This window comes from Hyperolius riggenbachi, chromosome 2 (assembly GCF_040937935.1).
Source record: "Hyperolius riggenbachi isolate aHypRig1 chromosome 2, aHypRig1.pri, whole genome shotgun sequence".
NCBI lineage: Eukaryota > Metazoa > Chordata > Amphibia > Anura > Hyperoliidae > Hyperolius > Hyperolius riggenbachi.
In genome coordinates this window covers 144011006-144155184 of record NC_090647.1, presented here as the reverse complement: position 1 = coordinate 144155184, position 144179 = coordinate 144011006, and the positions used below count along the sequence as shown (strand labels likewise).

Sequence of the window (144179 nt, the reverse complement as noted above, 5' to 3'; positions counted from 1 at the left end):
ACTGGATATAGATACCAGCGTGTATGATGGTATCTGCTGAGTAAGATACCGTGGGCAGTCCAAGTACACAGTAACAAATGTGCACACCACAAGTTAAATCACATGAGTCTTTCTTGCAAACAGTTCTGTGTATAATCCAAGCATGGAGTGAGTCCCACTCGCAGACTCATAAATGTAGCAAGCATGTAAAGTTAAAGCAAGAAAGAAGACCAGCAGTTTGTGGAGCAAAGGGCAAGCAAAAGCTGAAGCTGCATGTATTCCGTGATATGGCATAAGCAGTCCGCATGGACAGAAAATACCTGCCTCGTCAGTTCCGCAGCTCAGTCAAGTGTTGCTTTGGCATCCTCATTGTCTCCGGGTTTGCTGTGCTCTCGTGGTGTGCCCAATGTCTGTGGCAGTGGTAACAGATGGATCGCAGTCACGATGAATGGATGAAGGATGAGCAAAGCCTCAGCGCTGGATCAAAAGATCTGGAAACAGAGATCCTTCCGCGCGGACACTTCCGCGCCGGCTTGTAGGCAGGTTAACACGCTGGTGTAGGGTCCTCTAGCTCCTCCCACCGACCGGTTTCGCGCATGTGCGCTTCCTCAGGGTGTGGCTAAGTCATGACGGAATGTCGTACTTATATTCACATCACTCCTGTCCTGCCCATTGAATGGGTTGGGCCTGGCAGGAGTCTCACAGGACACAGATTGAGGTACCAATCAAAATTGAATTTACGCAGGAGAGTAACTGAAATTAAGGTTACAATATGAGCACGCAGTAGTGCGTTTGCACAACATAAATGCACATCCCCTTGGAGTCCCACCACAGAGCGGCAACACAGAGCATGCCCAACCCAAGTAAAGTGGAGTCAGCAAGGCAGGGGAAAAATACCGTTTACTTCACATGTAGGGAGGGAAGGGAAGGGGGGGAAGGGAGAAAGAAGGAGGGGAAAGGGGGGGGGGGAGGAAAGGAAGGAGGGGGGGCAAAAGGGGAAGGGCGGGACCGGGGAGGGGATTACGAACCAGGGGTAGGGAGGAGCACGGGGGGCGGGGAACAAAGTCCCCATGCACTATAACCCCGTCTAGTCACCTCTTATGGAACTCATAGTCTAGGACAGGTCCAGAGCAAGAAGGAGTGTGGCCGGTAATGCAGTACAGAATGGATTTTATAAAAAACACACTGCAATCCAAAGTCCGCATTGTGCCCAAAGGGGATCAAGGTGCGGAGTCTGAAAATCCAACCACACTCCTTCTGTTTCAGGACCCTATCAAAATCTCCCCTGCGAGAGGAGATATTGAGCTTATAAATTCCCTTCACCCTTGAACCCACCAGGTCACCCCCATGAAAATCCTTGAAATGTTGCGCCAAGGGGGTAGTATAGTCCTCATCTTTAGCATTTCGCATATGCTCACCAATTCTCGCCCGCAGGGGACGTGTTGTCTTCTCTATATAGTGGAGGCCACAAGGACAGGTGAGCATATATACGACTCCTTCAGTGGCACAATTAATAAAGGATTCTATCCTATAAGTTCTCTGATTTTGGGAGTCAGTAAAAGATGCAAGGAACCCCTGCAGAGTACTCAAGGAACCCTGGTGTTCCAGGGAACCCTGGTTGAGAAAGCCTGCCTTAAACAAACAAAAAACACTGAGAGACAGGTTGAAATAAGTGCTTCAGAAAACAGGACTGTAGCCGGCCAAGCTTGGTTGGAGAGCTCGGAGAAGCTCTTTTGCATAGATAACAACTGAAGTTTCTTAACCCTTCCGGTACTGGAAACAATATGAGACTGTGCTATTAATGTTTTATTTCTTATCTGTACTACGCATACAAATCATTATCTTATAAGTTTATTTTCACTTCAGATTCCCTTTAAGATGACAAAAAAATGTGTCTGTCAAGTTCAACCTTGTGAGACTCAATACACCCCAATCCAGAGGAAAGAAGCTACAAGGGCAGACATTCTCTTTGAATGGATGAAGGTGTCACCTTGCCATACCTGGCAAACATAGCTATAGATGTCCTCAAGGTTAGGAAAGCATCCAAGCCCCTTTATATGCAAGTATAGAATTTGCCATAACTACTTCATGTGGTAAGAAATTGCACATTTAACCACCCTTATTTTAAAGGACCCCTTTCTAAATAGGTGGTAAAATTTCCTTTCCTCCAGGTGCAGTTCAAGTCTTCTTGTCCTTTGTACAGACCTAGGGTTTGTTGGCCAAGATTTTATATTGCAATTTAGGTGTATTTATCCATTTTAATCAGGTCATCTAAGTCATCTCGTTTCCAAACTAAATGAGTCCAGTTTGCCTAAGCTTTCTTTATGAGACCTTCCATCATGAGACCTTCCATCCCCTTGATAGTTTACTGGTATTGCCTTTGATGTAGGATTTGAGCCTTTGACTAGTGTTCGAATCCAAGCTTAAAGAGACACTGAAGCGAAAAACAAAAATGATATAATGAATTGGTTGTGTACTATGAATAATTACTAGAAGATTAGCAGCAAAGAAAATATTCTCATATTTTTATTTTCAGGTATATAGTGGTTTTTTCTAACATTGCATCATTCTATAATATGTGCAGATTACACAACACTCAGCATTCAAAATGATTCTTTCAGAGCAGTCTATGAACTAATGACCTCTCCTCTGGAAGAGAAAAAGAAAATTGTTCACTAACAGTTGAGATAATAAAAGTCAGAAGACAGCCCTCTCCACGACTTTGAAAGTCGTAGAGCTTAATGGCTTATTTGCATAGAGATAACAACTGGAGTTTCTTAACTCTTCCTGTACTGGAAACAATTAGACTGATGTATCTGAACTTAATGTTTTATTTCTTAGCTGTACTACACATACAAATCATAATATCATAATTTTTTTTCCCGCTTCAGTGTCTCTTTAAGCTAATCTATAAAAATAGTAAGAAGTCTTTGGGCAAGGCCCGTAATGATCCTGGTTCCGCGTAGAGCGTGCTCTAAGTGGCTGCAGCCCTGAAGCTTTGAGTCCACCAGGAGAAAAGCACAATATAAATGTTCTGTGTCTTGTCAATAGCAACTGTTGCCCCTGCTCCTAATCTTAAACCACCAATCCAGACTTCTTTTCTTGTAACACCGTTCTTCCTTTCCTAAGCACAATGCTCTAATAGTCCCAATCTTGTGCATAGCTGTCACACATTCCTTGCCATATGCCTAACACCAATCCATACCTTTCACCTACTCATAACCTCCCCCCTTTAAAGTGCAATCCTCCTAATAATTGTAACATTTGTATAGCACTTTTCTCCGGTTGGACTCAAAGCACTAAAGAGCTGCAGCCACTGGGACACGCTCAAGAGGCCACCCTGCAGTGCTAGGAAATCTTGCCCAAGACCTTCTTACTGAATGGCCTAGCCAGGATTCAAAACCCTGGTCTCCTATGCCAAAGACAGAGCCCTTAACCAGTACACTATCCAGCCACAAGAGTATCTGAAGTGAGATGTAGCATAATGAAATAAACATGTACATAAAGTACCAATCCTACAAATAACTTTGCCTGTATTCCCTTCTTTAGACAAAGTTATGGTTGCAGGGAGGTTGAGAAAGCAAGGAGTCTGGGATGGGAAAAGGTCTGTGCGAGACTGATAAGGTTGAGCTGAAAGAGCGAAACTCAGGAGGCTGAGGTTAGAGAGTAGGAGAGTACCCAGCAAGCTCATGGTGAACCAGAACTCCTAGAAGTGTGTCCTGTTTTAGGCTTGATTCACACTGTGCGCCTTGCATGCGTTATAACAAGTGTGCATTGCAATGGAGACTGTACATAGACATTAATACAAAGCGTGCAGGCAGCATTTTAGACTAATGCGATCTGTTACAGCACCAAAGTCTGAGCAGCCCCATAGAACTGTATTGGCAGTGAGTTGCCATAATTATTCTGCAACACAATAGATGTAATGTGAAAGGGCTCCCTAGGAGGGCAGATTTATGTTGGAGAGTAGAAAAAAAGGAGTTTGTAAAACCTGATGAACCTGATAAGGAACAGAAGAGAGTGAAGACCAAGTCAAGTGTGTGGCCTTCAGTGTGAGTTGCAGCAGAGGGAAACTATATGAGGTAAAAAGAGGTTAATGAGAGAAATTTAGAAGCAGGAGAGTTGTTAGTGTTGGATGTTGTATTCACAAATAATAACTGCAGGGAAAATAGTGGCTGCTACAGGAAAAAGAGGCAACCAGGCAGTTAAGTGCTCTAGAAAAAGAGAAGCTGAACCAGCGGTTTGGGAGATCACAGCATGTTTGAAAATGAAAGAGGGAATAGAAGCAGGCTGAGTGAACTGCAAAAGTTGAGGCAGGTGCAAGAGAGAGTGGGGTGAAAGAACATAATACGAGTGCCACCACCTTGTTTATTCCCACACATGCGTGCTTGGCTGAATTGTAAGGCCCGGTATGAAAGAGCAGAGGGTGACACTGTGTAACCAGGAGGTAGCCACATTTCTGTTGGGTCTAGAAAAGTAGGCTAAAATTGTACACTGGGACCTATTCGCGGGCCAACCTCAATGTCTACTGGCCACCTTCCTCCCTTTTGAAGCTCCCAGGTGTCTAATGGCCCCCCTCCAGCCCCTACATAGTTCCCTGCTGTCTAGTCGTCCTCCCTCCCATATACAGTTCCCTAGTGTTAAGTGCCCTACCTCCCCCCATATGGCTTTCCTGGTGTTCTAGGGCTTCATCTCCAATATAGCTTCCCTGGTGGTCCAAACATAATGCAAAGTGGGGAAACCACTTAAGGGCCAAATTTAATGGTTCTGAGGGCCAGATTTGGCCCGCAGGCCAGAGTTTGACATGTATGGTCTAGAAAGATCATGAATATTTACAAGTTTGTTGCAAAAACAGAGGGAATTCTATAAGGCTGCAGTTATGTTGCAAGAAGGGCATTCTATAGGGCTGCAGTTATAGAGGCAGGGTGAATGGGTACATGGGTATGTTACAGTGTACCCGAGCCAAAGCTCGGGTACAAAATCACATACTTACCTAAGGATAGGGAAGCTTTGGCATCCTAATAAGGCTTCCCTCGGAGTCCTCTAGTACCCCATTGCCGCTTGCGGACCCTCCAAAGATTACCAACAAGGGCTTTTATCATTCTCACCGTGTCACTACCCAGCACACATCTGTCACTAACAGCCCTCTTTACCCCTCTCATGGCTGTAAGATTCCCCATCTTTAAGTATCCCCTAAGTATCTCTGCCTCCATTTGTCAATTACCCACCCCCATGTGGCTGTCTCTCCCTCCTGGAGTCACTCCCCTCCATCTAGCTGTAGTGTGCTACACTAATACAGTGGCGTACCTAGGGCATTTAACACCCGGTGCTGGGTATCAAAGGATACCCCCCTGCCAAAAAAAAAAAAAGGAAAGGAGCGAGTGTGGCAAGCTAACCATGCCACGGCAGGTAATGCCAGATATAGGTGCCCCCAGTATATGTAATAAAGTTGCCCCCAGTATAGGTAGCTAGTATAATTGCCCCAGTATAGATAGCATAGTTGCCCCAGTATAGCTAATATTGTTGCCCCCAGTATAGGTAGTATAATTGCCCCCAGGTTAAGTAGTAAAGTTGCCCCAGTGTAGATAGTATAGTTGCCCCCAGTATAGCAAGCATAGTTGGCCCCAGTATGGGAAGCTTGGAAGGAGCGGCAGCAGGGATGGCAGCGGTGAAGGGGGGGTTGTCTCACCTGGGTCCCTTCCTTCCACGCTCTCCACCCTCCAGATATTAAATCAGTGGCAGACAGGTGCAGAGGGTGGGCGAGGAATGACTCACCTCACTCCTGCGTTCCAGGCGCTGGATCGCTGTGTCACCGTCACGTGCCACAGGTCTCCACCTTCAATTCGGCTCACTGTGTTTCCTGATCAGCGGAAGCACAGTGAGCAGCAGTGAAGGCAGAGACCTGTGGCACGTGACGGTGACACAGTGCTCGCAGGAGTCAGGTGAGTCATTCCCCGCACGCCGCACCTGCCTGTCTGCCACTGATTTAATATCTAGAGGAGGAAAGCGTGGAAGGAAGGGACCCAGGTGAGGGGGGGGGGGGGGGGGGGGTTAGGCCCTCCTCCCCACTGCCTGTCCCCGCTGCCCCTCCTTCTTGCGCTACTTCCCCTCCTGCTCATGGCCTCTGTGGGAGGCCTTTTGACCTGGAGCGTTACACCCCCTGGTGCCCAATGGACGGAACACCTCTGCATTAATACAGTGCCTATAGAATGTAACCTAGGTTCACATAATTTTATGTTATCGACATTATTTGGATCCACTCATGATCTGTTATGACCATGGATCCTCACCTGCACAGAGGCCCACTGATCACACCATATGATAAACCAGCAATAAAGACGGATCAGGATTTAGCAGGATGGAGTTAGAGTCAGTGGAACTGTACTTGTAAGGGAACATGAGCCACGGTCACAGCAGGTGAAAATCATGATGGAAATGTTCATTTTGGTAAATATATCTCCAGTACAATTTGAAGCTACACTTTGATGGCACCCTGATGAAGCTGAATGCAAAATGGACTCCAGTACATGACCCTTATAGGAGTGCTATAAACCATGATTCTGAATGTATATTTGGACTACATTTTCTTGGCTCTGCTTTATGATATTGCATTTCGGACGTGTTCAAAGTGATCTGCAATCACGTTCTGTTTTATAACAATAATATTAACCACTTGCCGACCGCACACTCCTACCATGCGTCGGCAAAGTGGTAGCTGGAGGACCAGCGACGCACATCTGCGTCGCCAGGTGCCTCCCTAATTAATCAGGAAAGGCCGCTCGCGCGAGCGGCCGTTTCCTGTTAGATCACGGAGCGGGTCTTCGTGAATAGCCTGCGAGCCGCTGATCGCGGCTCGCAGACTAAATGTAAACGCAGGAGACGTTTGTCTCCTTTGTTTACATTGAACGGCGCTGCTGCGCAGCAGCGCCGTAAGGCAGATCGTCGATCCCCGGCCAATCAGCGGCCGGGGATCGCCGCCATGTGACAGAGGACATCCTGTCACAGGCTGCACAGGACGGATAGCGTCCTGTGCAGCCCCGATCACCGGGGGGAGAGGTAGGAGAGGGAGGGGGGAGAATTTTGCCGCGGAGGGGGGCTTTGAGGTGCCTCCCCCCCCCCGCAACATGCCAGCCGGCAGGAGCGATCAGATCCCCCCCTGCACATCATCCCAATAGGGGGGAAAAAAGGGGGGCGATCTGATCGCTCTGCATGCAATCTGATCTGTGCTGGGGGCTGCAGAGCCCACCCAGCACAGATCATAAAAAACAGCGCTGGTCCTTAAAGGGAACCAGAGAGGAACGTGATAAAAAAAATAAGAAGCTTTTATACATACCTGGGGCTTCTTCCAGACCCATGAGCCTGGATCGCTCCCACGCCGCCATCCTCCGATTCCTGGATCGGTGGTACCGGGTCCCGTCACTTCCGGCGGACGCGGCCAATTGTCCGCATCACAGCGGCTCCCTCCTTACCCGTACGCATGAGGCTGCGCAGTAGGCAGCCTCACGCGTACATACATGGAGGGAGCTCGGTGTAATGCGGACTATTGGCCGCGTCAGCCGGCCGACTGGCGGCCATGACGGGACCCGGTACTGGCGGATCCAGGCAGCAGAGGACGGCGGCGTGGGAGCGATCCGTGCATATGGGGCTGGAGGAAGCCCCAGGTATGTATAAAATCTTTTTTCTGGGGCCTCTGGTACCCTTTAAGGGAGGGTAAAGGCTGGGTCCTCAAGTGGTTAATAAATGAAGAAAAGCAAGAAACGACCCACTTCTAAGAACTGCAACTGCAAGGATATACAACACTAGTATGTGTATGGCTTTTCACATAGAAATCCTGAAGCTTTAGTGCCATCTAGTGCAAGACATGAGTAATAACTCTTAAAGCAAACTTGAACTGAAAATAGACTTAAAAAACTCAGTGGGAAGCGGCGCTAGTGGGCTTTCTCAGCTGCACTATTCCAAAAGGGGATTCCACAAACCTTTCAATTGAATAAATGTAAAAAAAGGAACATGCGCTTCTAAAATATCAACTACTTTTTAATCAGATAATTGTATGAGTTAACAAATCAATATAATTTAAAAAGGATCCTATACTTATAAAAGCAATCCACAATCACCCCACCATCACATTCACACAATCATACACTATGCGTGACCTGCCGCATATAGCCTTCCAGCACCAAGAAAAATTTGTTTAGTTTCCAGGATGCAGTTCACTTTTGCAAAAAAAGGAAGCTCAGGTTGCAGCGTTACAACGAATAAAACTTGCGAGTCCTTCAAAAAAAGACCCAGTGTGTCCACAATGGCAGGTAGAAAAATTTCATATACTCTCCACCGTTATAGAAAAACTCCAGGATTAATCCTCCCAAGGTTGTGATGTGGTCTATAATGCGCTTCTTAGTTATATATAAAATTGCTCATATCATTGATCCACTCAAGGTACCTTAAGTTAGATGATCAGGTCCTGCGTAGCTAAGAACTCCACAACTCTCCGTCTAGATTGCGGGGATACCCGGCGGCCTACGTCACTTCCTTCTGGCAATCCCAGTGGTGACGCTCGCTCTTCCGGGATCTTCGCTTGTCCCAAATGGCAACTGTTCCTCCTGAAGAAGGCTAACGTTATTTAGCTGAAACGCGTAGAGGTGAAGATATTGACTCTGTCTTCTATGTGTCAAGATATCTAAGAGCTGTGAGCCGTAGAAGCGCTTAGCGGCTGCACTTCGAAAAAGAGCTCCTATATCTTTAAGGTGACGTCACCGACTACAAAGACACTACAAGCGAAGATCCCGGAAGAGCGAGCGTCACCACTGGGATTGCCAGAAGGAAGTGACGTAGGCCGCCGGGTATCCCCGCAATCTAGACGGAGAGTTGTGGAGTTCTTAGCTACGCAGGACCTGATCATCTAACTTAAGGTACCTTGAGTGGATCAATGATATGAGCAATTTTATATATAACTAAGAAGCGCATTATAGACCACATCACAACCTTGGGAGGATTAATCCTGGAGTTTTTCTATAACGGTGGAGAGTATATGAAATTTTTCTACCTGCCATTGTGGACACACTGGGTCTTTTTTTGAAGGACTCGCAAGTTTTATTCGTTGTAACGCTGCAACCTGAGCTTCCTTTTTTTGCAAAAGTGAACTGCATCCTGGAAACTAAACAAATTTTTCTTGGTGCTGGAAGGCTATATGCGGCAGGTCACGCATAGTGTATGATTGTGTGAATGTGATGGTGGGGTGATTGTGGATTGAAAATAGACTTAACTGAGAGGGATATGGATGTTTCCTTTTAAACAATACCAGTTGCTTGTCAGGCCTGCTGATCTCATTGACTGCAGTAGTGTCTGAATCACACACCTGAAACAAGCATGCAGCTAATCCAGTCTGACTTCAGTCAGGGCACCTGATCTGCATGCTTGTTGTGGGGCTGTGGCTAAACCGCTCTGCAGCAGGCTGGGGCCGCGGTAATTTTTTTTTTTTTTTAACAAAAGCAAAACTAACAGAAAACTTGATATAGGAGCGGTGGTATGGGGCTCTACCTGATGCGGCCAGCCACCAGATCAGGCAGTAAGCTTTTATTTAAAGTTGTATTTAAGGTGGCATCTGCTTTAGGGAACAAAACAAAGCTCCTGGCCAGAAAGCTGACACTCTACCCTATTGGCCATCCAGGGCCTGTCATTGCCAACATGAATGCAACGGCACGTCATCAGTATAATACAGTGCATCCAGAAAGTATTCACAGAACATCACTTTTTCCACATTTTGTTATGTTACAGCCTTATTTCAAATTGGATTAAATTCATTTTTCCTCAGAATTCTACACATAACACCCCCTAATGACAACATGAAAAAAAAACTTGAGGTTTTGGCAAATTAAAAATAAAAAAAAACTGAAAAATCACAGCGTAGATAAGTATTCACAGCCTTTGCTCAATACTTTGTCGATGCGCCTTTGGCAGCAATTACAACCTCGTCTTTTTGAATATGATGCCCCAAGCTTGTCACACCTATCCTTGGCCAGTTTCACTCATTCTTCTTTGCAGCACCACTCAAGCTCCATCAGGTTGGATGGGAAGTGCCGGTGCCCAGTCATTTCAAGATCTCTTAAAGAGAACCTGAATTGAAAATTTAGGGCTCATTTCCACTGCGTTTTTCGCATGCAAATTCGCATAGCAATACAAGTGAATGGGACTGTTTCCACTTGTCAGGATTCCTTTGCGTTTTTCTGTGCAGAAAAAATTCGCATGGCAGAGCCATCAGAATTCGCATGCCGCATACCGCTATGCGAATCGCATACAATGTATTTAATAGGAAATTCGCCTGAGGTTTGGGTATGCGAATTTTCATGCGAATTCGTATAGAAACAATGGAAAAGCACTGCAGCACTGCCATGGTTAAATTCGCATACATCGTCATCCATGCGAATTCGCGTGCGAATATGCATGAAAATTCGCATGCATGCGAGTTTTTACCGCGGCGATTCGCACCGCACAAGTGGAAATGCAGCCTAAAAGTCAAAATAAACATAAACACATCATACTTACCTCCTGTGTAGTCTACTCATCAATCTCTTTCTACTCTTCTGCGTCCTGTTTGTCCACTGTGATCAAAGTAATTCTCTGTCCTCCATTTTGAAAATGGCCATTACCCCATAACAGCTTCCTGGTCAGCACACTGTTATACTGTAATATCACACACTTGGGCCATAGGGAAACATGGACATTCCCTTGCACATTCAGTTGTAACTGACAGCAGCTGGTATATTTCAGTTCTGACAAAATATTGTCAGAAGTGGTAGGGATCACTGTAAGAAGAAAAGAAGGTGAGCATCTGAGAGGAACTGGCAGTGAGGTTAGTATGTAAAATTCACAAAAGCACATTGCCAGCAGGTGGACCTCAGTCCTCCCTGTGTACCATCACCTGATCAAGCCAGCCAGAGGACCATGTGGCTGGCGGCCATTTTCCTGAACTGAAACAAAGGACATTTTCCACGTGCTCAGATTTTCCCAGAAAGGACATATTTCCACAAACTTAAGTATTTTATTCCATTTTTTAATTTCATACTGTGCCATTATTTGTCTCTATAATTGTTGATTTTCTGTATATATTATTTATGTTGCATTTTTTAATAAACAACGCTAACGTCATTTATTTATTCAGCTACCCTGCTATTCAGCCGCACAAACTGAACCCTGGTCTCTGAAGAGTCACTACTATTGTTGATAGCTAGATAAAATAGAGTGTGTCTAACCGTTTTTCTATTTGCAGGTCTAGAGTCAGTCAGTCAGTGGGTTCCTCTGTCCCATGGTAACAGAGGTGGTGGCAGTTATACCATAGTCCCCAACAGTCCCGATTTGATCGGGACTGTACCGATTTGGGGGGCCCCTCCCGCCATCCCGCGCTGCCCCCCTTCTGTCCCGGCCGCTGGGCAGAGAGAAGGAAAAAAATTGATCGAGGCACCAGCCCCGGGGATCTGCATGCGGGATGGATTGCCGCCGCTATTTATTTCTCCCTCCCTCCCTCCTAATGTGTCCCCCAGTGTCCCCTTCCCCCCCGCACAGTAATATGGGCAGCGGAGCGGGCAGTGAGTCTTACCACTGCCTCTCCGCTGCGTACCGGGATCTCCTCTGATCTTCTCGCTTCCTGTGACGTCACAGGAAGCGAGAAGATCAGAGGAGATCCCGGTACGCAGCGAAGAGGCAGTGGTAAGACTCACTGCCCGCTCCGCTGCCCATATTACTGTGCGGGGGGGAAGGGGACACTGGGAGACACATTAGGAGGGAGGGAGAAGGATAATGATGGCGGCGGCGGCTATACATGCCGCATACCGGGCGGGCTGGTGCCTCGATCGGCTTTTTTTCCCCCCTCTCTCTGCCTGGCCACCCCCCTCCTCCTCCTCACCACCACCACCCCGGCACCCTCCCATTTGGGAGTAATTTAATAACAAAATTATTTTAAAAAAACAACAACTTTTTTTCCCCTGGGGTGGGCGTGACTAGGGGGTTGGGGGCGTGGCCAGGGGTGTGGCCTAATTGTCCCGTTTTGGGACATTGAAATGTTGGGAGGTATGGTTATACCCTGAAATAGTGTGTAATTTGTAATCACCGTAACTCACAGGTTCCCTTCTAGTCAGTCTGCTGTCAAATTCCCAGTGGTTTCTGTGCACCGATTGCGACCACAGATTGCATGGTCTGTGTGCAGAAACAGATTAGAAGGCATTGTGCGGTCTGGCCACTAGGGGCACTGTGACAGCTACATTGTGTTTATTTAAATAAAAAAATTTTAAACGAATAAGTTTTATTGATTTTTTTCCTTATCGTAATAACAACAACATATAGCATATACTTACAATAACATTAAGACATAGATACATCCTCTGAAGATCCCTCGACATTATTTAAATAATTTTACTCACTTCAGGTTCCCTTTAAGAAGAGATGTTCAATCGGATTCAAGTCTGGGCTGTGGCTGGGCGACTCAAGGACATTCACAGAGTTGTTCTGAAGCCACTCCTTTGATACATTGGCTGTGTGCTTAGGGTTGTTGTCCTGCTGAAAGATGAACTGTTGCCCTAGTCCGAGTTAACCAGTTCGGCCTATCTGGACGAGCTTTCTTGTCCAGATAGGCACTGCATCTTCCCCTGCGTGGTGCGCGAGATCGGGCGCGCCCCGCGCGCGTACCCGCCGCCCCCCGCTAGCCCTCCGATCAGTGAATGGGAATATAATTCCCATTCACCGATCTAACCTCCCCGCAGAAATACCGACACTTTCTCTCCAGAGAGCGCGGTATTTCTGCCCCCGGGAAACAACTCCTATGATCTTTAGTTCCTCTATGCGAAATCGTTCGCATCTAGGAATTTTTTCACTGTGGCCATCTTGTGGCCAAATAGTAAACTGCACCCACATACATTTTTAATTAAAGAAAACTATTATTTTACATGTAAAACAAACAGTTTCCCTCCCACACCAAAAATTACCCACATACATTTTTTATTAAAAAAATTTTTTAAAAAAATACAATAAAAAAAAAAACAACATAAATAGTTACCCAAGGGTCTGAACTTTTAAAATATGCACGTCAAGAGAGTATGTTATTATATTATTTAAAATTATAAGCTTATAAATAGTGATGGACGCAAATTGAAAAAATGCACCTTTATTTCTAAATGAAATATCGGCACCATAAATTGTGATAGGGACATCGTTTAAACGGTGTAATAACCGGGACAGATGGGCATATAAAATACATGAGTTTTAATTACGGTAGCGTATATTAATTTCAAACTATAATGGCCTAAAACTGAGAAATAATGAATTTTTTTCATTTCTTTCTTAATCTTCCTGTTAAAATGGATTTAGAAAAAAATAATTCTTAGCAAAATGTAGCACCCAAAGAAAGCCTAATTAGTGGCGGAAAAAACAAGATCTAGATCAATTCATTGTGATAAGTAGCAATAAAGTTATAGGCGAATGAATGGGAGGTGAACGTTGCTCGGATGCATGAGATTTTCGGACTGCGGCGCTGAACCGGTTAAAGAGGGTTCTGGAGCAGGTTTTCATCCAGGATGTCTCTTTCCCTTTATCCTGACTTAGTCTTCCAGTTCCTGCTGCTAAAAAACATCCCAACAGCATGATGCTGCCACCATCATGCTTCACTGTAGGGATGGTATTTGCCTGGTGATGAGCAGTGCCTGGTTTCCTCTATGCGACACCTGGCATTCACACCAAAGAGTTCAATCTTCGTCTCATCAGACCGGAGAATTTGTTTCTCATGGTCTAAGAGTCCTTCAGGTGCCTTTTGACAAACTCCAGGCAAGCTGCCATGTCCTTTTACTAAGGACTGACTTTTGTCTGGCCACTCTACCATACAGGCCTGATTGGTGGATTGCTACAGAGATAGTTGTTCTTCTAGAAGTTTCTCCTCTCTCTCCACAGAGGACATCTGACAGTGTGACCATTGGATTCTTGGTTACCTCCCTAAAGCCCTTCTCCCCGATTGCTCAGATTAGATGGCCAGCTGGCTCTAGGAAGAGTCCTGGTGGTTTGAAACTTCTTCCACTCACGGATGATGGAGGCCAATGTGCTAATTGGGACTTTTAAAGCAGCAGAAATTTTTCTGTAACCTTCGCTAGATTTGTGGCTCAAGACAATCATGTCTTGGAGTTCTAAAGACAATTCCCTTGACTTAATTCTTGGTCTGTATTCTGACATGAAATGCCAACTGTGGGGTCTTATATAGACAGGTAATGTGCCTTTCCAAATCATGTCCAATCAACTGAATTTACCACAGGTGGACTCCAATTAAGGTAAACTCAAGATTGATCAGGGGTAACAGGATATGCCTGAGCTCAATTTTGAGATCCATGGCAAATGATGTGAAGTGTGAATACTTATGTACATGTGCTTTGTCATTTTTTTTATATTTAATAAATTTGCCAAAACCTCAAGTAAACAATTTTCACATTGTCATTATGGGGTGTTGTGTGTAGAATTCTGAGGAAAAAAATGAATTTAATCCATTTTGGAATAAGGCTGTAATATAACAAAATGTGGTAAAGTGATGCACTGTGCTTTCTGGAAGCACTGTCTATGGCTCAGTGCACACCAAAAACCTCTAGCAGATCTGCTAAAGCTTGAGGTTTTTGAAGCAGATTTTCAGAGCGATTCCTAGGCATGTTTAGAGATGTTTTCTAAACATGCCTAGCGTTTTTTTGGGCGTGTTGTGTAGCAGATTTCATATATTGTTACAGTAAAGCTGTTACTGAACAGCTTCTGTGACAAAAACGCCTGGAAAACCACTCTGAGCTAGCGTTTTTCAGAGCGGTTTTCAACTTTCCTATACTTTAACATTGAGGCAGAAATGCCTCAGAAATCTAAAAAAATGCTGCAGCCCCTGAGTTTGCGTTTGTGGAAAAAACGAACCTCTCTGGTGTGCACCATCCCATTCACTTTCATTAGCCAAGCGGTTTTCCCCCTGCAAGCGTTTTAAAATACGCTTCAGAACCGCTCTGGTGTGCACCAGCCCTATGTGTATATATAACTAGTAGGGACGACAATGGATAATTTGCATATATTCAGCAGTGATGCACAGGGAGACATCTCGGAGCTCATTCCAACATGAATTATCACAAATACTTTCTGTTTTAAGAAAGCAATCTTTTGTTTTCCATAGCATTTTAGTAAGAGGGCTTTTAGGTCTATTGTAGCTCTTTACACACTCCTAGGAGTTCTGGTTCACCATGAGCTTGCTAGGTACTCTATACCCCTTCATTAAACCCTTTACCAAATACAATGGGGGGGGGGGGGGTTCTAGTTTTCTAGTTCGAGTCATTTTTGTGGATATTCAGGGGTCTTGGTCCTTCTGCTCCACTATAAGCGGAATGTTTTAAATAAATGCATTATGATGTTGTATGTGCTGATAGTTCTGTTAGTTATATGTGATGATTGTAACGATCGGTGTCAGCACACAGAGAGAATCTGATTATTGGTGATCTGCAGTATCACCAAGAATACAGATATATACCCGACTATTGATGATCTGCAGAATCACCAATAATACAAGTATAACTAACCTCTGGACACCTGATAAAGTGTAAGTGTTTGGTGCAAGGAGCAGGTGACCCTAGACCGTATAACGAGTATCTCCTAGTCAGGGTTGGAGACAACCAGCGAGCCAGTGATCGCCTTAACTGCTGGGAATCAGACTCTACTGCAGTCAAAGGACTCCTATGAGATAGGGTCCCTGACTGGATTGCAGAGAGGTCCCTCTGAGGGACAGGAAGTCCCTGCAGCTACTGGACACCCCACCGGGGGGGGGGGGGGGGGGGTGTCACAGGTAGTACAGATGGATTGAACACCCAAGGAGTGAGTGACAGCTAGAAGGGTCGGCCAGGCCGGGTCGGCAACACACGAGCAGATAAGGTACAGAGACAGAAGGCTGATTTGGTAACCAGGGACAGGCAGGGTTGGCAACAGGTAATCAGCTATGCGTAGGTACCGAATCAGAGAGCAGGAGAAGGGTCAAGAGAGCAATAGGTCATAACAGATATCAAGCAGAAGCCTAGTCTAGAGTGTGAGGTCCGTGGTCTCACCACCCAGGAACTGGTCTAAAGAATAACACAGCAATGACACAGTATCCCTAATCTTGGGTGTGAGGTCCGTGGTCTCAACACCCTGGAACTGGTCTAAAGTATAACACAGTAATGACACAGTATCCCTAATCTCGGGTGTGAGGTCCGTGGTCTCAACACCCTGGAACTGGTCTAAAGTATAACACAGTAATCTGGCTAAGTGTGAATTCCCAGGTCCACCTGGTTCAAACACACTGAGGGATCTGACTATGGTCTGAGTGCTAGTGCATAAGCTTTCGCAACGGCAGACAACCAGCAACTGACAGGCAAGATGTATATATAGCAGAGCGCTCCTCAGCGCCGCCCAGTCCCATTCAGCCAATCACCTACTGCGCTGGGATCAGCTGATCGTCCTGATCAGCTGATCCCTCTCCTATTGGCATAAAGGGCCTGCCTGTTAGCGCGCCCCATCTGTGTGCACTACTAGGCTCAGACAAACCAGACGCATGCTGCTGCGGAGAAACTGCCGGTCTGAACACGGAACCAGCTGCCTCGCTGTCAGACCGCTCGGCGGTGTCTCCGCAATCCATTACAGTACCCCCCCCGAGGAGTGGACTCCGGACACTTCCCACCAGGCTTCCCAGAATGTAAGTCATGAAACTCCTTTTTTAATTCCTCCGCATGCATGCGACAATCTGGCACCCAAGATCTTTCCTCTATGCCATATCCTTTCCAGTGGACCAGATACTGCACGGAATTCTGCACTAAGCGAGAGTCCAGGATCTTTTCAATTTCATACTCTGGTTGGTCATCCACCAACACAGGGGGGGGGGGGGGGGAGAGGAATCCTTGTGTACTGCTGGCTTCAAAAGAGACACATGGAATGATCTCTCACCTCTCATACTGGCTGGGAGATCAATCGCGTAAGTGACATTATTGATTTTCTTGGACACTGGAAATGGTCCTATAAATCTAGGGCCCAGTTTGGGTGACAGTTGCTTTAAGGCCAAATGTCGAGTGGATACCCACACCAAATCTCCTGGAGAGAACTTACACTCTACAGACCGTCTTTTATCTGCCTGTTTTTTCTGGGTTTGGAAAGCTTTCCCCAGATTCCTCTTAACCATTCCCCAAATCTCCTTTAGAGCCCTCTGCCAATCTTCCAGAGCTGGGAACGGTGTAGATGCGACCGGCAAAGGAGCAAACTTAGGTGATCTTCCTGACACTACCTGGAATGGGGAAAACCTAGACGAGGAGCTTTTCAGGTTGTTGTGCGCAAATTCCGCAAACGGCAAGAATTTTACCCAATCGGATTGCGCATCAGCAACATAGCACCTGAGGAACTGTTCCAGGGATTGGTTAACTCTCTTGGTCTGGCCGTTGGTCTGTGGGTGGTAGCCTGATGAAAATGCAAGATCCATGTCTAACTGATGGCAGAAGGCCCTCCAAAACTTTGAAACAAATTGGACTCCCCGATCTGACACTACATTCTTCAGAATGCCATGCAGCCGGAAAATGTGCTGGATGAAGAGATCAGCCAATTCCTGGGCCGGGGGGAGTCCTTTCAAAGGGACAAAATGAGCCATCTTACTGAATCTGTCAACTACCACCCAAATGACCGTCTTGCCCTCAGACCGAGGGAGCTCACCCACAAAATCCATGGAGACATGGGTCCATGGTTCACTTGGAACTGGCAAGGGCTGTAAGGTGCCAACAGGGGCCTGACGAGAGGGTTTACTCCTTGCACACACTGCACACTCTCTTACAAACACTTTACAATCTGTTGCCAATGTAGGCCACCACGCACATCTGGCCAGAAAATCCTGAGTTCTGGTGGCCCCGGGATGACCAGCATTCTTGTGGGAATGAAACAGTTGCAAGAGTTGTAAACGGAAAGGCAGTGGTACATACATGATCCCATCAGGCTTCCCCTCTGGAACATCCTGTTGGTAAGGACTCAGAGTGACTGTCCAATCCCTCCAGGTCTCAGTGGCTGCCAGAACTACCTTCTGAGGTAGAATGGTCTCAGGGGCTGAGGGCTGTACTGTCTCAGGTTCAAAACACCTGGATAAGGCATCGGCTTTGATGTTTTTACTACCAGGGGTATACTTAATTACAAATCTGAATCTTGCAAAGAACAGGGACCACCGGGCCTGGTGGGGGCTAAGTCTCTTAGCACCCTCTATGTACTCCAGATTCTTACGATCTGTATAAACTGTGATAGTGTGTTCTGCACCTTCTAGCCAGTGTCGCCATTCCTCAAAAGCTAACTTGATGGCCAACAGCTCCCGGTTGCCTATGTCGTAGTTTTTCTCTGCGGGTGAAAATCTACGAGAAAAGTAGGCACATGGGTGGAGTTTGCCCTGCAAGCCTGACCTTTGGGACAATACAGCTCCCATCCCCACCTCTGAAGCATCAACCTCCACAATAAAGGGAAAGGTGACATCAACATGTCTCAATATAGGTGCGGAACAGAACAGTTTCTTTAGTGTGGAAAAAGCCGCATGAGCCTCTGTGGACCAGTGATGAGTATCAGCTCCATTTTTGGTGAGACTGGTGAGGGGCGAGATGATGGTAGAGTACCCCTTTATGAACCTTCTGTAGTAGTTGGCAAAGCCCAGAAATCTCTGGAGCGCCTTCAGTTCAACAGGCTGAGGCCACTCCAGGACAGCGAAAACCTTCCCTGGATCCATTGACAGGCCAGAGGTGGAGATAATGTACCCCAAGAAGGCAACCGAGGTTACTTCGAAGAGGCATTTCTCCGGTTTGCCATAAAGCAGATTCTGTCTTAACTTTTCTAGCACAAACTTAACATGCCTGCGGTGTTCAGAAAGATTGGACGAAAAGATCAGTATATCATCCAGATAGACTAGGACGAACTTCCCCAACACCTCCCTAAATACCTCGTTAATTAACTCCTGGAAGACAGCCGGAGCATTACACAACCCGAAGGGCATCACTAGGTACTCGTAATGCCCGTCGGGCGTGTTAAAGGCTGTCTTCCATTCGTCACCCTCTCTAATACGCACCAGATTGTATGCACCTCTCAGATCTAGCTTTGAGAAAATCTTGGCGTTGGTTACCTGAGTAAACAAATCGTCAATTAAAGGTGAAGGGTAGCGATTTTTCACCGTGATCTAATTTAGGCCTCTACAATCAATGCAAGGACGAAGGCCTCCATCTTTTTTCTTTACAAAAAATAATCCTGCCCCTGCTGGTGAACGGGAGGGACGGAGGAACCCTTTAGCCAAGTTTTCTCTGATGTATTCCTGCATAGCTAGTTTCTCAGGCCCAGACAGATTATAGAGGTGACCCCTGGGAGGCATAAAACCAGATCTCAAATCAATGGGACAATCAAAGGTACGGTGGGGGGGAAGTTTATCTGCCGACTTGGGACAGAAGACGTCAGCAAATTCTGCGTATTATTTTGGCACACCTTCAACCTGAATGCTGGTGTTACCCACGGTTACTTTCGCTAAACAATGATGATAACAATGGGTCGACCAGCTCGTTAGCTGACCTGACACCCAGTCTATCTGAGGGGAGTGAAGTTGTAACCAGGGCATGCCAAGAATGACGGTGGAGGTTGCCATATGCAAGACCAGAAATTGCAGATTCTCCTCATGCAGTACCCCAACACTGAACCTTAAATTCGGAGTACGGGACAGAGGATGTCTACTTTGCAGAGGAGAGTCATCTACAGCAGTGACCAAAATCGGTTGGTCCAATGGGAGTATAGGAATTCCCAATTTTTTTGCAAAGTCGTAATCTATAAAGTTAGCCGCCGGAACAGAGTCAACGAAAGCTTCAGTGGTAACAGTCTGACCTTTCCATGTGACAGAACAGGGAAGGAGCAAACGATTCAGAGAGCAGGAGAAGGGTCAAGAGAGCAATAGGTCATAACAGATATCAAGCAGAAGCCTAGTCTAGAGTGTGAGGTCCGTGGTCTCAACACCCAGGAACTGGTCTAAAGTATAACACAGTAATGACACATTATCCCTAATCTTGGGTGTGAGGCCCATGGTCTCAACACCCTGGAACTGGTCTAAAGTATAACACAGTAATAACACAGTAATCTGGCTAAGTGTGAATTCCCAGGTCCACCTGGTTCAAACACACTGAGGGATCTGACTATGGTCTGAGTGCTAACACATAAGCTTTCGCAACGGCAGACAACCAGCAACTGACAGGCAAGATGTATATATAGCAGAGCGCTCCTCAGCGCCGCCCAGTCCCATTCAGCCAATCACCTACTGCGCTGGGATCAGCTGATCGTCCTGATCAGCTGATCCCTCTCCTATTGGCATAAAGGGCCTGCCTGTTAGCGTGCGCACAAGCGTAGCTCTCCATCTGTGTGCACTACTAGGCTCAGACAAACCAGACACATGCTGCTGCGGAGAAACCGCCGGTCTGAACGCGGAACCAGCCGCCTCGCTGTCAGACCGTGCGGCGGTGTCTCTGCAATCCATTACAATGATGTAACCAGGAGGAACACCACTGTATTATTACCAATGTGTTTAATTTGCAGATTGTTTTTAACTTTTTAAAATTGCTTCTGTAATACCAGACACTGCCACTTTAACATAGGGAGGCGGACCTGTATTAGGAGGGGTGGGAGTACTGGGTATTTGAAGAGAAGTGTGCAACCAAATTGTATTCCCCTGATGAAGGCGCAGGAGCCGAAACCCATGGGTTGGAATACTGTTATGTGCAATAAAGCAAGCTTTTTAAATAAGTACCCCGGTTTTGTGCATGCTTCCAACAGGCGCAGTCTGCACCATAGTTCTCTCCCCTTACATTCCAGATCACGCTTTCCGCCTGAGTGGTAGAGGGGAGTTACGTAGGCAGATGTTGCAGGAGCCAGACTAAGTGGTGTGCACACTGGGAAATGGACGCTATGGCGGCCGGAGCTGATGGAGAGCGACAGATTTGATTTAAAAAAACCTTGTGGAGCAGTATGAGAGCAAGGGAGCCAGTGCCTATAACAAAACGGAGGACTTCCATCATCCGGTCTGCCATCGGGAGGTGGTAAGACTGTATGCTTTGTTAGCGCTGGGATCACTTGCACTTTTTTTAGTTAAATAAGGTGCAAAAATTCTGCTTCGGATTTTCAGTCCATAAAAGTGCACAGTCGATTCTGCCCCCCCCCCCCCCCCCCCTCCCCAGTTCAACAATGCAATCAGGGCATTTTTTGGTATCCCCATGCATGGGAGTTGATGAATATATTTTAAGATGTATTTTGTGGCCAGCAATTGTGTGGATTATGTGCTTTCAAAGTAGCATATTTGCATAAAAAATACTTTAATTTTACCTCATTCTTCCAATCCAAATCAAACCAGACCACCAGAAGTTTAAATCCCTAATTATACTCCTTGCCAAATAGCTTGGGGTCTTGTTTTCTAGATGGGGTTGTTTTTTGGGGATATTCAGGGGGTCTTGGTCTTTCTGCAAAGCTATAAATGAAGTATGGTACAAGCAATTCTGCTTTGGATTTTCAATCCATAAACACACACAGTTGATTCTAGGCCCCCAGTTCTCTAACAGGACCGAGGCATTAGTATTTAGTATCTCCATGCACAGCAGAAGTAGACAAATGTTTTGTGGCCCGCAAACAGCATGTGTGCATTATGTGCTTTCAAAGTACCGGTAGTATGGTTGCAGATTTTTTTTTTTTTTTTTTAATCTTACTGCATTCTTCTAATCAAAATTGAGAAAAGACCAGAGAGCCAAATCCCTAATTATACCCCTTGTTAAATACGTTGGGCGGTCTAGTTTTCTAGATGGCTGGATGGTTTAATGGTTAAGTGCTCTGCCTCTGACACAGGAGACCTGGGTTTGAATCTTGGCTCTGCCTGTTCAGTAAGCCAGCACCTATTCAGTAGGAGATCTTGGGCAAGTCTCCCTAACACTGCTACTGCCTATAGAGCGTGCCCTAGGCTGCTGCTCTGGTGCTTTGAGTCCGCCAGGAGAAAAGCGCAATATAAATGTTATTTGTCTTGTCTTGATGGGGTCATTTGTGGGAATAGTCAATGGTCTTGTATCTTTTGCCCTGCTATAAAATTAAATATAGCAATTTCCTACTTTTATCTGGTCAGCAGGTGCCTGTCAGCCAATCAGGTGCAGTTATACAACCTTTGCCTGCCGTACCAAATCTAGCAGGAATTGCATAAATTAGGCAGCATTCAGCATCCCTGGTGGTGCGAGCCCACCCGCACTTCCCTCTAGGTATCGCATGGTGGTTTGGGAGCCCGGGTCAGTGAGAATGTCTGGGGCCCCGGCTGTCGTGCAAACCAGTGTTTGTAGTTTTAAATTCTTTTTTTTTTTTGCAGCTTCCAGGATACGGGTGACAGGTAAGGGAGGGACCCCTGTGGGAGACGTGCCTGCACAGGCCAGCCCTGCTAATGATGTAATCTAGGATTACATCCAACCCAAGCCTCCCACCTGAATGCTGCCTACCTAATTTATGCAATTTCTGCTAGATTTGGTATGGCAAACAAAGGGTGTATAACTGTGCACCTGATTGGCTGACAGGCACCTGCTGACCAGACAAAGGTAGGAAATTGCTAGAGCTGGGAGTGAGCAATTGGGTGTGTTGCATCAGCATTCAATATAGAGGCAGTGGGGTGAATTCCCTGGTAGTGAGAGGTCCAGGGCCAACCTGCACTTCCCTCTAGGTATCGCATGGTGGTTTGGGGGCCCCGGTCAGTGAGAGATTCCAGGCCCCCGGCTGTCGTGTGGACTAGTGTTTTTGGTTATAAATTAAGTATAGCAAAGCAATTGGCATCACTTCTATTCAGTCTGCAACTGTAATGATTACCAACAGAGGTGTGCAACATGCCCCTACCACCCCCCCCCCCCCCCCCCCCTCCGCACACAACAGCAGATCTTGCCTCCTGGCGTTTAGGTGCAGTGTCTGGTACAGCTGTGAGTTTCAGCAGCACCCCAACAGGAGGGCTATGGGAAAATTGCATCCTAAGCCCAGCACTGGAGTTTATGCATCAAGTGTTTGGCTCTGGTCGTCATTATTTTCTGTAGCCCTGTTTTGCCTGTCAGGATAGCATGGGAGATTTGCAACTGAGCTCAGGGAGCAGCATTGAAGAACAGGAGAGGAGGCACCTGCCAGGCAAGTACTTTATTTTCAGGTGCCACCACTGATGCCAGGGATACACTAACCGGGAGGAAAGTTTAAAGGGGAACTCTACCTGAAAAGATAGAGAGCCGCTGCCCTAACATAAAGGTGTTTGCCTGTCTTAGTCTGACACCTGAACTGAAAAGAATATGGAGGTTTTCATTTCCTTTTAAACAATGCACATTGCCTGGCTGTCCTCTGCCTCTAATACATTTAGCTATTGACCCTGAACAAGCATGCAGATTAGATGTTTCTGACTGGATAAGCCATATGCTCATTTCAGGTGGGTGCTCCAGACACTACTGCAGCCAAAAAGATCAGCAAATGCAAGTGGCATTCGTAGAAAGGAAATATAGCAGCTTCCATATCCTCAGCTGGGCCTAGCCAATGTATCTCTAGCTCCATCCGTGTTGGATTCAATATTTTTACAAATCTTTATTCCATTCTACTGACATTAGTGCAAAGCGGGAGGTTTGTTGAGCTACAGCGTAAATGGCAACTTCATTATTCATCTCGTACGGATTCTTATTCGTTAGAGTTTGAGGACATAAGTAAAGCCAATTATTTGCTGTAGAGATAAGCGATAATGTGTTTTCTGGTATAAGAACCTATAAAATTGCCATGCGCTGCAATCTTATTGGGTAATTCTTAATTACGCTCACTGCACGATGACCCATGATCTCTTAAAAACCACCCTGGCGTTCTGATTAAATCGCCAGGGTGGCTGCGGGAGGGTTTTTTTTTTAAAAAAAAAAACTATTTCATGCAGCCAACTGAAAGTTGGCTGCATGAAAGCCCACTAGAGGGCGCTCCGGAGGCGATCTTCCGATCGCCTCCGGCGCCCAGAATAAACAAGGAAGGCCGCAATGAGCGGCCTTCCTTGTTTTGCTTATATCGTCGCCATAGCGACGAGCGGAGTGACGTCATCGACGTCAGCCGACGTCCTGACGTCAGCCGCCTCCGATCCAGCCCTTAGCGCTGGCCGGAACTTTTTGTTCCGGCTACGCTGGGCTCAGGCGGCTGGGGGGACCCTCTTTCGCCGCTGCTCGCGGCGGATCGCCGCAGAGCGGCGGCGATCAGGCAGCACACGCGGCTGGCAAAGTGCCGGCTGCGTGTGCTGCTTTTTATTTGACTAAAATCGGCCCAGCAGGGCCTGAGCGGCAGCCTCTGGCGGTGTTGGACGAGCTGAGCTCGTCCAGACCGCTCAGCAGGTTAAAGAGACTCCGTAACAAAAATTGCATCCTGTTTTTTATCATCCTACAAGTTCCAAAAGCTATTCTAATGTGTTCTGGCTTACTGCAGCACTTTGTATTATCACAGTCTCTGTAATAAATCAACTTATCTCTCTCTTGTCAGACTTGTCAGCCTGTGTCTGGAAGGCTGCCAAGTTCTTCAGTGTTGTGGTTCTGTGATGCATCTCCCCCCTCTAGACCCCTCTCTGCACACTGCCTGTGTATTATTTAGATTAGGGCAGCTTCACTCTTCTCTCTTATCTTTTACAAGCGCTGGATAAATCCTCCTCTGAGCTGGCTGGGCTTTCACATACTGAGGAATTACATACAGGCAGAGCTGTCTGCACTCTGCAGGAAGAAACAGCCTGACACTTCAGTGGAAGATAGCTGCAGGGGGAAATAAACACACAAATGATCTCTTGAAATTCAAAAGGAAGGGTGTATACAGCCTGCTTGTGTATGAATGTATTTTCTATGTGTGGACATACTGTACATCAACCTACTTCCTGTTTTGGTGGCCATTTTGTTTGTTTATAAACAAACTTTTTAAAACTGTTTTTAACCACTTTTAATGCGGCGAGGAGCGGCGAAATTGTGACAGAGGGTAATAGGAGATGTCCCCTAACGCACTGGTATGTTTACTTTTGTGCGATTTTAAAAACAATACAGATTCTCTTTAACCTCCTTGGCGGTTAATTTTTTTTTTTCATAATTTAAAAAAATCCTTTTTTTAAAAAAAAAATTTTTTTGTTTCATGTAAAGCTACCAGAGTGGTAGCTACATGAAACACCACTAGAGGGCGCATGTGGCCCTCTAGTCTGATCGTCGCCGGCATCTATAGCAAACAGGGGAACGCGTATATAACGCGTTCCCCTGTTTGGCTTCTCCTGTCGCCATGGCGACGATCGGGATGACGTCATGGACGTCAGCCGACGTCCTGACGTCAGGCACACCCGATCCAGCCCATAGCGCTGCCCGGAACTCATTGATCCGGGCAGCGCAGGGCTCTGGCGGGGGGGGGGGCCCTCTTCAGCCGCTGCGTGCGGCCGATCGCCGCAGAGCGGCGGCGATCAAGCTGTGTGCGCGGCTAGCAAAGTGCTGGCTGCGCGCACAGCAATTTACAGCGCACAAATCGCCCCACCAGGGGCTGAGATCTCCCCCTGTGCGGCATAGCCCGAGCTCAGCTCGGGCTTACCGCCAGGGAGGTTAAGTTATTTCTACACTTAACCCTCCTGGCGGTCTATTAAAAACTGCCAGGGGGCAGCACAGCAGGTTTTTTTTAATTGTTTTTTTTTTAAATCATGTAGCAAGCCCAGGGCTTGCTACATGATAGCCGCTGTGCAGTGGCATCCCCCACCCGCTTCAATCGTCTCTGGCGATCTGCAATCAGGAAATCCCGTTCAAACAACAGGATTTCCTGGAGGGCTTCCCCCATCGCCATGGCAACGGGCGGGATACATCATTGGGAGTCCCGATCCACCCCTCAGCGCTGCCTGGCACTGATTGACCAGGCAGAGCATGGGGTCTGGAGGGGGGCGTCTAATCGGCGCAGAGCAGCGGCAATAGGAGTGCACACGCAGCTTACCGCCAGGGAGGTTAAAGCAGAACTAAACAAACAGTTTTACTTACCTGGGGCTTCTGCCAGCCCCTTGCAGCCATCCTGTCCTGCGCCAGTCCTCCACAATCCTCCCACCACCAGCTAGTTTTGCTTAGGTCAACTTAGTCAGTCAATGGGGCACTGTGCCTGCGTAGCCCCTACCACGTGTTGCCTTGTTTGCGTTCCCCTCCACAATAGCATCCTGTGCAGGTCACTATTGAAGACAGGAAACTAAGTGTGGCTAGAGCTGCGCAGACACGGAGGACCGTCTGAGAAAACAAACTAGCTGGTGGCGCAAGAACAGAGGATCAGCACAGGACAGGATGGCTTCAAGGTGCTGGCAAAGGCCCCAGGTAAGTGAAGCTTTTTAGTTTCCGTTCCGCTTTAACCCTTTCCATTGACATACGGAAAAGCCCGATGCGCTCGTATGTCCCGCTATGCAGGACATCCCTGCAGCAGGGGTTTACAGCGCATCGGGACCGCCGATAACCATGCAACTGTTTGTGGGCATGTATTACTACATGCCCATACTGTCAGTGCCCCCCAGCTCCATAGCTAGTGGCCAGCATCATCGCTAGTAGAAAGTGACATTTAGATTTAAATGTCACTTCCATTTTTCCCTTTTTTTTTTTTTAAATAAAAAATAGCTGCTCATTAATTTTTGCAGATTCCATTCTGCAAAAAAAAAAATCATTGCCAATTAAATTTTATTTTTCTTGCAGATTGCCTGCAAAGTAGTATATAGAATGAATGGCATCCTATGGGATGGACTGGGGAAGGTGTAAATAGTAGCCAGTATTTTATTGCTAATATGCCCAATCGAAATACCAAAGATTACATTGTGTGTAGGGACAGTAAGACCCCAGGTGGCGGGCATAAAACCACCTATTGCGAAACTTGCTCACGCAGGCCCGGATTACACCCAGGAAACGGTTTTTCAATTTACAATACCTTGGCTTTCTCCTCTGCTACCAGCCAATAGAAGATGCCAAACTGTCCAAATACGGTTTCAAATTAAACGTTATAATGTGTTCTTTAAAATAAGATTTACCATGTTACGTGTTATGTTCCATGCTAAAATGAGAGAGAAAGAGGGAGAGCACATTTCTTTAAAAAAAAAAAACTCCGAGCAGAAACTACTTCCTGTAGGAAAGAACTCCGAGTGGAAAGGGTTAAATGGGAACTTCAGCCTAAACAAACACTGTCATTAAAGGAATACTGTGGGTGGGGGGGGGATGAGTTGAAGTTACCCAGGGCTTCTAATGGTTCCCCGCAGGCATCCTATGCCCACGCAGCCACTCACTGATGCTCCAGCCCCGCCTCTGGTTCACCGTAGGAATTTCAGACTTTAACCAGCTGGGCGGTATGGACGAGCTCAGCTCGTCCAGTACCGCCGGAGCCTGCCGCTCAGGCCCTGCTGGGCCGATTTGCCCCAAATAAAGTGCAGCACACGCAGCCGGCACTTTGCCAGCCGCGTGTGCTGCCCGATCGCCGCCGCTCTGGGGCGATTCGCCGCGAGCAGCGGCGAAAGAGGGTCCCCCCAGCCGCCTGAGCCCTGCGCAGCCGGAACAAAAAGTTCCGGCCAGCGCTAAGGGCTGGATCGGATGCGTCTGACGTCAGGACGTCGGCTGACGTCCATGACGTCACTCCGCTCGTCGCTATGGCGACGGTGTAAGCAAAACAAGGAAGGCCGCTCATTGCGGCCTTCCTTGTTTATTCTGGCCGCCGGAGGCGATCGGAAGAACGCCTCCGGAGCGCCATCTAGTGGGCTTTCATGCAGCCAACTTTCAGTTGGCTGCATGAAATAGTTTTTTTTTAATTTAAAAAAAACCCCTCCCGCAGCCTCCCTGGCGATCTTATCAGAACGCCAGGGTGGTTAAAGTCTGAGATCCACTGCGCCTGCATTGCCATGTCCTCAATCCCGCTGATGTCACCAGGAGCGTACTGCGCAGGCACAGACGACGTCAGTGGAAGCGAGGACACGGTAACGCAGGCACAGTGGATTTCAGACTTTAAAGTCTGAAATTCCAGAAGTGAACCAGAGGCCGGAGTATCGGTGAGTGGCTGCGCGGGCACAGGATGCCTGCGGGGAACCATTAGAAACCCCAGGTAACTTCAACTCATTTTCCCCTGACCCCCCCTACAATTTCCCTTTAAGTTACGTTAATAAAAATAGGTAATATAATCTCTTCTGTCACCCTGTTTAACCCTTTCTGGACCAGCACCCTCTGCCCCCTTAAGGACCAGAGGGTGCTGGTCCAGCAAACCCGCCGCTTCCCGACGAATCGCCGCAAGTTACCGTCGCTCCCGCCAGACACGCCGTTCTGTCCCCACCGCAGGCTGCTCTCTCTGCCGTCGCTATGACGGCAGAGCGCTGTGCGCCGGTCAGGAGCCGCTTTCATTGGCTCCTGACCCCGTCACTCCATGTAAGCCAATGGGAACGGCTTACAGGAATGACAGGGCCAGGAGCCAATGAAAACGGCTCCTGCCCGGCTCACAGTGCTCTGCCGTCAGAGGCGGCAGGGCAGCTGATTGCGGCAGAGCGGACCGAGCGACGGGGACGGGCGGTCAATGGGACGTAGAGCTTACGTCCGGTCAGGACCGCAGTGCCCTCTGCCCGCCGTAGATTTATACTCGCCCGGTCCGCAGGTAGTTAAACAAAACCGACAAATGTTTGTGATTTCATGGGGCAGCCATCTTTTTGGTTGAAAAGGAGGCAACAAGGAGCACGAGACAGTTCCAACTGTCCTGTGTCCTGATCACTGCCTCGGCTGCACACTCTTGGCTTCAAATCTCAAATTTTAAAAAACAAGTGTTCTCCAAAACAGAACGAGAACATTAGAAATCCCATCATGCTTTGCACAGCATCAGGGGAACAATAGGCAGTTTTCTTCTGTGCAGCTAAAAATGATGCTTTGGTAAGAAAAACAAAGTTCTGATGCTGGAACTGTTAAACTCCAAACCTTTTCAGTGCTGCCGAGTAGATTTTTAGTCTGGAGGTTCACTTTAAGGACAACTGTAACAAGGGGGATATGGAGGCTGCAGTATTTTTTTTTTTTAAACAATACCAGTTGCCTGGCTATCCTGCTGATCATCTGCCTCATACTTTTAGCCATAGACCCTGAACAAGCATGCAGCAGATCAGGCGTTTGACATTGTCTGATCTGACAAGATTAACTGCATGCTTGTTTCTGATGCAATTCAGACACTACTGCAGCCAAATATACCAGCAGGGCTGCCAATTTGCATTATTTAAATTAAAATATGGCAGCCTCTATTCTTCTTACTACACTTTAAATATAAAAGTTTAGGTTTAAACGTAACTGGTTCCAGACCGCGCTAATAGAAATCTACACTCTGGGACCCATTGTCCCTGCCAGGCCATAGATTTATATAAATGCACTGTGTGCTCCCGCCAAATCGTGCCGTGCTCCCTCCTACTCGTCCTACTGTTGGAGTGACAGCAGAGCTCCATGAGCCAAACTGACCCCATGATCACTGCAAGCCAATCTCATTGATCATAGGGTCAGAAGGCAATGAAATCGGCTCTTGATTGGCTCACAGAGCTCTGCTGTCAGCGCTGTGAGAGGTGCAAGTGGCAGGCCAAGCCTCTGCAGAATCACGACAGCGCGAAACAGCTGTAAGACTATTCAGTGCCCTGCATCCACCACATCTCTGTTCACCGCAGCTTGGTATGTGCACTTTATTTTCATGCAACACCCATGACTGACTTAAGCACTTTATGCCACAAGGATTTTATTAAATATTTATATAGCAGCAGTGCCGACATCCATTCCCGTCCTTCACCATACGAAATAGTACATTAGAAGCAAAGGTATGAGTCTCATTGTTTCCAGTACAGGAAGAGTTAAACTTCACTTGTTATCTATGTAAAAAGCTTCTCTGAGCTCTAGTCAGAGAGAAGTGCTATTTTCTGAAGCACTTCAACAAAGAAACAGTGAAAGCCAACTTCAAATAAAATTTACTGAAGAGAAGTTCAAAGGGTCATCATCTCTGCTGTTTAATAGTTTAAAATGCAGAGTAGTGTGTAAACTGCAAATATCAGAGAATGATGCAAGGTTTAAAAAAAAAAAAAAAGGTATAGAACTGAAAATAAAAATGACTCTTTTCGACTAATGTTCCATTATCCGTACTATGCATACAAGTCATAAGGTTTTTCTCGCTTCAGTGTCATTAACTGGCAAGATGCAATTTTGCCCATCCAAGACAAGTTAAAGGGGCACTAGTGAAAAACTGTAAAATTTAATATATGTGCAAACATATACAAATAATTATGTTTTTTCCGGAGTAAAAATGAGCCATAAATAACTTTTCTCCTATGTTGCTGTCACTTACAGTAGGTAGTAGAAATCTGACAGAAGTGACAGGTTTTGGACTAGTCCATCTTTTTATAGGGGATTCTCAGGGATATATTTATTTTCAAAAGCACTTAGTAATTGGCAGTTGCTCTGTCCAACTGCCAAAAAAACTGTAGCGAGCAGGGAAGCTGGCCAGCATCATTGTTGAAATCCTTTTTAGGGAATCGCTTTATACAGAATAAAAGCCTTGCTGAGAATCCCCCTATGAAGAGATGGACTAGCACAAAACCTGTCGCTTCTGTCAAATTTCTACTACCTACTGTCAGTGACAGCAACATAGGAGAAAAAGTAATTTATGGCTCATTTTACTCTGGAAAAACGTACTTGTCTGTTTGCACACATTTTAAATTTTTCGCCATAGTGCCCCTTTAAAAGGTGACCGGGGCAGCAGGCTCACTTATGCAGGCAATCTCAGGAAACCTTAAAGGAAATGTCCAAGAATAATAAAAAAAAATGAGTTTCACTTACCTGGGGCTTCTACCAGCCCCGTGCAACCATCCTGTGCCCTCGCAGTCACTCACTGCTGCTCCAGTTCCCCGCTGGCAGCTTGCCAACCTCAGAGGTCGGCGGGACGCATTACGTACATTTTTACGCATTCCCGCTAGTGCCGGAACATTAACACATACATTTACGCATTACTGGTTCAATGCGTAAAAATGTACGCATTGAACCTGTAACACGTAAAAATGTATGTTAATGTTCCTGCACTAGCGGGAATGCGTAAAAATGTACGCAATGCGAAGCTGCCAGCGGGGGACTGGAGCAGCAGTGAGTGACTACGAGGGCACAGGATGGCTGCCTGGGGCTGGTAGAAGCCCCACTCATTTTTTTATTTTGCTTGAACCTTCCCTTTAAAGGAATTGTGCGGTAAATAAAACATGGACTTACCTGGGGCTTCCTCCAGCCCCCTGTAGCCTCGAGGTCACCCAGCATCCTCTTCTTTCCTCTCCTGGTCCCACTGGCAGCTCCGGTAATCAGCAAATCAGTCTAGAGAACCACACATGCGTAGGAGGCTTACGGCAACCGGCATGACGAGAAGGGCGACTTCACCCTAAGTAGTCGATTACCGGAGCCACCAGCAGGATTGAGGGAAGAAGAATGCCAGAGGACCTCGCGGGCTACAGGGAGCTGGAGGATGCCCCAATAAGTCCAAATTTTATTTTTATTTACTGATCAGGGTCCATTTAAGAAACAGGATAAGAAAATCAAAATCTGCATGGATAAATAGTGAAACATCTGCATCATAAGTGAGACATCTGGAGAAAAGCAATAGTTCAATTAACCATTTCCACACAAACCTGAATTCACAAAAAGACTGAGATCTAATGAAATTTAAAAAAAACACACAAAGTAGATTTTTTTTTAAACTGTTTATTGGACAAGCTACATCTCTGGAGGTCTCCTTACATTGGTTTGGGAGGAACTCTTGGAGGTGCACCCTAAAAAAACAAAATGTAATTACCACCAGTTAGCAAATGAGCAGCTTCATCATATGAAGATTTAAAACAGACAGTTGTTACATCAGTAGCAAGTTAACACATATAAAGGTGATTAAATCAGCAATCTAATCATTTTATAATCCAAGACTTAAACATGATCCTATATTGCTGTGAAATATCTTGAAATTTGCCTAAGGCTCCTTTTACACTGCACCCTGTTGCTGTTAATCATTAACTGAAAGGAAGACTTGCAAGTTGATGTCTGTTTCCCTATGGCCCCTTTCACACTGTATACTGGAAAACAACCTTTTCACAATGCCCTATGTAACAACTGATAAGTTAAAACTAAAACGCCTCTCCTGACCAAGTGGTAACTATTAGAATCACGCCACATGAAGCATTGGCTCGCCCGTCCCCATCACCGACTGCTGCATCCAACCCCAGGCTTCTGGTTTGGTAACTACTAGTAGTTTTATTTCCTCCATTGTACCACAGTGCACGTGGTTATTTTGCCACTCACTTGTTTAGATGTCTACTCCTGTTCAGCAGCCTCCTCATTTTTTATTCACAGAGCTTCAGGGTGGTTAATCTCAGTCACTTTATTATGGTTCATATTGTACTGTCACTTATCTTTTGCACACCCGGGTGGAATAACGTATTCAGCATAAGGCCAAGACCCGGATCCATGGCAGAAAAACTGAAGTCTCTTGTACGAGCGCTTCGTTTTTTTATGCGAGGACACAGATCGGTGATCGGGAACCATGTTCCCGTTCACCGATCCCAGGGCTACTGGGGGACACCACGGGGGCTCACCCGCGATCACGCCGAAGCGCGGCACCACAGCAGAGCAGCCACCCGGACGTGAGCTTCACGTCCGGGCGGCTGAAATGGTTAATCTAGTTTTTAAAATTTTTACTCGTTGCCTCTACTCAATGACACCTTCATTGAAGTATGCCAGAGCTCAAATGATGAATTATTGACCCTTTTTATTCCTTTCCTTCTCTCAGAATCCATTTTTTTGACAGGAAAGTATTTTATAGCTGTAATTACTCATCAGTGAGGGTTATGCTACAGTCCGACCCGGACAAACTGTCACTTGCATACCTGATATTTAACTTTCAGGCAGAGAAAGTAAAAAAGGAACAGCCTAGTTATTTGAGAGTTTGGCACTGTACATGCACGTCTATCTCATATGTCACCTCGGTTGTCCTTTAAATACATACTGATAACTTACTTTATTCCCTTGGTTATTAGTAGATAAAACAGAATGATAAGGATTAGATTGTGAGATACTGATGGAGAGTTGATGACATGACTATAGATTCTATACAGCCCTACAGGAGATGCTGGGGCTACAAAAATACATGGGTGTGTGCCATAAATTAGATAAGCTAGTTAAGCAATAAGAAATTTAACGGCTAAATATCTGCTGTGGGATTGTAGAGAACTCCTTATAAAGAATTATCCAATTCACAGATTTCCCTTTACATCGAGTGTACAGTTTTTACATACCGTAGGCCGGAACCTTGGAGGTGGTGTGCGATCCTTACGGGCCTCACGAGAGCGATTTCTCACCACCTTACTGTGGATGGCACAGCTGACACAATAGTGCAGTTTCACATACAGCTTGGGCAGAGCATAGGCTTTCAAGAGGAATACAAAAAAATAATGATTTAAGATCTACCACAAAAGAGGCAACCAAGACAACAGATGCACAAATAACTGGAAAGCAAACAAATAAACACACTTACAATCAAAGACACTAGCTTCAGAGATATCTCTGACAGCTGCAGCCTCAACAATGTTCCTGATCACAAACTTCTTGATAGCCTTGTCTTTTGGGACACAGCGGGCACAGTTTGTGCAGCGGATTGGCTGGACATGTCCACGGCCCTTCTTAGCACGACCGTTATTCCTTCTCTTCTTTGTCTACAAAGAAAACAAAAAAGTGTATGGTAAAGTCCTTGAAATTAAAATTTGTAAAAGCAAGCTTTACATTAAAGGACAACTGTAGCAAGAGGTATGTGGAAGCTTTTGTCCTTTAAAAAGTACTTCCCGTAAAAATAATAAAAAGAAAGCCAGATCTGACATACTTGGGACACAGGTGAAGCTTCACTCTCCTCTGTCACGGCAATGTTCCCTAGGTCTGCCAAATCTCCACCTGCATTGCCACTGCCCGCCAGCAATGCAGATGGGGTTGGCCAGAGCCTCACCAGATTTTGGAAAAATGCCATGGGCGCAATGCCCGAGGGGGCAGAGCGCTCAACTGCCTGGAGGACTACACTAACATTCCCTCTTATTTATGCAGGAGCTAGTGAGGTTGAGGTGAGCCACAGGGAATTCTCATAGGGAATGGTTCTCCAATCACGGTACCCTCTGCAACTTTAAGCAATAAGCCCCATCTACACCATACAATTTTTTGTAAGATTCGATTCAATCCGACATGTCCGATCAGGAATCGATTTGCCATTGTGCTGCAATGGCAAATTGAATCGAATCCCAATCTGACATGTCGAATTGAATCAAATAAGACAAAACTGTATGGTGTAGATGGGGCTTTATACTGGCCGAATAGTGTGGGCATAATTACTACAATCTATCTGAAACCTAAAATTTCTAGAGGGTGCTGTCATTGGAGAACTGTTGAAACTGCAACCAATCACGTTACTGGAATTGTGCTATGAGGTTTCCCGGTGGTCACCTCAACCATACTAGTGCCCAAACAAATTCAGCAGCAGTTAGTTGTCAAGCTATACTGCTACATCCATTACCTAATGCAGGGCTGTTCTATTCAATGTCCGCAACAAAGGTGATCTGTGTTATGGCCCATACTCACGGGCTACAATTGTCGCCGCAACACGCGGCGCGCGTGTTGCAGCAACAGGTCGCCCGCGAGTATAAGGCATTGCACAGGCGCGCACCCCGAATCGTCGCTGATGTCAGGCGACTGGCGCGGTCAATCACCTGGCGACAGTTGCCGCCGAAACTCCCGCTAGTCCGCGTGAGTATGCGGACTAGCGACAGCAACAAGCAGGGAATACCTTGCACCTCCGGCGTGTGTATGCGGAGGGACCTGGCGACGAGCTGTCGCCGGCCTGTCGTGCACACGCTCCCGTGTGCTAGCGACAGGCCAGAAATGTTGCCCGTGAGTATGGGGCATTACTGTATCATTTCACAGCCACATGCATTGTATACTGGGGACCAGGCCTATTTATCCACTTAACGATCGCCTAACGCCAATAGGCATCGGCAGGTCGAAGTGGTGTTACATGTCAGTTCAGGGAGGGTGTCTTTGTGAACAGCCTGCGAGCCTCCGATCGCGGCTCACGGGCTAATTGTAAACACATGGAGAAGAAATCCCCGCTGTTTACATCATACGGCGCTGCTGCGCAGCAGCGCCGTAAATGAGATCAGCGATCCCCGGCCTCTGATTGGCCAGGGATCGTCGGCATCTGATAGACTGAAGCCTATCAGAGGTGCGCAGGACGCATCGCCGTCCTGTGCCGCCGAGGGGAAGGAGGGAGGCCCGATATCGTTGCGGAGGGGGGCTTTGATGATTCCCCCCCCCCCTGCTAACCACAAGTAGCCGGCGGCGATCACACCCCACGCAGGACATCCCCCTAGTGGGGAAAAAAAGGGGGGGGGGGGTCTGGTCACCCTGGCTGCAACAGGCAGTAGCAGTGTTAGGGAGACTTGCCCAAGGTCTGCTACTGAATAGGTGCTGGCTTACTGAACAGGTAGAGCCGACATTCAAACCCTGGTCTCCTGTGTCAGAGGCAAAGCCCTTAACCATTACACTATTCGACCACTATACCAATCACTCTAAAGTCCACCTCACTTTCTGCACCAGCAGTACCAATTAGTACATTAAAGTAAATGGGACTGGTTTTCAAAAAGAGGAAACCAGATACTTACCTAAGGTGAGGGAAGGCTCTGGGTCCTAATGAGCCTTCCCTCTCCCAGTGCTATGCCGGCTCCCCGTTTAAATCCTCCACTGCAGGAGAATTCAGAAATCTTCAGGAGCAGAGTTCTCCCGAAGACAGGTGGCTCCAGTGCACAAGAGAGGGAGCTCATGTATGCACAATATGGAGTGGTCGGAGTGCTCCCGAAGACCTTTCGAAGTCACTTTCGCCAGTCAGAGCGATCAGTATTCAACCAAATTAGTCAAATACTGACCCCGGGGACAGTGCTGCACCGAGGACAACGGGAGAGGAGTGGGGAGGTTCATAAGGACCCAGAGCCTTCCCTCTCCTTAGTAGTATCTGTCTTTTTTCAGCAAGCGATTCCCGTTTACTTTAAAGCGGAACTGTAGATAGAAAACAAACACTATGGGCTCTATTCTCAAAGACTTCCCACATGCGGTAAAGTACATGCGGGAAGTTTGCAACCAAAATACCGTCAAGTTGACACTCAAAATGTTCCGCATGTTTTTTCCGCATGCGGAAAAAGTGCGGGATTCATGCGGAAAAATTTCCGCAAAAGTCGGTATTTTCCGCAATAAAAAATCAATTCTCAAAAATTTTCAGGCGCATCATTTCGTCGCTAATTACCGATTTTTTTATCACCTACAAGTAGTAGGCGATATATTCCGCATCCCATTGACTTTAATGAAGTCTGGAGGCTTAAGGGCTGTGCTTGCTGGAATTTAAAAAAAAAATTTAAACACTTTTTCATGCGACCCTTTTACCGCATGATTAATAGCTGTTTCCACATCTTTTTTCCCGCATGCGTAAAATATTAGTAAATGTGGAAAAAATGTGGGGTTTACCACTGGCGGAAATATAGCGGTAAAATTTTGCGGAACTTTTGGCTCTTTGAGAATAGAGCCCATTGTTTCACTTACCTGGGGCTTCCCAAAGCCGCTGTCCTGTCCCACGCGGAGTCTCGACGAATCTCCGTTCCCCCGCCGCCACTCTGTTCCGTACCTCGACTTGTAAGTTGAGGCCTGCGCAGCCCTGCCAAGCGTATCCTTTCTTCGCGACACCCTCTGCAATAGCAGGGAACGCGAAGAAAGGATACGCGTGGCCAGAGCCACGCAGGCGCAGTGGTGAAACCAAAAGTAGCTGGCCGCGGGAGAACGAAGGCTCGTTGAGGAGCGGCGCGGGACAGAGTGGCTGCTGGGGGAAGCCCCAAGTGAAACATGTTTATTTTCTATCTACAGTTCCGCTTTAAGCACTAGGAGTACAGGGACAAAAATTTCACTACACAAGTCATAGTTTGGCTTGCAAATACTGAAATAAGACATTAATCTGTGACCTGTCAGTACATGGAAATGGCTAGCGAATCAGCGGCACCGCAAAGCCTCCCCAAGCAGCTTCAAACTCAATCTGCTCTCGCAGAAGCAGCACTGAGGATGATCCCTAATGAAAGACAGTGCTCAGCCGCTTTACTGACTCCAGATGAAAGATGCGCTTCCGCCCCAGCAAGTCCTCGGGAATATAGTGCTACACGCATCACATCCCCTGCCACTCGCACAGCTGTCATACAGGCGCGACAAGCAGCATAGGGGTGATGAGCCAGGGCAGATAGACGCCGCCCGCCTCAGCAGTCACACACGAGGTCTCAGTACGCACTACAGCCGCCTCCCACCTACGGACAGCAGCGACAAGCGATACCTAAAGTCTAACTAGACAATCATGCGGCCAGCGCCGCCCACATTCATTCAGCACGGACACACGAGGCACCGGCTCCGCCATTGCCCCGCCGCGTTCTCTCACCATCTTGGATTCGAAGGCTGAAAAAGGGACCGGAAACCGCAGCGCTCTCCTTATAAAGCCGATCCCTCCGCGGCGGACATGATGTAATGAGTGTCATGCTCAGAACCTCTCGCTGATTTGTTCGGACTCATTTTGTCCCGCCTGCAGTAAAAATCCTGGAGTGGAACTATTTGCAGCGCAACTGCGGAAGAATCAAATGTGAACGATTTGTAACAGAACTCAGTGCCCATGCGCAGATGCGCAAATGGAAACTGAAGCAAATGAATTGTGTGTAACAGTTCAGTTCCCATGCGCACAGGTCTTGTAACATGTTCGCTGGAGCAGTGTTTGTAGTATGTGTGATATTCATCATCTCATACAACTTCTCGCAATCTGGATGTTCTTCATAGCTGGATGCTGTCTGGGCAAGGAGAGTGTTTTCGTGCGCATTTTGTGCACAGAAAACAAGCTGACCTGAACTCAGAACTTCATCTTTGCTCTAAAAGATATGCAACACCATAATAAACTTAAATTTTGCTACAGCTAATACAAATACTACAATAAACCTGCAGTGTTTCTACTTCCTGCTTTCATGGAAGAAGACTTTTTACGTGTTGCGTAAAAAATGTGGAAACATCCTGTGCTTTTAAACAAGCTTATCTGCAGTGGCAGTCAGCTGACACAGGGAAGTGATCAAATTACAATTTGTGATTAGACACAGATGAGGGGGAATTAGGCTATAAACCACTGGTGCCCATTAGATAGATCCCGAAACCACTACATCTTCCATTATGTTTATACAAGTATGCTCCTAAAATTGTACATAGGTAGATCATTTTGACTTGCTATTTTTTTAAAGTAGCTCACTAGCCAAAAAAGTGTGGGCACCTCTGCTATAAACTCTCTAAATGCACGCAGGGTGCATTTCTCTATGTTTTCCTTCTGTCCTGTGCCAGAGCTCAGGTCCACTAGGCTTGTTAACATTTAATGCATTTCCCACGCACAGAAAAAAACCCAGACTTCCTGCAAGATAATTTTGCACAATTTGTCAGTTTTCTCAATTACATTAGCTGCTTTGAAAAAAAACATGTCTGCATTCAAACACACGCGGTATGCAGAAAAACGCATGCAGAAAACTGAAAGACAAGTGTGTCCACAAGCATTTGGTTGATTGGGAATAAGTATGCGTGAACGATGGGCCTGCGCATACATCACAACTGCTGCCTATTGTGCTTGCACGGGGATGCGGTGGGTGTTTTAAAAAATTGAGGGCATTTATATACTAAGGGCTCATTCACACTAGTCAGTGAGTTGAAATGCATGATTAAAAAAACGTATGAATGGGTTTGTGAGTTTCTGTGTATTTCGACAAGTTTTAACTCCCGTTGAGTTGAAATGCACTGCACAGCAACTCACTGTTGTAGGGTGAATGATAAAATGAAAGTCAATGGACTTTCATGTTCCTATGTAAAATGCAAACTATGGGCTCTATTCTCAATACACATGCGGTAATGGAGTTTTTTTTTTACCGCTAAATTACCAGCAGAGGTAATTTCCGCATTTTCTCCACATTCACTTAAATTTGCTGCATGTTTTCCACGTGATGCGTAAAAAGATGTGGACACATGCAGAAAAAATGTTGCAATAAAAAAAAGTAAAAAAAAAAAAAAAGTCCAGCAAATACAGCGCTCAAGGCTCCATTTAAGTCAATGGGAATCCAGCCTTTGACCTAAAGTGACCAGAGCTCAGGGCACCGGCTTCCAAGGGGGGCATGTGCACAGCTGTCTCCACTTGCTGCAATGCTCTCCTGCATACACAGACCTGTCGGCTGAATTAAAACAAGTTCCTCTCACTCGCGGCTCCCTCCGATCCCCAGCACTCAGAGTGTTAGCCCTGTAGTTCAACAGTGGGAGAGGTGTCATGCCGATTTATGCTTCCTATCGAGACATGCTGAAATCCGATCTGGGCATGTGCACCAGCACTTGAGCTCAGTTTGCCTGATAACCTTCCGCCGGCTTGTCGATACTCATGACGTCACACACATGCGCAGAGAGTGCCCGGCAACGGGAGCGCGATCTAGGACGCGCTCCGCCGGGCCAGCGCAGACGTACTACTCCGGGTCATTGCGACCCGGAAGTAGTAAGAGCCACAGCCACATGACAGGTTGGGCAGCCGAACAGTTCGGCTGCAGTTGCGCTAACAGTTCGCCGAACTCTACTACTAAGCATCCCATAGGAGCAGGTTAGGAGAGGTTGTAGGTAGAGTTGGGCGAACAGTTCGGCTGTGTTAGCCGAACTGCAGCCGAACTGTTCGGCTGCCCAACCTGTCATTTCGCTGTGGCTCTTACTACTTCCGGAGTAGTACGTCTGCGCTGGCCCGGCGGAGCGCGTCCTAGATCGCGCTCCCGTGGCCGGGCACTCTCTGCGCATGTGTGTGATGTCATGAGTGACGTCACACACATGCGCAGAGAGTGCCCGGCAACGGGAGCGCGATCTAGGACGCGCTCCGCCGGGCCAGCGCAGACGTACTACTCCGGGTCATTGCGACCCGGAAGTAGTAAGAGCCACAGCGAAATGACAGGTTGGGCAGTTCGGCTAACACAGCCGAACTGTTCGCCCAACTCTAGTTGTAGGTTAGTGTTAGGAGTAGAAAAGGGAGGTTAGCGTTAGGAGAACAGATGGGAGGGTTAGTGTTAGGATAGGAGAGGGGGTAGAGTTAGGGTTACGAGTGGAGAAGGGTGAGTAAGTTAGGAAGACCAGTAGCATATCCCGATAAAATTGCATATTTAGACACCTTGACGCTACCAGATTAGACCAGGTAGTACATTTCGACAAAGTAGGACAACTCGGCACTACACCGGCAGCAGTGATGACAGAGAGAGCCTAGTGGTGGAGCTGTGTACCTCAAATACAGTAAGTGCTAATTTCCTGAATGAGCATTTCCTGTACTTGAAGTATACAGCGTGGCTTCACTCGCTCTGTCATCAATGCTGCCGGGCCGCCCACCCGAGTGCCGAGGATCAGAGGGAGCCAGCCCGCAAGTGAGGGGAACTTATTTTAATGCAGCCGACAGGTCTGTGTAAGCAGGAGCGCATTGCCCCAGCTCCCCCAGAGTGCCGGGGAGCACAGCAAACCACGAGCAAGGGGGACTTTAGTACACAAGCTGGTGAGTCATTTACTGCTCAATTCTTAGGTGGCGGTGGTGACAGGGGGCTTCACATAGAGTAAAATGCAGCCCTAATGGACTGGACTTTGTGCAGAAGTCAACTAGTCTTTTTCCAATGGCAGGAACACTGGGCAACCCAGTTGCTCTTGCTGGAATTATAAGGTGTGTGCTCATCCATGTGTGTGTCTTGGTTGGGATACTTTTTTTTTTTCAGGGGACGGCTGGTGATAGTGGGCCTTGAGCGGCAAAAATTACAAATCTGGCCCTGTGAGATCTGAGCATTTGGCGTGATGATGTGTCACAATTTCCAAAAGCCTGCGAACCACTATCCTAGGAGAAAAGGGGGTGTGGGTGTGTGTGTTTTTTTAAAGCAGAAAAAACGTGCCCCTTTATCTTTGAGAATTTTGCGGAAATTATTGACTTTTGCGGACATTTTTGCACATTATTTGCAAACTTTTTCCGCATGCGGAAAACCTTGTGAATGTCAAGATGGTCTTATTTCATGCGGGCATTTACCGCAATTGTATTTCCACATGCGAAAAATGATTGTGAAGAGCCCTATGTGTTGGAGCATTCTAACTTTTAAAGAGAGCCTGAGGTGGGCACATAAAAAAACAAAACTATGCTATCTGATCCGGGGGGCTGAGCGGATCAGGTAGCCGCCATCTCCGCCCCTCCTGTGGCTCGCTGGGGTTACGATGCTGGAAGGAGAGAGAAATTCCCTCTCAGCGTGCAGGGAGGCGGGGGAGCGGTGGGGGGTACGGCCAAGAAGAGACAGCTGCCCAATGGTAGCTGTAGAAAGCTTGCAAGAACGCCCCCAGTGTGAATCCCTCTTCTGCTTTACCCTCGAGATTAGTGATAATTATTGTCGCCAATTTCGGGGGTCTATAGCATGGTGGTGGGGGGCAGAGAGTGGCGTGGGGGGACACAGAGGCACGGAACATGCCTGTGTCCCATCTGCACCCTTGCCAGTTGCCACACCGCATTGGGTTCTCTTTAATCATTAGCGTACCTCTGTGGTTTTTATTTGCACCAGAGATGCAATACTCTGCAGGTATGTTAGAGGATTCTTCCTCTATTACACGTTCTTCATGCACAATCTAAACTAGGTTTATGGGCGATAGACAACACTTCTGCATTCAATGTGCATATGTGTGCAGTGTACTGTATAACTTAAATTTGTAGTCACCACCATCAAATTTAAATAACTGTAAAACAACTATTACGAATGGAGTAGGCAGTAGGGTAATGCTGCAGCACAAGGTGCGTTGCCATGACAACCCTCTCGCCAGGGCCGGGCCGAGGCAGAGGCTGGAGAGGCTCCAGCCTCAGGGCGCAGTGTAGGAGGGGGCGCACAATTCATTCAGCTGTCATTCCCAATTGTGTTTGAAGCACAAAGAAATAAGAAAAGGGGATACATGACAGTGACTGCAAGCCAGATAACTAGAGATTAAGGTGTTGGGGAGGTTGGGGGCCCTGGGGCACCTATTAGTCTAATAGCAATCAGTGTGTGAAGGCTGGGGTGGGAGGGATGGAGGGGCGCACTTTGCTGTCTCAGCCTTGGGTGCTGAAGGACCTTATGTGGGTCTCCTGCGCCTGGCTGGCATCTACTTTAGGAAAATTTCTTTGGGGTCCTCTCTGTAAAGATTCCTCCGGAGATCAGCGTGAAAGCATGAGGAACACAAATAGCAGAAACGCTAGCTTTTCAGAAAATGAAGCGTTTTTTGCCGCTAATGCAAGTCAATAGGCCGCATAAAAAAATGCATATAAAAATGCATATGCATTTTGTATGCGTTTTTAAAATTGCTGGTTTTGTTGCATAATTTTCCAAAACGCATCAAAAACAAACATAATTAAAGTCAATGGTAAAGCAATCGTATGCGTTTTTTTTTTATATGTGTTTATTTTTATTTTTTATTGATTTGTGATGTATTTCCACTTCCTGTTGTCTTCCTAGTGATTTGCAAAAAAAACGCAATATAAAATGTAATGGAAAACGCATTTGTATATGCAAACTGCAAATGCACAAAAATGTCTAAGGGCAAACTGTAGGCCCGATACGTGTCAGTTGGTCCTGTGGTTTTATTGCACTGTATTGTGGAATCTTTTCAATAAATTTATCAGCCTTTTTCATCGACTTGGTCTGGATTGTAGATCCTTCCTTGTTCGTGTATCGAGATTGGCCTGGCTTACCAGATCCTGCACCGACTGGTGTGATTGGTGGGGGGTTGTGCATACATGAACTTTTTTCTTTGCAAATTCATAAAAATGCACGCAAAACGCTTGAAAACGCATATGCGGAAAAAAACGCCAATGCAAACGAAGAAAAACTGCGCACACAAAAAAAATCCGCACATGACAGAAAACTCACCCTTTTATGCACAGCCATGGGGAGAAAACTTTTATGCATGTGATGGGGAGAAGACTTGCAGAAGTTCCCGGCAGTGCTGACAGGTGAGTTGTTGGGGGAGGGTGTCAGGTGGGCCCCATTGGAGCTAGAATCGGCCCTGCTGAAGACAAGCAGACTAAGAACATGGATTACTGAAACTATTTGAAATGCCAGGTGCTGAAGGTTCATTTTGTAGGCAAGATGGAAAATCATCTCCTGGCACAAAAATAAAGAGAATCTGAAGTGAAAATAAACTTATGATATAATGATTTGTATGTGTAGTACAGCTAAGAAATAGAACATTATTAGCACAGATAGGAGTCCCATATTGTTTCCAGTACAGGAAGAGTTAAACTTCAGTTATCTAGGCAAAAGAGCTTCTTTGAGCTCTGTGACTTTGAAAAGTCTTGGACAGCACTGTTTTTGAAGCACTTATCTCAGCTGTCTCTCATTGTTTCTTATTTATTTATTGCATTTATAAAGCGCCAACATATTACGCTTTGTTCTTTGCTACTAATGTTCTAATAATTATTTGTATTACACAACCAATTCATTATATCATGAGGTTTTTTTCGTTTCAGTGTCACTTTAAGAAGAAAAGTTGATTGAATAGGGGCCAACAAGTGCATTCGCAATGGGGCACAAATATGAACTTACCTCAAGCCTTCAACTGAGCCCCAGAGTCTACCTACACCTTAAGAAAAAAAAGGTGGCAGCTTTACAGGATTTTTCACACTGGAGATAAGTGGTTATGAGTAGAGAGATAGTCAATGTGATGCAAATAATCCCAGGATGATGCAGAAATATGCATATTTTAGTGCAAATTTTGCAGTTTGAAAATAAACAAATCAGATGAAGCCAAGGTGGGATTTGACTGGACTATTTTCAAGATCTATAAATTTACTTAAAAAAAAAAAAAAAAAGGCATAATTCTACACAGCCGCAGTATCATTTGCATCTCATTAACCGTCCCTGGTTACAAGGCTATTAAACCAAGTGTCCAGAAGTCCTCATAACAGCACTTCACAGTGAGGTCCTTAGTTCCCCATGGAAAATCGCAGCAGCCCAGAACAAGGAGAGGAAGGGACAACATACAAGACCAAGCAAGAACATACCACTGTACTTACCTTAGGTAGCTTTCCCTTGAGGTGAGGTATCCTTTAAGGCTGCTTACACACTAAGACGTTACAGGCGCACGTTAGTGCAGCCTGTAACGCTCCCCCAACGCACAGCAATGTAACACAAGTGGGCTGTTCACACTGCCCACGTTGCGTTACATGTAACGCTGCACGTTCTTCCGAAAGTGCAGCATACTATAGCGTTACAGCGGCGTAAGCCGTGTTAGACTGTTTGCACATGCTCAGTCATGTTGAGGAGGAGCGGAGAGCGGGCAGGCACATGGCTAATTAATATTCACTGCACGTTGTGACGTGCAGTGTTTACTTCCTGGTGCGGCCGCTCTGTGCGGCGATTGGCCGGCGGGACCACGTGATGCCGCATGCGTCCAAGAGTACGCATCACGGACGCCAGAGTGAGCTGCACAACCCGGCTTACTCTGACGTCCACATCGAAGAGCACCAGGCCTTGCGTTAGGGGCACTTTATGCAACCTTAACGTAGCACCTAACGCAACGTCTTGGTGTGCAAGTAGCCTAAAGGGAACCTGAAGCGAGTAAAATTATTTAAAATAAACACATGATGTAGCTGCAAATGAATATTACATACTAACCTCACCGTCAGTTCCTCTCAGAAGCTCACCATTTTCTTCTTACAGTGATCCCCAATATTTTGTCAGAACTGAAATATACCAGTTATGTCAGTTATATATCAGCAGCTGTCAGTTACAACTAAATGTGCAAGGTAATGTCCTTGTTTCCCTATGGCTCAAGCAGGTGATATTACAGTTTAACAGTGTGCTGACCAAGAAGCTGCTATTGGGTAATGACCATTTTTAAAATGGAGGACTGAGAATTCCATTGATCACAGTGGACAAATGGGACACAGGATTGGAGAAAGAGTTTGAGTAGACGACTGCACAGGAGGTAAGTATGACCTGTGTATGGTTATTTTGACTTTTTATTTTCAGTTCAGATTCTCTTTAACTGCATATGTCTGAATGACCTCAAAGGACACCTGAAATGAGAGGGATATGGAGTCCATATTTATTTCCTTTTAAACAATGCCAATTGCCTGGCTGTCCTGCTAATCCTCTGCCTCTTGTACTGTTAGCCATATACCCTGAACAAGCATGCGTATTGGATGTTTGATTGGATTTGCCCCATGCTGGTTTCTGGTGGGTGATCAAGACACTATTGATGCATAGAGATAGCGCGAATGGTTCCCGGCGAACTTCCGTGGTTCTAGATCGCGGAGAACCTCAAACTGTTCCGGAAGTTCGATTCGCCCGAATAGTGCATCATTAGGGTCAACTTTGACCCTCTACATCACAATCAGCAGGCACTTTGGGCTCTATTCACAATCACACATGCGGTAAGAGATTTACCGCTATATTACCGCCAGTGATAATTTTCGCATTTTTTCCACATTCACAAAAATGTTTCGCATGTTTTCCGCATGCGGGAACAATGCGTAAAAAAATTTGAGAAACATGCATAATTACATTGTAAACATGCGGAAACCATGCGGGGAAAAAAAGTGGCATAAAAAAATTGTCCCAACAAAAAAAATGAAAGTCCAGCAAACACAGCACTTAAGACTCCGTTTAAGTCAATGGGAAGCAAAATATATCATAAAATATATAAGTACTAGTAGGTGATAAAAAAAATAAATAAATCGGTAGTTAAGTCAGAAATAAGGCGCCGCTTTTTTTGTGAATCTTGATTTTTTTTGCAGAACCTACCGACTTTTGCCACATTTTTTTATGCATGCGGATAATTAATGAGTACAATTTTACGCATGCGGTAAAAGTTCATGCGTGCAATTTTGTGAATGTCAAAATGGTCTCATGTGCAGCGGCATCCCCCCACCCACTTCGATCGTCTCTGACGATCTTTGATCAGGAAATCCCGTTCAAAGAACGGGATTTCCTGGAGGGCTTCCCCCGTCGCCATGGCGACGGGCAGGATGACGTCACCGATGTCATGACATCAAAGGAAGTCCCGATCCACCCCTCAGCGCTGCCTGGCACTGATTGGCCAGGCAGCGCACGGGGTCTGGGGGGAGGCGGCGCGGCGAGCTGCGTGTTGCAAAAAAAAAAAAAAAATTATGCAAATCGGTCCAGCAGGGCCTGAGAAATCCTCCTGCGCGGTATAGCCCAAGCTCAGGTCGGACTTACCACCAGGAAGGTTAAAGGATTTCAAGTTAATCCATCTCATATACAGCAGGGCCTCGAAAGTCCTCCTGTATTGTTATTTTTGGTCACTACCTCGGGACGTGCATGCCATGCCTGCTGCCTTTCTTGGATGTGTGGTAGCCGTTCCTTCTCCTTTGCCCACAGCGTGCCTGCTGTCTTCCTTGGATGTGTGGTGGTAGCCATTCCTGCTCCTTTGCCCACAGCGTGCCTGCTGCCTCTCTTGGATGTGTGGTGGTGGTAGCAGTTTCTTAGGCTCCCACTCCGGACCGGAATTGAACCAGGATTCCCCAGCCATTACCAGTGGTCACCATGGTACTGAGAAAGTACCATCGAAAGTTTCACACAGTTGAATGAATAGCAGACTTTCCCTCCATAACACATTCTTGGCAAATGCTTTCGATTTGGTTTGTCTTGCGCTGGGTCAAGGGTCCATCTGACCACAGATGCCTGGTCTGCAAAGCACGGTCAGGGCAGGTACATTACTTATACAGCAAATGGGTCCTTACTTGGATGTGTGGTGGTAGCTGGTTCTCAGGCTCCCACTCCGGACCGGAATCGAACCCTGATTCCCCGGCCATTATCCGTGGTCACAATGGCAGACTTGCCCTCCATAATAGATTCTCGTTGAAGGTACTGAACAGCAAGCAGAAAATGTAATTTAAAAAAAATAGATGTAAGCTTTAACAATGGTAGAGAAAGAACCATCGAAAGCTGATAAGGCAGTCAGACATTACCTGATATCACTGAGGAAGAGCAATCTCGCCATGGTGTGCACCAGTCCAGCACGGCCGTCACAACACAAACAGCTGTTTGCGGTGCGTTACACAGCGAGTTTGGTGCGTCAGTGTGAAGCAGTACTCTAATTACAGTCCCTAATTGATGTATACACATGCAAGATGTTTTAAAGCACTTTAGGCCTGCAATTTAGCAGTCAATGTGATTTCTGCCCTTAAAACGCTGCTTTGCGTCAAATCCATATTTTTCCCCGGGACTTTTGGCATCTATCCCACTCATCCATGCAAAAACTCAGATGTTAGACCCCTTGAAACATCTTTTCCATCACTTTTCTGGCCAGCATAAGTGTTCATCTAGTTTTCAAAGTTCGCCTCCCCATTGAATTCTATTGCGGTTCGCGAACCTAAAATCAGAGGTTCGGGCCATCTCTACTGATGCGTGAAAGATCAGCAGGACAGCCAAGCAACTGTAATGGTTTAATAGGAAATAAATATGGCAGCCTCTATATCCATCTCACTTCAGGTTTCCTTTAAAGAGACTCTAACAAAAAAAAAAAAAGTCCCCTGGGGGTACTCACCTTGGTAGGGGGAAGCCTCAGGGTCCCAATGAGGCTTCCCCCTCCACTGTAGCTGCAGGCAGTCCAGCGCTGGCTCCCCTGAAGTGTCCCGGAATCCTCCCTCGAAAAAGCTGACAAGCGCTGATTTATTTACCTTTCCTGGCTCCAGCGGGGGCGCTGTTGCAGCAAACCGTACAGAAATAGGTGGAAATACCCGATCTCTGTCGGGTCCGCTCTACTATGCAGGCGCAGGAGACTTGCGGCTGCGCAGTAGAGCGGGCTGACAGCGATCGGGTATTTCCGCCCATCACCGAGCGGAGACTGCGCCTGCACTGGAGCCGGGGAGGTAAATATTTACATGCCTGCTGTTCGAAGGGGCATAGCGAGACCGCCGTGGGACACAGGAGGACGGGGGAAGCCTCAATCGACACAGGCATAGCCTTCATCTTCTTCCGACTTCCTCCCCCGACGTCCGTCGCATTGGTAACAGCGCCCCCTGTGATGACAACTTTTTGTAGTTACAGAGTTTCTTTAACTGCTTTAAGTTCCAGGACGTAGATTCTACGTCCTAATTAGTTCCCCTGTATGTTCTAGGACGTAGAATCTATGTCCTGCATTAAATCACGCTGTTTGCCACCATGCACAGTCACGTGAATGATCCTGTGAATAATTGTTGCTTTTAGCCAGCAACAATCATTCAATAAAGTTAGGGGGGAAAAAAAGTTGTAACAGTTAAAAAAAAAAAAAAATTAAAGTGACATGGGTCCAATAAAATAAATTTTTTTTTTTAAATTCCCCATTAATTCTTACCCCAAACTTAGCCTATTAACCCATTATCAACCCCTGCAATACCTATGCCTTTTTATAAACGTGTACATTTGTTTGTAAATGTTTTATAACTATGGGACGTGAGATGTGAAAATTAGGGAGGGGGGAAAATGAAAAATGTTTGTTTTCTGCATTTATGCCTAATTTCCACCCATAAATGGACTATAAAACAAAATAGTTTGGGGAGAAAAATGTTACACAAAGAAAGCCTGGATTGTACTGAAAAAAACAAGATATGTATCACTAAGATGGCATAGATAATTAAAAAGTTACTGCTGTATCAAAACCACACCACTAAAGTGTCAAAGATGCCAGGAACTTTAAGTTGTAAAAACTGTGGCATGGGAAAGGGTTAAAGATTAAAACACTGTCAGTTTTCCCATTTCAAAAGCATCCATGTAAATAAAGCCTTAAAATAGACAGCTCATAAAACAGTCAAATAAAATACCTTATGTGTGAGTTATCTACATATAAATGAGTCAGAAGTGAGGCAATAAAACAGAGCCACTGTGGGGGCCACTTAGCTTTGCATAGTTTGCTTTCATAGGCCACACATTTACAGATTTGATTCTGTAGCTTGATCAACTATCAGATTCAATAATTCACAGAAACAGATGAGAATCAGTGCCGCAACAAGCATGCCGGATTGTTGATTTGACCATTTTAAGGCCAGAAATCGGTCAAATGTATCGGTTGAGCATGCTGGAAAATCTCAACCCAACGTTCTCGACCGGGTGCGAGGCTATATCGGGACAGCCGACGAACACTATGGAACCCCTGGCCGCTGTCCCCCTGTTAATGTGCCTCCCCCTGATGCCCACACATTGAAATCTCACCTGCACCAGCTGTCTCAACTGTCCAGCTGCTGCTCCCGGTCTCGTTTGTCACTTCTTCACGCCACGTGCTATAAGCGGCAACAAGTGGTGGTGATGGCGGCACTCATGTGGAAGCAGCGGATGAAACCGGAACAGCTGGACAGTCACAGCACTTAACTAGCTTTAAAGAGAATCTGTACTCTAATATTCTTACACTAAAAAGCATACCATTCTATTCCTTATGTTCCCCTGGGCCCCTCTGTGCTGTTTCTGCCACTCTCTGCTGCAATCCTGGCTTGTAATTAACAGTTTTAGGCAGTGTTTACAAACAAACAAACTAACTAGCTTGTGATAGGCTCACATAAACAGAGTGTGTGAGTCATACAGAGTGTGCAGGGGGCCTACAGAGGGTGTGTATCGCTTCTATCCAATCACAAGCAGCCCTGCACATTCCACACATTCAAGCCTTAGCCCGACAGACACGACAGAGGAAAGGAGATAAGATTTATTACAGAGACAGTGCAATTAGGAAAGGCTGCAGTAAGCACATTAGAACAGGCATAGGAACTTATAGGATTGAAGAACTAAGGCTGAAAAATTTGTTAGAGTCTCTTTAAGTATTTCTTTGCCAATACTGTACATGCTTAATGTATCTGACATGGTTGAATTCTATATCATTGTCATCTTCCGGGTTATCCCATTATTATGGATGGTCACTGAGATGCAAATACAGGGAGTGCAGAATTATTAGGCAAGTTGTATTTTTGAGGAATAATTTTAATATTGAACAACCACCATGTTCTCAATGAACCCAAAAAACGAATTAATATCAAAGCTGAATATTTTTGAAAGTAGTTTTTAGTTTTTTAGTTTTAGCTATTTTAGGGGGATATCTGTGTGTGCAGGTGACTATTACTGTGCATAATTATTAGGCAACTTAACAAAAAACAAATATATACCCATTTCAATTATTTATTTTTACCAGTGAAACCAATATAACATCTCAACATTCACAAATATATATTTCTGACATTGAAAAACAAAACAAAAACAAATCAGTGACCAATATAGCCACCTTTCTGCCATTGTTTTGATCTGTTCACCATCAACATTGTGTGCAGCAGAAACCACAGCCTCCCAGACACTGTTCACAGAGGTGTACCGTTTTCCCTCCTTGTAAATCTCACATATTATGATGGACCACAGGTTCTCAATGGGGTTCAGATCAGGTGAACAAGGAGGCCATGTCATTAGTTTTTCTTCGTTTATACCCTTTCTTGCCAGCCACGCTGTGGAGTACTTGGACGCGTGTGATGGAGCATTGTCCTGCATGAAAATCATGTTTTTCTTGAAGGATGCAGACTTCTTCCAGTACCACTGCTTGAAGAAGGTGTCTTCCAGAAACTGGCAGTAGGACTGGGAGTTGAGCTTGACTCCATCCTCAACCCGAAAAGGCCCCACAAGCTCATCTTTAATGATACCAGCCCAAACCAGTACTCCACCTCCACCTTGCTGGCGTCTGAGTCAGACTGGAGCTCTCTGCCCTTTACCAATCCAGCCACGGGCCCATCCATTTGGCCCATCAACACTCACTCTCATTTCATCAGTCCATAAAACCTTAGAAAAATCAGTCTTGAGATATTTCTTGGCCCAGTCTTGACGTTTCAGCTTGTGTGTTTTGTTCAGTGGTGGTCGTCTTTCAGCCTTTCTCACCTTGGCCAGGTCTCTGAGTATTGCACACCTTGTGCTTTTGGGCACTCCAGTGATGTTGCAGCTCTGAAATATGGCCAAACTGGTGGCAAGTGGCATCTTGGCAGCTGCACGCTTGACTTTTCTCAGTTCATGGGCAATTATTTTGCGCCTTGGTTTTTCCACATGCTTCTTGCGACCCTGTTGACTATTTTGAATGAAACGCTTGATTGTTCGATGATCACGCTTCAGAAGCTTTGCAATGTTAAGAGTGCTGCATCCCTTTGTAAGATATCTCACTATTTTTGACTTTTCTGAGCCTGCAAAGTCCTTCTTTTGACCCATTTTGCCAAAGGAAAGGAAGTTGCCTAATAATTATGCACACCTGATATAGGGTGTTGTCATTAGATCACACCCCTTCTCATTACAGAGATGCACATCACCTAATATGCTTAATTGGTAGTAGGCTTTCGAGCCTATACAGCTTGGAGTAAGACAACATGCATAAAGAGGATGATGTGGTTAAAATACTCATTTGCCTAATAATTCTGCACTCCCTGTAATTCTGAGTTTATTGGTCTATTTTCAAGATGCATATATTTGCAGAATCCTGCATTACCTCAAAATGTATTTGCATCTCACTGACCATCCCTATCCATTGATAAAGGAAAATTGAAAAAAGTACTCAGATGTAGAGATGATTTGCGTATTCAAGAGTGATGCATCATGGGAAACCACAGTGGTTCACTTAAAGTGTATCTGAGCCAAAGCAAAATCACTTACTTACCTAAGAGGGAAGCCTCTGGACCCTAATGAGGCTTCCTACAGCATCCTGCAGTCCCCCTGTAGCTGCTTGGCAAGAACAAGGGCTTGTTGGTAATCAGTTTGGGGCCGCGTTCCTCTGCAAGCACAAGCACAGCCGTACCTACGCGGTAAGCTGCATACGTGACAGAAGAGGATTGCAGCCCCGTGCAGCTGGAGGGTCCTAGGCATCAGCGGAGAACAGTGTGGTAGAACTCTATAAAGATCTAGAGGTTTTCACAGTCCCTAGGTAAGTATGTGTTTCTAAAACAGAGCTTTGGCTCGGGTTCACTTAAAAGCTGAATTATTGCAAATACTTTGGTTTAAGAAGGCAAAATTATATTCAAAAAGTACTCAGTGACCTATATTAGAGTGGGAATGTTTGACAGTGATACGTTGCAGCCTTTATTCTCATGGATTCCGCGCAAGGAAGGTCATATGAACATGGAAAGACATGGGACCTAATAAATTATTAATGTTTTATTTAGAACAGATCTTCAGCCAGAACAATACAAAACATACAGTATTTCCATTACACAAATTTTTACTTACACTATGTTACAGATACAAAAAAGGCTTTGCAGCAACTTGTTTATTTAAGGTAAACCTCACAAAACAAAAACAAAAAGGGGCAACTCAAATCTGAAATTAGTGGTTGGATAAAACTTAGTACATTGCAAATATTGCACATGTGCTAAAATGATAGCAACTTAACTTTTAAAAGGTTTTATTTGATTTATCTAAGAAGGAAAATGATGGAACGCTGAATAATCAGATATGAAAACTTTCAGTTGTTGATGTTACAGCCCTTATACAACAACCACATATCAGGCGCCTCAGAAAAAAGTCATCGCTATAACAAAATGTCAGTGATGGGCACCAGGCCCAGTGTGCTAAGATAATCAATACAAAAATGTGTGTTGAGAATGCTTGTGTGCCCAGTCCTACTGTGTCCAAAATGATGTAATGCGCCAAGTCTAATAAGGAAACATGACCACTTGTACAGCTTCTAGTTTCATGAAGCTTGGAAGCCTCCCTTGGATATTCTCCCAAAAACCTGCCACACAGAACCATGCACTGTCTCCCACAGAGTACTAGAAGAATCATCCTTCTGCATTCATTGCAATGAGGGGTAAAGGTGTGGGACGACAGCCTGTCCAGGTGTGTGGATAGGAAGGATAGTGATTCTTAGCTAGACCATGCCTTCTCTCCCAGAAGGCAGCACAGCCAAGACAGAATTTTTTTAGAATCTAAACTTTCTTAGAACCTTTAACAAGCTTGACTTTTGGGCTTTTTTTGTGATCAGTATAGTCATCTAAACAGGGGAGAGATTTCTGAAGTCATCTAGATGGGAGAGAATGGTGAAAACATCTAAGCAGGGGAGAGGCTTGCAAAGTCATCTAAGCAGGGGAGAGACTTGCAAAGTCATCTAAGCAGGGGAGAGACTTGCAAAGTCATCTAAGCAGGGGAGAGACTTGCAAAGTCATCTAAGCAGGGGAGAGACTTGCAAAGTCATCTAAGCAGGGGAGAGACTTGCAAAGTCATCTAAGCAGGGGAGAGACTTGCAAAGTCATCTAAGCAGGGGAGAGACTTGCAAAGTCATCTAAGCAGGAGAGAGACTTGCAAAGTCATCTAAGCAGGAGAGAGGCTTGCAAAGTCATCTAAGCAGGGGAGAGACTTGCAAAGTCATCTAAGCAGGAGAGAGACTTGCAAAGTCATCTAAGCAGGAGAGAGACTTGCAAAGTCATCTAAGCAGGAGAGAGACTTGCAAAGTCATCTAAGCAGGAGAGAGACTTGCAAAGTCATCTAAACACGGGAAGACTTGAGAAGTCATCTTAACAGTGGAGAGACTTGTGAAGTCGACAAAAAAAAAAAAGGGGTACGGGTGAGGGGGATACACTTGAATGGTAAAAGGAAAGGGACTTCCAACTGACATTTATCAAAAAACAATCAGTTTCTGAATCTGATTTGCTTTATGCAAACTCCAGTTTAACGAGTTGTTGCACATTTATTAGATTTTCTTTGTTGTTGTCTTAACAGATTCTGTGTAGATCTCTAGAAAATAATATTCTTGTGACACTTTAACTAAAGGCAACCTCTAGAAGAGTATCCCAACCATTACATACACAGACCGTTAAATTAGTATTCCAGCTATTATTCAAGCTGTATTTCAGTCAGTTTTTTTTCTACGGTTTCCCTACTGCAAAAATTACCCATCACTATCAATCATGCTGACTCAACAAGACAGATATATACACAGTTGAAACATCTCGCTCCCCCTGAACTTCTACTCCTGCACTCCAAGGTAGACCTGTCTTAAGAATTTAGATTTAGGCTAGAGTTAGGGAAGGGTAAGCTGAAGGTATAATATTAAGTTAGGGCCTGTTTCCACTACACGCAGATCGGATGCAGAAAAACTGACTCCAATGAATGCCTATGGTAAAATCTGCATCAGAAAAATCGCGTTTAGTGGGAACAGGCCCATAGGCATTCATTGGAGTCAGTTTTTCTGCATCCAATCTGCGTGTAGTGGAAACAGGCCCTTAGGGTTTTGCACCCCTTATCGGGTAATGAGTGCAATGTGAAGGTAGTGTGAAGTGTGGGTTCTGCCCCACGTATTAGGTTAGTGTTAGAGGAGTGTAGAGCGAAGGCAGCATTGAAGTTAGTGTTTTGCACCACCTAATGGATTAAGTTAGTGTTAAAGTCATGGTTTTGTACTACTTACCAGGCTAGGTTAGTGTCAAGCACGGATTAAATGGTTAACATTAGGTTAAGGGCGAAAGCTCATGTAGGGCTTCTAATTTGTGAGAGAGGCTTGTGTAAAGCTAACTTTGGGTAGGTGGGTAGAGGTTTTAAGCTGAATTCTAGGGAAACTGGAAAAACGCCAATAATTCAGTTTTGAAATCGTTAAAAAGTAATTTCATTTATAACTAGTATATATCTGAATTGGTCTACTGCAATCCCCTGCACAGCTGCACACAATGGTGAGGGAGAGGACCAATCATCGGCTTCCCTACAAGAGAGACCACGGTCATGCAATGTACTAGCGCTTGTCACAGTCCAATTAGTGTGTCCTGATTGGTCTACAATTAGATGGTGGTGGAGAGGGCCACAAAAAAGATCTGGTTGCTACCTGAACTGTCTAAAGCAGATCCTCTATTCTATCCTCAGGACTGCAGTGCATGTGTTATAAATTACTTCTCTTGAAAATAGTTGGATAATTTACTGACTGCATAACATGTTACTGTACTTATACCCAACTGTGCTTTACAAAAAGTCTTCTAAGAAAATCACAGGCAGTGTTTGTTGGAATGGCCACCTTCAGGTCCTGCTTCATTAACAGAATATTAAATGAAGCAACTTTCTCTTTACAAAATCAAAACAAGCAGTCTGCATCAATGGAAGATTGGTAAAACAGATATACAGCTATTAATATTTCAATTGGTTGCTTTAAACTGTAAGTTATGCTTCTTACATGCAGCAATGACAAAAGAGAAGTCAGTATGGAAAACTTACAAAAGCAATATACAGACATTTGTGTCTAAAACGTAAACCCACTAAAAACAGAGCTTCAACATTAAAGGACAACAATCAATAAAAACATTTTTTACAAGTACGGATGAGATAGGGACTGTAGGTTCGTTGTTAACATGAATCTGTTCTTAAGTCGAAACACTGTGCCATCTCTGTGCCCTGTACCTCCAGTGCCCCCCTGGCCCTCTGTACCTGCTTATACAAGTTTAAACGCCATTTTTTCTTAGAATTTTTTAAAATCCATTTTCTTAAAAATTACAAGTCCTATTTGAAAACATTTTTTTTTTTACTTGTTCCCATGGAAACACAGAATCCATGCCGTTCGTATCAGCGGGTCGTTTATAAGTCGGGGATTACCTGTACAGTATTTTTAGTAAAGAATAATTGACTTAATGACTTGTGTTTTATATTTTTTTTATGTCTTTAGTAACTGAAAAATTTTCTACCCCAATGTAACAAGCAATTTTCTCGATGCACTACTATCTTCCACCTAATCTATCCCACCACGTACTGACACTTATAAAGAGACACTTTGCCATTGTGTAGATCAGAGCCAACAGATGTGGGAGGTGCTTTGACTAAATGTAAATGGTGACTTAATGGGCGTTAATAGAAAGCAGTATTTTCCTCAGACTGGTGCATTACGTCATTTTGGGCACAGTAGGAGTGAAAGTGGTTGGCTTTCCTATGCCAAACTTTTCAAGTGTCACAGCATGTGACAAGTAGATAGATTATGCTGCACAGTGCTTCACAGGGAGGTGTCCCCTGGGAAGTTCGGTTTGAGCGCTGTGATTACAGTGCAGTAAATTTGGGCACAGCCGGCACCACCATAAGCCGTAATAGGAATTACGGCTATAGCGGCGCACAGTCAGTAACTTCGGCGCTGTCAGAAGACGGAGCTAAAGTTGCTTTTAAAACACTGCAATCTTCCAGGAACAGCTGGAAGCCGAATTACATTATTGCCAACTATCTACGTGGACCTAGAGGGGGAATAGTATTTAATGCCGCCGGGAACTTGTGCAGCAGCAGGATAAGCCATATACTGGCTGTATGCTGCGCCCAAGTCTCCCAGCGGCCAATTCATATGTATGCGTTAGGTTGGCTTACTGATCCGACGCTATTAGTTACATACGGGTACAGCATATTTCAGTTAAAAAAAAAAATAAAAAAATATTAAACAGGTTTTAAAACAATTTTTTTTATTAAAAATGCTGTACATTTCCATAGTGAAGTTTGTGTCAAAGTTCTCTTTGATAGCTGTCCTTTAAAGAACAACTTTCCTTTAAAGGTAATGAATGTATTTAAACTTATTTTTATAAAAATATAAAAAAGAAAAGAAAAACCCTTTCTGCATTTTTGCAATCTGTTTTGAAAGATAAATAAAAATAGCATTTTTTTGCTGTTGATATTGGTCTGTTACTCTGGATCAGCATTACCAAGATAGAACTCACCCATTTTATTGTCACAGGGAGCGGCCAGTCACACACTAAGGCCTCGATTCATAAACAGCAGTGCGATAACAAAAATCTTGTCGGGAAAATACCGCACTCGGTATTTTCCCGGTCTGTGTGCTAATTCATAAAGATTTCCCCAGCTGCCCTTGGAGGTCGGTAAATTACCGCAGCCCATTGAGCGGTAGAGTAGAGCAGTGTCCCGATTCCCTCTTTGCCCTGCAGAAATGAATCACACAGACGGCTCTCTCTGGCTCTCCCACTGATGACTCAGACAGATGAGTCACACAGTCTTTCCCTGCCTGCAAAAATTACTCACACAGCCGGCTCTTTCCACTGATGATTCAGACAGATGAGTCACACAGTCTTTCCCTGCCTGCTTAAATGATTCACACAGACGGCTCACTGGCTCTCTCCACAGATGAATCAAACAGACTTTCGGATCTCTGCACTTTGCATTAATCAGAGCTGTCAGAGCTGTCAGTAACTTGTTAAGACCTCACCAGAGGTGTCGGTAACTACCGCCAGGCTTACCGCTTGTTGAAGGCTTTATGAATTGACATTTGCTGACAATTTACTGACATGTGTTGTCGGTAACTGCAGCCAAGTCGGTAATTTATCTCCCTGGTCGGTAATGTCAGCTTTTCATACGGTAACAGCCTTTATGAATTGACATTTTGCTAAGTGGTCGGTAAAGTCTGCTGTTTTCAGCATTACCGCATGAGGTAATGCTTTATGAATCGAGGCCTAAGTATCTAATTTCCAGGGAACTTGTCAGAGAGCTGCCCAGCCAAAAACCTTAGGGGTCATTAAACAAATCATCATATAAAGTAAATTAAACAAGCCGCAAATATTACAAATTTTACACCTACTCAATTTCCAATCCAGTAACACTTAATGGACTTCTTTATATCATCTGTTGGACTGTGTTATTACTTCAATAATACCACGTTTTTTCCCACAAGAGGGTAAGGCATTTCTCCAGTGCAGATTTCTGATGCATTACATATAAGGTAACCATTTTTAGTTTACATTTTGCATGGGGGGGGGGGGGGTGGTTGGAGAGATGTTAAGACAATTGTAAGTCACTTTTTTAACAGGCACTAACAAAGCAGATTACCTATTTCTCCATTGAATGAATGATACTTTGTGTAATGCTGCTTACTCTGTACAGCGCCACAGAAGATGATGGTGCTATATAAATAACCATTTGCGGTGTTTGCGGTAGGCGCTTGAATGCCTTTGTGAATTGCTGTTGTGGGTTCAGCTTGCACAGACACTGCTTGCAGCTTCTGTGAGGGGTGAACCATGTAATTACAGCCAGGAGAAGAAAAACTTTTATTTTATTTTGAAAAGTCAGCAATGACAGAGCTCAGATTTAGGATTTCACTAGTTCACTTTAAGGAAAGTGGAAGAGATTCAACAAGAAAGGCACAGAGTAAACCTTTTCATCAATTTTCAAAGGATTTGTTATTTCTGTTAATTGTAGCCTTTTGGATGACATCAGTATACAAAACATTCAAATTTTCCAACAAAAAAAGGAGACATACATAGAACAAAAAGGCTCTCTCTCCAGAACACAACAGTGTCTCGCTGCACCTTTGTTGAGAAGTTTCCCCCAAAGAATCAAATGTTATAAATACAATAATTCTAATTGAAAGAACAGAACATGTATGGATCCTGAAACTGTTAGGTTTACTAAAAATTGCCTTTGGTTTGAAGCCCAGGAATTTTCCTGGTGAAAGGTATGAACCTTCCTTTAGAGGGATAGCCTGTTGTACGCACCATTTTCTTAAAAAATTCTTTAGTCGCTGGAGATATAAACTAAGACCACATATCTTAAAATGAGGAAGCTGTATATAAAGAACTCCTTTGTTAAAACACAAAACTGAAATAAAGTTACAAGTGGAAAAGGATTGGACTAATGCTGAAGTGCTTTTGGTTATTTGCATTTTAATTATTACACAATTTTAGTAGCATTAGTGTTGTGCTCAGAAAATGAGCAACATGTGCAATTCGTTGCAGTGCTTATTTCGCTTTTCACATTTCTATGATCATTAAGGGATAAAAAGTGCTTTTCATGTTCAGCAAAATAAAATGACAATTATGGCATGACTGGCTTTCAGAAACATGCCAAAGAGCAGCCTGGTGGAAAATACATACGGCACTATAAAAAAAAATGCTCAGAATAGCATTATGAAGCTCAAAAAAGTACTTTAAATATCGTGCAACTGACAGACATTGGATTAAAGGTGGCCACACACCATACAATTTTCACGCAATCTGGCTGTACAATCAATCACCAAGTGATATTATACTACATGGATGTTGGTAAGATTGTATAACAATTGTACAGTCAGATTACAGGACAATTGTATGGCGTGTGGCCACCATAAGGGTCCTAAAGCAAAACATTTTTTAACCACAGTGTCAATTATAGGTTAGGCTACACCCATTTTGAGAAATGAAGCACAGGTAGCTTTAACATATATTTAAGATTGTGTAAATGTCCCTGTGGAAACTCTATTGCAAGGACTGTAGCCATGCTGCTTCAGTCCCACCTGACCATAAACCAGCAGCTCTGTTGGAATAGAGGCTACAATACAAGAATGTGACAATACAGAGGGCATCGGGCGGCCTCCAAGCTATGCCCTCTTCCCACATGACTACAAGCCAGCCTTTGGCCCAGTGTAGAGACCCCAGTATGGTCAGTTCTGGCTTTCTTGCCCTATAGAAACCAATAGTACAACGATATCTGCAGCCTTATCTTTCAAAAGGTGAGAGGGTGGCAATGCTAGATGGCATACAGCCTCACTCTAAGGCCCAGACTACATGGGTGGTTAGCAGAACTGATCAGGCCATCAGTAATTATAAGGTGATTAATCCAAGTATTTTGCTGCTGCCACACTGCATTTCCGATGTGTAAAAAAAACTGCAGGCAGGCAATCCACACATACATGGCTGAGGTAGGCTGCTCTAACATGGACGCTGCATGCAGCATTCTTCCAGCCACCTTCAATCACATTGCCCCCCAAGTGGAAATGGGCCCGAAAATTAACACACTGATAGTTTTGGGGGGAGTGGTAAAATGCCGGTACACTTTAACACATTTTTTGTGTCCAGACAGTGTCCATGAAAATGGAATCTCCAAAGTGCCCTAGTGAGGCCGATAGTGGTGACAGACCAAGTTCTGGCTAATCCCACAAATGGCCTCTAGCTACTGGAGGCAGTATACTTAAGAATTTGTGATGTTTATTTTAATGCTGCCTGGAAACTTCTGAATCATGAGACAACCAGATGAAATACACGAAAAGGTGTACAAGGAAGCCCAGCTACTAAGCAATACATTCTATATAAAATGACACGACACTTCAGATTAAGTATGACTTTTTCTCAAAATGGCCAATTTAGTTGTAACAGCACCGTCCAAAGTCCAACATTGGCCAGCCAATGTGCAATATGGCTTTTCTGCCATTTCACCATTTACCTGTTGATGTGTCACTTTCTTGGACATGAGAGAATCTGGAGAGGTGGGAAGGTTAGGGTTAGGCAGAGGAGGGGGGAGGTTAATGGGGAGGTTAATGTTAGGCACAGGACAGGGGAAGTTAGTGTAAGGCAGAGGAGAGTGGGGATTAGTGTTAGGCACTAGAGAGGTGAAGGTTAGGCATTGGCCTGCAGGTCACACATTCGGAAGAAAATGCTTTTTGTCATCTCGATAGCCAAGGTACAATGTATTCTCTCACGTGGGACCTTGGCCATATCTCTTAGCCACTTCCCACATTGGCAGGCAAATTTGGGAATTGGCTTCACATCTGGCTTTGGCCATAACATATGTATTGCCTAGGAATCTCTTGGACCTTATTAGAACTGTAGGAATGATAAGATATCATCTAGATCAGTAAAGAGTTCCAATTGAATCTTTACAGGAACTTATTTGTTTTGAAAATTTCTAGTGCAAATTTTAGATTGTTCAAGAGGCACCAATGACCCAAGAAGAAGAGCTCTAGGCACAAATAAGCTTTGCGTTAGGAGGGGTTGTAGCATTTCATTAATGATCAGTTTCTTGAAATGTCACCACCTGTGTTCAAAAACAAACAAGAAAGTATCTGGCAATGTGCACTTTACTCCTGTATTTAATCTCAGGTCTGAGATGAGCATCTTGAGCACAATGGCTGCAATTCTAGCAGAGCACCGATTCCTTGCAGCAGCAACAGATTATGTGGTTTGAATTTCAACCGTTTTAATGCTAGGAATTGGTGGCCTGCCAGTGGTACTTTAAATTTAGGAACTGTTCTAAAAGACTTCTTCTCGAATAACCAATAATAATAGGATAAGTACAAATAACCAATGAACAGCTACTTATCTTGTTAATTTAAATAAAAATAGGATTAAAGTAAACATAACTACTGTATGGGAAACAATTTCCTTAACATCCACTGTAAACTTGTTAGTGCTACAGGCATCTGGGTTTTAAGGGCTGAATAAGTCATTTAATTACCAAGAATTGCTAGTGATCATTTTGGATGACAGTTTTAGGAATGAATACTGTACAGACACTCTGCTTCTTCTGTTCTATAGAGAAAGGGGGGAGGGGAGGATGAGGGGCGTGAGGAACAGCTGTGGGAATAACAATCGAACAATAGCGGTGGTTGGCATCATTTGTTCAATGATCTGGCACACAACATGGCCTAATTCTAGATTTGCACAAATTTGCAGGGATTTTTGATTTGTGACCTCTATTTATTCATCCTTTTAAAGCAAATCTGTTTACATTGCGTGTTAAACAAACTGTTCGGCAGTGTGTGTTGCATACTATCCACTTCAGCTCTCAAAGACATTCAAAAATTCTGCGTTAATCAATGTGCAATGCAGAACTGGTTTACCTCAATTCGGCGATACCCCTGGTGTTCTTCCACATTCACTAGATAAGGAGTTTAAGTTCAGCTCATTGCACAGAAGAGGGAATGGAAAATGAGCTGCTGGCCAGCATCACTCAAGGCACAAAAGTATATAATTTTACAATATGCCTAATCAATCCCCATAGTACTGCCATCTAGTGTCTATGGGTAACCTTACTAAAATTTCCACACAGCTGTTTGCATTATTGGACAGAACAGTTACCATGTATACTCGATTATAAGTCGACATCATGTATAAATAGACTCCAATATTTGACTCTCTTAAACTGGAATTTGTATTGACTCAAGTATAAGTCTACCCAGCAAAGTCAATGACTGCACTTGGGGACCAGGAGGGGTTAAGGACTTCACTGCTTTAAGTATTGCAGCCATTAACCCCTCTTGCCCCTTAAGTGCAAGCAATAACAACTTTCAGATCTGTGTTTTCTTGGCACTTCCTTTATCAAGAAAGTGTCACTTACCACAGGGCAAATTGCTAAAAATGGGAATGTCACTATTAGTACACACATTACTCGGTGTGCTCAGTGTTGCTCGTGACTCGTGTATAAGTCGACCCCTATGCTTTTATTTAGTGAATCTGTCCTAAATTTCTAGACTTATAGTCGAGTAAATACAGTATTTATGTGCAAAACTAAAGTGGTTGGGTGCATGGCAGATCTATAGTAACACCATATATAAAAGTAATTACACATATTCTGGAAATTAGAAATAGAAAAGGAAAGTATAGAAGCAGACAAAATGATCACCTTGTTGTGCCAAACATGAGGGAGAAAGAAAAATATACCTGGGTAAGCAAATTACTAGATTAATAATTTTCATTCAATTAGAAACTACTTTCAAGAGATTTTCAGTCAGTGCAAAGATCAATAAAGACAACAAGATGGACAGGAGAACTCTGGCTTAATGGTAAATTCTCTCATTCACAAATACCAAAAAGTCTTTTTAAGGTGCTGCTCTTGTCCAGTGCCACCCTAGAGGGAGGCTAAGATAGTTTAGTGTCACTAAGACTATTAGGCAGTCAGGAAGCCACTGGACTCTGAAATCAGGAGACCGTAACATAAAAATAAACATAAATAAAGGAAGGCAACCTTATCTACAGGAATACTGTGTATGAGCTAGGAAGAAATGTAGCTCACTTGTACCTAGCGGACCAACAACAAAAAAATGACAGAAGCATAAAACTGAGGCAAATGGAAGTGAAGCCCACAGCCATCAATGCTGGCTGCTTTCATCGTCAAGGCAACAGAGGATAATGGAGGGCTGTACTAGTCTGACTAAGTACCGCCCTCATTTTTAGTTATTCTGTATCCACCACTCCATGTTTCTAGCCCTTCTGCCTTACAAGGAACGTACCGGTGGCAGAACTACACAGCTTAGCATTGATTCCTGTCATACTAAAAAAGTACCACAAAAAAGCAGCAAGGCGTCAAAATTCTTTACAAAATTCAAGAACAAAATTAGGCGCAGATATTTAGATGGAAATAATCTGGGGTTTGCCATTTCGCAGCTGTATACAATGGTTTTCCCACTGTGCCATTTAAAACCACATAAAGCCTAAACGTGGCCACTAGCGATACAATCCTCTGAACAATTATTTGTCACCAATCATTGATCATGATCGATCGCAAACGATTGTTTGGGATTACCATCTCCTACCCAGTCCGATCTGATTGACAGGATCTATCAGATTTTTCCATTTCCATTAATCCGATCGGATTGGTTAGGAGATTTCTGTCTGTTAGCGGTCCTGAATGATCCTTTGTGATCGATTATGCAAATGTTTGGAGAATTGTATGGTTAGTGACCTTCTTAAGAAGTATTCCAGCTACACAGAGACTACAGATTTACAGGTTGGTGGAATAAGTGCCATAAAAAAGGGGAGATGGGTGAATTAGTGTTTTATCGCAGGAACCTCAATCCTTTGAGAGCCAGGAGAAAAACGATACTACTGTTTCTAATAAGCCAATCGTCGAGTTCATCTTCTTCTGATTAATGTCTAGTAGTGCCTTGCTGCCCAGTACACAAGCATTTTAACTGTGCCTCTTACGCACACATATAACGCCTTCACTGTGATACTATGTGGGTATTATATCAAAGTCACCGAGATCAAAAATACTTTCATATCATAAATAAATTGCAGTAGTGTTAAGTTAGATGATAAAAAGTAAAACAAAAAAATAATAATAATAAAGGTGCTTACAGCTTTTGTGTTCCATCAATTCGCAAAACATAGAAAACAAAGAAACAGATAAAAACTTGTCATAGTGGCTGAATTCTGCGTCGTCCAGCTGTTGTGACTAAACCTCTGGGCTTTTCTTGTGAGGGGAAACGTGGTTGCCTCAAGTCACTCCAGTCCCACTGTTAAACCTTATGTTCACCTCTCACAATATGGGATGAAAACTCATATCGGTCCTGACTGTGATAGCCACATATATTGCACTCAAAAGGGTCTCTGAAGCCATGGCATCCCATGTGTATAGTGAACATGACATGATCTAGGAACAGCACCCGGCAATGTTCACACTTAAATACTTTGACTGGCTCACCATCTTCTCCCAGTACCCGCAATGTTTCTTTGGCTGTGCCAGGCCCAGGCCGTGATGGATTTATCACGCCAGGTTCAGGTAGTCTCTGGTCCTCTTTGGCATAGGCAGGGCTCTGCCTGCTGCTGGTGGCCTGAGAGCTCTTCTCCTCATGGTTGCTTTCTGTGTCTGTTGCAGAGTCCTGACAGCCATTAGTAGGAGAAGCCCCTTGCTCAGTCCGACCTCTGTAATGACCGTGTGTTGCGTCTGGTATGTCTTCATGGCCCTCTGCTGCTTCACGATTGCCAGGCATCTCTGGCCTACCTGACACAGTCTGGAGTTGGGTGTACACCGAACTAATAACAGGGGTCATTTCTGAGATGCAGTTTGTAGGTGGCAGGCGCATAGGACCTCCAACAAAAGCTAAAGCATTCCCATAAGCGGGATCAAGAGGATGATGTGGAAGCATGTCCATATCCTTCTCAAAGCTAGAATTCATGTCATATGGAAGATCAGCCAGGCTCAGCCGCATCTGCTTCTCCCCTGAAGAGATAAAAATAAAATACGTAGTAGATTGGAAGTGCTGTTCATTCTGAAGAAGCCACATACTTCCTAAATGAGCAGCATGAAAATGGTCTCTGATCCCTTTCACTTAGTATTTGCAACAGCCATTACTTCAGAATACTGATTTTAATGTATTTTTTTGCAATATGGATTCAACATTCAGAATTCCACATAGCATCCTCAGAATGATCATCCCAATTGCCAGTCAGTCATTGGTCTTATAGCCAAGCACACATGAAAAAAGAAATGTATTCAGCAAAAGTAATGCTGTAAGTGATATCAATTAGGATAAATCATCAACATAAAAACAGAAGCTAACATTCATTAGTGTATAACATATGAAAGGCCTTTTCTAATATTAAAAGCACTCCATACTGTGATGAATTAAGGCATGCTCTACACTGATAAGAAATGTTCCACATGCATGATAATGGCTTTGGATTAAGCTAAGTATTGAAATAAAGCCCTTTAACAGATAGCTGTACATTAGAACCTTTCTTCACGGACACGTTTTAGCCCCTTCAAGACGGAAGATATTTCAAACCTTGGTGAGGAGAACAAATTTTGTCATTGTGAGTATTTACGTACAGGTACTAATAACTGGTTTTATGTGTTCATGTAAATATTGCAGATTATTTATTTAAAATAAAAAATAATAAAGCAGGCGTTTTAAGCTGCTTACCGGTAATCACCTAACCCCCCACCCTCCCTTACCCTATATTCTCCTACGCAAGTAAACTGGCAGATGAACCTGTCCCAAAAATGGGCAAAAGGTGTGACTCGATAAGCTTGTCCCCAATGTCACTCCACAGCCCCCCATGCAGGGCGCACATTGGAAGAGTATGTGCTGCAGAGTACGCATTAGAAGTGTTCCTGTAACTATAGTCACCTCTCCCAGTTCTGGCAGTCATCTTCACATCTCCCCTACACATCTCATTGCAAGAGCTCCAGGGCTTACTGTCATGTGACCACAGTGAAGCTTAATGATCTTGCAGGAAGTTCAAAGCTGCAATGCCAGTAACACCGGGCAAGGTGGTTTATCAACCCATATGCACCAATGGGGCCTATGCACAGGTGCAGTAGTTTAAATCTGCAATCCAGGAAGGTTTTTGCATTCTCATGGCTTTTTAAAAGATATACATTAATTAAGCAATACACTGTTGTATTCTGCATAAAACCAATAAAATATGATTTTTGAGGGGAAAAAAAAAGCTCTACATTAGCAGAGTCATTCTTCCACCTGTAAGCTTGACTGGGCACAGGATCCTTTCCTACTATATCATGGATTATACTTGTTATTTATGCTAGTTTGCCATCCCCACCCCTAATTAAATGTACAGCACTGTGTAATATGCTGGTGCTTTAAAAATAAAAGATAGTCATCCTTTGGCTTGACATATCTTGTTCAGGGGCTTCAAATTCACACATGGGTGCTCATTCATATCACTTTTTCTCCTAAGTTTCTCCTAGGAGATCATTTATCATCTTCTGTTTAAAATAACTTTTCAGCACTATGCAACTGAAAAAAACACCAAAAAATATTTGAAAAAGTGCTCAAAATTATTCGGAATATTTTCTTGCTCGCTGGTGCCTCTAAAGGCATTTTAATGATAAGGTGTGAAAATATCCCCGTGGAGAAAACTTAGGAGAAAAAGTGAATTGATTAAAGAGACACTGAAGCAAAAAAAAAATAATTATGATATAATGACTTGGTTGTGTAGTACGGTAAATTACTAGAACATTGTTAGCAAAAAAAAATATTCTTATTTTTATTTTCAGTTATAAAGCTTTTTTTTTTTATAACACTGCATCATTCTCTAATACTTGCAGTTTACACATTAATCAGCGTTCTAAAAGTTTTTGCACAACAGGCAGTGAACTGTTGATCTGTCCTGAACTGTTTTCTGCAAAAGAAAAACACAATACAGCTGAGATAACCTAATCAGAAGTCAGAGCTCTCCACCACTTTCAAAGTCGCACAGCTCAATGGCTATTTGCATAGGTAACAACTGGAGTTTAACTCTTCTTGTACTGGAAATAAATATTAGACTTCTGTCTCTGCTCCTAATGCTTTATTTCTTAGCTGTACAACACAACCAATTCATTATATCATAATTTTTTTCCCGCTTCCCCAAGGGAACATGCCGGAGGGGTCCGATCGCTGCGGCACTTTGTTTATTTTTATTTGCTCAAGCCTCTATGAAGCTCTCCCTCCTTCCCTCCCCTCCGTCATCTGATTTGGAACAGGACGGCGATCCGTCCTGTTCCGCCTCTCATAGGCATCAGCCTATTAGAGGACGGCGCACCCCAGCCAATCAGAGGCCCGGGGTTCGCCGATCTCGTACAGCACTGCCGGGGACCGCAGCGCTGTACGGATGTAAACAAAGGGGATAGCAGGCTATTCACGGCTATCAAATAGCAGGCTATTCACGGAACTCCATTCCGTGAAGTGGCAGGGAACGATCGCACATGCGCGCGGCCGTTCCCTGGGAAACTGCAGCCCCAGGACTTGACGCCAATCGGCATTAGGCGGTCCTGGGGTTGCCTCTGTGGCTACGCCCATCTGCGTTAGGCGGTCCCCAGGAGGTTAAAGGCTGTGGACTGTAAAAAAAAAAAAAAAAAAAAAAAAAAAGACTCAATTTGTAATTTTCAAGAAATATGCTGATATGTTAAGAAAATGATATTTTTTACTAAGTTTTGAAATCAAAAAATAAAACCATTGTTTAAAATATTTTGGTATGGTTACTGAAGTCATTTAAAGGGAACCTTAACTGAGAGGGATATGGGTGTTTCCTTTTAAACAATAGCAGTTGCCTGGTAGTCCTGCTGATCTCTTTCTGCAGTAGTATCTGGATCTCATACCTGAAACAAGCATAGAGCTAATCCAGTCTGACTTCAGTCAGAGGACCTGATCTGCATGCTTGTTGAGGGGCTGTGGCTAAAAGTATTAGAGATACAGGATCAGCAGGAGAGTCAGGCAACTAGTATTATTTTAAAAGGAAAAATACATATGCTTCTCAGTTTAGGTTCCCTTTAAAAGGACAGGTCCGGGGGTTAAAAAAAAACCAATATCTACTTACCTGGGGCTTCTATCAGCCCCTGGCAGCCGTACTGTGCCCTCGTCACAGCTCCGCTCCCATCCGGTGTCCCGGGGTTTCCTCCGTTGCAGATACCGACATTGCCAGGTCGGCATCTTCTGCGCCTGCGCAAGGCCGCGCTGCTCGTAGTACTGGGCCTGTGCAAAACGCTCTGTGCTTGCGCCAGCGCAGGAGATGGCGACCTGGCATCTGCAACGGAGGGGACCCCGGGACTCCGGCTGGGAGCGGAGCTGCGTTGAGGGACAGATAGGCTGCCAGAGGCTGAAGGAAGGCCCAGGTAAGTTTTTTTTTAACCCTGGACCTGTCCTTTAGCAGAGTTCCCCAACCCTGTCCTCAAGGCCCACCAACCGTACATGTTTTGCAGGAAACCACACACAATCACTGGTGGGGTAATTAGTGTTGCAACAGAGCTGATTAAATACCTCTGTGGATTTATACAAAACATGCAGTGTTGGTGGGCCTTGAGGACAGGGTTGGGGGAACACAGCTTTAAGGTTATAGCAATGTTTAAGGAAAGCTTTTCTATTCAATATACATGGTCCTACTACTTTGCTACTTTATATTTTTCAAATGGGCTATTACATTATTATAAGGGCAACCTACATCCTCAGAAAATTAAATTGTGTCATGTGGGAAAATTTGTTGGTGCAAAACTGATTTTTTTTTTCAAATCTACTATAATGGGAGACAAACTAGAGGTAGTTTGATCTGGTAATTTCAACACCCCATAAGGATCAACTTATTAGAGACTAGTGACCTCAGCCAGTTTAAAATCAGGCTCTAGGTCTATCATCGCCATCACATGCACGCGCACCCGCCCACCCTCCAGGCCTGTCCTGTCCCAGCGGCACATGCGCAGTAGCGCAAACGCAGGGACACACAAACACACAGGAACAGGATGCAGAGACACAGGGGTTTTATTATATGGGATGCTCAAGTGCAGTATACAGATCCTCCTGTTCAGCTTTTTGTGTGTATTTGTGCACAAGGGACTCTGTCATTTGACTGCATCGAGTCTGCATGTTTTCCACTTGTTTGTGTGAGTCTTCTCTGGTTTCCTTTCACAGCTCAAAAATATGCTGGAAGGTTAATTGGCTTCCCCACCAAACTGGCCCTAGACAGGGAAGGGCCATATACTATGAGCCCCACTGATGGATGCTTGAGATGTACGTTGTTTATATTGTGTTAAGCACTTCAGAAAATATGCGAGTACTATCTACAGCGCACAATAACGGTATTTGTGAAGAAGGATTGGAAAGTACAGTTATCCTTTGAATCAAAGAATTGATCTACTTTCATACCTGTTATACATAGAACCCAGGTACATTCAAGTCTAAACTACATGCCATGGTTGGCATTTAGTCAGACACTATCAACAATCACAAGCACCATCCACCTCCAGCACACAGGAGCATGTGCTCTTACCCATAAATTTCTGAGGTGCGCAACGCTTGCGTTTAGTGAGGCCGCTGGACAGCCGGTCCATAAAAGACAGCGGATCAGAGGAGGGATGCAAGAGGGCATCAGGTCCCAGATCCAGGTCTCGTGTCTCCTCACCTGAGGGGAAAGGAGAGAAGAGATTGGGCCAAAATTGGTGCTGTGATAGGTTGTGTCCAAACCCAGCTATATTATTTAGTTCCACTCAAAACTTTATAATAAAAGCCCATACACACAACTCAGGTCTCCCAAAACAATCACTGGACATTGTTTAGGTGCCAACCACCCTGGCGTTCTATTAAGATCGCCAGGGCAGCTGCATGAGGGTTTTTTTTAAATAAAAAAAAAAATATTTCATGCAGCCAACTGAAAGTTGGCTGCATGAAAGCCCACTAGATGGCGCTCCGGAGGCGTTCTTCTGATCGCCTCCGGCGCCCAGAATAAACAAGGAAGGCCGCAATGAGCGGCCTTCCTTGTTTTGCTTAGATCGTCGCCATAGCGACGAGCGGAGTGACGTCATGGACGTCAGCCGACGTCCTGACGTCTGCCGCCTCCGATCCAGCCCTTAGCGCTGGCCGGAACTATTTGTTCCGGCTGCGCAGGGCTCAGGCGGCTGGGGGGACCCTCTTTCGCCGCTGCTCGCGGCGGATCGCCGCAGAGCGGCGGCGATCGGGCAGCACACGCGGCTGGCAAAGTGCCGGCTGCGTGTGCTGCTCTTTATTTCATGTAAATCGGCCCAGCAGGGCCTGAGCGGCACCCTCTGGCGGTAATGGACGAGCTGAGCTCGTCCATACCGCTAAGGTGGTTAAGTGTGTACAGGTATCCCATGAGGTTGATTGATAGATCATTAGTGATCGAGCATGCCCAATCAGTAGTGTTCTGTACTGCCGCAAGCACTGGCAGCTCACTACTGCTTGTTCTATCCCTCCCCTCTCCAAAGAGCAGAACACTCTGGCAGAGAGCTGTACACCATGTTTGTACAGGGAAAGACCATCCAAAACAATCATTTTGAATGACTATTTTTGCAAGCATGTACAGGTCTTTAGGGATTTATTTTGCAATCTGGATATTAAAATGCCCTTTAGTACTTTAATCTACAGAACAGAATAAGATTCCAAACTGAGATCCACAATATTATACATCCACAATATTATACACAAACCACAGTGTACCAGACAAGTAAATGTTCCATGGTGAGTTGATGGAGATTCTGGCCAGGTCAAAAAACAGCAATGTTTCAGTCATGGCAGAGCAATAAGGACAGCTGAGGTGCTCAATTGTGGCTGATGGATGTGGTGGGTTTCAGGGAGGAGGGGCTTTGGTCAGGTGCTGCAAAGGTAGCCAGGTACAGGTATGGGTTTATCTAGGTATAGTTTCCCCAGTGTAGGGAGTATAGCTGCCCCAGTATAGGAAGTATAGTTACTCCAGTATATGGAGTATAGTTACACCAGTATAGTGAGTATAGTTACCCCAGTATAGTGAGTATAGCTTCCCCAGCATAGGGAGTATGGTTACCCCAGTATAGGGAGTATAGTTACCCCATTATAGGTAGAAGATGCCCCAGTATAGCAAGTGTAGTTGCACTAGTATAGGGATTATAGTTGCCCCAGTAAAGGTAGTTACCCCCCTCCCCCCACTGCTGTGTTACCTTAGCTGGTGGCAGCTTCCTCTTTGATATTGCGTTGTCTGCTCCCTGTCCTCCATGCCTGTGTCTCACGGCTGCTGTGAACAAGCAGGAAGCAGGGCAGCGGTTCCCCTGGTAACGGCGATATAAATCGCCACTACAGGAAGCTGCTTCCTGCTTGTTCACAGCAGCCGGGAGACGCGCTGCTGTGAATAGAAACACAAGCATGGAGGACAGGGAGCGGACACCGCAATATCAAAGAGGAAGTGGCCGCCAGCTAAGGTATCACTAGCGGCGGCCAGGGGGGGGGGGCGCAGCCCAGCCAGCCAGAATCTGCCCATGGGCCAGCAGTGAGCTGCAGCCTGGTGGTTGGGGACCCCTGCTTTAAAGAGCAGCTCCAGCAGAGTGCACAAGTACATCATTTTGTAACAGAATGCTATTAAATTATCATCATTCATCTCCTGTCTTCAGCTGATGTAACCTAATTTTAAAGGAAACTTTCTGGGGGAGGAGGGAAAATATTAACTATAATGGTAACAGTATATAGCTTGGTTTTAAAAGATTTATTTAAGTTCACACATTGAAGTTAACCTGAGCTATGACAATACGCCAGAAAAAAACAAAACAAAAACACATTTTACTCATCTGGTAGTGGGTATTATTTGGCATCACACTTAAAGAGATTCTGAAGTCTCCTAAAATTCAGCCTTTTATTGCAAGAACCTCTAACATTATTGCCCTAACTAAAATGCCGCATCCCCATGGCTGAACACTAACTAAATCCCCCCAAACTCCGCGGGGGAAAATACTGCGGAGAGCGCTTCCGTGAGAGGCAGAGGTTTTGGTTGCAGCTCTGCCTCTACACGCGTCCATCAGCGTGGATCACCGCCTCTGCCCGCCCCTCTGTCTTCCTTCACTAAGAGGGGCGGGGGAGAGTCGGAGATATGCGCAGATTGACTTACATGGAGGCAGAGCTGCTGCAGCTGAGAGCTCTGCCTCCCGGGGCAGCAAAATTCACGACCAAGAAAGTTGTGGATTTTGCGAGGGGAGTTAGGGGGGGATTTAGTTAGAGTTCAGCTGCGGGGATGCGGCGTTTTAGTTAGGGCAATAATGTTAAAGAGGTATTTGCAATAAAAAGCTGAATTTTAGGAGACTTCAGTGTCTCTTTAATAAGGTTTTTTTCCCCCTAGCATCATAAGCCCTGGAAAGTGAAATACTGAAGAAACCCTAACAGGGCCTGGGAAACATTAGCAAAGGGGAACAGTTTATCGATTTGCTTGAACACTTCCACCCCAATGCTACTTTGCCAATAAAACCAAAGAGATGATATTCTCACCCAGGCCTTCTGGAGATGGCAGGAATGAGAAAATGCTGTCTTCATGCCTTAAAAATACACAACTAATAAAAATATAGTACCTGTATGTTCCTCACCTGTGTTGTGTTACACAAATGATAGGACTTTAGAAATCACCTTCAAACAAAAAACAAACAAAATCAGCCAGTCTTACTGTGAAGAACATTCCATTTACCTGAATGCGACGACAAGTGCTGGCCTTCGTTGTTGAGGCTCTGCAAGTAGTTATGGCAGCGCTCCTTGTGTTCCTCCAGGGTGTTCTGCTGCTTGTAGCTGCGGCCGCAGTAGTTGCACTTGTAGGGCTTGCCGACTGTGGGGGAGGAGACTGGAAAAAATGAAAAACAGAGCCTGCCCATAAAACAGAGATTTGTGTCCTAAAGACTTGACAGATACGGGAATCACAGAACTCTGTGGAAAAAGAGCACTGCGTGAATCCTAGGCCTAACCAGTTACCAACAGGAAAAGTCATTGATTTGCAAAGGATTTTAAAAAAACATTTGTTTGCATTTTAGTAGCTAAAATAAAGAATAACCACCTGTTAGTCTTTCTTGCAGTGAGAAGGAAGAGTCCAACAGAAACAAAAAAAAAAGATGATTACACAAACAGCAACTTATGACCGCTTTCATGATACGCTCACTGCAAATTTTCTGTGTCCTTATCCTAGACTTTTTCATTTTACATAACAGATAATACAGGAGAAGGTAGGAGAACTTATTGTGAGACTTCACAGTAGACACAGCAAGATGTGGTACTGAGAACACTGGAGAATAGATCCCACTGCTTCAGTATCCATGAGCATACCACTTCCATGCCATACACCAGCATCCTACAAAGACCCGTGTCATGTGGCTATCGCTAGCATGGAATAGTGTATATACTGTATACAGCAAAATGCGAGATGTGAGGTACTAATAGAGTGACCTGATAAAAGGGCTCTCATCTGCAAATGATAAATGAGAAGGGTGTGGCAATGGAGTGCGTCCTGTTAGGTATTGTGCTAAATTAGACACTCTATTAATTTAAAGTGGTACGAAACGCAGCATTTCTTTTTTGCTCTAAATTATTATTTACAGCATAAAATCTACTACCAGAAAAATTGAAGCAGAACAACATTCAAACAGTTAAACACAGTTCTTTAACGGAAAGCTTGCTGCCACGTCCTAAGAGGTGATAACATTATTTTTTGTTTACATTCCTTTGTCTGCAACAATTAAAATACATTCCTAGTTGTGCTGAAAATGAGCTCTCTCTGCTGTAGAAGCAGAGAGCTGAGAAGTGATCACTAGATAGATTTGAATATATAAATACAGCAGCTATGCAAGAAAATGTAATGGCAGCTTTCAGAGCGGATAAACTGTACTTTGGTAATTTGTAAACAGGCAATATTACTTGTGTACAAAAGCAAATATGGTAACTGTATAGGTAATAAAAAAATAGGAAAACACATTTTTATTGAAGGTTATGTCAAGAGTTTTATCCCACTTTAAACGACTGACAGTCTGAAATCCTTTAGCTAGCAATATATGCTCTGTTACTTTCCCAACCTAGCAAGTAATCTATATAAGTGGGGGAGTAATGACCTGACCACCACCATATACCGCACCTTTAGTTTTATTATACAGCAACAGAATGGCAGTAGATCTTAAAGGACACTGAACTGAGAGGGGGATATGGAGGCCGCCATATTTATTTCCTTTTAAACAATACTAGATGCCTAGAAGTCTTGCTGATCTCTTTGGCTACAATGGTGTCTGAATCACACACCTGAAACAAGCATGCAGCTAACCCAGTCTGACTTCAGTCAGAAACACCTGATCTGCATGCTTGTTCAGGGTCTATGGCTAAATGTATTGGGGGCACAGGATCAGCAGGACAGCCAGGCAATTAACATTGTTTAAAAGCAAACAAATATGTCAGCCTCCATAATTACATAGTTCGTTTGGTTGGGAAAAAAAAGACATGTAGCCATCAAAGTCCAGCCCAAGAAAAAAAAAACCAAACAAACAAACAAAAAAAACATATAACATAAACACCATTACAAATCTTGGGCCATTCCTTCACGACTCCAGGTGGCATAAAATCCCTGAATCTATTATGCTGGGAACTGACTAGTACCTTAACCACCCTGGCGTTCTGATTATATCGCCAGGGTGGCTGCGGGAGGGTTTTTTTTGAATAAAAAAAAAACTATTTCATGCAGCCAACTGAAAGTTGGCTGCATGAAAGCCCACTAGAGGGCGCTCCGGAGGCGATCTTCCGATCGCCTCCGGCGCCCAGAATAAACAAGGAAGGCCGCAATAAGCGGCCTTCCTTGTTTTGCTTATATCGTCGCCATAGCGACGAGCGGAGTGACGTCATCGACGTCAGCCGACGTCCTGACGTCAGCCGCCTCCGATCCAGCCCTTAGCGCTGGCCGGAACTTGTTGTTCCGGCTACGCTGGGCTCAGGCGGCTGGGGGGACCCTCTTTCGCCGCTGCTCGCGGCGAATCGCCGCAGAGCGGCGGCGATCAGGCAGCACACGCGGCTGGCAAAGTGCCGGCTGCGTGTGCTGCTTTTTATTTGATTAAAATCGGCCCAGCAGGGCCTGAGCGGCGACCTCCGGCGGTGTTGGACGAGCTCAGCTCGTCCAGACCGCTCAGGTGGTTAAGTACAGCTGCATATGTCCTTCAAAGCAAGGAAAGCATCCAAACCTCTTAGGATAGAATTTGTCATAACTACTTCCTGTGGTAAAATAGTACACATTTCCACAACGCTAACTGTAAAGAGCCCCCCCTTCCTACATAGATGCTAAAACCTTTTATCCTCCATACGCAGATCATGTCCCCTTGTCCTCTGTACAAGCCTAAATAAAGCCTTTTTCCAAGCTACGGTTAATAAACACATTTCATCAAGCAGACAGACAGATAAATGACAGCGCTCAAGTCTGTACCTGAAATGTAAACCAACAGAGACAATGCAAGGCCCCATTGGGGCTAAATACATGCCTTGAATGCAAAACAGATGCTAATTGTGTACTAATTCTAATTTCAAAATTTTGAAAGTAGATTTGAAGCAATTAATGCAGCTAGCCACTAGTATACTTACGTTCAATTTGCACAGCTGGGGAAGCCTTCCCCGAGGGGGTCCGTCATCGCCGTGGGGAAGTCTATTGGGCAATAATCTGTGCACACATTATTTACTGAAGCTAACACCCCCCTTTGCCTGTAGTGAGTGCTAGGTGTGTAATATTGTCCAGTTACTGGAGCTCTGCACATCCATGCAGATTGTTCATTCAGGTATAACTTCTGCTTGAAAGCGCTGTAGTGTCTTCAGCTGTACAAATTAAACATAAGTATACTAGTGGCTAGCTGCATTCATTGCTTCAAATCTACATCAACATTTTAGGATTAGAATTAGTACATAATTTGCATCTGTTTGGCATTCAAAGCACGTATTTAGCCCCAGTGGGGCTGTGCATTGCCTCCGTTGGTTTACATTGCAGGTGCAGCCTTGAGCGCTGTCATTTGTCTGTCTGTCTGCTTGAGGTAAATAAACACAGTTTGTCCAACCTTTCTTGGTAAGGGAGACCTGCCATCACTCTGATTTATTTAGTCAGTCTCAGTTCAGATGTGCTTTAAAGTAAACATGTAGGGGAAAACTGCCCCTAGGTTGTATTTACCTTGGTAAGGGGAAGCCTCTGGATCCTAATGATGTTTCCCCTGTCCTCAGCCAGCTCGTTCCAGCACTGGCTCCCTCGAAGTGACACAGACCACAATATTTAAAAATCGCCAGTGCACTTAGCGGCTTCCTGCTCGAGCTGTGGCAGAAATAGCCAAGCCTGATTGGGTCTGCTCTACTTAGTGCGCACAAACTGTGCGATAGAGCGTACCCGATCAGGTAGGGCTATTTCCGCCAGAGCCTACTGGAAAGCTGCTACTGTGTCTGTGTGCACCGCTGACAAGCCCTTGTCAGCGGATCTTCCTCTGGTGAGGAGGAGAGGGGGAAGCCTCTTGAGGATTCAGAGGTTTCCCCCTCTCGAGGTAAGTACCCCCTAGGGCAGGGGTCAGGAACATTTTTGGCTGAGAGAGCCATAAACGCTGCATATTTTAAAATGTAATTCAGTGAGAGCCATACAATATGCTTCAAACTGGGACAGTGCACATGTGCAGCAGAGGGCTTACGTCCCTGTTGCCACGGGGATGTGTATACAGTTGATCCGCCAGACAGCGGAAGTGTGAGACACGTTTTCAGCTTCTCTTGGGTTTCAGCAACATCAACATTTTCTCAGAGTCAGAGGCGCATTGCCACTATTGGACCTTTTTGAGCTTGCACTCCTTGCCTGATGAAGCGGGTTATACCTGCGAAACGCGTTGCGGAGTGCCAAAATAAATTGTTATTTGCGATTTGAACAATCTCGATTGTCCATTATTTCAGGAGGTAAGTCCACCTGTACTCCTTTTTAGTTGTTTTTAGATCATTTTAACCTGCCTGGCGCCTGTGTCCAAATTTGCACATTTTCTCAGAGACCCAAACAGGAAAAATACTGACTAACAGCTTGTACAATTAGCTAGCTGACTTGGGGGTTGATTCACTTTATAGGACGAGATCCCCACACTTTGGCCCAGTAGGCTGCCTGTCAAGTGACAGGCAGCCTATTGGGCCAATCAAAGTGTGGGGATGCCGTCATACAAAGTCACTGAACCTGACAGGGTCCAGAGTGGGACAATTGGAGCAGCTGCTCCTTTTGGGTGGAGCACAAGTAAATTAGTAGTGCACGCTAAAGCAGTAGCATGCCTACTTTGACAATTTTACTTGCGCTGCCACACTAAGCTGCGCTTCTTGAACAGTGCAACTTCGTGAATCAACCCTACTGATTTGTCTGTGAGCCAGATGTAGCCATGAAAAGAGCCACATCTGGCTCCCGAGCCATAGGTTCCCTACCCCTGCCCTAGGGGCACTTTTTCCCCTTCAGGTACACTTTAAAGAGGCACTGCAACAAGATATAGTAAAATGTATTATTCAGGATAATCAATTTTACATGATCTATCCTGATTTCAGCATCTTTCAAACACTATCTATGTGTATATATTGCTGTATATTTGTATGTAACCGCACCCTGCCAGTAATATTTTAAACTGTGATGTCACAGCATGCTGCCCCCAAAGCACTCTGGGAGACTGAGTCCTGCTCATTAAATAATAAACATCCCACAGTGATGCACCTTGCTAGCAGTAAAGATGTCACCCCCATGATAAATTTAAGAATGTAAATCACAATGAAGAAAGATTTTACAATGGTAAACACTGACTAGATGATTTATACTAGTGATCTATACTACATGAAATAATACTGTAAAACATTATATTCAGTAAAGTTCCTCTTTAAAACGGAACTGAAGGTTGCCCTAAAACAAAGAGTCTCACTTACCTGGGGCTTCTGCCAGCCCCTTGCAGCCGTCCTGTCCAGCGCCGATCCTCAGTTCTCCTGCCGCGGTGCAGTTTCGTTATCGCCGACTTGTAAGTCAACTGCACAGCCCTGGCCATGCATATCCTTCTTTGCGTTCCCGTCCCAATAGGTGCAGGACGCTACTGCGGACGGGAACGTGAAGGATAAGCCTGGCCAGGGCTGCGCAGTTGCAGACGGCGGTAACAAAACTGCACCGCGGTGGGAGAATGGAGGATTGTGGAGGACCGGCGCAGGACAGTACAGCTGCAGGGGGCTGCAGAAGCCCCAGGTAAGTGAAACTCTTTGTTTTAGGGCAATCTTCAATTCTGCTTTAAAGGATACCCGAAGTGACGTGACATGATGAGATAGACATGTGTATGTACAATGCCTAGCACACAAATAACTATGCGGTGTTCCTTTTTTTCTTCCTCGGTCTGAAAGAGTTAAATATCAGGTATGTAAGTGGCTGACTCAGTCCAGACTCAGACACAAAGTGACTACAGTGTGACCCTCACTGATAGGAAATTCCAACTATAAAACACTTTCCTAGCAGAAAATGGCTTCTGAGAGCAAGAAAGAGATAAAAAGGGGAATTTCTTATCAGTGAGGGTCACACTGTAGTCACTTCCTGTCTGAGTCAGCCACTTACATACCTGACATTTAACTATTTCAGGCAGAGAAAAAAAAAAAAAAAAAAAGGAACACAGCATAGTTATTTGTGTGCTAGGCAGGGCTGTGGAGTCGGAGTCGGAGTCTGAGTCGTGGAGTCGGGAAATTTTGGGTGCCTGGAGTCGGAAAAAAATGCACTCCGACTCCTAATGAATTTGTAACTGTAATTAAAATAGAAAATATGATAAAATGTTCTATTTCTCAGATAATAGTCATTAAAAATAATGTATATATACAGTATATATACAGTAATGGCTGTGCTTAGTCCACAAAAATGAAATAAACCAATCAAAATTAGTTACTTATGCTGCTTCAATAAAGCGGTCCCCGTATTTTTAAGGTCAGATATTCATATCTGATTGTGACTGTATATATGATGTGTACACAGGAATCTCTTATATATACTAAATAACATCTATGCTGTAAGAATAAAGCCTGATGTGTAGCTGTGTCACAAATAGAGATGGTCAACGAGATGGAAATAATTCTGCATTGATGCTGATTTATGCAAATGTATGCACTCACTTTGCTGATGAAATCAAATAATTTGATATGTTGTTAAAATTTGGTTTGGTGACTACAAATTAAAGGGTAACTGAGACGGATGAAAAGTAAAGTTTTATACATACCTGGGGCTTCCTCCAGCCCCCTTCAGGCTAATCAGTCCCTCGCTGTCCACCACCCGGATCTTCTGCTATGAGTCCTGGTAATTCAGCCAGTCAGCGCTGTCCGGCTGCATGCCGCTCCCACAGCCAGGAACATTCTGCACCTGCGCAATAGTGCTGCACAGGTGTAGTATGCTCCTGGCGGCGGAGTGTGTGCATGCGCACTACGCCCGACTGGCTCAAGTACCTGGACTCATAGCAGAAGATCCAGGTGGTGGAGGAGGACATGCAGGGACTGATTATCCTGAAGGCGGCTGGAGGAAGCCCCAGGTATGTATAAAACTTTAATTTCATCTGTCTCAGGTTTACTTTGTTACACAGTAGTACTATACTCTACATATGCACTCCCCACAGAGCTGCAGGGAATCCACTGAGAATGCTGTCCACATTGAACACAGAGGTGTTGTCTGTTTACAATCTCCTCATTCCCCTGCAGAGTACCTGCACATCATTCTTACATGTACCCACACTTACATTGCCTAGGGCCTGATAGATGTTCTTTGTTCCGGTTTGTACCTTTTACAAGTACTCTTACCAAGGACTAGTTTTAGTCTAAAGGGAATAAATATAGTAGTCTACATATCATTCTCACTTCAGTTGTCTTGTAAAATTCCTAAGCTTTGGCAGTCAAGAGACGAATTTCATGTTACATACTTTTAATCAACAAAATTGTAATATGCAAATTAGAGGAGTCGGAGTCGAGGAGTCGGAGTAATCCTAAACTGAGGAGTCGGAGGATTTTTGGACCGACTCCACAGCCCTGGTGCTAGGCACTGTACATACAGGTCTATCTCATGTCACATGTCACTTTGGGTATCCTTTAGGTTAAAAGGAGTAGTTACCAGTTGGCCACTGTGAAAGTAAACCCTTTGGGCATGATTCACAAAGCTTTTTCACCATATCTATGTTACATTTTTAAGCTCCCAAAGAGCATAAATAAAATATAATTAAAAGTAAGAAAAGTAACTGAAATGAAGTTAATCAGAAACAACTCACTTTGAGTGATTATTTTGCTCGTAAATGTGCTGAAAGGTTATTTTTATCAATTAGGTAATAAGACATTTATGAAAAGTTTTGTGAAATGTCCCTTATTCACAGTGCACTTCCATACAAATTCAAAAACAGCAACATGCATTCACTACAGTTTCGAATGCTTGTCCCATAAATTAGCTTTCTAAACAACACTGGAGTAATAAGTTAACTTAAAGAGACACTGAAGCGAAAAAAAATATATGATATAATGAATTGGTTGTGTACTATGAATAATTACTAGAAGATTAGCAGCAAAGAAAATATTCTCATATTTTTATTTTCAGGTATATAGTGTTTTTTCTAACATTGCATCACTCTATAATATGTGCAGATTACACAGCACTCAGCATTAAAAATGAGTCTTTCAGAGCAGTCTGTGAAGTAATGACCTCTCCTCTAGCAGAGGAAAAGTAAACAGTTCAATTACAGTTGAGATAATAAAAGTCAGATAACAGCCCTCTCCACGACTGTTAGTCGGAGAGCTTAATAGCTTTTTTGCATAGAGATAACAACTGGAGTTTCTCAACTCTTCCTGTACTGGAAACAATTAGACTGACGTATCTGATCTTAATGTTTTTTTTCTTAGCTGTACTACACATACAAATCATAATATCATCAATTTTTTTTCCGCTTCAGTGTCTCTTTAAATAAGCCGTTGAACAAGTTGTAAGGGTTGCGTACCCACATCCAATTTGATTAGCCAGTTTTACCACTTATGCTGGGTACACACTATGAGATTTTCTGGTCGATTTACTGTCAGATCGATTATTTCCAACAGGTTCGATTTGCTTTTCGATCGTTTTCCGAGCATTTTCCGATCGATTTCCTATTAAAGTGCACGGAAATCGATCGAAAAATGCTCGGAAAACGATCGAAAAGCAAATCGGACATGTTGGAAATAATCGATCTGACGGTAAATCGACCAGAAAATCTCATAGTGTGTACCCAGCACAAGTGGTAAAACTGGCTAATCAAATTGGATGTGGGTACGCACCCTTACAACTTGTTCAACGGCTTATTTAAGTTAACTTATTACTCCAGTGTTGTTTAGTTATGCGGATCCACCAATGGGTCATCGATCCTTACAGGTGGCCAGCGAGACACCGGGGGAGCTGCGGTGAGGGACCCAAATGACTTCTAGGGGCTGGAAGAAGCCCCAGGTAAGTAAAGATCGATTTCCTCGCCTCAGGAGTCCCATTGGCAGATGGGTCAGCAGATTCGATCATCAGATTGGTGCCTCTCTGTTTGAATACGATCAGAGAGGGATCTATTGCTGCCCCATATCTTTACACAGATTCCCAGTAGATCTCAGCATGAAATAAATCTACAGGTTACTTTTACACAGGCGTTATAAGCTTTCCTAATAATTAGCCAGCACCATGATGTATCAATGAATACAAGAAGAGAAGTGAAAGAAAGTAAAGAGTAAGAGGAGATAAATCCTGTCAGACACACTCACCAGCGTGGGTGCGTAGGTGACCTGTTAATGCGTCCCGCCGGCGGCAAGCATAGTTACAGAATGGGCACTTGAAAGGCTTCTCACCCGAGTGCAGTTTAATGTGCCGCAAGAGGTTCCCCTTCTGCGTGAATGAGGCACCACACTGGTTACAGTGGAAAGGCCGCTCACCTGAAACAGCATCAAACATAAAGTCCCCGCTGAGTGCTGCAACACAACAGCAAGCTGGTTAGTATATCACACGGATTTCCTTCATAGTGGAGATAGGTACTATGTTCTAATATCCTCCTAAATGGAGCATGAGGCAAGAAATCTCTACACCACAGACCTATATGCAAGGGTAATGATTGGCTTTTATACACCGTAGTGCCTGATATGTGGAGCACATGAATGGCAGTTTTCTTAGAACTTCAAGCTCAACCACTTTTCTCAAAAGAAATTAAAATGGGCTTGTTACTTCCTCTACCCTCTATCCACAGCTATGTTCCATATTACCATGCTGTATAGATCAAGCATTGGTGGAAGATATGAGTCGTGCGCTTTGGGGTTAATAAAAAAAAAAAAATAACTTCTAATCTCAGTTATCCTTTGGAGCTGATTTAATTAACATTTCTCTTTGCAGAAGAACCATCTTATCAATTTTCAGCTGCCAGCAAGCAGAAAATACCTTATACACTCGCGTATAATTTTTCAGCCCAAAAATATACTGAAAAGTTACCCCCTAGGCTTATAAGCGAGTCAATGGAGCAGAACGGATGGTGGAACAGGTTTTGTTACTGGCAGAGGAGTGTAATGATCATGCACTAGTGATCTCTTGCCAGCTGGATTCCTGCTGTGTCCGTGCCCCCTTCCCTGCAACATGGTGTGCAGAGTGCGTTGCTCAAGACTAACCGTGTCCCCTGGCTTGTGGGGTGTAAAATGCAAGCAATGTGTCAGCAGTTCAATGATCAGAGATTCTCCCTGTGTCACAATTGCTGTGTCTAGTATCTATGATGCCATCTAGTGGCGTTTTGAGACACAGCTGGATCATGCTTGGGGCACATCTGGCGTTTGGAAGGTGGGCTGATTTGTACTGGTGGCACATCTGGCTAATTTGGAGGGGGCTATACTGATAAGGGGGCTTATACATGAGTGAATCCTTTTTCCTGGTTTCTGAGAGAAAAGTTGGTACCTCGGCTTATATGTGGGTTGGCTTATATGAGTATATACGGTACTCAAAATAGATTGCCCCAGTGTTGGTTAAAGCAAACCTGTGAGTTTAATACTAATATCCATTTAATACCTATCCTCCTCTATCAGGCCGCTCCAGCTGAAGCACAGCCGCACTGCGCCTGCACAGCAGCACTACCTCGCTCGCTAGAGCCTGATAGGGTCCATGCTACTGCGCAGTGTGGCTCACATTTGCACAGTAGCACAGACCCGCTCAGGTTTCGACAGAAAAATCTGAGCCTGAGCGGGTCTGTGCTACTGCGCAGGTGCAAGCCATCAACAAGGGCTTGTCAACGGTATTTCAGGGAACAACAGTGTGGAGGAGGATGGGGAAAGCCTCTGGATTATTCGTAGGCTTCCTGGTATTAAGGAGAGTACCCATTTGGGGCACTTTTTTTCGCTACAGGTATGCTTTAAGTTAAAGAATACTTTTAACTGCTACTTTTGCACTTGGTGAGTGCACAAAAATATTTTTAATTGCAATATAATTGGCATAATGGATGGGCAAATTATGTCCTGGAGAAAATCAAGCTGAATCAGGGTCATCTGTCTTATCTAATGACTTCTCTCAGCTGTTTTTATGCGCACCTCTAAAATCTTGTAAGCATCTGACAAGCATTAAAAGAAAGGCGAGAAAAGTAACATCGAAGTTAAGACTATACAAGTTCATCTAATGTTCTAGCAGCAAAAACTGGAAGTCCCTTTCACTTTCCCACAGCCATGACAGGGCAGCTCACATAACAGCTACCAGTGCACCTGACATTGTCACATGACTGCTTCCTATAACCATAGAACGTGGATTTCCCAGGATTATTTCAATTTTCTAAGAGAACAAGAAGTAAAAGGGAAAAGAAATTCCAGGTGCAGAACAGCTGCATCTGGAATGGATTTGTGCTTTGAGAAAACAGCCTTACTGACTTCTATAAAAGCAAACAGGTAACCCCAAACAAGAGGAAACGGAGTGTAGTAATGTCAGCACTAACATAGAGCCTTCCCTTCACCAGACAAGCAGCTGCCTTTAGATGACTGTCTGCTTGTACATTGACAGTTAGAATCATTGACTTCACCTTTTTATAGCAGATCCCCTACATAAGCAGGTCACTGATTATCGCCTATGGAAGGCAGAAAGAGCCTCAAGCCTTTTTTTCCCCCTTACTGTTAGTCTTACCTGTATGACTTCTTTTGTGCACCATAAGTACATTAGGCCCAATGCAGACCATGCCACAAATGTCACACTTCAGCTTGCCATTGGGGAGGCGAATGCCTCCTGGAGAATGAGGGTCTTGCCCAGGACCATCACAGTACCCTAGTGGCTCGACCAGCGAGTCATCAGCCATAACCCCGTCTTCCTTCTCACTGAGGCGGTCTTCATGGTTCAGAAGACGGCCAGACTCTTCATCACTATACATTTCCACTTTAATGGAATTAGCTGTAGGAAAAACATTAGTTTATTGTTAACAAAACCAGGTATTTGATATTCGGATGATTTTCACAATGTACAATGCTGTCTTTATAAAGTTCTGGAAGAGAAGATGCTTACTAAACAACAAACAAAGCTGCTTACGGAGTTTCAGTTTTTGTTGCCGCACAGACCGGTGAGGGCAATCACAAACCATCATCCCTAATGAAGCTCCAGCCAGGAATATTTAGTGCCTGTGTGCAGCTTAGAGGAGGGAGAGAATTCCAAATCTGATAAGTGAAAACCTTTGTACAGCTCACACTGAGGGGCTCCCTGAACACACAGAACAGATGGTGGCAAAGTTCACTACCATGCACTTGCTGTTACTAGCACTCAAAGCCTTATTCCACTTCACTCTAGAAAACTGCCATGACACTCATCAACTCTACTCAAGTCATTTAATGTCATTATAAATTATCTTTTTAGTGCCTAGTCCTTCTTAAAGGGAACCAGAGGTGGGCATTTTTGTAAAAAAACAAAAAACCAACATGTTATCTATTCTGGGGCCTAGCCAGATCAGGTAGCCTCAATTACCGCTGCTCTCTGCCACTCCTGTGGCCAGATATCCAGTACTTTCACTTTCAGTGACTCCTGGGGTTGCAACGCTGCAAGCTCTGCTCTGTGTGTCTTGGGGAGGTGGGGAAGCAGCAAAGCTGCCCAATGAGAGCAGGTGAAGGGCCATTAGAAAGGACTGCATCCCCTACAAGGGACACCCCTTCCCCTCGAGATTCCTGGATTCCTGGCAAGCTGCATGTCGGCAATTTCAGGGAGTGACAGTGTGGCACACAGGGGACACAGAAGCATGTCATGGACCAGGGAACCTTCCCATGTGTTCCATCAGATCCCCCTCCACCCCACGCCGCCTCGGGTACACTAACTTTCTCCCCCGAGAAAACAGTTTGTCGATGAAAAAAATCATTGATCAGTGCTCCACACACTGGAATGGATATCGAATACATTTATTTAGTAACAAAAAGAAGCAGACCGGGTACTTTCTCCTCCACTGCTTTATTGTTCAGATGTACCAAACAAGGTGATACAATCACATTAAGTGTAGACTACACATCAGCGGTGGGCAAGAGGTGGGTGGCAGGGAGGACAGACAGGCACAACAGCCCTTTCGCCCAGACAAGCACGTGACCAAGCACCTTTGGGTGCGAAACGGCTGTTGTGCCCGTCTGCTCTCCCTGTCACCCACCTCTTTCCCACCTGCCACCGCTGATGTGTAGTCTACACTTAATGTTATTGTATCACCTTGTTTGCTAGACCTGAGCAATAAAGTAGTGGAGTAGAAAGTGCCCGGTCTGCTCCTTTTTGTTACTATGTAATGTTCCTGCCTTTTCTTCCTGTGAATACAGTGTGCACATCCGGTTTGTAGCTGCTGCATGCCCAGTAGGGCGTAGACCGGTGAGAGGAGATTGTTTTGCCTTATTGTGGACTGTATCTGGCCTTGTATACCCACAGCCGAGTGCCGAGCCAAGCTTGTTTGTACTGTCTAATACATTTATGTTGTCAATCAAAATGTTCAGAAAGGGAGTCCTATCACTTTCCTTCCCTCTACCAAGCCAATTATGTACATGTTCAGAAACACTGAATTAATCAAGATATAACTGAAATGAACTTCATTCTTGGACAAACCTACAGAAATTTTCCATTGTGTGAGATTAAGCTTTTTTTCATTATTAGGCGGATATTGATTGGTTTGCATTGATCAAACCTGCAAAAGTCTAATTGATTTACAATCAATTTGATAAAAGCACCACATTTAAAGCGGATCCGAGGTGAAAAACTAACTATAACAAGTAACTTGTCTATATATCTTATCTAAAGTTTAGATAGTTTACACAGCAAATCTAGCTGCAAACAGCTTTAATAGAAAATGATTATTTCTTCCTGTGATACAATGAGAGCAGCCATGTTGTTTGTAAACATTACACAGAGGCAGGCTTATCTGTATCTTAAGCACTCATAACAAGGGAGATTGAAAAACATCCGGCACTGCATTGAAGAAATTGCGCATTTATTCTGGACTTGTGCTCAAAAAATGTTAGGATGCAAACAGCAAACAACATGAAGAACAATACAGTCCTACCATAGGTGCTTGGATGGCAGTGGGTGCTGGGTGTGATACGGGCAGCCTGACGGCTGTTTCGCACGGCGGTGCTTCTTCTAAGGCTCAACCACGCCGGCACTCAGCATCAGCCAGGTTTTTATTTCCTGGATGTGATCGGCGATGGGCAGGCCTGGGTCCGCCTATCACATCATCGCCTACTGGTGCTCGGCTGGGCCTGTAACTCGTGCGACCACTACTGAGAGCGCGAGTAGGAGGTCGCATAAGACTGACGCATAACGCATCATCTGTATCCGGGCAGAATAGCTGCCCTCCGAGATCGCGCTTAATTGCTTATTAACATATTGTAAACAAAGGCTGGTGTATTCCCCAGCCAATCCGCGTGTCTCTGGATGCGCGATGCGTCTTTCACGGCTTGCTTATAGAAAAGTGATGAAAAAGATGACAGGGTGAGAACAATAGGTGAAAATGTGAGTTCAGTTGAGAATAGAAATAGAAAAATAGATAAGACTAAAAGATGCAAGATAAAGAAGCAAGTCTTGCAACAATGACCGGGCAGTATGTCAGCTTCGGCACCGTCTCTGGACAAGGGCGATGCGTCTACCGGCACACATATGAACGAGAGGACAGGGGAAAACCCACATAGTTAAACTAAGCACCAATACCCAGGGCCGGATTTCTGGGAAGGCCACCAAGGTCAAGGCCTAGGGAGATAAAAATTAGCAGGGCGCTGGACTTTGAGAGATAAGAGGTCACATGTCAAAGTAAATCATCTCCCCTGCTTTGCTCTGGTCTGCCTCAATTCCGGAGATCCCTGCATCTCTCTCACTTGTGTAGAGTGTGTTTGAGGACAGTCAGTATGTGTTGTCACCGGATGATTATGTTGTATGTATGATGGTGGGGACATACAAGCTGCTGTGAGAAGTGCCAGCCTGGGTTTAGTAGCAGAACTCTTGAGTTCTGTAAGTTTTTTTCATGCACAAATTCAGAATCACAAACAGGAATCTTCTCCCTCTGCAAGGCTGTCAGATTTATTACTGGTCTGGTCAGCTCTTAAAGACCTGTGACCTGTTGAATTTATGGTTTGTTTGTTTTTTCCTAGGGAATGACCACATCATTCTCTTTGCTGCAGCTTAACTCTTTCCTGACTCATTTTAGAAGAGCATTGTACTTTGCTAGCTATCAGTGAAACAGGATGGCAATTATATTACATTTATTTATATTTGCAAAACAAACTATACATCTCTTTCTGATGCTGAATGTATATATAGTTGTGTGCTTTAACATCTTGTTAGTATAAAGTCTACAAACATATACAAAGTCTGAAGAAGCCAAAGGCTCACTTTTTTATTTACAGTTAGCTAATAAATGTTATCATTCTGTTTTAATAACCTCAAAACTTCCTACTGACTCATCTGTCCTTCCTTGCCTTGCCCTAAGTACTATATTGTCACTGTTTAAAGCACATCTATGTCAGCATGTGTGATTTTTTTTTGTGATCTTCTACTCACATGTTCTCTGTTTTGGATGAGCTTCTTTCAATAGCGCTGCCCTGTCACCTGTTTGTGGCTCTGACTGTCTGTAGCCAGTCACACAGAGGACAAAGAAGCAGCACATGCTCTGGCTACTCGTGCTCCTTGCAATTTAGCACTCAGATGTGCACAGCAGCCGAGGCCGGGAATGCTTTGGGCATGCACTGCTTCTTTGCCAAATGAGGGGCAGAGCAGCAAAATGGAGGGGAGCTCACTCAAACCAGTTATTGCTACTCAGAGGGTTGGAGAGAATTTGATTGGGGGGGGGGAGGGGCTGTTGGTGTCAGCTGGCCTAGGGCACTTGGAAGTACAAATCCGGCCCTGCCAATACCACTAATAGACATATAAAAATCAGTGGAACAACCCCTGATATACATTACAGTATTAACAACAGACATAAAATTCAGTATCAAAAAATGTCAAGGGTAATCAGCATGCTAGTACTTCTAGACAATGAAAGTTATAGCTTACTTCAAATCTCCAGACTGACAACATAGTTCAAAATGTCCAGGGTTCCATTAAAATTCTCCCCTAATCAAGTCAGGAATCTAAAAAGCATGCAAGATCGTTATGATCATTGAATCCCAGAGGACCCCTACCTTCACTATTAATAATAATCAGGGACTCCCTTCGAAGAAGGAGACGTGCCCGATCCCCTCTCCTTGAGGGAATATTAACCTGGGTGAGTCCACAGAATTGCAGGACTGCTGGATTACTGGCATGTACCTCACGTACATGTTCAATTAACCTTGGGGCCCCCCTCCCATTCTCAATGGAGCGCCAATGCTCCTGAATTCTTTCTTTCATAGGACGAGTGGTCTTACCTACATAGAAACGGCTGCAGGGGCACCACAGGGCATAAACCACAAACTGTGTGTTGCAAGTAATAAGCTCCCGCACTGTCCATCAAATGAACCAAAACGGTACATTGTACCCGTCTTCATGTATTGACAGTGAGAGCAGTGTCTGCACCTGTGGTTCCCCCTCGGCCGTCCCCTCTGCAGCCAATTTTCCACTCTTTCGGACCTAAACTCACTCTTTGTGACCTCATCCCCAATCGTGGGGGCACGTCTAAAGGCAATCAACGGGGATGCGGGCAAAATCTCCTTTAAAGCTGGGTCCCTGATCAACAAAGACCAGTTCTTCTCGATGACCATCCTCATCTGATTTGCGATGTGTGTGTATTCAAATGTGAGGGGAATTATACCTTTTGATTTGGAGTCCTTAGGACCCCATAAAAGATCCTGTCTCATTTTTCCCTTAGCTCTATTGAAGGCTTTATTCACATCTTTTTCTGCATATCCTCTACTTAGAAGTCTCTGTTTCAGCTCCATACCCTGCTGCATGAAATCCTCGTAATTGGCATTGTTCCTTCTAAGCCGGAGGAATTGCCCATAGGGCATGGAGCCTACCACATGAGAAGGATGGAAACTGTCTCAGCGTAGAAGGGCATTAGTGGCAGTGGACTTGCGGTGGCCCCTAGTTATTAATCGGTCACCGCATATCTCTAATTCTAGATCAAGAAAGGCTAGTTTGGCGGGACCTACCTCATATGTAAAGGCCATATTTACCTGGTTCACATTTAGGTAGTTGACAAAGTCAACAAAGTCCCGCTCAGTGCCAGACCAGAACACTAGGACGTCGTCCACGTACCTGGACCACCTCCTAATGTAAGACTTGTATGGGTTGGAGTTATTGTGTACATAGTCCTCTTCCCAGGCTGCTAGAAAGAGATTGGCATAAACACATGCCACCGGCGTGACCATGGCAGTACCAGACACCTGTCTGTACCATTGTCTATCAAATCTGAACGCATTGTGGGACAGTATGAAGGATAAACATTCACAAACGAAGTCTATCTGTCCATCATCATTCCATCCACGACTCAAGAACCGTCGGACCGCTTCCACACCCAATTGGTGTGGAATGCGGCTATACAAATTTTCTACATCTATTGATGTCAGAATATCCCCTGGGGCCCAGGTGTAGCCTTCCACCCCCCTCAACACTTCCAAAGTGTCGAGCATGTGGGAGGGCACCTGCTCCAAGAGTGGTCTCAGGAGGTGGTCCAGGTAGCGGGATAGTCTCTCGGTCACAGAGCCTACACCCGAAACTATAGGACGTCCTGGTGGTCTGGTCAGGGACTTGTGTACTTTTGGGAGATAATACCAGACAGGTTCACGTGGAAACTCCGGGAGTAATCCACTAGCCAGTGATTGTGTTAGGTAACCCCCCTCTGCTCCTCGACGGAGTAGGGACCTCAATGCTCCCTGGAACCTGACAGTGGGGTCAAAGCTCATAGGTACATAGGTTCTCCTATCTCCTAACTGCCTCATTGCTTCCTCTTTATACTGATCCACTGAGAGGACTACAATTGATCCCCCTTTATCTGACTTCTTTACTATTAAATCAGACCTATTCTTAATCCACTTTAAGGCTCTATTCTCCGATTCTACAATATTAGTGGTTGCTGTGGGATACCTCAATGCCTTCATTTCCTTCTCGACTATTGTCTGGAACAAATCAAGGCTCGAACCTGCCTGAACTGGGAACGGTTTTAATGATTTACAAGCCCTGTATGGAATTGAGTGATGGCAAGTTGGACCAGGAGTGCTGGAAGGAAGGAAGGAAGAAAGTGGGTTGGGGCTGGGAAGCTTGGGAGGGAAGGGGGGGTGAGGATAGGGATAGTGAAGGGATGGATGGGGGAGGGTGAGGGAGGGTCTCGACTTCCATCTCTTGATTCATAATTGCATCTTCTGGGGTAACTTCATTCTCCAGTTCTTGTAATATAGAAAGAATCTCCCTATCCCCCTCAGACCATGTTAGCTAAAGACTGAACCCCAGGGGACCAATCCGACCAGAGTTAGTGTTACTGTCTTTAGAGCGATCTGTGGTTCCTTTTTTCTGGAACATCTGTTTAATATTCAACTGCCTAATGTTCTTGTATAAGTCCACCTTAAACCGGCTATAATCAAATTCCTGTACCAATGAAAAGTTCAAGCAATTCTGTAATACCGAAATGCATTCCTCCGGTAAGGCTACCCCAGACAGGTTAATGACTTCCAATGGAAGGAAGCCCATCTCTTCTACTTCCTGGGGGTGCGGGGGTGACGCTGATCCTTCCAATAGACCCTTTTCCTTTTCGGCTTTCTTCTTGTATCGGCCCCTACCCCTCCTGACACGCCTTCTAAAGGGGCATCTGCTGGGATGTTGGGGTCCTTGTTGGGGGTAGGTGGAATAAACCTGGGTCTTAGGTGCTGCCCCCTCCTCCCCACTGGAATCAAAGTCCGTTGTCCAATAGCCTAACTTGGGTTTCCTAGGTGGATTCTGGCCTTTGGGAAACGCCCCCCTTCTAAAAGCTGACTGCCAATAAAAGTACTTGCCTAATGCAAAGTCCTCCTTATCCCGCAGGAACTTACGCAGCTTCCTTTCCTTTATGCTGTTTTGAATGACTAGGATCTTCTTATCAATTTTTTTTTTTTTTAGGGTAGATTTGAACCGTTCTGGGCTGGTCAACGAGCCAAACTGGTCCTTAATCTTGCCAATCTCCCTGAGTACCCTGGAATGTTCTAGTTCAGTTCTTTCCAAAACGATATCTTGCAGCACTGCAGCATGCAGTAGATGTGCCTGACGCCACCTTTCTACAAAAGCTTGAGCACTCAACCTGTGAAAAAAAAAACCCAATTCCCCCTCCTCCCTTTGAAATCAATGGCTAGTAACACCTCCTCCTCCTGCGCAGACTGAGCTCCCATGAGCCCTTGCTACTGCCAAGGCTCTGTGAAAACCTGTGTGCGTGTTTTTTTTTAGTTTATAGGGAATTAGAATATTAAAACAAAAACAAAAACGTATTTGGCTTGAGGAATGCACTATAAACAATAGGAAAGAAACACAATTATGCAATGCATATTCAATCTCTCTGAGCACATACTCACCCAACATGAAATAAGTGTTCTGGACAAAGGCCTGTCATTCTGTCCAACCAATTCAGTCAATATGTTCGAATTATTTTCAGATCTTAACTCATATATCAGAAAACTCACTCTCAAACGCCACTTTGCGATTAAGAGAAATCAGACACTTCTCTCCTCTGTACCCCTCATCATTACTGCCAACGACTCAATTGCCATCACTACATCCGATCCCAATGAGATACATTTGGAAACATTCATCACCACCCAACTGAAAGGACAGTCCCGATTCTATCCTACAGCCTCTAAGGGCCATTACATTGAAACGTTTTATTCCCTCGTTATGGATGATCTGCGTACCCTGCAAACACAAACTCACACCACAAAACCAAACCTTACCCCCAACGAACATACAGCTCTTAAAACACTACTCCAAAACCCCAATCTGGTCATCAAACCTGCGGACAAGGGCGGTGGTATAGTTATTCTCAATAAATCTGATTATCTTGACGAATCCCTCAGACTTCTTAATGATCGCAACCACTACAACCGACTCACTTCCGACCCCACAACAGCCCTTAACAATATTCTCAAACAGTTCATCAATCAGGCCTTCTTCCAGAACATCATTACAAAAAAACGAACGCAATTTCATCATTAACCAACACCCCGCTACCCCCTTTTTCTATCATCTACCTAAAATCCACAAACAGCTACATAAACCGCCCGGAAGACCCATCATTTCCGGTATTAATTCCATGACCAGTAATCTCTCCCGGTTTATTGATAAACATCTACAGCCACTTGTCATCAACCTCCCATCCTATTTAAAAGACTCTTACCACCTCACACAACTATTATCCCAGATCACCTGGTCCTCTGATTACAGTTGGTTAACCTGTGACATTACATCCTTATATACAAATATTCCACATCAATTCGGCCTTTCTGCTATTCAATATTATCTCACCCCTATTCCCAATATGCCCCCCTTACAACAACAGTTCCTTCTGCAGTGCATTTAGTTCATTTTGTACAACAACATTTTTACATTTAATGACTGTATTTATCATCAGGTTAGCGGTACAGCTATGGGGAGCTGCTTTGCACCCTCGTACGCTAACCTGACCATGGGATTGATTGAAACAACATTACTCAACAATGATCACCCGTTCAAAAACAATATAATCCTATATAAACGCTATATTGATGATCTATTTTTCATTTGGAAGGGTGATACCACCCTCATTCCTGATTTCATATTATTCCTCAACAGTAACAAAGCCCGACTCAATTTTACTGCCCAACACCACCCTACCACAATCAACTACCTCGACCTTACTATTTCCATAGTTAACAACTCCATACAAACCAAAACATACTTCAAAACAGTAGACTCCAACAATTTCATTCAATTCAGCAGTTTTCACCACCGCCCTTGGACCCAGAATACCCCATATAGCCAGTTTAAAAGGATTTTTAGAAACTGTTCCGATATCAATGACTACAATTCTCAATCCGATATTCTTGCAAAAAAATTCTCTGAGAGAAAATACCCCAAGAAGCTGATCCGCGATGCACGGCATAAGGCCAAAATCCAACCATCCACTACAAAAACCATCTCCAATCCTACCACTTGACAATAACCCTCAATCTAGATTAATCACAAAATACTGCAAAGAACACTCAATCATTAGATCTATTTTACATAATCGCTGGGAAATCCTGCTCCAGGACCCCTACCTTAAACCCCTATTACCTACCCGACCGCAAATCACCTATAGGAGAGCACCCAACCTCCGTGGCCTGTTAGCTCCCAGTAAACTTCGCAACCATCCTCCCTCCGCCTCTTCCAGTACACTTCCCCCCGGCTCCTGGGCCTGTAACCACACCCGCTGTTTAGCCTGTCCTTTCATTACCAACACCGTCAGCTTTAGTTCTCACACCACAGGTACTCAATACCAAATAAAAAAACATATCTCATGCCATTCCAAATTTATCATCTATCTCATTTCCTGTTCTTGCCGTCTCCAGTATATTGGCAGAACCACACAAGAAGCCCGTAGTAGGATAGGACAACACAAAAGGAATATCCTCAAACATTTCCCTTTGCACAGTGTCTCACGTCACTTTCACCACGCACACGACGGCACCCCTGACACCTTCACCATCACTCTCATTGATCAGATCAACGACAGTGCCCCGGCGGCCTCTGTTACCCTAAAAAAAACTGGAAATGTATTGGATACAGACCCTCAGGACTTTGGTTCCTGAGGGTCTTAATGAAGTACTAGAAAAAATACATAAAGCACTTTACCTAATCCGTTCAGTCTTTTAATAGTCCTCTCTTTTATCCTTCTAATAATGTATATGTTTATTCTAATTTTATGATATACAACTTTTATTTTGATTTTTATACATTTTATGCATTTTACATGTCTTTCTACCATTTTTATGTTGAATACTTGTATATTTGTTTGTATTTATCATTGGTCTTACTCTGATTCAGTACAATGCAACTTTTTACATCCCCCCTTATCCATTCTAAAGTGGTCAAGCATACCTTTGAGACTTCCATCAGTTCGAAACTAATTTTTCTAGCCGTTCCTTTTTTTTTTTTTCTTCTTCAACTTTATTTACAAAATTTACAAAGTATACACACATGATGGCCCCGCCCCTCTATGACACACTTCCGCCCGTAAGTACTCTCACATTCCTCATACTGATCCATGCTACTTAATGAACTCAGGTGTCCTCTGGCATTACAGAGGCGCCGAGCTCGCTGATATAATACAGATGGTAAGTCTGCCTTCTCCTTATACTCTTGTTTACTTGCTGCCTAAAACACCCCACCTGTTTTTTAGCCATTCCAACACCCTCCGTTCCTCCTCCTCCTCTAGACCACGTCAACCCTTTCTCCCAATTTCACCCACTATTCACTGTTGTTCTGTATGATGTCCGCAACAACCGGCAGCAAACCCAGCCAATTTTTTACTTTATGTATTTGCATATTTGTTTGTATTTATCATTGGTCTTACTCTGTTTAGCACAATGCACCTTTAACATTCCCCCTACCCATTCTATAGCTGTCAAGCATACCTTTGAGACTACTATTAGTCTGAAACTAATATTTATAACCCGCGCACAACTTGTCACTAAAATGTAATGCAAAATGTAAATTTACGTATTCATATCAGCACTTTGACGATTCTATGCCTCTGGTTGTCTGTTTGTGTATTTTCTGCAGCTGTGACTCCTACTGTATTTTGCCTGAGGAAGCGGGATGTATGGCCCGTGAAACGCGTTGCATTGTTTTTTGGAGTTCCGAATAAATTGTTGACTGTCTGAATCGCAGTCCTTGCCTGTGTCTGTTTGGAGGGGGTAAGACCACCGCTGCCTCCTCTGTTTAACCAGTTGGTTTTTTAAGTTCATTTAATTACCTTTTATTCTTTTGGCGCCTCTGTATCTTGTACAATGCAATGAGTAAGTTCACCTCGGATCCACTTTAATGGTCAATCAAATGCCAAAATTGATCAGTGTATGGCCACCTTAACATATACCCACTAAGTACTGCGCGGTAAGCAAAGATTCTGGTGGTGATTTTTATCTATGCACCAAAAATAAAATTTAGATGTCAGCTGAAGGTTTTCCCCTTATAAACCTTGACATGTTAAAGGTTTTTTTTTTTGATGAGGAATGAAATCCAATGACATATAAATTGTCCCTTAACAGGCAACACTACTGTAACGGCTAAAAAGTGAAGATTCAGATGAATTAAAATGCCCACTTGAGACTAAAGATGCATTTTGATTGCAGGCTATTTCACATACAATATGGAAATACTGTACAAGAACGTTATATGAGCATGCCAGGACACAAGTTAACTTATGCAATCAATTTCCAATAAACTGACACCTCCATCATATTACAAGGATTGGAAAAGTTGCCCCTTTAACCACTTGAGTACCGTGGGCTTTAACCCCCTTAAGGACCAGGCACTTTTTTTCCATTCAGACCACTGCAGCTTTCACGGTTTATTGCTCGCTCATACAACCTACCACCTAAATGAATTTTGGCTCCTTTTCTTGTCACTAATAAAGCTTTCTTTTGGTGCTATTTGATTGCTCCTGCGATTTTTACTTTTTATTATATTCATCAAAAAAGACATGAATTTTGGCAAAAAAATGATTTTTTTAACTTTCTGTGCTGACATTTTTCAAATAAAGTAAAATTTCTGTATACATGCAGCGCGAAAAATGTGGACAAACATGTTTTTGATTAAAAAAAAACCATTCAGTGTATATTTATTGGTTTGGGTAAAAGTTATAGCGTTTACAAACTATGGTGCAAAAAGTGAATTTTCCCATTTTCAAGCATCTATGACTTTTCTGACCCCCTGTCATGTTTCATGAGGGGCTAGAATTCCAGGATAGTATAAATACCCCCCAAATGACCCCATTTTGGAAAGAAGGCATCCCAAAGTATTCACTGAGAGGCATAGTGAGTTCATAGAAGATATTATTTTTTGTCACAAGTAAGCGGAAAATGACACTTTGTGACAAAAAAAAAAAAAGTTTCCATTTCTTCTAACTTGCGACAAAAAAAAAAAAAAAGAAATCTGCCACGGACTCACCATGCCCCTCTCTGAATACCTTGAAGTGTCTACTTTCCAAAATGGGGTCATTTGTGGGGTGTGTTTACTGTCCTCGCATTTTGGGGGGTGCTAATTTGTAAGCACCCCTGTAAAGCGTAAAGGTGCTCATTGGACTTTGGGCCCCTTAGCGCAGTTAGGCTGCAAAAAAGTGCCACACATGTGGTATTGCCGTGCTTAGTAGAAGTAGTATAACGTGTTTTGGGGTGTATTTTTACACATACCGATGCTGGGTGGGAGAAATATCTCTGTAAATGACAATTTTTTAAAAAAAAATTTTTTTACACACAATTGTCCATTTACAGAGGTCTTTCTCCCACTCAGCATGGGTATGTGTAAAAGTACACCCCAAAACACATTATACTACTTCTCCTGAGTACGGCGGTACCACATGTGTGGCACTTTTTTGCACCCTAACTGCGCTAAGGGGCCCATAGTCCAATGAGTACCTTCAGGATTTGACAGGTCATTTTGAGAAATTTCGTTTCAAGACTACTCCTCATGGTTTAGGGCCCCTAAAATGCCAGGACAGTATAGGAACCCCACAAATGACTTTATTTTAGAAAGAAGACACCCCAAGGTATTCCGTTAGTAGTACGGTGAGTTCATAGAAGATTTTATTTTTTGTCACAAGTTAGCGGAAAATGACACTTTGTGAAAAAAAAAAACTATTGAAATCAATTTCAACTAACTTGTGACAAAAAAATAAAATCTTCTATGAACTCACCATACTCCTAACGGAATACCTTGGGGTGTCTTCTTTTTAAAATGGGGTCATTTGTGGGGTTCCTATACTGCCCTGGCATTTTAGGGGCCCTAAACCGTGAGGAGAAGTCTTGAAACCAAATGTCGCAAAATGACCTGTGAAATCCTAAAGGTACTCATTGGACTTTGGGCCTCTTAGCGCACTTAGGGTGCAAAAAAGTGCCACACATGTGGTACCGCCGTACTCAGGAGAAGTAGTATAATGTGTTTTGGGGTGTATTTTTACACATACCCATGCTGGGTGGGAGAAATTTCTATGTAAATGGACAATTGTGTGTAAAAAAATCAAACAATTGTCATTTACAGAGATATTTCTCCCACTTAGCATGGGTATGTGTAAAAATACACCCCAAAACGCATTATACTACTTCTCCTGAGTACGACGGTACCACATGTGTGGCACTTTTTTTACACCCTAAGTACGCTAAGGGGCCCAAAGTCCAATGAGTACCTTTAGGATTTCACAGGTCATTTTTGTTTCAAGACTACTCCTCACGGTTTAGGGCCCCTAAAATGCCAGGGCAGTATAGGAACCCCACAAATGACCCCATTTTAAAAAGAAGACACCCCAAGGTATTCCGTTAGGAGTATGGTGAGTTCATAGAAGATTTTATTTTTTTGTCACAAGTTAGTTGAAATTGATTTCAATAGTTTTTTTTTTTCACAAAGTGTCATTTTCCGCTAACTTGTGACAAAAAATAAAATCTTCTATGAACTCACCATACTCCTAACGGAATACCTTTGGGTGTCTTCTTTCTAGAATGGGGTCATTTGTGGGGTTCCTATACTGCCCTGGCATTTTAGGGGCCCTAAACCGTGAGGAGGAGTCTTGAAACCAAATGTCGCAAAATGACCTGTGAAATCCTAAAGGTACTCATTGGACTTTGGGCCCCTTAGCGCACTTGGGGTGTAAAAAAGTGCCGCCGTACTCAGGAGAAGTAGTATAATGTGTTTTGGGGTGTATTTTTACACATACCCATGCTGGATGGGAGAAATATCTCTGTAAATGACAATTGTTTGATTTTTTTTTTTACACACAATTGTCCATTTACAGAGATATTTCTCCCACCCAGCATGGGTATGTGTAAAAATACACCCCAAAACACATTATACTACTTCTCCTGAGTACGGCGATACCACATGTGTGACACTTTTTTTGCAGCCTAGATGCGCTAAGGGGCCCAACGTCCTATTCACAGGTCATTTTGAGGCATTTGTTTTCTAGACTACTCCTCATGGTTTAGGGCCCCTAAAATGCCAGGGCAGTATAGGAACCCCACAAGTGACCCCATTTTAGAAAAAAAGACACCCCAATGTATTCCGTTAGGTGTATGACGAGTTCATAGAAGATTTTATTTTTTGTCACAAGTTAGTGAAAAATGACACTGTGGAAAAAAAAAAAAAAAATCAATTTCCGCTAACTTTTGACAAAAAATAAAATCTTCTATGAACTCGTCATACACCTAACAGAATACATTGGGGTGTCTTTTTTTCTAAAATGGGGTCACTTGTGGGGTTCCTATACCGCCCTGGCATTTTATGGGCCCAAAACCGTGAGTAGTCTGGAAACCAAATGTCTCAAAATGACTGTTCAGGGGTATAAGCATCTGCAAAGTTTGATGACAGGTGGTGTATGAGGGGGCGAATTTTGTGGAACCGGTCATAAGCAGGGTGGCCTTTTAGATGACAGGTTGTATTGGGCCTGATCTGATGGATAGGAGTGCTAGGGGGGGGTGACAGGAGGTGATTGATGGGTGTCTCAGGGGGTGGTTAGAGGGGAAAATAGATGCAATCAATGCACTGGGGAGGTGATCGGAAGGGGGTCTGAGGGGGATCTGAGGGTTTGGCCGAGTGATCAGGAGCCCACACGGGGCAAATTTGGGCCTGATCTGATGGGTAGGTGTGCTAGGGGGTGACAGGAGGTGATTGATGGGTGTCTCAAGGTGTGATTAGAGGGGGGAATAGATGCAAGCAATGCACTGGCGAGGTGATCAGGGCTGGGGTCTGAGGGCGTTCTGAGGGTGTGGGCGGGTGATTGAGTGCCCTAGGGGCAGATAGGGGTCTAATCTGATGGATAGCAGTGACAGGGGGTGATTGATGGGTAATTAGTGGGTGTTTAGGGTAGAGAACAGATGTAAACACTGCACTTGGGAGGTGATCTGACGTCGGATCTGCGGGCGATCTACTGGTGTGGGTGGGTGATCAGATTGCCCGCAAGGGTTAGGTTAGGGGCTGATTGATGGGTGGCAGTGACAGGGGGAGATTGACGGGTGATTGACAGGTGATTGACAGGTGATCAGTGGGTTATTACAGGGAAGAACAGATGTAAGTAATGCACTGGCGAATTGATAAGGGGGGGGGGGGTCTGAGGGCAATCTGAGCGTGTAGGCGGGTGATTGGGTGCCCGCAAGGGGCAGATTAGGGTCTGATCTGATGGGTAACAGTGACAGGTGGTGATAGGGGGTGATTGATGGGTGATTGATGGGTAATTAGTGGGTGTTTAGGGAAAAGAACAGATGTAAACACTGCACTTGGGAGGTGATCTGACGTAGGATCTGCGGGCGATCTATTGGTGTGGGTGATCAGATTGCCCGCAAGGGGCAGGTTAGGGGCTGATTGATGGGTGGCAGTGACAGGGGGTGATTGATGGGTGATTGACAGGTGATCAGGGGGGATAGATGCATATAGTACACAGGGGGGGGGGGGCCTGGGGAGAATCTGAGGGGTGGGGGGGTGATCAGGAGGGAGCAGGGGGCAGTTTAGGGAAAAAAAAAAAATAGCGTTGACCGATAGTGACAGGGAGAGATTGATGGGTGATTAGGGGGGTGATTGGGTGCAAACAGGGGTCTGGGGGGTGGGCGGGAGGGGGTCTGAGGGGTGCTGTGGGCGATCAGGGGGCAGGGGGGGGGGGAAATCAGTGTGCTTGGGTGCAGACTAGGGTGGCTGCAGCCTGCCCTGGTGGTCCCTCGGACACTGGGACCACCAGGGCAGGAAGCAGCCTGTATAATACACTTTGTAAACATTACAAAGTGTATTATACACTTTGTATGCGGCGATCGTCGGGTTAACATCCCGCCGGCGCTTCCGTATGGCCGGCGGGATGTTGCGGCGGGTGAGTGGAGCCAGGCGGCGGCGGAGGATCGCGTCACGGATGACGCGATCGCTCCGCCCATGCCCCTACAAGGACCGCCGCCATTTGTCAATACGGCGGTCCTTGCGGGGTCCACTTCCCGGCCGCCAATTGTCAATACGGCGGTCGGGGAGTGGTTAACAGCCAATTTATTTAGAGCCTTGCAAGTGCTCCAGGCCAATTTATTTTAGCACTTTTTTATTTCTTATTTCCTTGGTTCTAATTTGTACTGCTGTAATGCATATTTACGGTCACTTGTCACTAGGGGGTAATGTGAGACAATAACAAAGGACTTCTGCTTTCAATTTCAATATTTTCTGCTAGAAGAGAGACATTAAAGCATTCCAAGAATTTACAGCACAAGAAGTTCTGCCAACAGAGGTCAAAAGCAGTGCACTTATCGCAAACGAAATATTGAAATTGCTAATGGTTAATGGACTGGAGCTGGAAAGCTCAGCTTTTCCAACTGTTCAATGGTTTTTAATATTTTTTTCAGATGTAAATATCTTTGCCTCATATTTTTTGAACATTGTGGTTTTTATAAGGTGCTGATTACACTCCATAAAGGAGTTGCATTATTGCTTTTGACTAACAACATTAAAAAGGTTTTGAAAAGAAAGTAGTACGATATACTTACCACTGAGTGAACGGCTGGGGGAAGAGTGGCGACTGTTGGGTGTGCTCACAGTGGGCCCGATCAATGCCTCTGAGAAATCCTTTTCCAGAGATGAATCTCCAGCTGCAGAATCAATGACATATTGTCTCATTGTCTTACAACACAGAAATCCCAAATGGTTACATTTAGGTTACATCTAGTTTCCATTTACAAAATAGCCTTTACCAGCTTTCTAGAAAGGATCACAGAGAACTGAAAAGGCATTAGGCTATATTTCCACTAGAAGCAGGCGAATCGCATGTGAATTTTTACATGCAAATTCACATGTGCACTCGCAAAAACATTTTGGGGGTGTGATTTTTGACAAAGCAGGAAGTCATATTGTTATTATTCATTGTTCACGCAAAACTCCAAAAATCGCATCTCAAACGATTTTCCTGCATGCGACTTCCGAAAGATAGCAGCATAGTTTTTGTCTGGATGAGATTCTTGCATCTAATGGAAACAGGTCTGTAGCAATTCATTTCTGTGGGAATTTGTGTGCTGAAAAAAATACACAAATTCTCACCTAGTGGAAACAGGCCCTAAGATTTCTTTATTATATATGGGGCATTGAAAGTAGGACACTAATTCACGGTGGAATTCCTGGACAAAAATAACTAGCTGTGCACATAAACGTACACCCTCATTAGATAAAGCCCAGAAACTTTATTATCATTGCAGGACTTTGCCAGCACACTTTACCGTCTGTAAAAAACACGGTTCTAGTCATGATCTCCAAACAGGAGCACAGCATAGTGCATGGCACAAGTCCTCTTATACAGACCATACAATACAAGAAGGAGAAAATAGTGTGGCACTCAAACAGTAGGCTATGTTCACATTATAAATCGCCAGCACTATTGCAAGCGCTGAGCAATTTATTGCAATTTTTTTAATCGCCTTTTCCTGTGCTTCCTAAGCACCTTTTTAATCGCTTTTGCAGATCATTTTTTTTAATCACTTCCTGACGTCAGTCAGGAAATAAACTCTTTCACCCGGAAATGAATAAATACAATGTATTTATTCATAGAAGCGCTCGGGAAATCACTATACAAAGTGCTTTTTCACGCGCTTTGCAATTTCCCTATACCTTCCATTGAGCCAAAGCGCTCAAAAAAATGGTACCGGCAGCACTTTTGAAAGCAGATCACAATTGAACTGCTCATATGTGATCACTCTCATAAGGAATCATTGCACAAAAGCACTTTAAGTGTGATTTCTAAAATCACCAGCGCTTAAAAAAAATACGCAAACGCTCATAGTGTGAACAAGCCCTCAATGTGAGTAATAAGGAATAATTTAATTGTACAAGAGTGTGTACAAGAACCACGTGCACCTTCAGTCCATTGCTGGTGCATTTATTTACAGTGGACTACATATATCTAAAGCATTAGGAACACATCACATGGTCATAGTGTATGAAATTACCTGTGTGGCAGCCGTGGTGGTGGAGGTGGGTGGCGGGTAATAACGGGAGGTAAGCGACGGCCGTTTTGTGTCAAACTGACACTTGGTCACGCTGCGTTCCACCTGAGGAACAATCTCTCAACTTCTCGATGACTGCATAGTCAGCGACGGCTTTAAATATGGAAGTGCATCCGCTTGGATACCAGAAGGAAGGGTACAAACGTGCAGAAGAGGAGGAACAGTCGGGCACCTTCCATGTAAGTAGTTTATTGCTGCCGTTATTAATTCCATCCAGAGCAAATGGTCACAGGCATGTGCTTATGCTAACATCGTGCGTGGCGACAGTGGGAGAGGAGGTGGGTGCGCCGGGCACTACGACGGACGATCATTTCACATCTATGCAGATGCTTGGTCACGTAGACAGTCCAGGCCTGGACATCAGCACATGGCTGTGACTGATTGCTTTGGATGGAACTGGCAACGGCAGCAATAAACTACTTGCATGGAAGGTGTCCGACAACTCTTATACAGACCTCCTGCTTGGAATATGGAGTTATGGAATATTCAATTCTAAAAGTGGTAAACACAACACAGAAAAGTGACCGAGCCCTAAAATATGCTTTTATTTTTATTATTAATGAAGAAATCTGGTGTAGTCTACACAGTGAACACCTGGTGGCCTCCTCTTCCATTGATGCTTCCTTTACTTTGTTTTTGTGAAGGAATAAAGCATACCATGGACTCTCAGTGCCTGTTTTCTTTGACGCACTGATTTCATTTGTGGCTTTCAGGACCATTTTATGTTCATACAGGACTGAGCCCACCTTACTTCCAGAGCTGGGATGCTATGTAACGTAAATGAAACACTGTCACTTCTCCAGTAGCAGATCAGAATTCTACCTCTGGAAATGTCTTTAAGCGTATATATTGTACAAAAATCAAGACAGCGGTAAGCCTGGCCCAATCAATCACTTCAGTTAAATCTGGAACAGCGTAATTGCCCCTAACATGCATGTCCAATGAGCTTTCCATAGATCTTGGCCAGTTTATTGATTAACAGTGCTCTCAGGCATATTGGAAAGTTGAGCAGGCGGGGGATGGATAGGCACATAGCACTGTACTGAACTGAGCAGCACAATGGCAGCATTTCAACTGATTTCTGAGGCAATTAGATAAACTGGGCAATATGACAGTTATCAATCACTACAACCTTGGAGCAATCAACTGCTTGCCAGCCATCAACTGATGTATGGTTCGAGTAAAGGAGCGTACACACGCCAGACTTTTTCAAACTACGGGTGGTCAGACCCGCCCGCGGGGTGGACATTCTGACGACAGTTTTACGTGAGTACAGGTTGTCACTGATAAGACTGATTTTGACTGATCCGTAGTTTGAAAAAGTGGCGTCTGTACGCACCTTAAGAATATATAAGTATAGCTCACACACCAATCTCACAAGCCAAGTAATAAAAACAACCATATGACCTGGGAGCACCCATAACTCTCTAGTAGAATGTATACTTTAAATATGTTACCCAAATTTAGCAAGATCAGTTATGTGTAAATTAGTAGGAAAAAAAAAAGATGTATTAAACCATACCAGACATATAGGATCTGCCATTATAATCCTCAATTTCCATATTCAGTAGGATTCTCTGAAATATAAACAGGGACATTTTTATGTTAATATGATAAGACATATTTAAGGTACACAAGATTATAGTCATGCAGCTCTTCACCTTAGTTGACAGTGTAAGACAAAAGAAAAAGACAACCGAGAGCCCAATATAGTATAGTATATTAGTACAACAGGAAGTGTGTTGGGGAGATCAGACCCGACCCTACTTGGGTTTATGAAAACACACTCTGTGGTAACAAAAGGGAGGTAACACTGCTCCACCAGCGGTGGACAATCAGTAATACAAAAGATATAACAGAGGTGACAACGAGTATGAAAAACATTATACAAGTATGAAAAACCTCTCTGTGAGAGGCACCCAGAACACTGGAGTCCCAGCTTAGATACTCCCTTTGTGCCTGAAGAAGTGGGCTGCGCCCTGCGATACGCGTCACTTCCCAGAGGTTGTTTTTTTTTTTTAAAGTGTTAAGTAAAAAGTGTTTTTGAAATTGATGGTTGATAAATAGTCTTTTTTTAAATTGACGGTTTGAGTCATCAAACAGGAGGTAAGTGTACCAATACCTCTTTTTATTATTATTAAAAATCCCCTTTCTTGTATATGTTTTTCATACTTGTTGATGCCTCTATTATATATTTTGACAGTGTGACTGTCATAGCAAGTATTTGCTTTAACGTCACTAAGGAATCAGTCATATCCAGGGTAATATTTCTGTTCTATGTATAGTTACCAATATGTAGATAAGCGTGGAATGTTACAGGCAGACTTATGGTATAGTAAAGATTGTGCTATACAGAAAGTCAGAATTAAAGGGAATCTAAAGTGTGAGGGATATGGAAACCAATATATTTCTTTTAAAACAATGCAGATTGCCTGGCTATCCTGCTGATCATCTGCCTTTAATACGTTTAGCCATAGCCCCTGAAGAAGCATAACAGATGTTTTTGACATAAATCTGACTAGATTAGCTGCATGATTGTTTTAGGTGTGCAATTCGGAAACTACTGATGCCAGAAAGATCAGCAAGACTGCCAGGCAAAAGGGAACCTGAAGTGAGAGGCATATGAAAGACCAAATTACTTACGGTAACGTCTTTTCCAGTAGTCGCGAAGACAGCACCCCTAATGAGACTTGTCTCCCTCCAACACACGGACAGGAATCTGCAAAAGATTTAAATTTGCATAATAGGCGGCCCCAGTATATAAGGCATTAGTCATCAATTACCTTCAGTTCTATACAAAAGACACGGACACCGTAATAATGCTCATATAATCTTTAATCCGAAATTTTTTTATTTTTTATTTTTTTTTTTACCCAGGGTGGGTTGTAGGGGTGCTGTCTTCGCGACTACTGGAAAAGACGTTACCGTAAGTAATTTGGTCTTTCCCAGTACGTCAGCTCAGACAGCACCCCTAATGAGACGATATACACGATATATAAATTCAGGGAGGGACTACAGCCTGCAGAACTTTTCTGCCAAAGGATAGGTCAGAATTAGCCAAAACATTAAGCCTATAGTGCTTCACGAACGTGTTCTGGCTGGACCAGGTTGCTGCCCTGCATATCTGTTCTATCGAGGCTCCTGCCCTCTCTGCCCATGAAGTTGATACAGCTCTCGTGGAATGTGCTTTTACTGGGAAGGACAGCTGCCTGCCCTGTATTTGATAAGCTTCAGTAATCGCTTGTTTGATCCATCTTGCAAGTGTTGGTTTAGAAGCTTTACTTCCCCTGGCATTCCCTGAGAAGATTACAAACATTGCCTCGGTCTTCCTCCAGGATTTAGTCCTTTCCAGGTATTGAAGCAAGCATCTCCGAACATCTAAACAATGAAGCGTCCTTTCTTTGTCATTCGCTGGATTATCACAAAAGGAAGGAATGAACAATTCTTGCGATCTGTGAAACTTAGATACTACTTTAGGCAGAAATGCAATGTCCAATCGTAGGGTGATCCTATCCTCTGAGACCACACAATACGGCTCTTTTATGGATAGGGCCTGCAACTCTCCCAATCTTCTTGCGGTTGTGATTGCCAAGAGGAATGATGTCTTTAAGGATAAAAACTTATCAGATGCTTGTTCTAAAGGTTCAAATGGAGGTTTACATAAACCTTGCAACACAATATTCAAGTCCCAAGGAGGTATCCTTGTTCTCACCACAGGCTTAATTCTCTTTAATGCCTCAAAGAAACGTATAACCAACTCCTCCTGGGCTAATCTTCTCTCCAGGAAAACGCTCAGAGCAGACGTCTGGACTTTTAGGGTGCTGGTACTGAGCCCCTTCTGGAACCCAGATTGTAAAAATTCCAGGACTGAAGCCAGGGAATTGTTGACCATTGATCTCTCAACACACCACTCATTAAAGATCTTCCAGGTTTTTTGATAGATCTGACGAGTCACCTTCTTCCTACTCTGGATTAAAGTGCCAGCCAACTCATCTGAGAAACCTCTTGCCTTTAACAATCCCCATTCAGGTTCCATGCCGTAAGATGCAGAAGCTCCGGATTTTGATGAAAGAATGGCCCCTGAGACAGAAGCTCCGGATGAGGAGGAAGATTGATTGGTTCTGATACCCTTAAGGCTTGAAGTAACGTGAACCAGGGTCTCTTTGGCCAGAATGGCGCAATCAGAATAACTCGTGCTTGGTCCTGTATAATCTTGTTCAAAACCCTGGATAACAGAGGTATTGGAGGAAACGCATACATCAAATGGAAGCCCCAATTCACTGAGAAGGCGTCCACTGCCCAAGGATTGTCTTTCGGGTGGAGGGAACAGAACTTCCGACACCTGGCATTCTCTTTCCTTGCGAATAAGTCTATCTCCGGACATCCCCAATGAGATGTAATTTCCAGAAGAATCTGAGGATTGACTGACCATTCGTTCTGATCCAAAGCTTTCCGACTCAACAAGTCTGCCAGGTGATTTGAGGTCCCTTTCAAGTGGACTGCCCTCAACGATTCCAGATTTGCTTCCGCCCATCTGAGAATGCGACCCGATTGGCACCACAGCAGGTGACTCCTTGTTCCTCCTTGACGGTTCACATAAGCCACCACACTGCTGTTGTCTGATCTTATTAGAACATGATGGCCCTGGATCTGGCTGCTGAAAAACTGTAAGGCCTGCCATACTGCTTCGAGCTCCCTGCTGTTGGAGGAGCTTGATTTCATCTGGTCTGACCACTGACCCTGAGCTGGTCGAAAGTCCATGTGGGCCCCCCATCCCCACGCACTGGCATCCGTCGTTATCGTCGTCTGAGATGGATAATTCCAGAGACGACCCACGGATAGATGCTTCTTGATCTGCCACCACATCAAGGATACCTTGATACTGTGGGGAATCATCACCGCCTTGTCTAGGGAACTTGACCTCCTGTTCCAGTTCTTTAGAATCCACACTTGTAATTCCCTTGAGTGGAGCTGGCCCCACTGAACTGCCGGGAATGAGGCTGTTAAGTGACCCAATGTGGCCATGGCCCTTCTCAGCGAGACTGATCTTGATTTCTGAAAAGAAAGAACAGTATTTAGTATAGAAGAAATCTTCTTATCAGTCAGAAAAATTCTTTCATTAACAGTGTCAATGTTGAACCCTAGATATTCCATAGATTGACAAGGGGTCAGAGAGGATTTCTCCCAGTTGACAAGCCAACCCAGGGACTGAAGGAATGAGAGACATGAGTCCAAATGGGCATACAGTAACCTCTCAGAGGAACCCCAAAGCAATAAGTCATCCAAATAGGCAATAACATTAACAGACTTCAGTCTTAGAACTGCTAAGACCTCTGACATGACTTTAGTAAACAACCAGGGCGCAGAGGATAGCCCGAAAGGAAGAGCATTACATTGAAAATGTCTTACCTTTCCGTCCAACTGGACTGCAAATCTGAGGAATTGCTGAGAGGAGAGATGAATGGGAATATGCAGGTACGCATCTTTCAGGTCCAGAGATGCAAGGAAACTGTCCTTCTGTAAAAGATGAATCACAGAAATAATGTTGTTCATTCTGAACTTCCTGTACTTTACTGACTTGTTTAGACCTTTTAAGTTGAGAATGAAGCGAAAGCCTCCTTGTGACTTTGGAACAAGAAATACTGGAGAGTAAAACCCCCGACCCCTTTGACATGAGGGGACCTCCCGAATTACCCTTTTGAGAAGCAAGGATTTTACTTCGGCCTGAAGGGCTAGTTGTTTTGTATGTCCTAATGGCAGAGGAGTGACAAAGAATCTTTGGGGAGGTAACATTTCGAACTCTATTTTGTATCCTTCCAGGACAATGTGCAGAAGCCATGGGTTTGTGAAGTACTGATGCCATATTTCGTAAAAGTGGGCTAACCTCCCTCCCACTGGAAGCCTGATGTCATTGTTTTGTAGTCTTGCTAGTTGAGGGGGGTTTGGGCTTCCCTCTCTGGATTCTGTAAGGAGCCCACCTCTTTCTGGAGGTGGTGGGACGCTCATTGGATTCTGACTTTGGGGGCCCGCGAAAGGACCGTTTGTATTGAAAGGACCTTCTCTTAGTGGGGAAGTTTTTCTTAGTGTCAGCGGTTCTATCTAAGGTCTCATCAAGTTTTGACCCAAACAAAAGACCCCCTTCACAGGGAATGCCACAAAGTCTTGATTTAGAGGAATTATCACCCCCCCAAGTCTTTACCCAAACCCCTCTTCTAGCGGAATTTACTAAAGCAGTTGTTCTTGCAGTTAATTTCACAGTGTCATCAGCAGCATCAGTGAGATAGTCCGTAGCATTAAACAGATTTGGGAAGTCGTTAAGTATCTCCTCTCTCGGTACACCTGAGGCAATCTTGGATTGTACATCCAAGAGCCATGTTTTCAAAGATCTCCCTACTGCGGTGGAAGCCACTGCCGGCTTAAATGTTAATGACGATGATTCCCAGGCCCTACGAAGGATATTGTCCATCTTCTTGTCAATGGGATCCCTAAGATTGCCAAAATCTTCAAACAACAAGTCAGTCTTCCTTGAAACCCTCGATAATGACGGATCTAGCTTAGGCGGAGGTCCCCAAAAAGCCTGGTCATCCGGATTAAAAGGATAGCGACTAGACATAGATCTAGGCCAAAAGGCTCTTTTCTCAGGACTATCCCATTCTCTCTTAATCACGGACTTCAGAGAGGAATGAACAGGGATAAATTGAGATTGGGGATCCGTCAAACTTTCATACATCTGATCAAGGGCTGTCAAGGATCTCTGCTCAGTCTTTATACCCATTGTTTTATGCATGGCAGCAATAAAGTCTTTCATAAGCTCAGGAGAGAAGGCAAACCTATGTGGTCTGCTTCCCTTAATCACTGCCTCCTCTTTAGAAATTTCCTCAAATGCAGAAATCTCTCCCTCTGATAGTTCAGATTCACCCAAATCTTCCCCTGACCTCTTTCTCTTAGTTCCCAGAGGAATAGGAAGGGCGGCACCTGATCCAGCTGGAGACATAGCAGCAGCAGGAGGATTCGTAACAACTATTCCAGAAATGTTTGCAATAGGATCCACAGGCAACACAACAGGCACAGTAGAAATATTAGAGGTAGAAGCAGTGCTCATAGCCGAATCCTTTATCTCCTTAATAGCAGTAGACATTTCTGCTCTCATCCAGCCCATCAAGTCTTTAAACACAGCAGGAGACTCATTCTTTACAATCTTATCAGTGCAATATTGGCATAATTTCTTAGAGGAGGAAGAAGAGATGCGATTGTTGCAGATAGCACATTTTTTCTCAACCTTGGTGTCTGTGCGTTTGTCCTGACTGGAGTGCGCACTCGATTTATCAGATCTTTTGGGCTAAAACACAAACAAACAAATCTAAATTAGCCAAGAACCCCCATGAAATAAGTCATAGAAAAGCTAGCTAAGCAGTGTGCATATAACCACTTGCCAGAGGGGTTTCGGAGCCAGACTCCACAGATAATGCTGGAGAGGGTCCTACAGCGTCCTCCATGATCCCAGCTTACAACACATCTGAGACCAGGATTTGAGAGGCTAAAATACCTGCTCCTGAAGAATTTGCATAATCCCCAGCTGAAGCAGCTCACCGCCGCGGCCCCTGCCGCCTGCTGCACTTCCGGGTCACGTGGGACGCCAGCGTCGTGACCACTTCCGGATTTCCGCATCGGAAGTTTCCATTGCGTGCCCCTGCACGCATAAAAACGCCGCCTTCCTAGGAGAAGCCTCCTAAGTGCTGCCAGGCTCCACACCGCTCCCCCTGAAGCGGACTGCCCAGGAAAACCTCCGCAACAGAGCCCCAGCCGCCTGACTAGATGGCTCCCTGGAGACCTCTCCCTCCTACACGTCCGGACAGGAAACTAGAACTGAAGGTAATTGATGACTAATGCCTTATATACTGGGGCCGCCTATTATGCAAATTTAAATCTTTTGCAGATTCCTGTCCGTGTGTTGGAGGGAGACAAGTCTCATTAGGGGTGCTGTCTGAGCTGACGTACTGGGAAAACTGCCATATTTATTTCCTTTTGAACAATACCAGTTGCCTGGCTGTCCTGCTGATCCTCTGCCTCTAATACTTTTAGCCGTAGACCCTGAACAAGCATGCAGCAGATCAGGTGTTTCTGACAAAAATCTGACAAGATTAGCTGCATGCTTGTTTCAGGTGTGTGATTCAGACACTACTGCAGCCAAAGAAATCAGCAGTACTGCCAGGCAACTAGTATGGTTTAAAAGTAGATAAATATGGCAGTGTCCATATACCTTTCACTTCAGGTTCCCTTTAACTGGTTTAATATTTGTGCAGCTGTTTCACCATTTATCTGCTCTGATGCTGTATAAGTGGCGGTAAGACTTCAAGAATAAGTGTAAATTCAGTTGCTTTTGTTGTTCTATTAATACATATCTTATGACCAATACAGATTTCAAATTTCAGCAATTTCATGTAGGTGACTGAAAAGCGATCATCAATATAACGCTGTGTGTATGGTACCCGGTTAATTGGGCAATTCCAGTAGCCTGCTTTCTGCTGCTTTGTAACGTTAACTACAGATCGTCAATAATGGTTGCCTGAAATAATTTCATTTCCCATATGAACATGGCGCTTGGCTTTCTGCTCTATGGAGAGTGAAGAGGGGAAGTCAGTGAGAGTGACCTGCCAGTGCCTGTGACGGGTAAACAATAACAGCCAACATGGTTTTCTAGCCTAACAATATTTCTGTAGATAATGAGGGACTTCTGTACACACACTGAATGACGCCCAAAAACAACTACAAATGACTGTGGTGTGTACGACACTTAGGCCCCGTACACTGGTATGCTTTTCAGTAGTGTTACAGCGCTTTGCCAGTAGCCAGCGATGTGGTTTAATCGATGCCTGACATATTTCTGCTGCAATCTATTGAGACTGAGCATATTATATAGAGAAGCAACCCACCACTCTATGATTCAACCAGATAGTGAACAATCCGTTTGATATATCAGGTCATAAATGACCCCTGTATGGTCAGCTGGAGAGCATACAACAAAGAATGAATAAACATATATACATACATACATATATACCAAAATACAGTCTGTGTAAAAGTGATACCTCATACCTTTCATGTACATGCTTCCTCTAGACAGCATTTCTAAACATTGCTGCCAATCCTCTTGGAGTATTGTCTCACCTATATCTTGTTCCCATGGTAACTGGTATGTTTATGTTTAATGATAACAGGTGGTTAGTTTTGGACTAGGTATAAAAAGGGAGAGGACCCATTTATGCAAGGGATAAGAAATGCAGATATCTTCAAACTGTGTGGGATGACATTCATTCATTTTGGATCCAGTTTAGATCTTGGACCAGAAGGGTGTCATCTGGTATGCTCTAAAAGTCTCCTGGATAGGAATCTGGAAGCCTCTCATTTGGACCTGGGTTCTTAATCCCTCTCCACTAAAGAAGCGTTAAAGCCTGGTACAGCCTTTTTGATCTCACCATGAAAAGGTTTTCCCATAAAATGCGTGCTCAGGACCATAGAAATATCATATGTTCATAGTCCAAGTATAGAGAGACTGGAACTGCACATGTGATGTTTCTCTTTAAAAAAGCTTTATTGCACCAGCCTTCCTTAAACATGTCTGCATATATTACCAAGTGAGCATAGATACAGCAGTTTCAAAAGTGCAAGGACATACCCTCAGATGTGACGCAGTTGTGGGACAATGTGGAAGCAACAAGCCTTACAACCGTTTTGCTCAAACGAGCATCTTCAGAGGCTCTGTGTGCAGAATTATCTAGTAGAATATTGGTAATTTTACCGATAGTCTACTAGTGGCTATATCCGACACCCTTTTTTACATATTACACGGTGTAACAGCAAACACGCTGCCATCACTATCTGAAGAACAAAATAACTAATGTACACAATTTGCTAAAAACCTTGAACAAGTGTATAGTTCACTTGGATTGTTTGTTCTTAACTTGTACAGTTCTACTTTTAACAAAGGCCTGCATTCCCATCTAGGAGAATAATGTTAAACCACAACTAAAAAAAAAAAATTAGACAACAAAGGTTGAGGCAATATTTGGCTTGGAAGGTGCCCAGTAACTAAAATGGAAACTCCAATCCTTTCTTGCTTACTAAAAATCATACTAGATAGAGAAACATACAGCACACTTCACAACTGAAAATCTTAAAGGTCTGCTTTCACTAGGTGCGAATATGTGCGTTTTTTCGGTACACAAATTCATATCACTGAATTCCTATGGGCCTGTTTCCATCAGATGAGAAAATCGCATTGGGAAAAATTGACAACCTGTTTTTTTTTTTTTCACAGACATCGCAATTGTGGGCGAAGAAACTAAGATTTTTTGCATACAAATAATCCCCCCCCCCCCTTTTCAGGAAGGACATCATGATATGCTAATCTGTTGCTTGGCAAAAGAGGTGGGGGTGGGGAGATAGGAGAGATCCTCCTATTTTTATATCTGATGCTACTTTGCTCAGGGACAGTACCATGCCGGCCTGCAGGCAGGCAGGATGCCCTGCAATACAGCTGCCACACACACATACCATTTTAGTCACCACTTCTTTCACTACATCTTTATGCAAAATAATAGGGGCATGGCTTCATCATTGCCCCTACCCTACAACCTTGTTTATAATCCCAGTGACAGACATGGTGATGAGGAGGGGAAGCAGTAGGGATACTGGACACAAGTGGATTCCCAGCACTGTAAAGACTGTCACTGTTGTTTCTGAGCAGTACATGCTTCAACATAAGAACAGAATTGTCCAGTAGCGTCCTCTGCAAAAAGACAATAAAATCTCTTCATACACCTTTTTGGAGCTCCACTTTAACATTGTTTTATCTACCATATATACTTGCATATAAGCCTAACTGTGTATAAGCCGAGGTACCCACTTTTCCCTCAGAAACCAGGAAAAAGTGAATGACTCACGTAAAAGCCCCCTCCCCAATATAGCCCCCTCCACAGTAGCCAGATGTTCCCCAATTACAAGTCAGCCCCCCTCCTCATAGCCAGATGTGCCCCAGGATCACACCGCTGGCATCATAGATATAAGACACAGCGATAGCCACACAGGAAGAATCCCCGATCATTGCACCCAGGACTGTGGAGTCGGAATTGGAGTCGAGGAGTCTGAGCCATTTTGGGTACCCCGAGTCGGAGTTAAAGGTTTCATAAACTGAGGAGTCGGAGTCGGATGATTTTTGTAGAAAATCCACAGCCCTGATAAGTATTAGACTAAGGAGTCGGAGTCTAAGCCATTTTGGGTACCCGGAATCGGAGGTTTCATAAATTGAGGAGTCGGAAGACTTGTACCGACTCCACAGCCCTGATTGCACTGCTGGCACGCTCCCATTTTTATATCTGATGCTATCTATATATATTTTATATCTCTCCCAAGCCAGGGGACACAGGTAGTCTCGAGCAGCACACTCTGCACAACATGTTGCAGGTCATGGGGGGCACGGGCACAGCAGGGCGCAAGCTGGTAAGAGCAGAATCACTAGTGCACAATCCTTACCCTCCTCTGCCATTAACAAAACCTGCTCCACTATCTATTTTGCTCCACCGACTCGCATATAAGCTGAGGTATGTTTTCTGCAAATGTTTTAGGCTTATATGAGAGTATATAAAGTATTTGCCTGTCACAACAAGGTTAATAGCGACTATCTTTTCTTTTGCCAGTGCGCCAAACACGTTGCCGGGGCACTGAACAATTCACATCATTCAACTGAACACATTAATCAAATTCAGTGGTGTAAAAGTAGAGCAGATGGCCAGATTAAGGATTGTGATAGGTCACTTGCACTGGTTTTGATAACTCTACCCTATTGTCCCTCAAAGGTATTGACAATGTAATGTCTCAAATAATCAGTGGGGAAGCTAGTTATCATACCTCTTTTTGTTTGCAAGGTGGGAGGAAACTGAAATGCTTGGAGGAAAGCCATACAAACAGGTGAAGAACTTCCAAAGATGGTCCAGAGCTGTATTGACTTATCCCTGGACTATCCCATGCATTTTTCTAATCACAGTGATGCTGGGGCAGTAAGGTAAAAGACAGTGTGGCGTTTCCTATAGTGTGATGCAATTGTTTACTGTAACACATACACTAGTCTGCTGCAATTTTTGAGAATGTGTAACGTTCATTGGAGCACAAAAAAATAAAAAAAATAAAATATATATTGTATATAGAAAAAAAAAAAAAAGTCTATGCAACTTCTTATAACTATTTTAATGTCACTTTCCAAGCTAGTCCAACTGAAAATCACAAACGCAAATTTAAACGGGTTCTGTGGTAGTCTAAAAATAAAACAAGCTGACACTTACCTGGGGCTTCTATCAGCCCCCTGCAGCGGTAATGTCCCGCGCCGTCCTCCTCCGATCACCCGTTCCCCGCCGCCGGTCCCGGTTTAATATTCACCTAAAAAGACGAATAATGCTTGCGCAGTAAGCTCCGATTACCCCACGCCTTCCTCTTCCGATGCGCCGTTCCCCGCCGCCGGTCCCAGTGTAATCATGCAAGTGATTACACTGCGGCTGTGTGGCCGCGTGCGTCGATTTTTAAAATCTTCCCCAAAATGCTTGTGCAATGAATGTCTATGAGAAGGTTCATATCAGCACGGTTCGTGCGCTGTGTGTTCAGCAAAGCGGTGCCTGGACCATTTTTGGGGCGATTTTACTATAATGGAAGGTATAGGAAGAGTGCTAAACGTTCACAAAATCACTTTGTGAGGCAATTACGCTCACGGTTTAAAGAATAAATACATTGTATTTATTCTTTTCTGGGTCAAAGAGTTCACTTCCTGACTTGCGTCAGGGAGTGAATTAAAAAAATGCACATCGAAAAGAAAAATCGCTACAAAAATAACGCTAACGTGAGTGGAACGCAATGTGACCGAGCCCTAAAACTGTCAAAAACTGTAGTGGAAAAATGGTGTATGCGTACCTTAAAGAGGAGCTGTTAGGTATAAGGTCTCAGAGAAAATAAACACATATATCAGTAGCTAAAGATTGGCTGTACTTACATTACATATGCATTTCACTGTCCACGTTTGGATTTCACAGAATTTGTATATAGTATATGCAGAGATAGATGCTCCTGACAGCTCATGGCAGGCTCCATGTTTTTCTGTCAAATGTGTCGTCATGTCCTGCCTGCTTCCTGATCACAGATAAGCTCCTACTTGAACAACACAGTGTGCAGTGAATATTAATGAGCCATGTGGCTAGGAACAATAGCTGACTCCTGCAGAGTACTCTGCCCCGAGATTTATCAGTGCTACACGCTGGACTGATTACAAGCTTCTGTAACGTCTCATTAGCAGCCGAGGGGAGGGCCCCAGAATGCTTTGCAGTTTAGTATGCGGCTTGCGTCCTTATGGCTCTGTAACAGACTTGCTGATAAGCACACATCAAAGGTAACAGATTTTTATCTTCACTAATGGCTTTTGAGCTTCCTTCTAAACTGTTTAACACAGAAGAATAGAGGTTTAAATTAGCTTCTGCAGCCTGACAGTTACTCTTTAAAGTAAGTGTCCAAGGAAAAAAAAAAAAAAAACACAACTACTGCGCCTGCGCAGTACCGTCCTGATGACGTCAGCCAGACCATGTGACCTGCGCGGTGGAGCGCAGAAAAAGCCCACCCGGAACCCAACCTGGCGAGGTCGGGTTCTGCAGCAGAGAAGACCGGGAGCCTCTGGAGCTGCGGTGAGGGCACAGGACGGCTGCCACTGGCTGGAGGAAGCCCCAGGTAAGTGAATCTTTTTTTTTCCAGTTCCTTGGAGGTTTCCTTTAACCACTTAAGGACTGCAGTCTTAAAACCCCTTAAAAGGAGTAACTGTCAGGCTGCAAAAGCTAATTTAAACCTCTATTCTCCTGTGTTAAACTGTTTAGAAGGAAGCCAAAAAGGCAATACTGAAGTTAAAAATCTCTCTTAAGGTGCGTACATACGTCAGATAAAAGTCTTTGGAAAATGAAAGATCACAGACCAATTTTACCCCCTTCCATGTAGTATGAGAGCCATACCTACACAGTCTATTCTATGGAGCTGAACTCCCCATCAGACAGAAATCTTTGCAAGATGCTGCACACAAAGATGCTGTACACATGCAACAGATCAGTATCTGCAAAAGATCAATCCCTGCAAAAGATCCATTCCTGCAAAATGTATTCATAGTCTATGACATCTGCAGATCCTCATACACACCTTGTTTAATGGACATTCATCTGCAGATCAGACAATTATCTGCCGATCTGAAGATCCAACCTGGTGGATCTGAGCTACAGATAATTGTCCGTTAAACAAGGTGTGTATGAGATCTGCAGATATCATAGAGTATGAATGCGTTTTGCAGGAATGGATCTTTTACAGGAACAGATCTTTTGCAGATACTGATCTGTTGCGTGTGTACAGCATCTTTGTGTGCAGCATCTTGCAAAGGTTTCTATCTGATGGGGAGTTCAGCTCCATAGAATAGACTGTGTAGAGTATGGCTCTCATACTACATGAAAGGGGGTAAAATTGGTCTGTGATCTTTCATTTTCCAAAGACTTTTATCTGACGTGTGTACCCACCCTTAGTATTACTGTGATGTGTGCTGAACAGCAAGGCTGTTATTCCCAAGCTCTGGAAGGAGGCCGGCAGGACGCATAACAGATACTGCAAAGCATTCTGGGGCTGCTTCTCCCCAGTGCACTACCTTGGGTCATCCCCTTCATTTCCCTATCACGCCCTAAGGCTGCTTCACAGGCTCATGTTACAGCAGCTTCTAACAGCAGCAGCCTAAACTCACAGCACTGAAAAATCACAGGGCGCATGTTCCGTTAGAGTATACTGCATGAGTCCACTATTGTTCCTAGCCACATGGCTAATTAATATTCACTGCACAGTAGTGTTGTCCATTAGGATCTTTTTTGTGAGTCGAATCATCAGGAAGCAGGGAGGATATGACATCACAATTGGCTTCATAGGAGACAGACAAACTTGGAACCTGCTATGAGCTGTCAGGAGCATCATTCTCTGCAAATCCTATATAAAAATTCTGTGAAATCCAAACGTGGACAGTGAAATGCATATGTAATCTGAGTAGAGCCAATATTTAGCTACTGATATATGTGTTTTTTTTTCTCTGAGACCCTATACCTAACAGCTCTTCTTTAACCCTCCTGGCGGTTTGTCAAAATCCGCCAGGGGGCAGCAAAGCCATTTTTTTTTTATTTCATGTAGCGAGACAAGGTCTCGCTACATGATAGCCGCTGCTCAGCGGCATACCCCCAGCCCGTTCAAAGAACGGGATCTCCTGGAGGGCTTCCCCCGTCGCCATGGCGACGGGCGGGGTGACGTCATCGACGTCGTGACGTCAAAGGGGACTCCGATCCACCCCACAGCGCTGCCTGGCACTGATTGGCCAGGCAGCGCACGGGGTCTGGAGGGGGGGGGGGGCTGCGGCGCGACGGTTAGCGGCGAATCGGCGGCGATCGGAATGCACACGCAGCTAGCAAAGTGCTAGCTGCGTGTAGCAAAAAAAAATAAAAAATATGCAAATCGGCCCAGCGGGGAAGGTTAAAGAACAAGCGACACCCATGCTAACCTAAAAATAAAAAACACATATATGAATAGATAAATACTACTACTATTTACATAACAGATGTATTGTTCTATCCACGTAATGATTCCTGTGAATTTTATAAAAGAAAAGCAGAAAATCCTATTCAAGGCAGTGACCATTTTGCCAAGCTAATGCTGACATCATATCCTCCTTGACTTGTTTTCCCCCCTCCCTTCTCTTGCTCATTGTTTATTCATTAGCTGCCCTCCTCCCAGAGTCTTTTTTTTATTTACACATCCAATCACTGAGTCACCTCAGCCTTGCTTGTAAACACAAGTGATCAGCTAGGCAGGGAAATATATGGAATAGGAGGAGTATATTATAGATAAAAATAACTCCCAGCATTCAACTTTTTGGCACTATTTGGCACTAGGGCCAGTGCTCCTAAAGTATGTGATAACTCCAAACCATAACAGCAGAAAAAGTTTTGAATGCAGGATTAGCATTCTTTATCATTTAATACACTCAGACCAGTTGCTGTTGAAATTTGATTTTTATGGTGACAATACAGCTTTAAAGGACAACTGTAGGGAGAGGTATATAGAGGCTGCCATATTTATTCCTCCTGAAGTAATACCAGTTTCCTGGCAGCCCTGCTTATGTCTTTGGATGCAATAGTGTCTGAATAACACCAGGAACAAGCATGCAGCTAATCTTGTCAGTTCTGACATTAATGTCGGAAACACCCGATATGCTGCATGCTTGTTCAGGGCTATAACTAAAAGTATTAGAGACAGAGGATCAGCAGGACAGCCAGGCACCTGGTATTGCACAAAAGGAGAAAAACATGGCCGCCTCCCTACAGTTGTCCTTTAAAGGGGAACTGAAGAGAGCGGTATATGGAGGCTGCCATGTTTATTTCCTTTAATTCAATACCAGTTGCCTGGCAGCCCTGCTGGTCTATTTCTCTGCAGTAGTATCTGAATAACACCAGAAACAAGCATGCAGCTAGTCTTGTCATATCTGACTTTAAAGTCTGAAACACCTGATCTGTGGCATGCTTGTTCAGGGTCTATGGCTAATAGTATTAGAGGCAGAGGATCAGCAGGGCTGCCAGGCAACTGGTATTGATTAAAAGGATATAAACATGGCAGCCTCCATATACCTCTCTCTTCAGTTCCCCTTTAAGGACCAGGCACTTTTTTTTCCATTCAGACCACTGCAGCTTTAACGGTTTATTGCTCTGTCATACAACCTACCACCTAAATGAATTTTACCTTTTCTTGTCACTAATAGAGCTTTCTACTTGATTGCTGCTGTGATTTTTAGTTTTTATTATAATCATCAAAAAAGACATGAATGTTGTAAAAAAAAATAAAATGATTTTTTTAACTTTCTGTGCTGACATTTTTCAAATAAAGTAAAATTTCTATATACATTTTTGACCAAATTTATTGTGCTACATGTCTTTGATAAAAAAAAATAAAAAAAAATCCAGTAAGTGTATATTTATTGGTTTGGGTAAAATTTATAGCGTTTACAAACTATGGTGCAAAAAGTGAATTTTCCATTTTGAAGCATATCTGACTTTTCTAAGCACCTGTCAGGTTTCATGAGGTGCTAGAATTTCAGGATAGTATAAATACCCCCCAAATTACCCCATTTTGGAAAGAAGACATCCCCAAGTATTCACTAAGAGGCATGGTGAGTTCATAGAAGATTTTATTTTTTGTCACAAGTTAGCGGAAAATGACACGGACTCACCACGCCCCTCTCTGAATACTTTGGGGTGTCTACTTTCCAAAATGGGGTCATTGGGTACCAAAATTATCATATGGGTAGGTGTGCTAGGGAGTGACAGGTGGTGACAGGAGGTGATTGATGGGTGTCTCAGGGTGTGATTAGAGGTAGGAATAGATGCAAGCAATGCACTGGGGAGGTGATGGGGGGGGGGAGGGGTCAGAGGGTGATCTGAGGGTGTGGGCGGGTAATTGGGTGCCTGCAAGGGGCAGATTAGGGTCTGATCTAATGGGTAGCAGTGTCAGGTGGTGATTGATGGGTTGATTAGTGGGGAGAACAGATGTAAATAATGCACTGGTGAAGTGATCACGGGGGGTCTGAGGGCAATCTGAGTGTGTGGGCGGGTGTTTGGGTGCCCACAAGGGCAAATTAGGGTCTGATCTGATGGGTAGCAGTGACAGGTGGTGACAGGGGGTGACGGGGTGATTAAAAGGTGATCAGGGTGTGATTAGAGGGGAGAACAGATGTAAATAATGCACTGGGGAGGTGATCAGAGGGGGTCTGAGGGCGATCTGATTGACAGGTGATCAGTGGGTGATTACAGGGGAGAATAGATGTATACAGTACACAGGGGAGGGGGGCCTGGGGGGGGGGGGGTCTGGGGAGGATCTGAGGGTGTGTGTGTGGGGGGTGATCAAGAGCCCTCAGGGGGCAGTTTAGGACCTAATCTAAAATATAGCGTTGACAGATAGTGACAAAGAGTGATTTATGGGTGATTAAAGGGGTGATTGGGTGCAAACAGTGGTCTGAAAGGGTGATCGGGGGGGGGGGGGGGGGAGGTCTGAGGGGTGCTGTGGGCGATCAGGGGGCACAGGATCAGTGTGTGTGTGCTTTTACTAGAAGGGCTGCCTCCTGCCCTGGTGGTCCCTCGATCACTGGGACCACCAGGGCAGGAGGCAGCCTGTATAATACAGGGGTCCCCTACCTGTGGTCCATGGCCCATACTGGGCACTATATTAGCTATACTGGGGCTATACTAGCTATGCCAGGGCACTATACTATCTATACTGGGGCACTATACTAGCTATACCGGGCACTATACTAGCTATACCGGGCACTATACTAGCTATATTGGGCACTATACTAGCTATATTGGGCACTATACTAACTATACTGGGGCACTATACTAACTATACTGGGGCACTATACTAACTATACTGGGGCACTATACTAACTATACTGGGGCACTATACTAACTATACTGGGGCACTATACTAGCTATACTGGGGCACTATACTAGCTATACTGGGGCACTATACTAGCAATTTTATTGGAATTTCAAGTGAAAGACCATAGACATTGCCTAATGAGTGCTAATGACTAAATAGAGTGCACTTGTGTGTAATCTAATGTCAGTACAAATACAACTGCTCTGTAACGGCCTCAGAGCTTGTCTACGAGAATATTGGGAGCAACAACACCATGAAATCCAAAGAGCACACCAGACAGGTCAGGGATAATGTTATTGAGAAATTTAAAGCAGGCTTAGGCTACAAAAAGATTTCCAAAGCCTTGAACATCCCACGGAGCACTGTTCAAGCGATCATTCAGAAATGGAAGGAGTATGGCACAACTGTAAACCTACCAAGACAAGGCCGTCCACCTAAACTCAGTAGTCTTTCACGTGGAATTCCAATAAAATTGATTCATGTTTGTGGCAGTAATGTGACAAAATGTGGAAAACTTCAAGGGGGCCGAATACTTTTGCAAGGCACTGTATACTGGGCACTATACTAGCCATACTGGGCACTATACTAGCTATACTGGGGTAACTATGCTAGCCACACTGGGCACTATACTAGCTATACTGGGGTAACTATACTAGGGCACTATACTAGCCATACTGGGGCAACTATGCTAGCTATGCCGCCGCACCCCCCGTAACCGGCTGCGCACCACACTGTACACCAGGACGTGCGCACTCCGATGAACCCCCCCAAGGGCCATTTCACGCTGGCGCTGTGTGGCGTGGCATTTTTTACTGCACCCACACAGACACGGCTTGGATTCTAACCGGTGACCCATCGCTGCAAGGCGAGAGTGCTAACCACTGTAGCACTATGCTGCCTGCCAGTCACTGAAAAGTATTCTTCACTGTTATTGTGCACGTTTTGTGGTAACACACCGCAAGTTGGGATGCTGCACACCATAATACCACATCAGCCGAACTGTGAATTTTGTATAGGCGGTGAATTAAAGGGAACCTAAACTGAGGATATGGATTTTTCCTTTTAAAATAATACCAGTTGCTTGACTCTCCTGCAGATCCTGTCTCTCTAATACTTTTTAGCCACAGCCCCTCAACAAGCATGCAGATCAGGTGCTCTGACGGAAGTCAGACTGGATTAGCTGCATGCTTGTTTCAGGTCTGTGATTCAGCCACTACTGCAGCCAAAGCGATCTGTTTAAAAGGAAACATCCATATCTCTCTCAGTTTAGGTTCCCTTTAGAGTACAGCTGTCCGTGGCTTACTAAAGTGTAGCAGTACTTGTGTAACTAGTATGAAGCTTTGAAGGCATTAGAGGGGAGCAGCTTGGGCAGAGTGCTGTGCACGCCACAGACACGCATGCAGAGACACACAGGTGCACCGGTTCTCAGTGCAGCAGTCACGTGTGTGGTGTGTGCAGCCTGTGCCTGCCTGGAAGTGTCATGTGAGGACAGAGCGCTGAGGCCACCGTGCTGTCGGATATAATGCAGAGCTCCAGCAGGATGGAGACAGTCAGTGAGCCCATCCGGAGGGCTATGCTGGGACTGGCAGTGTCAATCCAGCCGAAGTGCAGTCTATAGATGTCATCCCCAACTCAGCCGCTCTGCCCACCCAGGAACACTGCAGCCACCCATCCTCGCACTGCTGGCCTACATGGGATCCGCAGCTGTGCTCACCTCCGCCAGAAGCCTCATCCAGGCCGAGCCACCGTGCCGCCAGCCGACTACGTCCCGCCCGGGGCCCGCGCTGTCCGGCGGAGACTTTACCGGAGCTGAACCGGCCCCGGAGACAACTTCCGGGGCAGCTGCCAGGCGACAGTATGGATAGAGGAGCGCAGAGCAATCTAGCGGCAGCTCAGACAAGTGTAGCCGAGGGCAGAATTTACTGGGAGAAGGATTGATGCCAAGAATATCACAGATACACAGATAGAGAAATATTTCACAGGATTTTAAAATAAAGTGGGTTGGCATAAAGCTTTGTAGGTTTCTGAAGGACAAGTGATCACATGCCATTCTATTTTGTTTTAAAGTTAACCCGAGGTGAAAATAAACTGATGTGATAAACAATCGTATTTATCGTCCTACTCCTAAAAATGACCCTTTTTGAGGTATCCCATGGTTTTATTTTAAAGTAGTTTAAAAATGGGCTAGGTCTGTCTCCGCGCGCGCACCCTTGCACACACTCCTGCCCCTTCCTCCCTTTCAGTGTCTCTGCATCCCTCCCTGCACATGCACAGTACAACAAAACACACACACAGGGACATGGGACGCAAAGACACTTGGGTTTTATTATAGAGGATTTACAAAGTAGATTGCATTTTTGTTGTCTCTGCTCAGTGGCAGCCTATTAACTACTGCGCAGTTCGCCACGGCCCACGTGGCCGTGATTGACAGCGGTGCTTTGCGCAGCTGCAGTAAGGCCGACCCCGCGGCGAGACCAGGAGAGCGTCGGGGAGCGGAGCGGTTGGAGTGGGACAGTCGGCTGCAAGCGGCTGGATAGAGCCCCAGGTGAGTAAAGCTCATTTGAGCTATTTTGGCTGATAACTCCTTTAAATGAAAATACATGAACTATTGACCCTTTTCTATCTCTCCTGCTCTCAGAAATTGTATTCTGCCAGGAAAACTTTTGTGGCTGCAATTTGCTTATCAGTGATGTCAACTATATTCCTGCCAAGGTACCCACAAGACAGAAGCTGTTACTTCCATGCCTAAAAATTAACTATTTCAGGCAGCATAATAAAACAAGTAAAACAGCCTGGTTATTGTTTTGCACCGTATACATTGGCAAACGTACAGGGGATTACAGCTGCCCAGAATCCCCCTTCAGACCAGGGCTGGTGAAGTGTCTGGGAACAGGCACAAGTTGAGACACCAGAATATCTGCAGGTATCCTCTGCAGCACACAGCACTGACTTCTTTCTTTCTCTGCTACAGTCGACTTTGGATGTAGCAGCAGCAGTGAGTACAGAGAATGGAGTAGCTCTGGGAAACTTAACAGAGTCAGGTATGCCCTGTGCTCTGCTGTGTGAATGCTTCACTTTCCCCTTCATTACCCATGTCAGCTGTCCTCATTATTATCTGTATCCAAACTGCTCCTTATCGATCCCGTTGTCAGTCGACGGGAAATTGCATTATGTGTACCCAGCATGATGTCCCACCATAATATTATACTGTATTGTGTGTGGCTGAGGGAGACCTTTCGGGAATCACCCCCCCCCCCACCCCCTTGAAAATCCTGGGTTTGCCCCTGGTATATACACATATTTATCTCATCATGTCACACATCGCTTTGTGTACACTTTAAGAATGCAAAACCGTACTTTGCATTCTTTTAGGTTCATTTTTAAAGCCTCTATACATTATTTTAGACCGTGCTAATAATACCAAAGCTAGTCTAAGAGCGCTTTCAGACAGCTTAATGGCGTGTTTAACCTTTTGATGACCGCTCCACACCAATTGGCGTGGACGTGGCGGCAGCCCCAGGACAGCCTAATGCCGATCGACGTGCAGTCCTGTGGGCGTGTTTTGCAGGAGATTGCGCGTGCCGATGCAGGCACATCTCCGCTAGGAGACTGTTAGACAGCGAAACCGCTGTGTATTTACAGTGTACAGCGCTGCGATCTACGGCAGCACTGTACTGGGGACAGCCATGTGACACGGCTGGGACCCACAGGAGTGATCTTTTGTCATAGGCTGATGCCTATGACAGCTGATCACAGTGATTGGCTGGCGGGGGGAGGGAAGACGGGAGGGGGGGTAAAGCTTGTAGTCCTTAAAGAGAATCTGTATTGTTAAAATTGCACAAAAGTAAACATACCAGTGTGTTAGGGGACATCTCCTATTCCCCTCTGTCACAATTTCGCCACTCCCCGCCGCATTAAAAGTAGTTAAAAACAGTTTTAAAAAGTTTGTTTGTAAACAAACAAAATGGCCACCAAAACAGGAAGAAGGTTGATGTACAGTATGTCCACACATAGAAAATACATCCATACACAATCAGGCTGTATACAGCCTTCCTTTTGAATCTCAAGAGATCATTTGTGTGTTTCCCCCTGCAGCTCACTGAAGAGTTACAAGCTGATTGTTTCTGCCTGGTTGTCTGTAATTCTGCAGTATATGACTCATCAGTATGTGAACAGAGGATTTATCCAGCTTGTAAAAGAGAAGAGAGCAGAGAAAAGCTGGCTTATGTAAATAACACACACACACACACACACACACACACACACACACACACACACACACACACACACGGGAGTGTGCATAGAGGGGGCCTACAGTGGGGGCATGCATAGCAGATCACATTGAAGAGTTGGCAGCCTTCCAGACACAGGCCGACAAGTCTGACAGGGGAAAGATAAGCTGATTTATTACAGAGATGGTGATAGTATAAAGTGCTGCAGTAAGCCAGAGCACATTACAATAGGTTTAGGAACCTGTAGGATGGTAGAAAACACAATGACATTTTTGTTACAGAGTCCCTTTAAGTGGTTAACGCACTGGTTATCCGTCGATTGCTAAGGGTCAAGCACCCTTTCGGTTGCAAAACAATACAACCGAATGGGGACATTCATAATCACAAGCAAAAAAGATTCACGTAACATCCAGGGCTCAGATGCTTATGCAGTGTTGGACGCTTGCAGCTGGCAGTAAGTGCTCTGCACAGAGGCCTAGTGCACACCAGAGCGGTTCGGCTGCGGTTTGCGATCCGCTTGCGGGTGCGGATCCGCTAGGGTAAAGTATTTCAATGGGGTGGTGCACACCAGAGCGGGAGGCGTTTTGCAGAAACGCATACTCCCGGGCTGCTGCAGATTTTGGATTGCGGATGCGTTTCTGCCTCAATGTTAAAGTATAGGAAAAACGCAAACCGCTCTGAAAAACGGCACTTCAGAGCAGTTTGCCAGGCGTTTTTTGTTACAGTAGCTGTTCAGTAACAGCTTTACTGTAACAATACATGAAATCTACTACACCAAAAACGCTTCACAAAACCGCAAAATGCTAGCTGAAACGCTACAGAAAAAGAAGAAAAAGCATTTCAAAATCTGCTAGCATTTTGCGGATCTGCTAGCGTTTTCTGGTGTGCACAAGGCCAGAGACAGGAGCGGCTTTGTGTAAAAGAGCCCTTACTCATGTGACCCACGGCTAGGGTTGCAACGGTATAAAATTCCACAGTATGATAACCGTAAAAGAAACCCACGGTATGACAGTATTATGGTATACGGTATTATACAATTATTTGGACCCGGGCCCCCCCCCCCTACATTAAATAGCATGCCCCCCCCACCTCAGTAATAGGTGGCAGCAGCATAGGTAGCCAGGGATAGGCGTAGCCAGAAATAGGTGGCTGCAGCATAGGTAGCCCGGGATAAGTATAGCCAGTAGCGATCTGCTCTCATAGGCAGGCTGGGGGGAGGGAGGGGTTTAGAAAAAAAAAACGTATAGTAAGAAAAAAAAAAAAACTAACATGAATATTTATTGAAAACAATAAATAAAAACACAGGGGGGGGGGGGGGATAAACCCACTAACAGAGAGCTCTGTTGGTGGAGAGAAAAGGGGGGGAATCACTTGTGTGCTGTGTTGTGCAGCCCTGCAGCTTGCCCTTAAAGCTGCAGTGGCCAATTAACAATAAAAAGGCCTGGTCTTTAGGGGGTTTAACACTGTGGTCCTCAAGTGGTTAAGTAGGAATACATGAAAGTGCCAATAAACACTAGGGGGCAGCATAGAACCAAGTTACAAAAGTCTCATTCCAAAAGGCTGTGGACATTTCATGTTATTACAGTATTGATCTATATGGTGCCATTGTAGGTTATTACACCTTCAATGGCATCGGTCATTTAGGACCTATTCACACTTAAAAGGGCAAAACGCCAGCGATTTTTGCCGGCGTTTTCGGGAGTGATTTTTCCACCATTTTATGCAGCGATTTCTCCGCGATTGCGTTTAGAGCTTCTATAGCACTGAAACGAGATTGCCGGGAAATCGCCTGAAAATGGTGCAGGCTACGCGCTTGCGTTTCTCGTTTTTGGGCGATTTGCGGCGATTACCGCAAATCACCCAAGTAAGAATGGGCCCATAGGGTTTTATTACACTAGCACTTTCAAAAGTGCTAGTGTTTGAGTGTTTTGCCGAAATCGCCGGCAAAACACTCAAGTGTGAATGGGCCCTAAGTTAGGCAAATGTGTATTGATTTTAGCAGCATAGCGTGCACTGCTCCCAGATTAAGCATGCTACGCTGCCGATAGCGTGCAAGGACACTAATTGAGGCACATTAAGTTTTACAGCACGCGTAACAGCTGATAATGCTCACTGTCGGCAGCGCTAACTTCAGTAAATCAACCCCATAGTCCGCAGCTACAGAAGGACAACACAACAAATTACAGCTGAATTCAATGCAGGTGCATGACAAAGCATATCCCAAAGCACAACAAGACAGACTTTGCAAAGGATGGGCTGTAGCAGCGAAAGATCATCAAGAGTAGAGATGTGGCGAACGGTTCCCGAACCGTTCGCCGGCGAACATCTCTAAATCCCTGGGGCTTTGACTACTTCCGGGTCGCTCTGACCCGGAGTAGTACGCCTGCGCTGCCCGGCGGAGCACTTCCTAGATCGCGCTCCTGTTGCCGGGCACCTTCTGTGCATGTGCGTGACGTCATGAACTACGTCACGCTCATGCGCAGAGGATGCCCGGCAACAGGAGCGCGATCTAGGACGCGCTCCGCCGGGCAGCGCAGGCGTACTACTCCGGGTCAGAGTGACCCGAAAGTAGTCAAAGCCCCAGGGATGTTCGCCACATCTCTAATCAAGAGTTGGTAAAATAGGAAAATACACCTGTTGTGGGCTCTTGCCACCACGCTTAATCCGTCTCAAATTGGTTTAAGGAGCATCAATCAGAGTTCAAAGAGAATATGAAGTTAATTTTATTAAAAAAACATATTGCCTAATACAGATCTAATGAAATAGAGGAGATTTATCTCCTTGTCGCCACTCTGCCTTTTCTTCCCTGTTATTTTTCAATATAAAAATCAGTTTCTTGCTATCCAAAATGGCCACGACCCCTGTAACAACTTCCTGGTCACAGCTCAGGTCGGGAAACGAGTGCGCAAACGATCCATGCTCCAACGTGCCACCCTGCTCAAAGAACTGTGCACAGAGCAGGGTGAGCTGGTTGCGCTTGCAAATGATCTTATCAGCATCCTGGGCACTGCCTGCCACACTCTGTGATCACTGGCTGTTTTATTTTAACTATAGCATCAACAGACAGCTTTGCACACAGTGTGTGCAGGTGAGATATGTATTTATTTATAAACAAAAAAAAACCCTTTTCAATACATTATTATGCATGATTGTTAAAAGGGGGCAGAGAGGGGTGGGGAGAGGCGGCGATACGCAGCGATTGACTGGTGAAGAGGCAGAGCTACTGTACACAGCTCTGCCTCTTCCTGGAAGCAAATTCTGCAACCAAAGGAGTCGTGGAATCTATCTAGGGCAATTCTGGAGGCATGATTACTCGTGCTGCACGATGCCTTCTACTGTTGAAGATGCCTGCAGCAAAAAAAAAAAAAGGTAAAAAAAATGCTTCAGTGTCTCTTTAAAGGATACCTTGGAGCCAACTTAAATCTAAAAATTACGCCGTGTGTGTGTGGGGGGGGGGGGGGGGGGGGGAGGGGCACATAGGCTTACCACACCTCCCATGGCCCAGCATCTTCTATGGGTTGCCCGCTGTGCCTCCCATTCTGTATATCCTGGTTGGCGCCCTTTGATCCGGACATACTGTGCTGCGCATATATATACACACACAGTGAGTTATTTTTAGATTTAAATTAGCGCTAAGGTATCCTTAAATAGGAACAGTCACGAAAATCTTAAAACACATACAAATAAGAAGTACGGTTTCTTCCTGAGTAAAATGAGCCATACATTACTTCTCTCCTATGTTACTGGCATTTACAGTAAGTAGAAATCTGACATTTCCGACAGGTTTTGGGCTAGTCCATCTTTTTGTGGGGGATTCTCAGCATGGCCTTTATGCTTTATATAGACATTGGCCTCAATTCACTAAGCTTAACTCCTGTCTTTAATAACTCTTCTGAGCTGTTTTACAGTTATCACCAAGGTGATATAATTGTGATAACTGTAAAACAGCTCAGAAGAGTTATTAAAGACAGGAGTTAAGCTTAGTGAATTGAGGCCAATGCCTGAAAAAGATTTATACAAAGATGCTGACCAGCCTCCTTGCTCACCGTACACTTTTTTTGGCAGTTGGATGGATTTTGAAAATAAAGAAATCCCTGTGAACCCCTATGAGGAGATGGGCTAGTCCAAAATCTGTTGGCTCCGTCAGATTTCTACTACTTACTGTAAGTGACAGCAACATAGGAGAAAAATAATTTATGGCTCATTTTACTCTGGAACAAACGTACTTATTAATTGTATATGTTTACATATATTTTAAATTTTAAGATTTTCGAGACAGAGGTCCTTTGAATCTCCCTCCATGGCCAGCTCAGTCCCCTGGCCTCAATCTTATTGAGCGTTTGTTCACTTCAAAGCCTGGAAGCGCACAATCCAATCTGATCCAACTTAGAGCTGCCAGTATGTCAGCATGGGCCAACATTCCTCAGCAATGGTATCAGCATGTTGTTGAGTCTATGCAAAGAAGAAAATCGCCTGTGATCAGAACTAAAGGTGGGCCAACTTGTTATTAATGTTTTGGCCACTCAGTGTAGAATTACATGGATATCTTCAACACATTATTATTATTGATTTATAAAGCCCGAACATATTCCGTGGCGCTGTACAAAGTAATAAACAAACATGGGCACATAAATCTTTAAAAAAACAAAAAAAAATTGTCTTATTAATAATTTTTGTCACAATCTATAGAAATTCACATGCAGCAGCAAGTAGTGTAAAAAAGGTTATGTGATTTGTAGCAGTGATTTCCATCTGGTGTTTTGCTGCTCATTTGAGTTGGCCTCACGAGCCACCATCCAGCATGCTGCATTACTATCCATCTTCAGATTATTACACAACAGCTGAGTGAACAGGTTTATTCCTGTGGAGGGAGACAGGAATCTGGGAGATGTTTAGCCATGTCTAGCTGTACAATACAGCTACTGTATATTCATGTAAGGAGCGTAATGTATACGAGCAATCCTGTAACACAGCCTCAGCTAGATGTACCAGTTTACCAGTGTTCACAGACTCCTCCATTATGTAACCTTATGTCACCTATTTGTGTGCCTCACTATTTTCCTCCTCCTCAGTTTATATGTAATTTATTATATTTTACACTGTGCACTAATGCAATTCAGTCCTTTTAATGTGTTACTGATGCCTGTATATTTTAAGGAAGGGATCCTGCTGAGTGCAGCAATTAAGTCTGGAAATGCTGTAGTTAGTGATTTACTCTACAAAGATAAGTGGTAATTATGTTACTTTTACAAGGGATACTAGACAGTGACTGCTTTATAAAGTCATTAAAAATACTATGTGCTGACCTCTCTTAAGACTGTTTAGTGTTTGTTACACGTTTGTATAAGTTCCATGAACATTTTAACCACTACAGTATATCTACGTCCTCTGCGACTTCATCTAAGCCATGAGTCAGTAGATATAGGTCTTGTACCAAAAGCAGTGCTGTGCAGGATTGGGGGCACTATCTGATGCACTAATTGGTGAATGGGAATATGTTTCCTGAGCTAATGAGATTGAGTCTGAGGGCTCGTCTCCACTATAGCGAATCCGCATGCGGGCACTGCACGCGGATTCGCATAGGTAATGTAAGTGGATGGGGCTGTTTCCACTTGTGCGGCTGCGGCAGCGTTTTTTGGTGCGGCAGAAATCTGCACGGCAGGGCCGTCAGATTTCGCGTGCAGAAGGAATGTGCGCGAATCGCCGCTAATGTAACTAATAGGGAAATCGCAGGAGCTAGTCTACTTTAGGGGACCCAGCGCAAATCCCCATAGACAATTGAAACTGTGCTGAAAACGGAACGAATTTCCGCTTTCAGCTTGTTTAAAACCCCACAAGTTGTATATCCATGGAAAGCTAAGATTCTGCTCTAACGAATTCTGGCACTTTCGGTGAGAAAAAGCTTAAACTCACCGTGCAGGAAGCGCCGAAAGTCCGCAATCGTGGCTCCGTCGGCCATTTTAGCTGTCTGCTGCTGCTGTTTGTCTCCCTCCTCATTGGAGGGATTGTTAGCTGGGGGCGTGCCAGGAAGAAAAAGTGAACTCCACACGCCACCCAGTGGCTGAGTAATAAAACATAAGTTGCTCTGAACTTGGGCATGGGAATAATAATGTATTATAATACATTAATACATTATTATTAAAATAATGTTATTTATATACACACACCTGCTTTAGTGGACTCACTGTCCCCTTGCCCGCTCGCTGGGCTGCGGGCTCGGTCCTCGCTTCGCTCGGACAACTTTTTATTCCTACTCTATGTCCACATGGATAGTGGAGATTGCACGCACACCTGCTTTAGTGGAGTCACTGTCCCCTTGCCCGCTCGCTGGGCTACGGGCTCGGTCCTCGCTTCGCTCGGACAACTTTTTATTCCTACTCTATGTCCACATGGATAGTGGAGATTGCATGCACACCTTAATTATTTTCATTATTTTTTTTATTATTTCATTAAATCCATTTCTTGTATTTTTTCAATTTTTAAATTACAATGACAGTTTTCAATTCAAGAATTACTTGTATTCCACAGCCACTAGGTGGCATGTGGAGTTCACTTTTTCTTCCTGGCACGCCCCCAGCTAACAATCCCTCCAATGAGGAGGGAGACAAACATCACCAGCAGAGCTAAGATGGCCGACGGAGCCACGATTGCAGACTTTCGGCGCTTCCTGCACGGTGAGTTTAAGCTTTTTCTCACCGAAAGTGCCAGAATTCGTTAGAGGAGAATCTTAGCTTTCCATAGATATATAACTTGTGGGGTTTTAAACAAGCTGAAAGCGGAAATTCGTTCCGTTTTCAGCACAGTTCCAATTGTCTATGGGGATTTGCGCTGGGTCCCCTAAAGTAGACTAGCGCCAAATCGCATGCGGGGTGACCATGCGTTTTTTGACGCGAAATCGCATGCGATTTCGCATAGGTATTAATGTTATTTCACTCAGGCAGTGACATGGTTAAAATCGCATACAGCCTTACCTATGCGAAATCGCGGCAAAAATGCATGCGGAATCACACCCACATGCGATTTTGTCCGCGGTGGAATGCAGGCGATTCCGCACCGCACTAGTGGAAACGAGCCCTGACCATTAAAAATACTTATTTCAGAATCAAATATCTTCACTTAAATTGTGACAGGAACATAATCTAAGTTTTGTGATAAGCAGTAACAATAGCCAAACAAAATTTGTGGTTTTTATCTAAAGTAGCACTTTTTATTTTTAAAACTGGAATTGGTAAAACTGTTTCCCCATTAAAATTCATAGAAAACAAAATTGTTTAAGGGAAAAAAATGTCATACAATGAAAGCCTAGTTTGTCTTGAAAAAAACAATATATATTTAATTTATGTGTCATAGGTAGGGATAAAGTTATTTCTAATTAAATATGGACATAGCTAAACTGTCAAAACTGCTCTGGTCCATAAGTGGGAAAAACGGTCTAGATGCAAAGTGGTTAAAGTGGAATAAAACTCTGACATAACATTCAATAAAAATGTTTTCCTACGTTTTATTACCCATACAGTTATCATATTTGCTTTTGTGCAAAAGTAATATTTCCCATTTACAAATTACAAGGTCCCAAAGTAGTTTATCTGCTCTAGGTAGCTGCCATTGCATTTGATTCATAGCTTCTGTAATTATATATTAATATCATCTAGTGGTTATTTCTCAACTGTGTGCATACTAGAAACAGACAGAGCTCGTTTTCAGCACAGCAGGGACAGAGAAACGTAAACAAAAGATAATGTTATCACCTCTTTGGATGCGGATCACAAGCTGAAGGAACTTTCCACTGAAGAACAAAGTGCTGCGTTTAACTGTTTGAATGCTGTTCTGCTACATATTTTTTTTGTGGTATTAGGTTTAAGGCTGTAAGTCATCTTTAACCACTTAACGACCAGCCGTTGCCGATAGGCTAGTCTTTCCTGTATTTCCATGGAAACGGCCACTCGTTCAAATGGCAGTTCCTTGTCAGTTCACGGAGGGAGTCTCCGTGAACAGCCTGCCAGCCTCCGATCGCGGCTCGCAGGCGAAATGTAAACATGCGGGGAAGAAATCCCCGGTGTTTACGTCGCACGGCACTGCTGTTGCAGCAGCGCCGTAAAGGAGATCGGCGATCCCCGGCCTCTGATTGGCCGGGGATCGCCGGCATCTGATAGGCTGAAGCCTATCAGAGGCAGTACAGGATGGATCGCCGTCCTGTACCGCCTTTAGTAAGGAGAGGGAGGGGGGAATAGCGCTGCGGAGGGGGGCTTTGAGGAGCCCCCCGCTAACCACAAGCAGCCGGCGGTGATCAGACCCCCCTCCCCCCCCCCAGCAGGACATCCCCCTAGTGGGGAAAAAAAGGGGGGGGGGGAAGTCTGATCGCCCTGCCTCAAACCTGATCTGTGCTGCGGGCTGAAGAGCCCACGCAGCACAGATCACATAATAATCAGTCGGTCCTTAAGTGGTTAAGGGCCTGTTTCCACTAGAGCGAATATGCATGCGGTTTCTGCATGCAGATTCGCATAACTAATATAAATCAATGTGCCTGTTTCCACTTGTCAGAAATTCTGTGCGGTGGACTGTGCAGAAAAAATCTGCGCAGCAGAGCCATCAGAATTCACACACCGGAAGGCTAGTGTGCAAGTCGCCTGTAATGTATTTAATAGGAAATTCACCTGTATCTTCGTTATGCGAATTTTCCATGCAAATTCGCATACATTTTTTCTTAAAATCAATGTAAAAGCACACAGGCACTGACATGGTTAAATTTGCATACTTACAGATGCAAATTTTAAATGTGTTTTCACGTTAAAACTCACATACCATCGGATACGAATTCACATCTGCAAGTGAATTTGTTTGCGCATTTGCCCCCGAAATCACACCAGACTAGTGGAAACGGGCCCTTAGAGCAAAGAAAAAATGCAGAGTTTTAGACCACTTCAATGTGTATTTCTAATCCAAGAAAAAGGACAGATGTGTTTTCCATGTGGCCAGGCAAAAGTGAGAAATAGCTTTCTGTTATTTAATATGGTTTTCATAATTCCAGAAATGTTCTCTCCATCACAACTAGGGCTGTGCCAAGGGAGAGGAAGGGATCTCAGGGCGCAGCAATAAGAGAGGCAGACTTGGCATGGAAGATGCATACATGCCAGGCCGGACCGCGTCTGAGTGCCCCATAACCTTACATTGGCCTTGTCCTGGCACTCATCACAAATTAATTACTCTACATGAAATTCTGTTTTTGTATAATCAACATGTAGCTTGGGCTTTGTAATGATGCAAATAAAGGAGGAAGGGATTGTGGAGAACTGGAGAGTTCAGGATTGTCCCAGACTAATGCTTCATACACACTTGAGATAAAAGTCTTTGGAAAATGCAAGATCACAGACCAATTTTACCCCCTTCCATGTAGTGTGAGAGCCATACTCTACACAGTCTATTCTATGGAGCTGAACTCCCCATCAGTTAAAATCTTTGCAAGATGCTGCACACAAAGATGCCCGTACACACTCAAAAGATCATTATCTGCAAAAGATCTGTTCCTGCAAAAAATCCATTCCTGCAAAATGCATTCATAGTCTATGAGATCTGCAGATCCTCATACACACCTGGTTTAACAGACTTCATCTGCATATCTGGCAATCATCTGCAGATCTGAAAATCCATCCTGGTGGATCTGATCTGCAGATGATTTTCTGTTAAACCAGGTGTGTATGAGGATCTGCAGATCTCATAGACTATGAATGCATTTTGCAGGAATGGATTTTTTGCAGGAACAGATCTTTTGCAGATAATGATCTTTTGAGTGTGTACGGGCATCTTTGTGTGCAGCATCTTGCAAAGATTTTAAAGAGAACCCGAGGTGGGTTTGAAGAATATTATCTGCATACAGAGCCTGGATCTGCCTATACAGCCCAGCCTTTGTTGCTATCCCAAACCCCCCTAAGGTCCCCCTGCACTCTGCAATCCTTCATAAATCACAGCCATGCTGCTGACAAACAGCTTGTCAGAGCTGGCTGTGTTTATCTCTATAGTGTCAGTCTGCTGCTCTCCCCGCCTCCTGCAGAACTCCAGTCCCCGCCTGCATCCCTTCCCTCCCTGCTGATTGGAGGGAAGGGACGGGGGCAGGGACCGGAGCTATGCAGGAGGCAGGGGAGCAGCTGAGACTGACACTACAGATGTAAACAAAGCCTCACAGCACGGCTGTGATTTATGAGGGATTGCAGAGTGCAGGGGGACCTTAGTGGGGTTTGGGATAGCAACAGAGGCTGGGCTGTATAGGCAGATCCAGCCTCTGTATGCAGAAAACATTCTTTAAACACACCTCGGGTTCTCTTTAACTGATGGGGAATTCAGCTCCATAGAAAAGACTGTGTAGAGTATAGCTCTCATACTACATGGAAGGGGGTAAAATTGGTCTGTGATCTTGCATTTTCCAAAGACTTTTATCTCAAGTGTGTATGAAGCATAAGTTTAGCCGAGCTTTAGCTAGATCATTCTATTTACATTCAGCAGAAAATAGTTTTGTTTTTTTTGTTTGTTATTTAAAGTCCAGTTTTACACCAGGCCGTTGCATTGCAATGCTCCTTCTTCCATCACATCGCAGAAAACGTCACTCACATGACCCTGCAGCAGAGCTACTGTACATAAGCTGTAATAAAGATGATCATAAATGGAATGATTAATGTCTCATTGGCCATACCTATTAATGATGTTGTGCCTCATAGCGTAGTACTGTCTGATCATATTGTCATTTCATAAAACAAATGTAAGCGGTATCTATCAAAATGTGTAAAGTTATGGCTCTTATTTCAACAAAAACCTATTTAAAAAAAAAAAGTTTAAAGAATTAAAAAGGTATTCCAATCTTAATTTCTATATGATTATCTAAAGCTGGCCATACATCAGGCGATTTCACGGCAGATCGACCATCTGATTCGATAATTATCAAAATGGATGCAAATCGGTACCACCACAAGCAAACACCACACTGTCACCTTTCCATCTTCCACTTCCTCTATTCGCACCCCACTCGCTGCTGGCATATAGTACATGGCACATGTGACGTCACACGCGCTCCAGTACTACATGCAGGTAGCAAGTGAGGAGCAAATGGGGAAGATGAATGGGCACCGTGGCAGGCAACAGAGGATAACTAAAGTATAAATGGAAGGGCAGGGGGGCACATTTACATTAGGAGGGCAGCGACAGAGGCGGCATCACAGGGCCGATTCCTGGGAAATTTCAATCGGGCCTATGGTGTATGTTCAGGCAACAGTTCTGTCTGTTCTCTCTCTCTCTGATCAGACTAGATTGGTCTGCCAAATCTGCCCATCATCGCCAGATGCGTGAGCACTTCAAAACTTCTGAGTTAAAAGAATGGCTTTGTGTGTCTGCGCTATCCCTCTGAGTTCCAAATAATGAATGCACCCCATTGTATTGTGGGACAGGATTTTCTCCCTGTTACTCACCACTATCCTGTTATGTTAGAGAACACAAAATTACTGTCTTTGGAGAATGTGAGATTATGTCATCCAACAAACCTGGACTGAAATATTTACAAACTGTCTGCAATTAGGTGACAAAACGTTGCAATACTCACCTGGTGCCCTCGATTCATAATATATGAAAGACTAGTTAATCAGCACTGTGTAGGTCCAGTCATGTGCACACACACACACACGGTAACATTATCTAAGAGAACCTGTGTTCTTGCTGTGGTTGTGTGCATGTAACTACATTATCCCAAATTCTTGCTGGACTTCCATCAGCCAGTGAGAGTGGATATCGTAGTGTGGAGTCGGAGAAGATGAGTTTCCAGCAAAGGCTATGGAAACACATCTGCTGGTCCGGGAAACATTGCAGACTGCACAAGAGTGTGTTCCGTTTACAGTAACAGTTCCATTGCAGACTGACAAGCATGAACGGATTCTATTAATAAATGGGATCCGTTCGACTGTCATTTTTATGAAGGGTCAAAGCTGACAAAAAAAAAAATGTTTTTCGCTGTAGTGAGATTCAAGCCCAAAGCCAATTACACACACTCTACACACTCTAGTGGGCATTGCAGGAGGAGGAGCAACGGTGGCTGTGGGTGCAGTGACTGCTATATGAACCCTTCCAAGAGGGATCTGCTTCAGTAAGACATTGCCATGGTAGACGGGGACAGGAAAGAAGCAAGTCTTAAGGGACTGCTACATATGGCCATTAAAGCTAGTGGAGGAGTAGTGGGTTTAAACCAAATAGGACAGATCTCCACTATACAAATCCCTCCACTGGCTCCCGATTTGCTTCAGAATGAGCTTCAAGATCCTATGCCTGGCCTACAAATCTATAAAGTCCTGCCTGACCTACATCTCTGACCTGATCAGCAGATACACACATGGCCGCCCACTCCGCTTCTCCAGCATCCTCCTCCTAACCATCCCACACTCCCATGCATGACTATGAGACGTCACTAGAGCCAACACCATCCTGTGCAATTCTCTCACTACCCATCAGGCTTGACCCTTCATCACCTTCAAACAAGTCTTCAAAACTCACCTCCACAATGCCCCAAACTCTCCTTGCTGAGAACCTCTTGATACAGTCCCCCTCCTATTGGGTCACCTTCCTTTAGATTGTAAGCCTTAGGCAGGACCCTCCCTCCTTGTGTATCCTACCCAATCATGTATCCTGCTCACAGAATGTGAACTTGAATTACTTGGATTGCAACTTCACAGTATAATCTGGCATTGTGTCTCTTACTACTTATTACCTGTATTGTGCTGTCTGTCACCCCATTATTGTCTGTAACCTTTATTATTGTCCAGCACTGTGTAATATGTTGGCACTGTATAAATCCTATAAATAATAATAATGATACTCGGCTGAGGCAGCCACTCAGGACCACCTCGGCTGGGAACCTACTGTGTGTACAGCTGCCTCTCAACGTCACCTACATATCCAGCATGTTACATCTTTATCTATGACATTTGACTGATATCAGACCACATCATTCTCCACTCCACCCCCCCTTTCAAATGGGCTAGAGGCATGTCTGCATAGGACTTAACCCAAAACATAATGGATCAAATCAGAATCTCTGCAGGCGATGGTAGCTATGCATGTGTACGCACAGTTGTTCGCCAAACCTTCCTAAATTCTGATATGACCCATGAGCGGTTGCAGAGTTGAAACACATAAGCCCATTTTGAAGACATCCAGTTCAGGTTTGCTGACCACTTCTATTCTTGTATCCAACCTTACTAAAGCAACCTTATTGTGTAATTCGGTTATGATGAGAGAAGGAATGGTTTGGGAAGAGTCATGCACCTGATAAAGAAGGGAGTTATTCAGTGCATGGTATTGACAGTAAACTCTAGTATTAATCTTCCACTCTCTGAGAAAAGCTTAGAGAATAAAGTGAGAATAGACTGTGCTGCAGTAAAAATAAGAGAAAAAAAGAAACCTTGGTTCAGAGAACTGTAATGTCAGCAATAATAAAGCACATCTAAACCAGCATCACAACGCTACTGTCTGCTGATCTAAAAATGGGAATTGCTATATATCGATAGTAAATTAAAAGGCTTTTCATTTTAGCATCTGCATCTCTTAGTTACCTGCCAGTCAATGCACCTCCCTCTGCTAATTCAGTGCTGTATGAGAGGTTGGCAATAAAGTAAAGCAAATAGCAATTTGCATGATTTATTTACACAATCATATTATTAAACTTTATTTGTAAAGCGCTAGCCTATTATGCACCACTATTCAATAGATAGGGGCGACAATACAACGCAGAGCAATATAACAGGGATATTATAATACAACACAAAATCATGAAACTTGTAAGTACTACTATTGCAAACATTTTAAAATACATGTATGTGTATGCATATGTATAAAATGTACATTTGTTCTACAGTAAAATGCACTTTACATTTATTTTTTCCTATCTCACTGTCACAGTAGTCAGCAAAAATCTGCCAGGTTTTGGACTAGTCCTTCTCCTCATGAGGGTTTTCTTTCTTTTCAAAAGCGCTTAGGGCTTTTTCACATGTAGGGCGTTCTTTGCCTTTTTTTAAGCGCCATAAAAGCTCTTGTGCAACGATTCCCTATGAGAAAGTTCACATCTGAGCGGTTCGATTCCAATCCGCTCACTAAAGCACTGCCTGTACCATTTTTTGGAGCGATTTGCCTCAATGGAAGGTATAGGGAAATCGCAAAGCGCTTGAAAAAGCACTTGGTATATCAATTTCCCCAGCGCTTTCATAAATAAATACACTGTATTTATTAATTTCCAGGTGAAAGAGTTCACTTCCTGACTAACATCAGGAAGTGAAAAACAGGACCACTCTGCAAAAGCGCTTAGAAAAGCACTTTACACAAAACTGAAGCACGCAGGTAAGCACCGGGAGGCGTATTAAAAAAAACAAACAACACACACACACACACACACACACACACACACACACACACACACACACACACACACACAGTGGTCCTTTAAACAATGGTGGGGACAGAATGCACGGTAGGGATAAATATAGAAGTCAGGCATTCTTTTCATCCAATTCGATAAGTGTTTTGGGTGTGGGAGGCATTAATATAAAAAAAAAAAAATGAGGACAGATGAACATGTTGCACAATCATGTTATTTTCTGAGCATCACACTGTGCCTAATTATTGTGTGAAGGACATGCCTCCTTGCTTATATTTAGTTTTTCTTCTGGGAGAAAGGGCTTTATTCAAAGCTTTGCTGGGTGGATTTAATAACTGTGTTACACCCCTGGTTCATACACAATTAGCCCACAGAGGGCACCACTTATCTCCCTAGTTCTTGGTGCCTAGATCTTGTAGAATTGATAGCAACACACCAAACTACCCCAGGTGGAATCTACTAAGAAGGGTGTCCCTAGGTATCCACCTTAAGTCAAATGGGTGAAGGAGAGTGGTTTTGACACGCCTATTTATGTGAGGAGGGTTAAAAGTAGAACTTTATTTACAATAAAACAATATGATCTTGAAAAAAAAAATTACACTTCTGTCTTCTCTTTTGTAACTATTCTCATCTTATGTATAGTTCTATCCTGTAAGGGCCCATTCACACTTACAATCGCAGAACGCCGGCGATTACCGCCGGCGTTCTGCGGGAGTGATTTTCCCGCGATTAGCGCGGAAAAATCACTGGACACTGCGGCGGTTTTGGAGCGATCGCGATTAGCGTGCTATGCACGCTAATCACGATCGCAAATCGCGGAACGCTCGTCGCCGGCAAACCGCTGCATGCAACGCGGTTGCGGTTATCGCTAACCGCAACCGCGGCAGTGAGAACACGGCCACTGGCTACAATGTGTAGCGGTTCTTGCAGAACCGCTAGCGGTTTGCCGCGAGCGGAAATCGTGCGATTCCCGCTCAGGTGTGAATGGGCCCTATCATCTTTTTCTTCTGTATAAGCTCCTTCTCACTATTTGATCTGTAAGCTAAGTTTTCCTTTCGCACATCTTCAATTCTTCTATTCTGCCTTCTTTCTCCTAAAATCTCACTTGAAAATACACCTGCCACACAACTGCACCCATTTCACTTCAGCAGGTCTGTACTACTGCCACAATACTAAGGAAATCCTGACAAAAAGCCCTTTTAAATCACGGACAGAGCTGGTACAAGATGGAAGTTCTTGAAAAATGTGAATTCTGAAAATGCATTAGCTGCACATACAATGGAAAAATAAATAAATCACACTTTCACATTATAATTGCATTCAAATTATTGCATGTGTGAATGATTGTTAGAAGATTACAGGAGCTTTTAAGGGGAACACAAGCCCGTTAGCATGGTTGCTACAAACTTTTTAAAGATTACTACACTATACAAGGCTCCCACATTTCTCCAGACCACCTTTAAAGTATCTGATCTGCATGCTCACTCTGGGCCAGTGACAAGGTATTAGGCCAGAAACCCACTAGGCGTGATTTCTAATCGCTAGTTATTTGAAAAAGCTCTTGCTAATGCAATGCTATGGGGGATTTTTATAAAATCACATTGCTCAAGTGCTCAGAAAATCACCCCTAGTGGGTTTCTGGCCAGCCCAGCCCAGAAGTCAGGATTTATTAGAGAATGAAGATGGCAGCCTCCATATTCCTCTCAGTTCAGGGTCCCTTGGAACTAGGACCAGACACAAGTAGGGAGGTTATATAAAGTAGACATGCAATGGAGCGTAGGCTCTCTTAAGCTAGACAGTGGGGTATATAAGATTAAACATTCATGTTTCTTTAAATTGTCCCTAGCATAGGGATAAGAGAGGCTGATGGACTAGAACACACACATATATATATATATATATATATATTTTTTTTAATATATTATTTTCCCAAGATAAGAGCAACAAGGAGAAGAAGAGGGTAGGTGGAGGGGATAAATCAGCATGAAGATAAACAAGACTTTAGGGAGGACGACAATCAGGGGTAGTGGAGGCCGGAGTAGTATATTAGGGGAAAGAGTTGAGGACATCGATAGGAGGACAGGAGGTACATAAATGGGAAGTAAGAGAAGTAACTCAGTGGGGGAAGAGCCTGAGTGGATATGTACGGTTACCAGGGTAGAGTGCATTGGGGGATACAAAGGGGATGAAAGGGAGCAAGGGGTAGATGAATGAGGGGATTGGGAGGACTGCAGAGAGAACAGAAAGAGGGAGAGGTGAATTACGTGGACAAGAAGGGTTACGCATGGAGATAAATGAGGTCAGAACATCAACAGGGCGCAGGCAGGAGGAGGGGAATTGGCAGAGAAGGCTGACAGACTGTACACAGGAAAAAGTGGCGTGGAGGAGGATTTTGGCACCGGGAACTAGAGGGAGGGAAGGGAGAGAGCTTAGGAAAATGAATGGATACAACAGAATAGAGCCAAGCGATTTGAGGTAGGTGGAAAAATGTCCTGAATGACCATACATTGCAGCACATAAGGATTGTTTGTAATGTAAATAAAGCAGCTGATTATTGAAAGGCATGCAGGTCCTGTTACCCTCCAGAAATAGTGTACATCTTGAATTGTATTAATTCTACTCGATAATGGCTTTAAGACATATTACTACAAGGACTACAAAATACCACAATAAAGGTACAAATTATAATCAGCACTCATGTACATGATGTTCAAACACACAATATTACAAATGCACAGTTACAGTTTGATTTAGAGGTTCACATGCTAAATCAAAACGACAATACCTCATTGCTTACAGACTATTGTCTGTCTCAGATGAACACTGTACAGAAAAAAAAAATGCTTAGCAGCAAAAAAAAAAAAATGTTACTTAACCACTTGAGGACCTAGGGCTTTCTACCCCTTAAGGACCGGCCACTTTTTTTCCATTCAGACCACTGCAGCTTTCACGGTTTATTGCTCGCTCATACAACCTACCACCTAAATGAATTTTGGCTCCTTTTCTTGTCACTAATAAAGCTTTCTTTTGATGCTCAATTAAGTGATCCAATACTGCTGCGCTTGTATTCCACCGGTATCCAGTAAGCTCATGTAAGGAAATAAACACAGAGAGGGAACATAGGGTGTAACGTATGATCTATATCACCCTTAGTGTAACTTCACACACTGCCAGAGCAAGTGAATAGGTCCCAAACGTGCCAGAACACAGCCTCCACCTCTCCCTATGAAGTGGCCGCTTACCCTCAAATTTCTTGCTATCAAGCATAAAAACCGGCAGCCATTGCCAACACAGAAAGTCCTAGAGCCAATATAAAGTTGAACATCGCGTAATACAGTTTATTAAAACATTAAAACCCTGCTAAAAGTTGTCGCTTACAATGTAAATTCTTGTTTGCATAGCATATAAAAGTACTGCACCGTAAGCCCCAGCGCGTCCGCCGGCCTGGTGTAGCCAAGTCCTTGCTTCCTGAGCGTCTGTGCGTGCGTCCAAGCTCCGCCCTACGCGTTTCGTCACAGGCGTGACTCATCAGGGGCTGGACGCACGCCCATCCGCCTCATCTATTTATTCACATTGACATCTGCCCACATCCTATCACAATGCGGCTCACGGGTATACGTAATAGACATACATTTTCATGGACCATATCTAGTTCCGGATTCCGTAGTGACACTAAAATAGTATCCCCAGCAATCCGGAATCCGTATCATTGCCCAAGCTTGAGCAGGATACAGCCCCTACTCCTCCGGATTCCGCAATTGATGACCTTAGATGGGGAACAGCATAACAGCGTAACAGTAAATATACCCTGGCATGTGCACACACATGCCACAAATGTCACAGGTATATGCATACAAATAGATAAAAACTAAGTCCCATGTGCAATATGACGACAGAGCTAACCCACCCCCCCACCCCCTGTTTATTAAACACCAAAATGCCTACCCAGCGTCACAGTACACATGTGACTAGTAATACAACCTCTTCATATTAGGTAGGACCCCCCCCCCCCCCCTTACCCACACATCTCAATTACCCTCAGTGCCACACAATGTATTGTATAAGCTATCCCTAAACATAACCTAACTTCAACGCCACATAATAGTGAACTGCATAAATCTTAGTCATTGTTAATAAAACAATTTATGTCTATCTCAATATTCAAACCCTCAGGGGTAAGTGACCGTAGTGTGTATATCCATTTAGTTTCCAATTTACTCAATTCCCTCAGCCTATTTGATCCTCTCCAGGATGGTGATAATTTATCAATTGCACAATACCGCATCAGGGTGGGATCACAGCCATGCTCCTGCTTGAAGTGGGCAGACACACTATGGTCTTCATGGCCTTTCCTGATTTTATATATATGTTCAGAAATGCGCTTTTTAAGCTGTCTAGTGGTACGTCCGATATATTGAAACCCGCATATGCACCAGATAAGGTACACAACGTGGTGGGACCCACATGTCATAAATGACCTAATGTCATATTTTCTCTTATCTGTATTGGAGATGAATTCAGATGTCCTCTTAGCCACCCTTAGTTCGCAACCTCTACATGCCCCGCAAGGAAAAAAACCCGGTCTCTGCCAAC

General features: G+C 44.4%; 2 protein-coding genes across 8 annotated transcripts; both read right to left on the bottom strand.

The window, feature by feature from the left end:
- Positions 1–31716: 31716 nt before the first annotated feature.
- RPS26 (ribosomal protein S26) lies at positions 31717–37633 on the bottom strand. The gene is made up of 4 exons (XM_068267620.1): positions 37540–37633; positions 33574–33751; positions 33335–33465; positions 31717–31822 (listed from the first exon to the last, which is right to left on the bottom strand). The coding sequence occupies exons 1-4, from the start codon at positions 37540–37542 to the stop codon at positions 31787–31789; spliced, it is 348 nt and encodes a 115-aa protein (XP_068123721.1). The 5' UTR covers positions 37543–37633; the 3' UTR covers positions 31717–31786.
- Positions 37634–52301: 14668 nt separating this feature from the next.
- IKZF4 (IKAROS family zinc finger 4) lies at positions 52302–122795 on the bottom strand. 7 transcript variants are annotated; one of them, XM_068267613.1, is made up of 8 exons: positions 122668–122795; positions 103948–104002; positions 100920–101021; positions 83935–84195; positions 81561–81764; positions 72487–72636; positions 69322–69453; positions 52302–64777 (listed from the first exon to the last, which is right to left on the bottom strand). In XM_068267613.1, exons 1-8 carry the CDS (start codon positions 122683–122685, stop codon positions 64074–64076), a joined length of 1626 nt encoding a protein of 541 aa, XP_068123714.1. In that variant the 5' UTR covers positions 122686–122795; the 3' UTR covers positions 52302–64073. The 7 variants fall into 7 exon arrangements, with proteins under 7 accessions (XP_068123714.1, XP_068123715.1, XP_068123716.1 ...); XM_068267614.1 differs by having other exon boundaries at positions 72487–72621; XM_068267615.1 differs by having other exon boundaries at positions 81561–81728.
- Between the last annotated feature and the right edge of the window lie 21384 nt (positions 122796–144179).

Bases quoted from the DNA above. Each gene is read 5' to 3' on its own strand.
- RPS26 (XM_068267620.1), bottom strand. The intron at 33,466-33,573 runs GTAAGTGTGTTT...TCCTCTTGAAAG, and splicing joins TGAAGCTAGTGTCTTTGATT to CCTATGCTCTGCCCAAGCTG. The intron at 31,823-33,334 runs GTATGTAAAAAC...TTGTTTTTTTAG, and splicing joins CTCCAAGGTTCCGGCCTACG to GGTGCACCTCCAAGAGTTCC.
- IKZF4 (XM_068267613.1), bottom strand. The intron at 101,022-103,947 runs GTATGGTTTAAT...TTGATTCTGCAG, and splicing joins TGGCAGATCCTATATGTCTG to CTGGAGATTCATCTCTGGAA. The intron at 69,454-72,486 runs GTAAATGGAATG...CTTTCCCCTCAG, and splicing joins GCACTTGTCGTCGCATTCAG to GTGAGGAGACACGAGACCTG.